The sequence below is a fragment of the Salmo salar genome, chromosome 14 (genome assembly GCF_965601325.2).
Source record: "Salmo salar chromosome 14, fSalSal1, whole genome shotgun sequence".
Lineage (NCBI taxonomy): Eukaryota > Metazoa > Chordata > Actinopteri > Salmoniformes > Salmonidae > Salmo > Salmo salar.
The window spans coordinates 71652503-71795338 of record NC_138304.1 but is presented as its reverse complement, the minus strand read 5'-3'; the positions used below and the strand labels follow the sequence as shown (position 1 = coordinate 71795338).

At 42.9% G+C, this 142836-nt stretch overlaps 10 protein-coding genes across 17 annotated transcripts in view; 6 read left to right on the top strand and 4 right to left on the bottom strand.

The window, feature by feature from the left end:
• Positions 1-12679, bottom strand: part of LOC145860375 (BOLA class I histocompatibility antigen, alpha chain BL3-7) — a 15303-nt gene extending 2624 nt beyond the window's left edge. For both annotated transcript variants that reach the window (XM_082961147.1, XM_082961146.1), the window contains exons 1-6: positions 12396-12679; positions 7096-7356; positions 1450-1728; positions 840-1139; positions 508-618; positions 195-212 (exon numbers count right to left, since the gene is read on the bottom strand). In XM_082961147.1, the coding sequence (XP_082817273.1) occupies positions 195-212; positions 508-618; positions 840-1139; positions 1450-1728; positions 7096-7356; positions 12396-12453 (1027 nt within the window). In that variant the 5' untranslated portion in view covers positions 12454-12679. The remainder of the gene's footprint in view (positions 1-194; positions 213-507; positions 619-839; positions 1140-1449; positions 1729-7095; positions 7357-12395) is intronic.
• Positions 12680-22504: 9825 nt separating this feature from the next.
• Positions 22505-33668, top strand: LOC145860374 (tapasin). Of its 3 annotated transcripts, XM_082961143.1 has the most exons (9): positions 23784-24075; positions 26347-26529; positions 28396-28644; positions 28929-29288; positions 29549-29872; positions 30145-30243; positions 30392-30420; positions 32255-32291; positions 33105-33668. In XM_082961143.1, exons 1-8 carry the CDS (start codon positions 24018-24020, stop codon positions 32264-32266), a joined length of 1314 nt encoding a protein of 437 aa, XP_082817269.1. In that variant the 5' UTR covers positions 23784-24017; the 3' UTR covers positions 32267-32291; positions 33105-33668. The 3 variants fall into 3 exon arrangements, with proteins under 3 accessions (XP_082817270.1, XP_082817269.1, XP_082817268.1); XM_082961144.1 differs by lacking the exon at positions 23784-24075 and adding an exon at positions 22505-22794 and having other exon boundaries at positions 32255-33668; XM_082961142.1 differs by having other exon boundaries at positions 32255-33668.
• Positions 33669-36812: 3144 nt separating this feature from the next.
• On the top strand, positions 36813-48861 carry LOC106569963 (death domain-associated protein 6-like). Its single transcript, XM_014141753.3, has 11 exons — positions 36813-36890; positions 37776-38029; positions 38455-38841; positions 39006-39137; positions 39333-39449; positions 39656-39887; positions 44682-44851; positions 46372-46531; positions 46669-47227; positions 47353-47485; positions 47699-48861. Exons 1-11 carry the CDS (start codon positions 36854-36856, stop codon positions 47756-47758), a joined length of 2241 nt encoding a protein of 746 aa, XP_013997228.3. The 5' UTR covers positions 36813-36853; the 3' UTR covers positions 47759-48861.
• A 1227-nt stretch (positions 48862-50088) lies between these two features.
• LOC106569964 (zinc finger and BTB domain-containing protein 22-like) lies at positions 50089-56750 on the bottom strand. Its single transcript, XM_014141754.3, has 4 exons — positions 56556-56750; positions 55559-55788; positions 54183-55088; positions 50089-54022 (listed from the first exon to the last, which is right to left on the bottom strand). Exons 2-4 carry the CDS (start codon positions 55781-55783, stop codon positions 53069-53071), a joined length of 2085 nt encoding a protein of 694 aa, XP_013997229.1. The 5' UTR covers positions 55784-55788; positions 56556-56750; the 3' UTR covers positions 50089-53068.
• A 1549-nt stretch (positions 56751-58299) lies between these two features.
• LOC106569966 (carboxy-terminal kinesin 2) lies at positions 58300-78086 on the bottom strand. Its single transcript, XM_082961141.1, has 11 exons — positions 77873-78086; positions 77156-77243; positions 76715-76771; positions 66422-66460; positions 65618-66307; positions 64987-65149; positions 64636-64749; positions 64189-64476; positions 58993-59125; positions 58594-58730; positions 58300-58490 (listed from the first exon to the last, which is right to left on the bottom strand). The coding sequence occupies exons 6-11, from the start codon at positions 65083-65085 to the stop codon at positions 58401-58403; spliced, it is 861 nt and encodes a 286-aa protein (XP_082817267.1). The 5' UTR covers positions 65086-65149; positions 65618-66307; positions 66422-66460; positions 76715-76771; positions 77156-77243; positions 77873-78086; the 3' UTR covers positions 58300-58400.
• A 1909-nt stretch (positions 78087-79995) lies between these two features.
• znf384a (zinc finger protein 384 a) lies at positions 79996-99509 on the top strand. 5 transcript variants are annotated; one of them, XM_082961137.1, is made up of 12 exons: positions 79996-80154; positions 81414-81481; positions 81760-82009; positions 82224-82346; positions 82783-82821; positions 88707-88858; positions 89069-89145; positions 89325-89549; positions 93029-93196; positions 93720-93798; positions 94027-94185; positions 96430-99509. In XM_082961137.1, exons 2-12 carry the CDS (start codon positions 81419-81421, stop codon positions 96826-96828), a joined length of 1734 nt encoding a protein of 577 aa, XP_082817263.1. In that variant the 5' UTR covers positions 79996-80154; positions 81414-81418; the 3' UTR covers positions 96829-99509. The 5 variants fall into 5 exon arrangements, with proteins under 5 accessions (XP_082817263.1, XP_082817265.1, XP_082817266.1 ...); XM_082961138.1 differs by lacking the exon at positions 79996-80154 and adding an exon at positions 80312-80785; XM_082961136.1 differs by lacking the exon at positions 79996-80154 and adding an exon at positions 80312-80862.
• Positions 99510-99724: 215 nt separating this feature from the next.
• LOC106569969 (flotillin-1) lies at positions 99725-113371 on the bottom strand. The gene is made up of 13 exons (XM_014141764.3): positions 113200-113371; positions 112429-112489; positions 111580-111655; positions 111352-111442; positions 110693-110836; positions 108280-108399; positions 108040-108135; positions 105200-105352; positions 104785-104966; positions 104339-104384; positions 103816-103953; positions 103432-103596; positions 99725-102766 (listed from the first exon to the last, which is right to left on the bottom strand). Exons 2-13 carry the CDS (start codon positions 112469-112471, stop codon positions 102746-102748), a joined length of 1275 nt encoding a protein of 424 aa, XP_013997239.1. The 5' UTR covers positions 112472-112489; positions 113200-113371; the 3' UTR covers positions 99725-102745.
• A 1291-nt stretch (positions 113372-114662) lies between these two features.
• Positions 114663-120124, top strand: tbb5 (Tubulin beta chain). The gene is made up of 4 exons (NM_001139793.1): positions 114663-114834; positions 117758-117866; positions 118227-118337; positions 118507-120124. Exons 1-4 carry the CDS (start codon positions 114778-114780, stop codon positions 119562-119564), a joined length of 1335 nt encoding a protein of 444 aa, NP_001133265.1. The 5' UTR covers positions 114663-114777; the 3' UTR covers positions 119565-120124.
• An 842-nt stretch (positions 120125-120966) lies between these two features.
• Positions 120967-137880, top strand: LOC106569970 (uncharacterized). Its single transcript, XM_014141765.3, has 9 exons — positions 120967-121256; positions 124456-124514; positions 124881-124901; positions 125059-125331; positions 125674-125973; positions 126153-126440; positions 126739-126917; positions 129961-130059; positions 130341-137880. The coding sequence occupies exons 2-9, from the start codon at positions 124469-124471 to the stop codon at positions 130761-130763; spliced, it is 1629 nt and encodes a 542-aa protein (XP_013997240.1). The 5' UTR covers positions 120967-121256; positions 124456-124468; the 3' UTR covers positions 130764-137880.
• A 1060-nt stretch (positions 137881-138940) lies between these two features.
• Positions 138941-142836, top strand: part of LOC106569971 (transcription factor 19) — a 5117-nt gene continuing 1221 nt past the window's right edge. The window contains exons 1-4 of the mRNA XM_014141768.3: positions 138941-139166; positions 140078-140702; positions 140876-141860; positions 142065-142836. The exon at positions 142065-142836 is cut by the window's right edge and continues 1221 nt beyond it. Of these exons, the coding sequence (XP_013997243.2) occupies positions 140444-140702; positions 140876-141860; positions 142065-142386 (1566 nt within the window). The 5' untranslated portion in view covers positions 138941-139166; positions 140078-140443 and the 3' untranslated portion in view covers positions 142387-142836. The remainder of the gene's footprint in view (positions 139167-140077; positions 140703-140875; positions 141861-142064) is intronic.

Below are 142836 nucleotides of genomic sequence, written 5' to 3'. Positions count from 1 at the left end.
GTTCCTAATGCATAGTTCACAGTAAATACAACCTTCCATATTAACTAAGTAGATACATCAATTCACATCAAGTTTGAACCAGCATCACAATCTACAAGAAAAAGAGACAACCACACTCTAAAATGGATACAGTCAAACAAAACACAAATATGTGATTTTTCAGAACATCGAACAATATGAACTGAGGCACTTACTGCTGGCTGGAACAAAGCCTGAAACAGAGATTAACATTAAGTTACTAATGACTCTGATAGCTTGCTTTATTTGAATACAATAGAATATAACGTTTGAGAGTATGCCAAATCCTCTATTCCGTCTGCAGACTTGACATGAAGGCTATGTGACAAGATTCTTTATTTACACAAAACAGATTAAAATCTAAACATACTGTACTTCTACCATCACCACTATACTATTGCTTTTAAACCAGTACTATGACCTGACTACTACTTCTAAACTACTAATTAAATCCCTGCTGATAATATCTTTCCTTCTTTCCTCATTCACCTTTCTTACTCTTCTTCGACCAAATGACGACCCCAACAACAACAACAACAACGACCAGGAGGAGAGCTACCACCCCTCCAATGATGGGGACAATGATGGGGGCTGGGTCACCTGTAATCATCAGAACAGAACATTCAGACTAGTGCAACATAACACATTTCCATCTCAAATGAAATCCAAGCAGCATTCCCCTACATGTAAAAAAGTCAATGAGAACATGCAGTCAGAAAGGTAGCTTTACTGAGCAGATGAGTGAACTGAAATGAGGATTATTGTGCACATTCAGTAGGAGGGTTGGCTATAGTGTATATTTAAATATATCTCCCTCTTACCCCAGTTGGTCTGGATCTCAGACTCAGTCAGAACCTTGATACAGTCCTCCTTGATACCAGTGACCTGAACAACACACTGATACTGGTTTATCTTCCACTCCTCAGATGTCACTGTGAGGTGAGCGCTTTTCTGGAAGGTTCCATCATCGTTGGGGAGAGTCTCTCCATGCTCCACATCTTCATGCTGTTCTTGTCCGTCTTTCTGCCAGAACACCATGACTCCACTGGGGTAGAAACCTGTAGCGTGGCAGGTCACTGGAGAGGAGGGGGTCTTCTGAAGCAGAGACACTGAGGGAGGGACTGGAGAGAGAGTTCAGACATTTCATTGGTGTCATTTTGAAATGAGCGCAGACTAAAAGCATCTACATTTATCCAAATTATACCATAAATGATGGTGATTTCTGTAGATAACACAGAATCAGTAAAGATAAAGGATGTTGGTGGTATAGATGTCACACCAATATGGTGCATTCTGGATCATTAACCAGACATATTTCACTGTTGTTCCAGAATCTATAATTATGTAGTACTGGACAAATCAAAAGATGTATTTATGCAACACTTGAACTCTAAGGACAAAAGAAAAAAAGTGACATTTCTGAATGTTTACCTTTTCTCATCAGAGTGCTCTTCCCATAGTCCACATACTTCTTCAGCCACTCAATGCAGGTCTGAGTGAGGTAGTTATGCCGGAATGCCAGTCCAGCTTGGTCATGGTTCCACTTGAGCCGAGTGATCTCAGCTTGCTGTTTAGGAGCGATCCAAGTGAACGTCTTCATGTCGTACCCAAGGAAGTCCTCCCCATCATAACCATGCTGTGTAAACCCACCTGTCTGTCCAGTCTCATCATCCCACTCACAGCCATACGTCTTCTGAACAATATGTACACCTGAGAGAGAGAGGGGGGGGGGGGGGGGGGGGGGGGGGAGGATCATCAACACTGTGCATTGCTCCATCTGTTCTCCAGATTCAGTCTGCCAGTGGGATCTCTATCATCATGTATTAGTTGTTCAACCAGACTGGAATAAAACAGATCAGCTCAGACCTCTACAGTGATGATGATGATGATGATGATGTCACACCTTCACCACAGAGACAGAGAGGTGATGAGGAGACTCAGAGTGTGGATCTATTCTACACCAGCTGATGTTGGCTTGGTTCTATCTACTGTGTTGAAGATACACATTGTGTTCAGTACAGTAGTGTTATTCTAACAAATGGATGTTGTGTAGAACTGTAGTTTTCAGTGAGGTGTGTAAATGAATAAAACACTGTTGATAAATAAAGACTGTCCTCTAGTGATGATGTCAGAGATAGAGGAAGTGAGAGGATCCTCTGTTCAGTCAGGAACAACAGGAGAGAGAGATGGAGAGACTAACATGAGGAAGATTATCTCTCAATAACGTTAGCATGCTGGAGCTATGTGTGTGATCCCCAGATCCTGAGGGTGACAGGTAGGTGAGTGAGTGAGTGAGTGAGTGAGTGAGTGAGTGAATGAGTGAGTGTGTGTGTAGAAAGTTCCCCTGAGAGACCTGATCAGCTCCAGCAGCAGAGTCCACAGGGAGTCACTGGGAGCTTTGGTCCATTAGAGCAGAGAAGGCCAAAGACATCATCATCATCATCATCACCACCACCACCATCATGACTATCATAATTACTATCACCATGTTCTACTGCTCTGCTTCTCTCTACTGTCCCATCAGATCAGAGAGACACTCAGAGGCCGAGGAGACTTAACTCGAAATGACAACGACAAGGTTCCAGTTTAACAACGTTTACTAAACCGTATTAGCACACTATATGGTTGCCATTGCACTCAGGCCAGATTCATCAACAACGAGACTCCTGCGCAGGCACCCTAATAACAGTGATAGCCCCGTAATAACAGAAATATAGGGATACTTAAAACATGAACTTAACAATCTCCCACTTTTCTTTAAAGACAAATAAAACAACATAATTAAAAACATCCAGGTATTATGCAAGTTCGCCATTACAAATGGGTTGTGTGACAGTTTTTATTTGTATTACTCCAGCTGACACTTTCCATTACTGAGAGCCTGTAGGAGGAGAGCCTGTAGGAGGAGAGCCTGTAGGAGGAGAGCCTGTAGGAGGAGAGCCTGTAGGAGGAGAGCCTGTAGGAGGAGAGCCTGTAGGAGGAGAGCCTGTAGGAGGAGAGCCTGTAGGAGCACAAGACCGGATGCTCCTTTTTCAGTCAGACAGTCAGCAAGCTGTTCCTTTGTGGTCGACCACAGAATCCGCTGGATTCCCTGTGCTTGAATAAGTTCCTTGATGCTGCTAATCTCAAGACGAAGTCTTTTCTCTGTGACAGACTTGGTTGACTTCAAAGCATCAACTAATGAGTAGTTGTCAGTGACACAAACTACAGGTAGAATGTGCCGTTTTGTCTCACCAGTGGTAAGCTCTGAGAACAGAGTTACAAGAAAGATCGCATTGTCAATTCCATCTGTAAGAGCAAGTGTTTCTCCAGCAAGTGTGCTTCGGACAACCCTTCTGATCCTTTTTGACTGCCAACAGATAGGCGAGAATCTTCCTCCTTCACCCATTAACACGATTAGATTTTCCCCTTGTCTTCCTCCATCTGTAAGGTTCCCTAGCGAAGCATCACTGAAGACAACTGGTTTCAGAGAGTCATCTTTTCCAATATGCTTAAACTTTAGAGTCACCTGTTGCGACTTCAGTTTACGAACAACTTTGTTTGCCTCATGAATGGTTTGTACAGTGGCGTGTTTCGTGTTGGATGCCAAGTTGCAACCATCAAACATTACATCAGGTCTACTCTGTCTAGCAACCCATAAAATTTGTCCTCTCTTTGACCTCAATTGATCAGCTTCAATTCCACAGAGGGGAATTCCTTTGTACGGCTCTTGAAGAATCCATGTGGATGGGTTGAAGATTCTTGATATAGCTCTCCTGTTGCATCAGTATTGTCCCATCAACTGTAATAAACTCTACCAACATAACGGAAATGATCATGCTCCTCACGGCCGACCTGGAAAACAGCTTTAAGGTTTGGAATCACAGTTGTAGCAAAGGTCTGTGAGCCACCCCAGATGAAGTCATCAACATGACAGGCAAGTACTCCAGTCACACTGCAGTCTTGATCAAGCCAATAGAAGACTGCAGGATCCACTTGTGACAGTTTTCCACCTGTATTCAGCATTGTTGCCTTGACTTTGTTGTACCAGTAGAGTGATGCATCTGCCAGTCCATACACACACTATTTTAGTTTCCACAGTGTTCCATCACTCTTAGCTTCAGCCCGAGGTCGGATGTGAATCCGTCTTGGCCAATGACTACTGCCGGTCCTTTCCACTCTTGATAGTCAACTGGTTTGTAGTATACTTTGTTTCCAGTCTCATACTTCACATCGGTGTGTCGAAGCTGTTTACGCAGAGCCCTGAGAATGCTCTCTGAACACTCTGCTTCAGTGAACGCTTTTCTCGCTGCATGTAGTGCTGAAAGGTGCTGTCCCACCCATGTACTCACACTGGCCCGTGCTGGTGCTTGTCAACCAGTACAGAGGGAAGATTAGGGTTCTGCCCGAACACTAGTTGGTATGGGCTGTAACCATGAACATTGTGCATTGAGTTTTTTGCCATTGAAGCCCAATCTAGGGCTGTGTTCCAGTCACATCCATTGTCTTGCGTCACTTTCAGCATGATCTCTGTGAGTGTTTGATTGTGTCTCTCCAGAAGTCCATTGCTTCATGGACTGTATGCAGCAGTTGTCTTTACTTCCATGTTGAAGTTCTCTGCCATTTCTCTTATTTCATTATTATTGAATTCTCCTCCATTGTCACTGTACAATTTCTGGGGCGGGCCATGGACACATATCCAGGAATGAATGAAGTGCTTGACGATGTCACTGGGTTTCTTTGTATTCACAATGCTTCCAGCGCTGAAGCGTGTGAAGTGGTGGATTATGTGAAGGTACCACATACACTTGGTGCTAACTCATGTAGATCTACAGCCATTGTCTCATTGTACTTGTAAGCCAGTGGCAAACCAACAGCTGGTCTGGGCTTAGGTTTGCTGTATTTCTGGCATGTCTCGCGACTGTTAACTATCTGCTGTAGAATGGAAATACTCTCATCATCATTATTCCCTGAACTGCTGAGTAATTTCTGAAGTCTGACAACTATAGCATGTCCAAACTGTTTGTGAAGTTAAAAATACTTTGTGTTTTTCCTTTGTGTTCATGTCCATCAGAATCTCATTTTTACATGGACTTACATGATGTCTTTGTCTAAAATGTTTACACAATAGTGGCTGAGGTAGTAAGTTCAATGGTCACTGGTTGTTTGAACATCACTGCCTTGTCATTGTTTATGTCTAGTACCTGCCTGCCTTCTTGAGGGAAGCGTTGCTTAATAGTAAGGGGATATCTGCAGGGACCACCTCTGTTTCAATGTGACACTTAGTCTGACACATTTTTGCTGATATCTTAATAACTCTCTTGGTAGAATGGACAATTCTCCCATCTCCAAATTTGAAAGCTCTGTTACTTGGTGTCAATCCTATTTTGTACTTCTTTCATATTTAGTTCACTGACATAGCTATCAAGACATTTTGCACCACACACACTTGTGCGTGTCCATGCAGTATCAATCACAGCAGATCCTAAGGATTCAACTATAAAGATTTCAGCAGATTGGTTTGAAAACAGTGTAATGTTACAGTGCTCTGTGTTTACATTTTCCTCTGTTAGTTTAACTTGTTCATTTTTATGAGGAGAGTCTTTAACCCAATGGTAATTGCTTTGATAAATAGCACATTTTGGTCTCCTTCCATATTTGTCCAGTTGATTTGTGCCGGGCAATGGCGCCCTCTTCTGGTTGTCTTGAGAACTTTACCTGTTGGCGCCTTTTATCTGCTGCTCAGTGTAATATGCTGCGTCACTCGCATTCCATCTGTTATTGGCACGATAGACGTCTTTTCACCAAAAAGTGTTTTTATTGCCGACTTCATTGATTCAAAAGTCAGCACAGTCAAAGCCAACTGTTTCTCCCTACCATCCAGACAGTATCTAGCAACTTGAAAGCTAACACTGCATTAGGGAGAACCATGTCGTACTTGTGCATCCTATTGTACCGCTGTTCGAAATCAATTATGTAATCCGTCACTGCAACCGAAATATCTCTAGTAACACAGTCAAAGTTTGAACATGCCTCGTAGGCCCAGTCTTTCTCTTCTTTAAGAAATACAGAATCCAGTGCTCTGATCAAATTTCCCATACCATCATCCTTGTTCAAATTCTCAACGGATATTTCCAGTGCTGCATCTCTCGCTCTTCCCTCGAGCGATAATACCACCACAAGTGCTTGCTTTTTCCCCCATCCAGATTAGTAACCCTTGTCCAGATTCCAAGTTCATTTTCCCATCTTTCATACGACCTCTTCTCGTCGAACCGAGGTGGCACATTGTAGTTATTAGCCATCCTCTGCTACTAATGTTAACTCCAAATGACAACAACAAGGTTCCAGTTTAACACTATTTACTAAACCGTATTAGCACACTACATGGTTGCCATTGCACTCAGGCCAGGTTCATCAACCACTAATAACGGAGTGATAGCCCTGTAACAACAGAAATATAGCAATACTTAAAACATGAACTTAACAGAGACTACAGCTCTACTGTGGGGGACAGAGGGGAGCACACTGCTGGGCCGTGTGGATAACACACACACACACACACCATGAAAGCCCCACAGAGAAGACTAGAGGGACTGACAAATTAAACTAGCACGCATCTCAAGCAGAGATCACAGAGAGATCTGACATTCACCAACCTGCGATTCAAGGTAATTGAGACTGACCGTAGCAATGCCAAACATGCATAAATATGCTTATAGTTTGATGCCATTTACAGTAGTGGTCATAATCATCTGTCCTTCACACACTTAAAACAGCACACAGTAGTTTTAAAATGAATGATGTGCTAGTGTCCAGGAGCAACAAGTGGGACCATACATACAGTAAACATAAGCAGAGAAACAAAGGAGGCCATGCTAGATGCTTTCTAACACTGAAATCAGATAATGATGCTGTGGGGTAAGTGTGTGAAGGAAACAGAAACAGGAAGTAGGGACAGATCTGTACATCCCTGATATTCTAGATCTGTAACTTTAGTGATCACTTCTCTAATCCTGATTAATTATTGTCTCCTAGAATAAGGGATTTTGACAGTTTACACAAACAATGAATCAGATGAGGTAAAGATGAAGGACTTACCTCCACTTTGGTTAAAACGCTGCTTTAGAATATTGACGTCGTCTTTGAAAACCTGCTGGGAATCAAAGGCAATCCCTGTCTCCCTCTCCCAGTACTCTGCGTCTGTCTGCTTGTTCATCCAGTCCTGTTTGGGCACCATTCTCTGGCTGTTGCTGTCATAGTGATCAATCTGAACACCATCCACCATCCCCACAACCATAAACTCTGGGAAGTTGGGAACTCCAGAGGATGCGGTGTAGAAATACTTCAGGGAGTGAGTCACTAGAGGAAAGAAAGTAAATGTTAATTCTGAACAGATAATTGTTTTTCTAAGTCATGTAGACTAAACAGAGGTTACATTTTCTCTATATTCACTTTCTAGTTTCTCCACACTACTGATCAATAAACTGGTTGTTTATTAAATATTACTTTGAACATTTCTAAGACAGCATGTAACCCCTAGATATTACACATGTTGTGTATCAGACATGGAGAACCAAGAATGTTTTATCGAGAGAATGATCTGGAATCCGTGTCTGATATATAGATGGTCTGATATATAGATGGACACACTGAACACTAAGAACAGTATTGTGAAATGGAACAAAGTGATATTCCTAGACAGATATTTCAGTGGATTTATTACATGTGATAAACACAAGTGAAAACATTGCATTCATTCCAATGTACATGATATGGTCCCATGTGGTTTCGTTGGTAGAGCATGGTGCTTGCCACGCCTGGGTTTTGGGTTGGAATCCCACCGGGGACCAGTACGAAAACATATGCACTCACTACTGTAAGTCGCTCTGGATAAGAGTGTCTGATGAATAATGTAAGTACATTGATAATAAGAAGCCAAAGACCACCATCACTGTAAGACTGATAGATGACACTAATCTTTAGCAACTTTACATTTGACATTATACTGTATTCATCCCGATAGTATAAACCACTTGGTAGTTCCTATTTGACTCAGTTCACACTCAGCTAAAGGTAATATGGCATCAAAATAGACTTTTATGAAAGTCTATTAGTGGATTATATTTAATTAAGGGGGAGAAAGATTTAAAATAAAAATAAAAAATACATTTTCTTGATTTCTGTAGGAATAACACTGCAGAGTCCATGTACAAAACCTGTCATTGTTTACAGTCCTCTGGGGTAATGCTGACATCATATTCAGAGAGGAAGGTAAATGGTCAATTCTGTTTCTCAAAAGTGGCAGAATTGACTGTTTAGCCTCTTTCCTGAATATGTCAGTAGCACCCCAGTGTTGTTACTGAACAAGCTATAGGCCGATGTGAGTAAGACTTTTAAACAGGTTTACACTTGCAAGGCCGCTGGGCCAGATGGAATGCAAAGGTACATTCTCAGAGAATGCGCAGGCCAGCTGGCAAGTGTCTTCACTGACAGTTTCAACCTCACCTTGTCCCAGTCTGTAATGAACATTTCAAGCTGACCAGCATTGTGCCTGTACCCAAGAACTCAAAAGGTAACCTGCCTAAATGACTACTGTCCCATAGCACTCACATCTGTAATCATGAAGTGCTTTGAAAGGCTGGTAATCAGTACATCACTGCTGCCGAGCTCCCTGCCATCCAGGACCTCCAATATCAGGCGGTGTTATAGGAACAGATAAAAAATTGCCAAAGACTTCAGCCACCCAAGCCATAGATTGTTCTCTCTGCCACCGTCTGTCAAGCTGTACCAGAGCATCGGCTCTCAGACCAACCTACTCTGAGACAGCCTCTATCCCTAAGCCATCAGACACACATACACACATACACACATACACACATACACACATACACACATACACACATACACACATACACACATACACACATACACACATATACTGCTCAAAAAAATAAAGGGAACACTTAAACAACACATCCTAGATCTGAATGAAAGAAATAATCTTATTAAATACTTTTTTCTTTACATAGTTGAATGTGCTGACAACAAAAATAAATGGAAATCCAATTTATCAACCCATGGAGGTCTGGATTTGGAGTCACACTCAAAATTAAAGTGGAAAACCACACTACAGGCTGATCCAACTTTGATGTAATGTCCTTAAAACAAGTAAAATTGAGGCTCAGTAGTGTGTGTGGCCTCCACGTGCCTGTATGACCTCCCTACAACGCCTGGGCTTGCTCCTGATGAGGTGGCGGATGGTCTCCTGAGGGATCTCCTCCCAGACCTGGACTAAAGCATCCGCCAACTCCTGGACAGTCTGTGGTGCAACGTGGCGTTGGTGGATGGAGCGAGACGTGATGTCCCAGATGTGCTCAATTGGATTCAGGTCTGGGGGACGGGCGGGCCAGTCCATAGCATCAATGCCTTCCTCTTGCAGGAACTGCTGACACACTCCAGCCACATGAGGTCTAGCATTGTCTTGCATTAGGAGGAACCCAGGGCCAACCGCACCAGCATATGGTCTCACAAGGGGTCTGAGGATCTCATCTCGGTACCTAATGGCAGTCAGGCTACCTCTGGCGAGCACATGGAGGGCTGTGCGGCCCCCCAAAGAAATGCCACCCCACACCATGACTGACCCACCGCCAAACCTGTCATGCTGGAGGATGTTGCAGGCAGCAGAACGTTCTCCACGGCGTCTCCAGACTCTGTCACGTCTGTCACATGTGCTCAGTGTGAACCTGCTTTAATCTGTGAAGAGCACAGGGCGCCAGTGGCGAATTTGCCAATCTTGGTGTTCTCTGGCAAATGCCAAACGTCCTGCACGGTGTTGGGCTGTAAGCACAACCCCCACCTGTGGACGTCGGGCCCTCATACCACCCTCATGGAGTCTGTTTCTGACTGTTTGAGCAGACACATGCACATTTGTGGCCTGCTGGAGGTCATTTTGCAGCGCTCTGGCAGTGCTTCTCCTGCCCCTCCTTGCACAAAGGCGGAGGTAGCGGTCCTGCTGCTGGGTTGTTGCCCTCCTACGGCCTCCTCCACATCTCCTGATGTACTGGCCTGTCTCCTGGTAGCGCCTCCATGCTCTGGACACTACGCTGACAGACACAGCAAACCTTCTTGCCACAGCTCGCATTGATGTGCCATCCTGGATGAGCTGCACTACCTGAGCCACTTGTGTGGGTTGTAGACTCCGTCTCATGCTACCACTACAGTGAAAGCACCGCCAGCATTCAAAAGTGACCAAAACATCAGCCAGGAAGCATAGGAACTGAGAAGTGGTCTGTGGTCCCCACCTGCAGAACCACTCCTTTATTGGGGGTGTCTTGCTAATTGCCTATAATTTCCACCTGTTGTCTATTCCATTTGCACAACAGCATGTGAAATTTATTGTCAATCAGTGTTGCTTCCTAAGTGGACAGTTTGATTTCACAGAAGTGTGATTGACTTGGAGTTACATTGTGTTGTTTAAGTGTTCCCTTTATTTTTTTGAGCAATATATATATATATATAAATAATCAAGTGGTTACCTGGACTATCTGCATTGACCCTATTTTGCACTGATTCTAGGCACATACTCACATACAAACCCCCCAAAAGTACTACTTTTTATAACTATTTGAATAGATATTTTTAGCTAGCAAGCATAACTTAACCAAACTAACAAAAATGCATTCTCAGGTAGATTCTGTCAACGTTACATCATTTTACGAAGTAACTAACTAGCTACAGTTAATAGTTAAATTAGCTAGCTAATATGATTGTAGCTACCTAACGTTATCTGTCACTGACTTGGTCCTCACCTTCATAGTTGTCTATGTAGCTTCCTATATACATTTACATTACATTTACGTCATTTAGCAGACGCTCTTATCCAGAGCGACTTACAAATTGGTGCAATCACCTTATGATAGGGTGACCATATTTTAGTTTTCAAAAATGAGGACATGTCCGGGAAAAAGAGGACGTACTGTAAATGCAATACATTTGGAAAAAATCCCGTTATTTTCCACATGTTTCTTTGATGTATTGCGCGATCGTATCAGCTGTCTCATTTGGAGTGTGTTTAACTTCGACTAATTTACTTTGCACGCCACCATTCTTCCAATCAAAATACTGAATAAGCAGAGGGAATATTTTCACTGCACCGTGATTCCTCCCATCAGTAGAAACACCACAGTAAGGTATGTCTTCTAGTGCTTTCTGAGCTATGTCGACAGAATGTGGTGCTTTCACAGCGTTAACAATTGCTTCGGTCTTAGTACGAGCGCTTGAACATTTTCGCGCAGTCTCGGAATCAGGGAAAGACGTTTTTAACAAGGCCGACGTGCAGTCCATTGATCTGTAGCTATTGTGATGCTTCGTGTTGTGGAATGCAAAAAACTCCCTCCGCAGCAGTAACAGCATCTTCTGTTTTACCTGCTCTCGCAAAATAGTCAGTTAATTTACCTGACGAACTCTCCTTTAGCTGTAATTTTGTGTTTTGCGGAGCTTATGTGGGCTTCTAGGTCGCTAGCACCTTTATTTGACACTGACACATACGTGCCAGCTTTGCAGGTCATGCATTCTGCTTCACACGGATCCCGACCAAGACGAAAACACGGGAATATTCTCTGTAAATCGTCTGTGAATTTACATTTGCGTTTGGGCATTTTTACGCTGTTCTGGAGCCATGTGCCACTGTTGGCAAGCTGCTGCTGTCTCTTGGCTGTTGCCATGGTGAGGGTAATGATTGAGATGCAGTTTGACCAATGTTTGCGTAGGCCTACATGACCCACCAATGGTGGCGTGTGAGAAGGCGGGACCTAAAGAGAAAGTATTGGCAATGCAAAACCCCACACAATGAATGGCGACTATAGAAAGCAAAAGCCGAATCCCCGACATTTTGGGCGATTTAGAAATCCCGGCCGGACGCATTTTTTTTAGGTCCAAAAAGAGGACATGTCCGGGAAAAAGAGGGCGTATGGTCACCCTACCTTATGATATCCATACACACACATCTTGAACCCCTTTTCATTCTTGCTAGTTGGAGTCTCTGAGGCTGATTTAACAATTCGATGTAGATCATTAATAGGAGGCAAGTCCTGAAGACACCTAGTAAAAAAACTGCGACATAGTTGTAGTAACGTTATATCGTCGATAACAACTAGACTGACTTCCGTTCTATAGGATACGCCGGTAGGAAGCGTGTAGAACGTTCGATAATGGAATGTGCATAAGGACTACTATTTTATCGGTTACTGATTCGGAAGAAAACGTTTGTAAAAGCCTAATGTGACGATAAGTAAATGCATAGGCCTATTAGGCCTTATAATAACTAAAGTTAAATAGTCTAGCTACGGGAAAAAATAAATATCTTCCTAAAGCTACAATACATGAAACTTTATACTGACCACCAAATGCTTCACGATGGTACACTATTCCCAGGAACATGAGGATACAACCCTTCATGTCGACGTTGGTCTGTCAACTACCCATCTGTTTGTTGTCTCTCCCAATGTTTCCGTATTGGGGTGTCCTGCTCCGCAAGCGTTCCACGAACGTCTCGTGATGTTGCATCTCTGGGTTGAGAAACCCTAAATATAGTTTGCAGTTCGCACCAAGATATAATATGTTTGTATGACGTCATTGAGCCAATGAGAATTTAGGCAGCTCCAGCATCAGTAAAATCTAGGTTAAACCAAGCAGCAGAGGTTGTAACTGAAGGTAGCCTAAATGGTATCAATTCTGATTGGGCCTGGAGCTGGGGGCTGAGATATTTTAACTAACTTTGATTGGTTAGTCATTGCAACACTACTAGATAGTGTATGTCCCTGCAGGTGTTGAGTGCATTCAGTTACCGATATGAGAAGCCTATAATTGACCAATGTAAGCCTTTTCTTTTGGGGCGGCAAGTAGCCTAGTGGTTAGAACGTTGAGCTAGTAACCTAATGGTTGCAAAATCAAATCCCAGAGCTGAACAACGCAGTTAACCCACTGTTCCTAGGCCGTCATTGTAAATAAGAATTTGTTCTTAACTGACTTGCCTAGTTAAATAAAAAAATTGGACTGCAAAGATGTGCATTCAGAAAGTATTCAGACCCCTTGACTTTTTCCACATTTTGTTACATGTTGCCTTATTCTAAAATGAATTAAATAAATTAAAAATCCTCATCAAAATCCTCATCAAAGCGAAAACCGTTTTTTCGATTTTTTGCAAATGTATAAAAAAATAAAAACCAGATACCTTATTTACATAGGTATTCAGACTCTTTGCTATGAGACTTGAAATTGAGCTCAGATGCATCCTGTTTCCATTGATTATCCTTGAGATGTTTCTACAACTTCATTGGAGTCCACCTGTGGTACATTCAATTGATTGGACATGATTTGGAAAGGCACACACCTGTCTACTGTATGTAAGGTCCCACAGTTGACACTGCAGGTGAGAATTGTCCATAGAGCTCTGAGAGAGAATTGTGTCAAGGCACAGATCTGGGGAAAAGTACAAAAAAATGTCTGCAACATTGAAAGTCCCCAAGAACACAGTGGCCTCCATCATTATTAAATGGAAGAAGTTTGGAACCACCAAGACTCTTCCTAGAGATGGCCGCCCAGCCAAAATGAGCAATCGGGGGAGAAGGGCCTTGGTCAGGGAGGTGACCAAGAACCTGATGGTCACTCTGACAGAGCTCTAGAGTTCCTCTGTAAAATGGGAGAAACTTCCAGAAGGACAACCATCTCTGCAGCACTCCACCAAACAGGCCTTTATGGTAGAGTGGCCAGACGGAGGCCACTCCTCGGTAAAAGGCACATGAAATCCCACTTGGAGTTTGCCAAAAGGCACCTAAAGACTCCCAGACCATGAGAAACAAGATTCTCTGGTATGATGAAATCAAGATTGAACTCTTTGGCCTGAATGCCAAGCATCACGTCTGGAGGAAACCTGGCACAGTCCCTTCAGTGAAGCATGGTGGTGACAGCATGCTTCACCGCATGCTTCATGTGGGGATGTTTTTCAATGGCAGGGACTGGGAGACTAGTCAGGATCGAGGGAAAGATGAATGGGGCAAAGTACAGAGAGATCCTTGATGAAAACCTGCTCCAGAGCATTTAGGACCTCAGACTGGGGTGAAGGTTCACTTTCAAACAGGACAATGACCCTAACCCCACAACCAAGAGAACGCAGGTTTGGCTTCGGAACAAGTCTCTGAATGTCCTTGAGTGGCCCAGCCAGAGCCCGGACTTGAACCCGATCGAACATCTCTGGAGAGACCTGTAAATAGATGTGCAGTGACACTCCCCATCCAACCTGACAGAGCTTTAGAGGATCTGCAGAGAAGAATGGGAAAAACTCCCCAAATACAGGTGTGCCAAGCTTGTAGCATCATACCCAAGAAGACTTGAGGCTGTAATTGCTGCCGAAGGTGTAAATATTTAAGTTTTGTATTTTTATACATTTGCAAAAAAATTCTAAAAACCTGTTTTTGCTTTGTCATTATGGGATATTGCGTGTAGATTGATGAGGACATTTTTGTTTTAACCCATTTTAGATTCAGGCTGTAACGTAACAAAATATTGAAAAAATGAATACTTTCCGAATGCACTGTATATGCTGTTAAGATGGTGCCGACAGAGATGGTCGCCTCGCTTCGAGTTTTTAGGAAACTATGCAGTATTTCGTTTTTTTATGTATTATTACTTACATTGTTATCCCAGAAAATCTTAAGTGTTATTACATACAGCCGGGAAGAACTACTGAATATAAGAGCGACGTCAACTTACCAACATCCTTTGTTCGGACCACCACCCAGGACATTGGATCTAAGGTCGACCCAAAACAACATCACAGCAGAAGAGGTAGACGGAGCGGCCTCCTGGTCAGACTTCGAAGGCGTGCACAACACCCACCACTTCCTAGTATACTACTCGCCAATGTCCAGTCTCTAGACAACAAGGTGGATGAAATTAGGGCAATGGTTGCCTTCCAGAGAGACATTAGAGATTGTAACATTCTCTGTTTCACAGAAACATGGCTCTCTCGGGATATGTTGGTACAGCCACCGGGTTTCTTCATGTGTTGCACCGACAGATATAAACATCTCTCTGGGAAGAAGAAGGGAGGGGTGTATGCTTCATGATTAACGACTCATGGTGTAATCATAACATAAAGGAACTCAAGTCCTTCTGTTCACCTGACCTAGAATTCCTTTCAATCAAATGCCAACCATATTATCTCTGAAGATAATTCTCTTCAGTTATCATCACAGCTGTGTATATACCCCCTCAAGCAGATACCACGACGGCCCTCAAGGAACTTCACTGGACTCTATGTAAACTGGAAACCATATATCCTGAGGCTGCATTTATTGTAGCTGGGGATTTTAACAAAGCAAATTTGAGAACAAAGCTACCTAAATTCTATCAGCATATTGAATGCAGCACTCGCGCGGGCAATACACTGGACCACTGCTACTCTAACTTCTGCGATACATACAAGGCCCTCTCTTCTGCAAATCTGACCATGACTCCATCTTGAGTTGATAAGGAAGTGCATTGGAGATGTTGTACCCACTGTGACTATTAAAAACCTACCCTAACCAGAAACCGTGGATGGATGGCGGAATTCGCGCAAAACTGAAAGCTGCGAACCACCGCATTTAACCATGGAAAGAGGACTGGGAATATGGCCGAATATAAACAGTGTAGTTATTCTCTCCGCAAGGCAATCAAACAAGCGAAATGTCAGTATAGGGACAAAGTGGAGTCGAAATTCAACGACTCAGACACAAGACTTATGTGGCAGGGTCTACAGGCAATTACGGACTACAAAAAGAAAACCAGCCACGTCACAACACCAACATATTCAATCGCTCCTTATACCAGTCTGCTGTCCCCACATGCTTCAAGATGACCACCATTGTTCCTGTACCCAAGAAGGCAAAGATAACTGAACTAAATGACTATCGCCCCATAGCACTCACTTCTGTCATCATGAAGTGCTTAGAGAGATTAATCAAGGATCATATCACCTCCACCTTACCTGCCACCCTAGACCCACTTCAGTTTGCATACCGCCCCAACAGGTCAACAGATGATGCAATCGCCATCACACTGCACACTGCCCTATCCCATCTGGACAAGAGGAATACCTATGTAAGAATCCTATTAATTGATTACAGCTCAGCATTCAACACCGTAGTACCCTCCAAGCTCATCATTAAGCTTGAGGCCCTGGGTCTCAACCCTGTGCAATTGGGTCCTGGATTTTCCGACGGGCCGTCCCCAGGTGGTGAAGGTAGGAAACAACATCTCCACTTCGCTGACCCTCAACACTTTGGCCCCACAAAGATGCGTGCTCAGCCCCCTCCTGTACTCCCTGTTCACCCATGACTGCGTGGCCATGCATGCCTCCAACTCAATCATCAAGTTTGCAGATGACACAGGGAGAAGGTGAGGGCATTCGGAGTGTGGTGTCAGGAAAACAACCTCTCACTCAACGTCAACAAAACAAAGGTGATGATCGTGGACTTCAGGAAACAGCACTAGGAGCACCCCCCTATCCACATCGAAGGGACAGTAGTGGAGAAGGTGGAAAGTTTTAAGTTCCTCGGGCGTACACATCACAGACAAACTGAAATGGTCCACCCACACAGACAGTGTGGTGAAGAAGGCGCAACAGCGCCTCTTCAACCTCAGGAGGCTGAAGAAATTTGGCTTGTCACCTAAAACCCTGACAAACTTTTACAGATGCACAATTGAGAGCATCCTGTCGGGCTGTATCACCGCCTGGTACGATAACTGCCCTGCCCTCAAACGCAAAGCTCTCCAGAGGCTGGTGCGGCCTGCACAACGCATCACCGGGGTCAAACTACCTGCCCTCCAGGACACCTATAGCACCTGTTGTCACAGGAAGGCCAAAAAGATCATCAAGGACAACAACCACTCGAGCCACTGCCTGTTCACCCTGCTACCATCCAGAAGGCGAGGTCAATACAGGTGCATCAAAGCTGGGGCCTGAAAAAAAGAGAAGCTATTTTTCAATCTCAAGGCCATCAGACTGCTAAACAGCAATCTCTACATAGAGGCTCAAATCATTGGCCACTTTAATAAATGGATCATGGGGTTACATCCTGCCTGTTTGGCCCTGTCCAGGGGTATCGTCGGACGGGGCCACAGTGTCTCCCGACCCCTCCTGTCTCAGGCTCCAATATTTATGCTGCAGTAGTTTGTGTCGGGGGGCTAGGGTCAGTCTGTTATCTGGAGTATTTCTCCTGTCTTATCTGGTGTCCTGTGTGAATTTAAGTATGCTCTCTATAGTTCTCTCTCTCTTTTTCTTGCTTTCTCTCTCTCTCTCTCTGTCACGTCCTGACCAGTATAGGGGTTATTTGTTATTGTAGTTTGGTCAGGACGTGGCAGGGGGTATTTGGTTTATGTGGTTCGGGGTGTGTGTCTATGTAGAGGGGTGTTTGATTTATGTATTCCGGGGTTTTTGGGCACTGTTCTATGTTAGAGTATTTCTATGTTCTGTTTAGTCTAGTCTATTTCTATGTTTAGTTTATTGGGGTTGGACCTTCAATTGGAAGCAGCTGGTTATCGTTGCTTCTGATAGAAGGTCCTATAAGTAGGAGTTTGTTTTCATGGGTTTTTTGTGGGATATTGTGCTGGGTATAGCTTTGTTGCCTTACCGGCCTGTTAGTCGTCGTTGTGTTTTTTTTTGTTTTGGTTTACCTTCTTTGTCCTCAATAAAAACAAGATGAGTGCACATACTGCTGCGACAACTGTGACTCTCTCTCTCAGGACCTGAGCCCTAGGACCATGCCTCAGGACTACCTGGCCTCAGGAGTACCTGGCCATGCTGCTGCTCCAGTTTCAACTGTTCTGCCTGCGGCTATGGAACCCTGACCTGTTCACCGGATGTGCTACCTGTACCAGACCTGTTGTTTTCAACTCTCTAGACACTGCAGGAGCGGTAGAGATACTCTGAATGATCGGTGTCATGACGTTGGCCTCTTTGGGTATAGGAAGGACAGTTGACCCCCTCCCCTTTGTACCATCCCCCAACCTACCTTCCCCCCCAACCCAGGCCCTGTGTGAAAGGGTTGTAAAAACTCTAAGAGGATAATCTCCTACCACATGTTTCATAGAGAGACAAGGGAAATTCTTCCAACTCATAGAATTGGAGAACCGAGCGACATGTGTGTTCTGGAGAAGGTATGGAAGATTGGTGAAGAATCCAGCTACGAACTGGTCCGCTTGGTACAATTTTGTGATACTCAGAAGAGACAATATAGCCATATTACCATAAAACTGTTTATATAATAGCCTCAGCGATGAGACTTGCATCATAATGGTTGTATAAAATGTATTAATAAGGATAAAGCTATTTGTAATACATTGAGATGCTATGTACTGATGTTAATGTGATAGAATTGTATTACTGTACTAAGCTTAACTCAGTCATCAGCACACCCCCCAGGGACACAGACAGGACCAGGCGTCATTTGACAAGCCTGTTCTAGGGTCACCTATAAAACCCACCCTGATTTACATTTCTCCAGACCAGGCCTCCACTCCATTAGTGAGTTGGCCAGTAGGTTTTACCATCCAATTCCTCTACTGAAAGTGAACTACACCACGTGGTTAACTTTTAGACTATCGAGACCGACAGAATAAGAACAAGTCTTTGATATTAATTATTAGTCTGCAGCTAAGTAAATTATATCATCGAACGCGAAGACCAACGAAACATCCATTCTATAACGACATTAATGAATGTCGCTTTGAAAGATCCATTCTAACCGAGAGAGAGAGAGAGAGAGAACTCTCCATCAGAACGACGCTCGAACAAGGATCCCGACGACACATGAGCGTAAATACATATTGATTGCAATTGTTCCCGAATGAGCGAGCCTTCAATTGTCAATTGTTAATATTAATGAACTCTGTGTGCCACAGCTGACCTTTTATGATCCATTGTTCAACAGGCCGACCTGCCTGTTAGCCATTAGGGCACATTACTATACCAATCCTTTGTGACAATAATTACTGTTTGTATGTTTTCTGTTAATTACTTAGTGTAGTAAATAAATGATTTTAAGACAATTGATGTATGGATGATTTTAGTAAAGACTGGGTTCGTGCAGATACAACAATTTACGACGTTTGGAATGAGACTGGACGAGAGGTAAAATACGCCATTTAAACCAGAAGATAATCGGCCTATATTATAATATAGGAAAGTTATATTAGGAAAATTATAACTTTGTAATCTGAATATTTTCCTTGGTGCCCCGATCTCCTAGTTGATTACAATTAAACGATTAATCAGTTTAATCGCGTGATAGTAATTACAGGGAGTTAATTGATAAACATGTCTTCAATTTAATGGTACCCCAAAGACACGACATCGGCTATGAAAAGCCAACTGACATTTACCCCTGAGGTGCTGACCTGTTGCACCCTCGACAACCACTGGGATTATTATTTGACCCTGCCGGTCATCTATGAACATTTGAACATCTTGGCCATGTTCTGTTATAATCACCACACATCACAGCCAGAAGAGGACTGGCCACCCCTCATAGCCTGGTTCCTTCCTAGGTTCTGGCCTTTCTAGGGAGTCTTTCCTAGCCACCGTGCTTCTACACCTGCTTGCTGTTTGGGCTTTTAGGCTGGGTTTCTGTACAGCACTTTGTGACATCAGCTGATGTAAGAAGGGCTTTATAAATACATTTGATTGATCACTAGTCACTTTAAACAATGCCACTTTAATAATGTTGACATGTCTTACATTACTCATCTCGTATGTATATACTGTATCTTATACCATCTACTGCATCTTGCCTATGCCGCTTGGCCATCGCACATCCGTATATTTATATGTACTTATTCTTATTCCATCTCTTTAGATTTGTGTGTATTAGGTAGTTGTTGTGGAATTCAATGACTCAGACGCGGGCAGTACAGGAGCATCATGGCAAAAACTGGAAGACTGGCCAATAGTTTCTACCCTCAGACCATCAGGCTGCTGAATAGCCACCACTAGTCAGCTACCTGCTCCCCTCTGCTACTCCCCTATGGACCCCTCCCCCTGCTTCTTCCCTATGGGCATAAATATAAACACAACATGCAACAATTTCAAAACCAGTCAGTGTCTGGTGCCTCATGCAAAAATCTGATATTGACAAGATCAGAGATGTACCGTATGTAACGAATCAAATCAAAGTTTATTGGTCACGTACACAGATTAGCAGATGTTACAGCAGGTTTAGCGAAATGCTTTTGTTTCTAGCTCCTACAGTGCAGTAATACAATATCAATACCAATACGCAAATAATCCAGAAAGTCCAAAACAAGAAAGAAATGCATCCCCTTTACAGTAAACATGAATCCAGGATGAAGTTGGAGGTGTTCACATTGCATTACTAAAATTGCTTTGGCCAATACAGTACTGTAAAAAAAACAATATCCACAAATTTTGTGACCTGAGTAGGAATCAAACTGACAAACTCTGGTGTTGCTAGTGCCATGCTCTTACAAACTGAGCCACTTACAGGACCATTACAATACGGAAATATGCTAACTAGTGCCTGCTAAATATTGTTTCTTTCATTTAATTTCATTATGAAAGATGTCTTCAATGATCACACATGGGATATAAATTATGGAAATGTGATGTTCAGTCAATTTTTATGGGTAGGCAAGTGTATTCCCTAATGTGAAACTATAATGTACTGTAATATACAGTACTGTAGCTAGCATACTACGTTTAAAGGGCAATTTTGGAACAAGTCTCTTACATTTGTTTCTATTGGATTAATTGGTTGTTAAAATAACTACATTAAGATATCATTATGTTTTGGTGATTAATCCAATGTACTCATTATATTTCACAGTAAACTTATATTTTGGATCAATGGTCGTGTGGTGAAACACTGGCTGCAAGTGTTACCAGCTTGGAGTTTTGAGTTTAGAAAATGTGCCAAATCACAAAGCGATTAAAAAAACTATAGTAAAGCGTAGTCCACTGAAAAAATCCTAACTTGAGATATCCACTAGTAACTCAAACCTGAGTACATCATGACATGAATTCACGTCAATAGGAGATTGGTGAGAAAGTTGACATTGGTGTTTCAAAGACACCCAGAGAGATATTCACCTGTTTGATTAGTGAGGGAGAAACCTCATGTCTTTTGAAGCAGAGTTGTTGGAGGAGTTGGAACCAACATCAGAAGATACAAGGGGAAAAAAACAATCACATTCTAAAATGGATACCGTCAAACAAAATATATCTAAAAAGTCATAACAAATAATGAACAACTACAAGATAAAGCATTTTCTTTAAATTTCAGTGATCTCTTCAGAATAGCAAGCGACATGAAAGTAGGCGATCACTGTTGGCCTGAAAAAAGCCTGAAACATAGAGATGAAAGTGATGTTATTGACTGACTCGTTTGGTTTGATTAAATATTACAAGAGAACATCATGTTTGACAGTATTCTGAATCTGTCACGGTTGTCATAGGAATGAGCGGACCAAAGTGCAGCGTGTGTGTCGTTCCACATTTTATTTATACTGTGAAACTATGCAATACATAAATAAACTGAATGACAAAAAAACAACAAACCTTGACGCAGAGGTGGCGCACGCAGAGGTGGCGCACGCGCACGCGCGCGCACACACACACACACACACACACACACACACACACACACACACACACACACACACACACACACACACACACACACACACTACTCAAAATGAATCTCCCACAAACCCAGGTGGAAAAAAAAAAACCTACTTAAGTATGATCTCCAATTAGAGACAACGAGGACCAGCTGCCTCTAATTGGAGATCATCCCAAACAAACCCAACATAGAAATACAAAACTAGAACCTGAACATAGAAATACAAAACATAGAAAAACACCCCCTGTCACGCCCTGACCTACTCTACCATAGAAAATAACATCTTACTATAGTCAGGACGTGACAGAATCCTGTATTTCTACTGCAGACATCACACAACATGAGTGACTGAGATGAGATGCACTGAGATGCAGAGCCTTAGACCGTTGCACCACTCGGGAGCCCACTAGGTCTTGCAGGCCTAGTTCTTACAATGGCCTTGACTCAAATCAGGAGGAGGATTATTTTGACATGAAAAAGGAGAAACAATTTATTCTTTCTATAGTATTCTCAGGGGGCTTGTGGTTTGGGAGGATGACATAATAGAGCTATATGTATCTCAGGCTAAGGTCTATGGAATTTATTTGGCGTACTGTATGTAACCCATTGAAGGAGGCGCATCATGTTGGATTTAGCTCCATTTAATATTAAATTATTTTATATCATCACATTGAAAAACAGCAATAAAATAATACATCATAGAAATGCAATGGAAAGTACTGTGTACACACACACAGAAACACAGAAACACACATACAGAGGAGGGTGGAGTCAAACACTGTTGAGGTAAATCCTACACCCTTTCCTGAAAGAGAGTCAGTATGCAGCCATCTTGTGTCTATCTACCCTCCATCGTGAGATGTCCGACACACTGACACATCTAGTCTAGGAGCCTATATAGTACATGGTTTTCATATCCAAACTGCTGTGTGGGATGTTGGACTATTACATTGACACATTATTTGTTTGTTAGCCTACATTATTTTCACTTAAAAAGGGGTTTTGTGTCACAACGACTTCAGGCTACTGAAAGAACTAGAACAGAGCCAGTGGACACTGGCTGAAACTCTTTGATCATAACTACAGTAACAGGCCTACACATCCAACCAAGTCATCTTTGGTAATTATTTCTCATTTTTTCTCCCCAATTAAAATCTGTTCTGGAATTGTTGCCACTCCCACAGTGTGTTCTGGTATGTGTGTGAAGAGGATAACCAAATCAAGTTCAGTTAGTATATAGCACTTGGGTTGACTTTTGTTTGTCTTTGTAGCTCCGTGGAAAAGTTTCCTCAAGGTACAGATCTAGGATCAGCTTCTCCTCCCCCCTAATCTTAACCATTGTGGGGAAGATTCTAAACTGACCTAAGATCAGCGTTTTTAAGGCAACTTCACCATACTCCGTCACGTAGAAGTTGCCTGTCATCACAAATCTGTGTGTGCGTGCGTGACATGAAATAGTTCTCTTGAGCTGTACTGTTCCGTTTGTTGTCCACAGATTCCCTAAATCCTTGTTTCTTTAGAAATTATGTGATCTTGACCATTCTTGTGAGCGGTGTAGTGTTGGAGCGCCATCTTGTGTTGATTGTGCATTCTGCAATGTGTGCACAAGCTCTCTTGAGTTTGGAACTCAATTTATTTTTCACGTTTTTGCATTTGTCCCTCATAAAATCAGTGTATTGACTTATTTTTACCACTGAGTTTCTTTATTTCTTCACAACTTATTCCAGGTCCTAATAGGCCTACTTATGGTTATTATGGTTATTATGTGCAAAAAGAGACAACCTCAGGCATTTCAACGGTGGCGCGCACAGCAAAAGGCAGCCAGGGAGACATGCATTTAACCAAATACCCTGCGCTAATATTGAAATAGAACTGCGACTTTATTCTAAACATTTTGACTTTATTCACGAAATTAAATGTCGAGTTTATGCTTGAAATATTGCCAATTTATTCACGAAATGTTATTTCGACTTTTTTTTCTCGAAGTTGAAATATTGCCACTTTATTCTAGAAATATTTCCAGTTTTTTAAAGTACTATATTGCAAAAAATAATAATCAAAGTACCAGCTGTCACTGTTTATTTTTTTTCCTCTTCACTTGGCCCTAATACTCTTCCGTAGTTTCTAAACCGTACATACTGGACTATTTTTGTTTTTACTGTATAACATGGTGCTTTGTCTATGTCTCGTCTGGCTATGCGCATGTCAGTGTCTGTCTGCAAAATGAAAGTGAAAGTAGAGTTTGCTGTGGGGAGTTACAGTGGAACTCTGAAGACATATTTCTCCAAATTTTTTCTTATCCATCAGACTACAGAATAGTCGAGGACACTGTCGAAAACTAACATGACCAATATATCAACAATATTGCAATCCTTTCTTGCCTTTAGTTACTTCATGCACGGTAAATTGGTCAGCTTTTCTTACTGCACATTTGATATGGTGATGGATGTGTTACTGGTGGCACTGTTACTGTATCTTCTGTATACTCAATTAACCTTAGGTTGTAGCTAATTACAATAAATGAAAAAAACTTTATTGAGTTAAAGGGGCAATCAGCAGCTGCTACATTCATTTTTGGACTTATAAATTAATGATATGTACCCATTGATTCTTGAAGAATATAATTTATAAATGGATCATGAGTTTAGTTCAAATGTCGTATCCCACAAAATATAATCTAGAGTGGTCGCATTTCTCCAGCCCCATTCCCCTGAAACAGTGGTGGGGAGGTCGCTTTGTTATTGGTTTAACTGCTGATTTAAGAATAGATACTTTGCATAATATACTGCTCAAAAAAATAAAGGGAACACTTAAACAACACATCCTAGATCTGAATGAAAGAAATAATTTTATTAAATACTTTTTTCTTTACATAGTTGAGAATGTGCTGACAACAAAATCACTTAAAAATAATCAATGGAAATCCAATTTATCAACCCATGGAGGTCTGGATTTGGAGTCACACTCAAAATTAAAGTGGAAAACCACACTACAGGCTGATCCAACTTTGATGTAATGTCCTTAAAACGAGTGAAAATTAGGCTCAGTAGTGTGTGTGGCCTCCACATGCCTGTTTGACCTCCCTACAACGCCTTGGAATGCGTTGTAGGGAGGTCAAGGAGGTGGCGGATGGTCTCCTGAGGGATCGCCTCCCAGACCTGGACTAAAGCATCCGCCAACTCCTGGACAGTCTGTGGTGCAACGTGGCGTTGGTGGATGGAGCGAGACATGATGTCCCAGATGTGCTCAATTGGATTCAGGTCTGGGGAACGGGCGGGCCAGTCCATACCATCAATGCCTTCCTCTTGCAGGAACTGCTTACACACTCCAGCCACATGAGGTCTAGCATTGTCTTGCATTAGGAGGAACCCAGGGCCAACTGCACCAGCATATGGTCTCACAAGGGGTCTGAGGATCTCATCTCGGTACCTAATGGCAGTCAGGCTACCTCTGGCGAGCACATGGAGAGCTGTGCAGCCCCCCAAAGAAATGCCACCCCACACCATGACTGACCCACCGCCAAACCGGTCATGCTGGAGGATGTTGCAGGCAGCAGAACGTTCTCCACCGCGTCTCCAGACTCTGTCACGTCTGTCACGTGCTCAGTGTGAACCTGCTTTCATCTGTGAAGAGCACAGGGCGCCAGTGGCGAATTTGCCAATCTTGGTGTTCTCTGGCAAATGCCAAACATCCAGCACGGTGTTGGGCTGTAAGCACAAACCCCACCTGTGGACGTCGGGCCCTCATACCACCCTCATGGAGTCTGTTTCTGACCGTTTGAGCAGACACATGCACATTTGTGGCCTGCTGGAGGTCATTTTGCAGGGCTCTGGCAGTGCTTCTCCTGCTCCTCCTTGCACAAAGGCGGAGGTAGCGGTCCTGCTGCTGGGTTGTTGCCCTCCTACGGCCTCCTCCACGTCTCCTGATGTACTAGCCTTTCTCCTGGTAGCGCCTCCATGCTCTGGACACTACGCTGACAGACACAGCAAACCTTCTTGCCACAGCTCGCATTGATGTGCCATCCTGGATGAGCTGCACTACCTGAGCCACTTGTGTGGGTTGTAGACTCCGTCTCATGCTACCACTACAGTGAAAGCACCGCCAGCATTCAAAAGTGACCAAAACATCAGCCAGGAAGCATAGGAACTGAGAAGTGGTCTGTGGTCCCCACCTGCAGAACCACTCCTTTATTGGGGGTGTCTTGCTAATTGCCTATAATTTCCACCTGTTGTCTATTCCATTTGCACAACAGCATGTGAAATTTATTGTCAATCAGTGTTGCTTCCTAAGTGGACAGTTTGATTTCACAGAAGTGTGATTGACTTGGAGTTACATTGTGTTGTTTAAGTGTTCCCTTTATGTTTTTGAGCAGTGTATATACCTTGTAGAAAATGCACACGGGAAAACAGCCCTATATAAAGCTGGCATATTCATTTACATGCAGTTGAATAGAGATTTAGAGTTATTTTCACAGTCTTAATGCTAAGCATGTATCATTACTCAATAACTTGTTTCTATTCTGATTGCCTTTTCATACCCATCCATATTCTACAGTAGTCTACATCACTTCACCCATAGAGATACAGTTTTGTTCTATTTAATTCTGTTTTTTCACATACCCACATTGGTTGGCTTCACATTCACACAACTCCCTCATCCTTCTCTCTTCCAGTCTATGGAGCAAGTTGTCCAGTTCTGGAGTGCTGGTTTGTCCAGGAGAAACCAGGTGGGGGCTTCCATGCTGCTATGAGCCAGGAGAAGTCACTACTTTACATCAATACAGACCCAGACAGTGAAGAAACCAGATCAAAGCAGGGACCATCTACAGACCATGATAGAGTCTACTACGTCACTGGTCAGTATTTATCGTTATATACAGTTGAAGTCGGAAGTTTACATACACTTAGGTTGGAGTCATTAAAACTTGTTTTTCAACCACTCCACAAATGTATTGTTAACAAACTATAGTTTTGGCAAGTCGGTTAAGACATCTACTTCATGCATGACACAAGTAATTGTTCAAATAATTGTTTACAGACAGATTATTTCACTTATAATTCACTGTATCACAATTCCAGTGGGTCAGAAGTTTACATACACTAAGTTGACTATGCCTTTAAACAGCTTGGAAAATTCCAGAAAATGATGTCATGGCTTTAGAAGCTTCTGATAGGCTAATTGACATAATTTGAGTCAGTTGGAGGTGTACCTGTGGATGTATTTCAAGGCCTACCTTCAAACTCAGTGCCTCTTCACTTGACATCATGGAAAAATCAAAAGAAATCAGCCAAGACCCTTGAAAAACAATTGTAGACCTCCACAAGTCTGGTTCATCCTTGGGAGCAATTTTCAAACACCTGAAGGTACCACGTTCATCTGTACAAACAATAGTATGCAAGTATAAACACCATGGGACAATGCAGCCATCCTACCGCTCAGGAAGGAGACACGTTCTGTCCCCTAGAGATGAACGTACTTTGGTGCGAAAAGTGCAAATCAATCCCAGAACAACAGCAAAGGACCTTGTGAAGATGCTGGAGGAACAGGTACAAAAGTATCTATATCCACAGTAAAACAAGTCCTATATTGACATAACCTGAAAGGCCGCTCAGCACTAAGAAGCCACTGCTCTAAAACCGCCATAAAAAAGCCAGACTACAGTTTGCAACTGCATATGGGGACAGAGATCGTACTTTTTGGAGAAATGTCCTCTGGTCTGATGAGACAAAAATAGAACTGTTTGGCCATAATGACCATCGTTATGTTTGGAGGAAAAGGGGGGAGGCTTGCAAGCCAGAGAACACCATCCCAACCGTGAAGCACGGGGGTGGCAGCATCATGTTGTGGTGGTGCTTTGCTGCAGGAGGGACTGGTGCACCTCACAAAATAGATGGCATCATGAGGAACAAAACTTATGTGGATATATTGAAGAAACATTTCAAGACATCAGTCAGGGAAGTTAAAGCTTGGTCGCAAATAGGGTCTTCCAAATGGACAATGACCCCAAGCATACTTCTAAAGTTGTGGCAAAATGGCTTAAGGACAACAAAGTCAAGGTATTGGAGTGTCCATCACAAAGCCCTGACCTCAACCCTATAGAAAATTTGTGGGCAGAACTTAAAAAGTGTGTGCAAGCAAGGAAGCCTACAAATCTGACTCAGCTACACCAGCTCTGTCAGGAGGAATGGGCCAAAATTCACCCAACTTATTGTGGGAAGCTACCCGAAATGTTTGACCCAAGTTAAACAATTTAAAGGCAATGCTACCAAATACTAATTGAGTGTATGTAAACTTCTGACCCACTGGAAATGTGATGAAAGAAATAAAAGCTGAAATAAATCCTTCTCTACTATTATTCTGACATTTCACATTCTTAAAATAAAGTGGTGATCCTAACTGACCTAAGACAGGGAATGTTCAGTAGGATTAAATGTCAGGGATTGTGAAACTGAGTTTAAAAGTATTTGGCTAAGGTGTATGTAAACTTCCGACTTCAACTGTATTAAATAGGACAATCTCTTTAGAAATTATGCCTGATTTGAGTGACAAACCAGTGGCTGTTACAGGTGCAGTCAATCAATTTGGTGTGACACCAAGCCTGTAATTTAAATCATACAAGGCTACAAGAGCGTTGCCATTTTAGGCAGAGCTTTTCAGAAAAATAAATGTTATTTAATTGAAAGGATAACTTCAATAGACAAATCTCCCCCTCTCTCCTCAGACCCAGCAGCTACCCTCTGCAGTTCTTCTATGCACCCACCAGAAGGCTCAGTCCAGAAGCCACAGTGTGAGATCAACCCCTTCATGCCCCAGCCATCCACCGTCCAATGGACAGTCCCACTCACGGACTCTGCCCACAGTCCGATCTACCTGCAAGCCGACTGGTACACTGCTGCCTTGCAGGGCTTTGACGGACAGCTGCGCCTCTCCAATGTCATGCGGGCTCCCACGGCAACCAAGGAACCCAAGGGTATGATTGAAAAGGAATGACATTCTTCTTGAGCAAGGGTTGTAAACGTCAGACAGATTGTCATATACTGTATAACCATTACAAGTGATAAAGATGGACTTCTAATCAAAATGACATACAGTTACCAACACCACAGTGATAATGACTTATTATTAACCATCATTGAAATTAATTTGTCACACACCATGAGGAAGTATAGCAACCCGTGATGTTCATTATCACGTAATGTCACAGGTAAGGTAGTGTTAAAAGTGTAACGTCTCTCTCCTACCCCTCTCTCTCAGTGCTGCTCAGTGTGTCCAGTAGAACCTTCATGATCCGTTCCAGACTCGGGGAACCAGTTGTTCTAGACTGTGGGTTCTGGGTGGATGCCTCTTCTCCTCTCTCTGGCTCTGGCTTCGCTGTGGAGTGGCGCTACCAGTTCAGGGGCGATGGCCGTCTGGTCCTGGCTTACGACGGCAAGACAGACCGATTTGCAGAGATCCAGGAAGAGGGAGCGGGGCTAGACTTCACGGCTCTGCACGAGACAGGAAATGCATCACTGATCCTGCAGGAAGCTGAAGTGCGCCACTCAGGAACCTACATCTGCACGGTGTACTTGCCCTATCTCCTGGCTCAGGTGGCAGTGGAGCTGGAGATAGTAGGTGAGGAGAGATGAATATGCTTGTTTAGTCGGCCAAAACTAAACCATTGCAATGTTTGTTTCAGAACTGTTTGGTAGAATCTCAACCCCTTTGTCATTACATATTTATTCACTGAAATAACTACTGCAACTCCTTATACAGTACATTCTTATAATGGTATGTCATGGTCAACTGAATGTCATTCGATTACATGCCATAAGTGTGTATTATCCTATCTTACCTCATTCTCTCCCTCCTCTTTCTCCCTCTATCTCTCCCAGAGCCTCCTTCCCTCTCCATCTTCCCCTCCCCGCTCCCTCTCTCCATGCCCGGCCAGGTGGTGACGGTGCAGTGCGAGGCGTCAGGATTCTACCCCCTCTCCCTGGAGTTCCACTGGGTGTTAACAGGGCCGGGCGGTAGGGTCAGCCCCCTGGGTCAGGGCAGTGTGACGGGCCACAGACAGGGCCCAGACAGCACCTACAGCCAGACCAGCCGTGTGGAGTTGGATTCAGCCAAGCTAGACCTGGGCCGCGGCGGGGAGGTCACCTGTGTGGCCGTCCTCCGTGGAGGCACCCGGCGGGCCAGCGTCACCCTCAATATCACTGGTGAGAGAATTTAATAGAGCTGCATTAAGTTTATGGATGTTACCCCTATCCATTGATTCAGAGACAGATATTTCTATCCCTGTAAAGGCAAAGGTTAGGATTGGAGTAAGGTCATCTGATCCTAGATCTGTGGTTATGGTCAGTGTCTCTAGGCACACTAGTATAATTACTGATATGCAATTATATTGATCTGAAAAGTCAAAAACATTTGACTTGATACAACACTCATGCGTATGTCTTAAATTTACTCCCTCTCTCTTCACCCCAATCAGGTGTCAGTGCTCCCTCCATTGAGGACTATATGGCGATGGTTGCTGTGGCCCTGGGGATCTATGGTTTGATCAAGGTCGTCTCCTGGACTTTTAGCTCTGGTAACTACAATCAGTTTGAACTAAGACACACAAAAACTACACTAATGTAACGTAAGATGTTGAAGCCGTAAAGCGACTGTGTCCATCCAAAGAATGAATTTGGATCTTGTTTGTCAATCTAATGCTTGTCCTTTTCTTGTCTTTATAGGGTCCGATGTTGCTTACACACAAGAGAAGGTGATTACGCTTTCATAAATGTTGTCAGACATATTTTGTACTTACATGTAACTACTATGTACAGTGCCTTTGGAAAGTATTCAGACCCCTTGACTTTTTCCACATTTTGTTACATTACAGCCTTATTCTAAAATGGATTAGATCGTTTTTTCCCCCTCATCAATCTACACACAATAACCCATAATGACAAAGCGAAAAATTTTGCAAATGTATTAAATAAAAAACGGACATATTCTTTTTACATACTGTAAGTATTCAGACCCTTTACTCAGTACTTTGTTGAAGCACCTTTGGCAGTGATTACAGCCTTGAGTCTTCTTGGATAGGACGCTACAAGCTTGGCACACCTGTATTTGGAGAGTTCCTCCCATTCTTCTCTGCAGATCCTCTCAAGCTCTGTCAGGTTGGATGGGGAGCGTCACTGCACAGCTATTTTCAGGTCTCTCCAGAGATGTTCGAAGCCACTCCTGTGTTGTCTTGGCTGTGTGCTTAGGGTTGTTGTCCTGTTGGAAGGTGAACCTTCGCCCCAGTTTGAGGTCCTGAGCGCTCTGGAGCAGGTTTTCATCAAGGATCTCTCTAAACTTTGCTCCGTTCATCTTTCCCTCGATCCTGACAAGTCTCCCAGTCCCTGCCACTTAAAAACATCCCCACAGCATGATGCTGCCACCACCGTGCTTCACCGTAAGGATGGTGCCAGGACGTGACGCTTGGCATTCAGGCCAAAGAGTTCAATCTTGGTTTCATCAGAACAGAGAATCTTGTTTCTCATGGTCTGAGAGTCCTTTAGGTGCCTTTTGGCAAACTCCAAATGGAATGTCATGTGCCTTTTACTGAGGAGTGGCTTCCGTCTGGCCACTCTACCATAAAGGGCTGATTAGTGGAGTGCTGCAGAGATGGTTGTCCTTCTGGAAGGTTCTCCCATCTCCACAGAGGAACTGGAGCTCTGTCAGAGTGACCATTGGGTTCTTGGTCACTTTCCTCAACCAAGGCCCTTCTCCCCCGATTGCACAGTTTGGCCGGGCGGCCAGCTCTAGGAGGAATCTTGGTGGTTCCAAACTTCTTCCATTTAAGAATGGAGACCACTTATGTAAATAAGGTATTTCTGTTTTTTATTACATTTCTAAAAACCTGTTTTCTTTGTCATTATGGGGTATTGTGTGTAGATTTGAGGACAATTTTTATTTAATAACTGTCACGATCGTCAGATGAAGTAGACCAAGGTGCAGCGTGGTGAGCGTACATTTTCCTCTTTATTGAAATAACGCCAGCAAAACCAATAAACATTACAAAACGACCGTGAAGCTTACAGGGCAAAGTGCCACAAACAAAGTTAACTACCCACAAGGACAGGTGGGAAAAAGGGCTACCTAAGTATGGCTCTCAATCAGCGACAACGAAGTACAGCTGTCCCTGATTGAGAGCCATACCTGGCCAAAACAAAGAAATACAAAACATAGAAAATAGAACATAGAATGCCCACCCAAATCATACCCTGACCAAACCTAAATAGAGACATAAAAAGGCTCTCAGGTCAGGGCGGGACAATAACTTTTAGAATAAGTCTGTAAAATAACAAAATGTGGAAAAGGGGAAGAGGTTTGAATACTTTCCGAATGCACTGTATCTATGTATATTTCCCAGCTAACACTGTCTTTCCCAAAACTGTTTTTATCTCAAGCTGTGTCCCTCTAGTTAAAACTCCAGCCCCTGGATTACTATATAATATGATGACATTATCTTTTGTGTATTTTGAATGAGATCTTTGGATTTCTCCCATTGTCTGTTTTGTTAGTTTACACACATTGGGCTCATCCTTGTCCTCTCTCAATTACAGAAAGTGAAGTAAATGTGGAAACACCTGGGATTTCCAGGTGAGTGTGTAATGGAACAAAGCTGGAATTTCAGGAATAAAAGTGTACAGTTTGTGGAAGGTGGTACATGGAAATAAGATATTTAGTTTCTGACAGCAGTTGACAATAAATTTATCTGACAAGAATATTGTAAATGTCACAAGTATCTTCGTCTTCTGACGATAATGCGAAATCGTCATCGGAAAAGGTAGACCAATACGCAGCAGGTGTGCAGTTGTTCATTTTGAACATTTAATTAAATCAACACGAATACAAAAACAACAAACAAGAAAACGAACGATAAACTGACAGTCTGCAAAGCATAGGCTCAACACAGAACAATCACCCACAAAATACACACAAACATACCCTAATATATGGGACTCTCAATCAAAGGCAGATAGACAACACCTGCCTTCAACTGAGAGTCCCAACCCCAATTAACCAAACATAGAAACACACACACTAGACTAACCATAGAATACAAACATAGACCATCAACCAAAACCCCGGAAATACTAAATCAAACACCCTTTACACAAACACACCACCCCGAACCACATAAAACAAATACCCTCTGCCACGTCCTGACCAAACTACAAAAACAATTAACCTTATACTGGCCAGGACGTGACAGTAAAAAATATTTTAGTTGTAAAGATATTTTAATAGATGACTGATTTAAATATTGACAAATTAAACTACTGTTTTATAACAGTGTGAGAATGAATCTCTCGAAGAAGGGGAAAGGGAAATGGGGACTAGTCAGTTGTACAACTGAATGCGTTCAACTGAAATGTGTCTTCTGCATTTAACCCAACCCCTCTGAATCAGAGAGGTGCAGGGGGCTGCCTTAATCGACATCCACGTCTTCGGAGCCCGGGGAACAGTGGGTTAACTGCCTTGCTCAGGGGCAGAACTAAATATTTTTACCTTGTCAGCTCAGGGATTCGATCCAGCAACCTTTCGGTTACTGGCCCAACCCTCTAACCACTAGGAGACTAAGAGACTTGTGCATATGAGCGTGTGTACCTGTGGATGCAGATAATTTTATGTTGTGTTATTAGTAGTTCTAATTGGTTAATGGACCCTGTATTTAAAGATTGAACCCTGTCATTATTTGCTTCCTATGGATTCTGAAAGTAATCTTTTCAATTGGATTTTTTTTAAATCATCATGGAAGTGTGTTTATATATTGTTTTCATTTTGTTTGTTTTGGGTAATATTTAATTATATCTTGCCTTGTATAGGCTACTGTGAAGAGTTATTTTCTTATTGATGTTCCTACCATCACATCAGAGTTGTTAGATTAATGTGCCGTCAGGAATGAGCAACAGCTTTGAGAAAATGAAGACTATTTGTGATGAGATGTAATAAAGCCTTTGTTCATCTTCAAAACAGTTTTGCCTGTTTAATTGGTGTTATTGGTCATGTGATAAGAAGTACTTATCATATGAAAATCCTAGGATCTTTTGACTAGGGGTGCTTCAGCTTCCACACAACTTCACTCAAGGATGTGAATACTTACTTGATGTTTTTCTTTGGTTTTAACCTAGCTGACTAAACTCAACTCGACAATGGAGTTGAGCAGCGATGAGTGTGGACATCACGTCACTGTCAGTCGATACTTGTACAAACGTTGATTCTTTAATGCATACCTTGTACATTTGTTGGTCCTGTGTAACCGCGTTAATTTATTTTGGTTCTGTAATCCCTAGTTTTTGATAAAAGCAGCCCCTTCCAACATGAAAAAAATCTGCTGTGCAATGATGGGCTGCTTTGAGTTTAAGGATGCCTTTATGTCGCCCCAAACGGTTCAGACACTAGAGACAGAAGTTGGCACATCAGTATTACCAATTTCAGACAAGTCCCGTGACACTTGTGGGGGTCGTAGAGCAAAACGGAGAACACCGTAGAACAAAACAGGGAACATCCATAGAGTAAAACGGAGAACACCGTAGAGCAAAATAGGGAACACCCATAGCGTAAAATGGGGAACACCATTGTATTCGTGCGAGTCTCATTTTTCCATAGTGGTCATAGTTTGTAGGCCAACCCGTTTGGACTCTACAGATGTTTTCGTGAGAAGACCTATTTTCGGGCTGTCTCATGGTCTGACAAACACCCCTGTAGTTCGGCTACCTTCCACCGCAGATGCGGATAGCCAGATGTGGTGGATTGAGATGCAGCCCATGCAACAAAAAGAAACATATCTCTAGCTTAAATTGATGGATTTTGATGTTTTTTTATATATATATTACATAGATTGATGCACAGGTGCAGTAATAGACTCTTGAGGATTTTAACGAACAGCGGATCCCTTGGCAGAGGTCCTGTAAAACGCTACTTTTATTGTAGCGCCCAAAGGAGAAAACGGGGATACACAGGACAAATATAGGTACAAGGTAGGCATTAAAGAATGGACACTTTTACAAGTATCGACTGACCGGTGCAGTCAGCCCCTACTCATCACTACTCAACTCCATTGTAAATCATGGAGATGAGTTTTTGGCTAGTTTTTACCATATGGTTGTACTCTCAGAGGCAAGGATCGCAACTGTATTTGCCTAATCCCTGATCCCTATTTATTTATTTATTTATTTAATTTGATATTTTATCAACAATACAGTAAATACACATACAAACGACGACATCATACTAACATCAACAGCTGCCCAGACCCACCAGCCCTCCCCTCACCTCTATCTCCAGTGGCCATATCACTTTAAGCTACATGGCCTTCCCTGATCCAAAATTAAAGATAACAAATGTATACATATTTGGCTATTCACTTGTGTTTTATCTAAATAGGTTCTGAGACTGATAAGATAAATATTGATAGCCTAAAAAATAAAACATTATAATAATAACATATATACATACACTACCGGTCAAAGGTTTTAGAACACCTACTCATTCAAGGGTTTTTCTTTATTTGTACTATTTTCTACATTGTTCAATAATAGTGAAGACATCAAAACTATGAAATAACACATGGAATCATGTAGTAACCAAAAAAGTGTTAAACAAATCAAAATATATTTTATATTTGAGATACTATATCTTCACATAGTCACCCTTTGCCTTAATGACAGCTTTGCACGCTCTTGGCATTCTCTCAACACGCTTCACCTGGAATGCTTTTCCAACAGTCTTGAAGGAGTTCCCACATATGCTGAGCACATGTTGGCTGCTTTTCCTTCACTCTGCAGTCCGACTCATCCCAAACCATCTCATTTTGGTTGAGGTCGGGAGATTGTGGAGGCCAGGTCATCTGATGCAGCACTCCATCACTCTCCTTCTTGGTAAAATAGCCCTTACACAGCCTGGAGGTGTGTTGGGTCATTGTCCTGTTGAAAAACAAATGATAGTCCCACTAAGCCCAAACCAGATGGGATGGCATATCGCTGCAGAATGCTGTGGTAGCCATGCTGGTTAAGTGTGCCTTGAATTCGAAATAAATCACAGTGTTACCAGCAAAGCATCCGCACACCATAACACCTCCTCCTCCATGCTTTACGGTGGAAAATACACATGCAGAGATCATCTGTTCACCCACACCGCGTTTCATAAAGACACAGCGGTTGGAACCAAAAATCTCCAATTTGGACTCCAGACCAAAGGACCAAATTTCCACCAGTCTAATGTCCATTGCTCGTGTTTATTGGCCCAAGCAAGTCTCTTCTTCTTATTGGTGTCCTTTAGAAGTGGTTTCGTTGCAGCAATTCGACCATGAAGGCATGATTCACATAGTCTCCTCTGAATAGTTGATGTTGAGATGTGCCTGTTACTTGAACTCTGTGAAGCATTTATTTGAGCTGAAATTTCTGAGGCTGGTAACTCTAATGAACTTATCCTCTGCAGCAGAGGTAACTCTGGGTCTTCCATTCCTGTGGCGGTCCTCACGAGAGCCAGTTTCATCATAGCGCTTGTTGGTTTTTGTGACTGCACTTTAAGAAACTTTCAAAGTTCTTGAAATGTTCTGTATTGACTGACCTTCATGTCTTAAAGTGATGATGGACTGTAGTTTCTCTTTGCTTATTTGAGCTGTTCTTGCCATAATATGGACTTGGTCTTTTACCAAACAGGGCTATCTTCTACCCCCCATACCTTGTCACAGCACAACTGAATGGCACAAAAGCATTAAGGAAAGAAATTCCCCAAATTCACTTTTATGAAGGCACACCTGTTAATTGAAATGCATTCCAGGTTTTCCTTTTTTGGTTACTGTATGATTCCATATGTGTTATTTCATAATCTTGATGTCTTCACTATTATTCTACAATGTAGAAAATAGTAAAATAAAGAAAAACCCTTGAATTAGTAGGTGTTCTAAAACGTTTGACCGGTAGTATATATATAAATATATAGGTATATATACATATTGATAGCATTAACATAAAACATTATAATAACATATGTATGTGTTATAATGTTTTATGTTAATGCTATCAATATGTATCTTGTCAGTCTCAGAAACACAAAAAGCTGACCGGCAAATGTAGACAATTTGGACAAAACACAAGTGAATAGCCAATGATCGACGACGTTACTGAATGACAACCAACCAATGGTAGGTATGAATGTTCTCGAGCTGGGAGAAATTTCGGTGTCGAGCGCGTAAGTTGACCATCATTTTTTTTGTCCATAGCTAACTGTCTAACCACTGTCTGAAAACAGTAGCTGTATTATATACATCTGAATTTCATACATAAAGATAGTCAAAGTATTTGTTTACATGTTGCCTTTGTCACACCCCTACCATTTTACCCAGAGATGTTGGCGCTTTCCTGACCAGCCAGCTAAAGTTAGCTTGTTGCTAACTGACGTTAGCACGCTAGCTAGCTAGTCAACAGCACACACAACAATGGTTTTTGGAGTGTTGCTGCAGTTGAGGTTGACAGTAAACAATCTAGTAAATGTGGTATTTTCCTGATAGGTTTCAATTAGCGCCTTCTCGTTTAATCACATAATACTTCTCCACTTTAGCTAGTTAACGTTACGCGCTAAGTAATTAAGTTAGCTAGCAAGAGTTACTTACGTTTAGCTAGCTAACGTTAGCTAGTTAACGTTACTGACTGTCTGAACTGGTGGTACGTGTCCAGTCTATTTTCGTTGTAGATAACGTAAGCGTACAAACAATGTTTGTTATATTTGTTGTGATTCGTGCTTGTGAAAAAAGGACAGGGGTGGAGATTACATTGGATAATGTGTAGCAAGCCCTGGCCTAGCCAGAGCAATCCATAGGGTGTTTGTGACTGCGCCTGATCCTGTGTCATTCTCATATTGTAGAAATGGTTGACCATAAATATAACAAAACGTTGAAGGCCGTAGGCCTTGCATTAGATAGACTCACTAAACCAACACCTTGTTATTTGAACTATAGTAGGAGTCACTAAACAGAGCAGGATATAGGACTAGGCTTCAGATGGCATTACAGTGGTATGTTACTTTTGAACTTGCCCAAGGCACCATTTTGACGCCATTGTTTTTGCCTTTCCTCAGCAAAGAATAGTCCCTATCTGATGGCGGTTGCCTCAGCAGCAATGATGCACAGTATTGTAATCCTTGATGATGATGAAGAGGAGGAGAGGCCTCAGCCTTCTTCCTCCACCACCTCCTCTAAACTCTCAGGCATTCAGCGTACTCCCCCCAAAATCCAGCAGCCCGCTCCTACTCACATCACCCAATCTCCTTTCGCCACTGTGAAGAAAGAGAGCCACGTTCTTCAAGCAGAGAACCAGAAGCTCTTTACTGAGGTAAGAGGGTACATGGATGGATGGATGGATGGATGGATGGTGGGGATGTTTGGTAAGGTCACACTACATGAGTTGCGCTGCAACACTGGCAAGCAACATTGCTGCTGTGGCTTTGAGTCTTTGCTGGCTATTAGTCCATCACAATGTTGTCAGATCACTGAAATGATAACGTGATTGTGCATGATACTTTCGAATTTCAGTGTTTTTCGCATCCCATAGTGTGTGCAAGCTTCTTTTCCAGCCCAGCACTAACACAACTGATTTATAACTAATCCATTAACCTTAAGCCCTTGTATTGAGCTGGAACAGTTCCCCCTGGGGCCCCCCGCTCTGGCCCCACCACCCTGTCCCATCAAGTGCAAAGATTGAAGAACACTCCTCTAAACCTCTCTCCCTCGTTCACTCCCCTGCCTCGCTTTGTTCAGTTTGTAGAGTACTGCTCGGCCCAAACGCAGGACTGCCCCGAGGTCATGACCTTCCTGCACGCAAAGCACTCCAAGGCCTCACCGGACTTTCTGTCCTCGGTGGAGTTCCGCAACACGCTGGGCCGCTGCCTGACACGCGCCCAGGCCAGCCGCACCAAGACCTTTGTCTACATCAACGAGCTGTGCACCGTCCTCAAACAGCACTCGGACAAGAGGAGGCAGAGTGTTGTGAAGGTGGAGCCTTCCGCTGGGGAGAAGAAGGAGGAGATGGAAGAGGAGGCACCGACGGAGGAGCTACCGTCTACCTCGGGGCAGCAGGAAGCGAAGGAGGAGGAGGCGGTGGAGGACGAGAAGGAGAAGAAGACGAGGAAAGCTTCCCGGAGACAGGTCAGCAGTACCATAGATGGACAGTGTTCATGAGTTCTCTATAGCTTTATCCCCATTCCTTTTCTTTTGAAAGTGTGCACTTGGTCACCCTCAAGGGTTTAAAAGCATTGTATTGGTTTAGATGAAATATACCAGGCATATCTCCATCACTCTCGATCTCTCAGATTGCGTACCTGGAGAACCTGCTGAAGATGTACAATGATGAAATCCGGCGGCTGCAGGAGAAGGAGCTGAGCGTCAACGAGCTGGAGGAGGAGGACTCCAGCTATATCCAGGAGCACAAGCTAAAACGAAAGGTCAGATCACCAGCTAAAACGAAAGGTCAGATCACCAAGGCCAATTGCTCAGTTGGTTGGAGTGTGGTGTTTGTAAAACCAGAGGTTTGTTTGATTCCTGCATGAGCCACATAGTAAATACATGTGTGGCTTTGATAGAAGTATCTGCGAAACAACTTAGTTTTTTGAGCCTCTGAAAATCTCTCTCTCGTATAGATGATGAAGATCTATGATAAGCTCTGTGAGCTGAAGGGGTGCAGCAGTCTGACAGGCAGAGTGATCGAGCAGAGGATCCAATACAAAGGGACACGCTACCCTGAGGTCAACAGAAAGGTAACCAACACGTGACATAATCAACCGACTCATTGTTTATTGACAACCCAATGCTTTTTGACCACTGCTCATTTTGTTAAATAGACTACGGGTGAAAATGAGCTTTATAACTAACCAAAGTATGAGAGAAATCAAGGAAATAAGTATAACTAGGAAATAAATGCATGAAAACATGACAATATACTCTGACCCCTCCCCACCTCCAGATTGAGCGTTTCATCAATAGTCCCGAGGCCCAGCTGAATCCCCCCGACTACACGGACATCCTGCAGCATGTCCGTCGGGCCAACGAGCGCCACGGCCTCAACCTCAGCAGAAAGCAGCTGACCCAGATCTCCCAGGACGCCTTCCGCGAGACTGGAAACCGACTGCAGGAGAGACGCCACCTCGACATGGTCTACAACTTCGGCTCGCACCTCACAGACCTCTACAAACCCAGTAAGAGAATGTAGTATACACACATCTCTACATTCCTGGTTGGAGGTGTGTGTGTGTGTGTGTGTGTGTGTGTTAGTCTGTCTTTCTGTGTCTGTGTCTAAGAATAAAGAGAATTACACACTAGGGCTGGGAATTGCTAGGGACCTCACGATACGATGTCAAATCAAATCAAAGTTTATTTGTCACGTGCGCCGAATACAACAGGTGTAGACCTTACAGTGAAATGCATACTTACATGCTCTAACCAATATTGCAAAAAAGGTATTAGGTGAACAATGGGTAAGTAAAGAAATAAAACAACAGTAAAAAGACAGTGAAAAATAACAGTAGCGAGGCTATAAAAGTAGCGAGGCTACATACAGACACCGGTTAGTCAGGCTGATTGAGGTAGTATGTACATGTAGATATGGTTAAAGTGACTATGCATATATGATGAACAGAGAGTAGCAGTAGTGTAAAAGAGGGGGTGGTGGGTGGCGGGACACAATGCAGATAGCCCGGTTAGCCAATGTGCGGGAGCACTGGTTGGTCGGGCCAATTGAGTTAGTATGTACATGAATGTATAGTTAAAGTGACTGTGCATATATTTTTATTTCACATGGAGTAAAACAACATACAATCAATGTTACAGTAGACAAAAATAAGACTATGTACAATGTGAGCAAATGATGTGAGATAAGGGAGGTAAAGGCAAAAAAGGCCATGGTGGCAAAGTAAATAAAGTATAGCAAGTAAAACACTGGAATGGTAGATTTATCATTTGAAGAAAGTTCAAAGTTCAAATATAAATAATATGGTGCAAAGGAGCAAAATAATAAATAAATACAGTAGGGAAGAGGTAGTGGTTTGGGCTAAATTATAGATGGGCTATGTACAGGTGCAGTGATCTGGGAGCTGCTCTGATAGCTGGTGCTTAAAGCTAGTGAGGGAGATAAGTGTTTCCAGTTTCAGAGATTTTTTTTTTTTTATATGATAAACCGAGAATAGCAGCAGCATAAAAGAGGGATTTGGGGGGGGGGGGGGGGCACACAATGCAAATAGTCCGGGTAGCCATTTAACGACCTGTTCTGGAGTCTTATGGCTTGGGGGTAAAAACTGTTGAGAAGCCTTTTTGTCCTAGACTTGGCACTCCGGTACCGTTTGCCATGCGGTAGTTGAGAGAACAGTCTATGACTGGGGTGGCTGGGGTCTTTGACAATTTTTAGGGCCTTCCTCTGACACCGCCTGGTGTAGAGGTCCTGGATGGCAGGCAGCTTAGCCCCAGTGATGTACTCGGTCGTACGCACTACCCTCTGTAGTGCCTTGTGGTCAGAGGCCGAGCAATTGCCGTACCAGGCAGTGATGCAACCAGTCAGGATGCTCTCGATGTTGCAGCTGTAGAACCTTTTGAGGATCTGAGGACTCATGCCAAATCTTTTTAGTTTCCTGAGGGGGAATAGGCTTTGCCGTGCCCTCTTCACAACCGTCTTGGTGTGTTTGGACCATTCTAGTTTGTTGGTGATGTGGACACCAAGGAACTTGAAGCTCTCAACCTGCTCCACTACAGCCCTGTCGATGAGAATGGCGGCGTGCTCGGTCCTCCTTTTCCTGTAGTCCACAATCATCTCCTTAGTCTTGGTTATGTTGAGGGATAGGTTGTTATTCTGGCACCACCCGGCCCGGTCTCTGACCTCCTCCCTATAAGCTGTCTCGTCGTTGTAGGTGATCAGGCCTACCGCTCTTGTCGTCTGCAAACTTAATGATGGTGTTGGACTCGTGCCTGGCCATGCAGTCGTGGGTGAACAGGGAGTACAGGAGGGGACTGAGCACGCACCCCTGGGGGGGCTCCAGTGTTGAGGATCAGCGTGGCAGATGTGTTGCTACCTACCTTCACCACCTGGGGGCGGCCCGTCAGGAAGTCCAGGATCCAGTTGCAGAGGGAGGTGTTTAGTCCCAGGATCCTTAGCTTAGTGATGAGCTTTGAGGGTACTATGGTGTTGAACGCTGAGCTGTAGTCAATGAATAGCATTCTCACATAAGTGTTCCTTTTGTCCAGGTGGGAAAGGGCAGTGTGAAGTGCAATAGAGATTGCATCATCTGTGGATCTGTTTGGGCGGTATGCAAATTGGAGTGGGTCTAGGGTTTCTGGGATAATGGTGTTGATGTGAGCCATTACCAGCCTTTCAAAGCACTTCATGGCTACGGACGTGAGTGCTACGGGTCTGTAGTCATTTAGGCAGGGTGCCTTTGTGTTCTTGGGCACAGGAGCTATGGTGGTCTGCCTGAAACATGTTGGTATTACAGACTCAATTAGGGACATGTTGAAAATGTCAGTGAAGACACCTGCCAGTTGGTCAGCACATGCCTGGAGCACATGTCCTGGTAATTTGTCTGGCCCTGCAGCCTTGTGTATGTTGACCTGTTTAAAGGTCTTACTCTTGTCGGCTACAGAGAGCGTGATCGCACAGTCGTCCGGAACAGCTGATGCTCTCATGCATGCCTCAGTGCAGCTTGCCTCGAAGCGAGTATAGAAGTGATTTAGCTCGTCTGGTAGGCTCGTGTCACTGGGCAGCTCGCGGCTGTGCTTCCCTTTGTAGTCTGTAATAGTTTGCAAGCCCTGCCACATAAGACGAGCGTTGGAGCCGGTGTTGTATGATTCAATCTTAGCCCTGCATTAACGCTTTGCCTGTTTGATGGTTCATCGCAGGGCATAGCAGGATTTCTGGTAAGCTTCCAGGTTAGAGTCCCGCACCTTGAAAGCGGCAGCTCTACCCTTTAGCTCAGTGTGAATGTTGCCTGTAATCCATGGCTTCTGGTTGGGGTATGTACGTACAGTCACTGTGGGGACGACGTCCTCGATGCACTTATTGATAAAGCCAGTGACTGATGTGGTGTACTCCTCAATGCCATCGGAAGAATCCTGGAACATGTTCCAGTCTATGATGGCAAAACAGTCCTGTAGTTTAGCATCTGCTTCATCTGACCACTTTTTTTATAGACTGAGTCACTGGTGCTTCCTGCTTTAATTTTTGCTTGTAAGCAGGAATCAGGAGGATAGAGTTGTGGTCAGATTTACCAAATGGAGGGAGAGCTTTGTACGCGTCTCTGTGTGTGGAGTACAGGTGATCTAGAATTTTTTTTTTTCCCCCTCTGGTTGCACATTTAACATGTTGATATAAATTTGGTAGAACTGATTTAAGTTTCCCTGCATTAAAGTCTCCGGCCACTAGGAGCGCCGCCACTGTGTGTGGTTACCTGTTTGCTTATTTCCTTATACAGCTGACTGGGTGCGGTCTTAGTGCCGGCATCTGTCTGTGGTGGTAAATAAACAGCCACGAAAAGTATAGCTGAGAACTCTCTAGGCAAGTAGTGTGGCCTGCAATTTATCACAATATACTCTACTTCAGGCGAGCAAAATCTAGAGACTTCCTCAGATTTCGTGCACCAGCTGTTGTTTACAAATATGCACAGACCGCCCCCCCCCCTCGTCTTACCGGAGTGTGCTGTTCTATCCTGCCGGTGCAGCGTGTATCCCGCTAGCTGAATATCCATGTCGTCATTCACCCACGATTTTGTGAAACATAGGATATTACAGTTTTTGATGTCCCGTTGTTAGGATATTCGTGATCGTACCTCGTCTAATTTATTGTCCAATGATGGCACGTTAGCGAGTAATATTGACGGTAACGGCAGCTTTCCCACTCGCCTCCTGCGGGTCCTCACGAGGCATCCTGCTCTATGTCCTCTGTACCTGCGTCTCCTCCTCTTGCAAATAACGGGGATGTTGGCCCTGTCGGTTGTTTGGAGAATGTCCTGTGCTTCCTTCTTGTTGTAGAAAAAATCTTTGTCTAATCAGAGGTGAGTGATCGCTGTCCTGATATCCAGCAGCTCTTTTTTGCTGTAAGATACGGTGGCAGAAACATTATGTACAAAATAAGTTACAAATAACGCAACAAAAAACACATAGTAGCACAATTGGTTGGGCGCTCGTAAAACTGCTGCCATTTCTTCCGGCGCCATTTTCATGATACAATATCACGATACTTAGGTGTCGATACAATATGTATTGCGATTCTCACGATTCTATATGTATTGCAATTAGATACTGTGATTTTATTACAATCCGATTTTCCAAACATATTGTTCACCATCTGTCTGCTGCAGAGGGACAAGAGAGAGCCACGAGAAAGTTATGATCAGTCATGGAAATAAGTGCTGAAAACCAATTGGCTCCCTATTTAGATGGAGAACAAGCTATGAAGGAAAAATACTGGAGTTTTGGTGCAGGTACAGCCAACTCGTGCAAAAATAATATTGTGGTATTGTCAAAACGATACGATATAATGTAGAAAATATATATAATACGTTGCTGTTTTTAAAAAAATGTTTAATTGCTGTAACACACTTGACAGTATGCACCAGTACGTTGTCTCTACCTCCTTGCCCTTTGTGCTGTTGACTGTGTCCAATAATGTTTCTACCATGTTTTGTGCTGCTACCGTGCTGTGTTGTCATGTGTTGCTGCCTTGCTATGGTGTTGTGATGTGTGTTTTGTCCTATATTTATTTGAATAAAAACAGATATTTCTTAAGATCCCAGGGCCCTGTCCCTGCAGGAGGCCTTTTGCCTTTTGGTAGGCCACCATTGTAAATAAGAATTTATTCTTAACTGACTTGCCTAGTTAAATAAAGGTTAAAAAAAAATAAAAAAAATGCATATCAGGTCGAATGTAGGAAAACTATTTAGGAAGATTGACTACAAAGTCACTAACTCCTACCCTTTTTGTCCCTCTTTCATTTTGCCCACTCTTACCAGCTACTGACCCTGCACTGTTGGACCCCACGTTGGCCCGTAAGCTGCGCTCTAACCGGGAGGTGGCTCTCTCCAGCCTGGAGCAGGTCATCTCCAAATACGCCCTGAAGCAGGACGACACGGAGGAGGAGGAGAGGAGTAAACGGATAGAGAGAGACAGGCAGAAGAAAGAGGTAAGAGACCTAGAAGGAGAAAAGTGGTGGCAATTCTGTAATTGTCACCTGTTATCAGCCAAAGCTTCTCCACATCTGCTTTAAAAATTATTTTCCCAACAATTGTTTACAGACACATAAGTGAAATAATCTATCACAATTCGTGGGTCAGAAGTTTACATACACTAAGTTGACTGTGCCTTTAAACGGCTTGGAAAATTCCATAAAATTATGTCATGGCCGTCGAAGCTTCTGATAGGCTAATTGTCATAATTTGAGTCAATTGGAGGTGTACCTGTGGATGTATTTCAAGGCCTACCTTCAAACTCAGTGCCTCTTTGCTTGACATCATGGGAAAATCTAAAGAAATAAGCCAAGACAGCCAAGAATTTCCGAACGCCTGAAGGTACCACGTTCATCTGTACAAACAATAGTACGCAAGTATAAACACCATGGGACCATGCAGCCATCATACCGCTCAGGAAGGAGACACATTCTGTCTCCTAGAGATGAATGTACTTTGGTGCGAAAAGTGCAAATCAATCCCAGAACAACAGCAAAGGACCTTGTGAAGATGCAGTAGGAAACCGGTACAAAAGTATCTATATCCACAGTAAAACAAGTCCTATATCTACATAACCTGAAAGGCTGCTCGGCAAGGAAGAAGCCACTGCTCCAAAAACCGCCATAAAAAAGCCAGACTACGGTTTGCAACTGCAAATGGGGACAAAGATCGTACTTTTTGGAGAAATGTCTTCTGGTCTGATGAAACAAAAATAGAATTGTTTGGCCATAATAACCATCATTATGTTTGGAGGAAAAAGGGGGAGGCTTGCAAGCCGAAGAACACCATCCCAACCGTGAAGCACGGGGGTGGCAGCATCATGTTGTGGTGGTGCTTTGCTGCAGGAGGGACTGGTGCACTTCATAAAATAGATCATGAGGAACGAAGATTATGTGGATATATTGAAGCAACATCTCAAGACATCAGTCAGGAAGTTAAAGCTTGGTCGCAAATGGGTCTTCCAAATGGACAATGACCCCAAGCATACTTCTAAAGTTGTGGCAAAATGGCTTATGGACAACAAAGTCAAGGTATTGGAGTGGCCATCACAAAGCCCTGACCTCAATGCTATAGAAAATTTGTGGGCAGAACTGAAAAAGTGTGTGCGAGCAAGGAGGCCTACAAACCTGACTCAGTTACACCAGCTCTGTCAGGAGGAATGTGCCAAAATTCACCCTACTTATGCTACCAAATACTAATTGAGTGTATGTAAACTTCTGACCCACTGGGAATGTGATGAAAGAAATAAAAGCTGAAATAAATCATTCCTCTCTACTATTATTCTGACATTTCACATTTTTAAAATAAAGTGGTGATCCTAACTGACCTAAGACAGGGAATTTTTACTAGTATTAAATGTCAGGAATTGTGAAAAACTGAGTTTAAATGTATTTGGCTAAGGTGTATGTAAACCTCCGACTTCAACTGTATATAAATGACTTATGTCACCACTCACTGTCTGTCTGTTCTGTGTCAGTCATTGGCGCAGGAGGCCACCACAGCCAATGACAATCCCTTGACGAAGGGAGAGGATGAGGGTGAGGAACAAGCTGAGGAAGAGGATGATGAAGACGATGAATCGTCTGATCCAGACATCGAGGAAGAGATCCAGGCCAGCAAAGCACAAGCAGGGCCAGGTGATGATGATAATTTGCATTTACATAGCACCTTTCTCAAATTGTGTTTTAACACGGTTTGGCCTGGGTTTTGGCGACAACATGGATAGATAAAATAAAAATCTAGTTTCAACAAATTTGAGTTTTATTTTTTTCAGAGGAGGAGGAGGACAACGAGGTAGAGGCAGCAAACGAGAGTGAAACCGAGGTGGATGGGGGGAGTGACGGAGACCAGGACGGAGGGGAGAAAGAAGAGAACGCTGAGGACACAGACTCTGTGATGAGAGGAATCAGCCTCGTCTCTCGGGGTGATACCCCGCGGATCTCCTCCTTAGTCGACCAATCCCCCACAGACAGCCCCAGCCAATCAGAGGCGATGGAGGCCGACAAGGAGAACGAATCATCCGATACCAACTTCATAAAGGAAGACGTTGTTTCCTCCAATCACATTTCGGCTGTGTCTGTAAGCACTAGTGTGGAAACTAAGGACTCCTCAGCCTCCCCCATGGCGGCGAATCAGGTCTCTTTGCCTCCGTCACCGGTGCTGATTTCGACCAATGAGGACTCCTGCACGGTCATCACTGAGACAAGGTCAGCAAATTGCAGCCCCAGGCCACCCAGTCCCAAAGACACCTCCAGAGGCAGGAAGAGGAGGAGGAAAGAAGAGGTGGAATCCAGGAAGTTTCACAACGGGGATCTAAGGCACCACAATGGGAGGTGAGTCTAGCACCCACATTTAATTATCTTTAAATAAATAAATAAAGTCCATGGAAGATACCTATCAGTCTTCAACTGTAGGGACTTGATTAATGAATTGTCTCTCTCTCTCTCTCCATCTGCAGTGAGAGTGACCTCCCTCTGGACATGGGAGTGGTGACCAGTAGCCTCCTGCGGGCAGACTCCACCAGGGCAGACACTCCCACCCAGGAGATGGTCACCAGCTCCCAGTCCACCCCGCCACCGAAGAAAAACAAGGTGAGAGTAAATGATATTACTACACATTGTTCCCCACGTATGCTCAGCACATCATACACTTGCACTGAAACACATCTCGCCCCTCAAAAAACCCCAAACATCTGTCACCTCTGTGTGTCATGCACATGCTCCGGAGCCATGACATGTCACTAAAAACCTTTGTTTGTACAGTATGCAAACCTCTTACCAACGTCTATTTTGTGTCATTTTCAGGTCAACGTGGCCACCCAGTGTGACCCGGACGAAGTGATCGTCCTATCGGACTCGGAATAACCTCTGCCCCCACCGTACTGGGTGTTCACGCTTCCCATTACTAGTCTGAAACCAGGTCTGTTTATGCTGCACAAACAGATCTGAGACCAGGCTATCCCACTTGACTTCCAAACTAGTGCCTGCTAATGTGAACTCTTCAAAATGTACGCATTTTCAGACGGGAGAGGGCAAACCTTTCACTACAGATTTAAACTGGCGACGGACGTGGTAGTTTACCGCCAATGTTTACATTCATATTTATATGCCAATTCTTTTCCCCCAGTGTCTGGATTGAGCAGGGAGGGAGCAGCATCACGTCAGGTTATTTTTGTATTTTAGCTGTAAAAATGAGTTCAATTAGATATTATTTGACCAGTTTTTATTTGTATTTTTTTTGTTGTCTATTATTTTAGATGGGTGAATGAATGGGTGTCTGTGTTAGTATGCTAGAATGCTGGCAATAGAAGATGAATGAGTTGAACACAGGAGTACTGTAACTTAGATTTATACAAGGCCAATACAGGATCTATACATCAACTTTGTCAGTGCGATCATGGATCATTTGTTGTGCGTTTGGTGTTGCTGTGTCCACAGTGCAACCTAATGGCCTGAACGCCGCTATTTCACCCAAGTAATATGCAATCGCATCTTGTTGTCAGTCTGGCCGTCAATTTAATTGTGTTCAAGATGCCAAACGAATACAATTAAGCAGATGCATTGACCTAAACGACCAGGTACAGCTTTGCATTAACGTGAACTGTAGAGCGGTGTCCTACTTAATGCAGACATAACCCCCACGTTGACTTCACAGAAATAGGTGTGTTCAGGGTGATGGGCATTGTTGGAGGTGTAGTCCATCTCAGCATGTAGTAAGGTGGTGTTTGGGTTGGTTTGCGTCAAAGGAACGTTCAGAACCCCTCTTGCTTGAGACTGCAAACAGTGGTAATGATTAATCAAACTCAATATTTTTCTAATCTCCCTAAGACGCTTTGGTTGGATTCCCTTGTTTTTACCAATTCAATAAGATTACGGTGGAAGACTGCTTAATTATTATCCAATTTTCCTTTGAGTACACTGAGAAGCAAAGGGCACATTTCCTTTTAAATAAACTTTGATAACTTAAAGCGGTTTGTGATAAACCTCGTCCTCTGAGCGCTCCCCGGGTGCTTTGTGGGTAAAGGCATAAGGTAAAGTAAAACATGAATTGTACATTTGGAAAACAAGAATAGTGACATGCTAAAACAGATCACAGAAATGAACTTTGAAGACAATTTTTGATTGAACCTTTATTTAACTAGGCAAGTCAATTAAGAACAAATTCTTATTTACAGTGACAGCCTACCAAGAACCAAAAGGCCTCCTGTGAGGACGAGGATAAAAAATGTAGGACACATCACAACAAAAGTGACACCACATAAAGAGAGGCCTAAGACAACACATGGTAACAACACATGGCAGAATCACAAACATTGTTAGGCACAGACGACAGCACGAAGGACAAAAAGGTAGAGAACACATCACGGGAAGCAGCCACAAGTGTCAGTAAGTGTCCATGATTTGAATGTAGCGATGGAGATAACTGTCCAGTTTGAGTGTTTGTTGCAGCTCGTTCCAGTCGCTAGCTGCAGCAAACTGAAAAGAGCAACCCAGGGATGTGTATGCTTTGAGGATCTTTAACAGAATGTCACTGTTGGAATAAGCATCACACAGCGGGGTCTTGGGCTGGGTATACAGAGATGGCCAGTTTACAGAGGAGTATAAAGTGCAGTGATGTGTCATATAAGGAGCATTGGTGGCAAATCTGATGGCCAAATGGTAAAGAACATTACGTCTCTGTAATCTAGCATGAGTAGGATGGTCATCTGAATCAGGGTTAGTTTGTCAGCTGGTGTGAAAGTGATTTATTATAGAGTAAACAAAGTCTAGATTTAGCAGCTTTTGGTATTCTATTAGGATCCCCATTAGCTGTTGCAAAAGCAGCAGCTACTCTTGCTGGGGTCCACATGAAACATGACAATACAGAACATTAATAGACAAGAACAGCTTGGATATGTGCTGAGAGAAGGACAGTGTACCGTCTAGCCATACTACCAAGTTCTTGTCAACCTTTAAACCCTCAGAGGTAGTAATCACACCGGTGGGGAGAGGAGCATTCTTACCAAACCACATGACCTTTTGTTTTGGAGGTGTTTAGAACAAGGTTAAGGGCAGCGAAAGCTTTGTTGTAGAGCGTTCAACACAAAATCTGAGCGGCCAGCTGAGTATAAGACTGTATCAAGACAACTGAAGGGTTTTAAGAGAAGTTGTGAGACATGTTTTTTCCTGAAATAGATCACACATGAACACAAGCACAGCTTGCTAAATTACACCAGTTTTATTTTGCCTTTTGATACAGGTTAGTAAAGATAACATTGATGTACTTGGCCTACGGTAACAATGTCTGACAGACAACTCCGGCTCTATAAGCATGTGCAACAACAATCGTGTGTTCAATATCAAATAAAATGAAACCCAAAATATGCACTATTCAGAAGATACAAAGAACAGTATCGTTGTTTCAGACCTAGTGTGCAGTAGCTACAAGCTTTCTACATTTTTCCTCACAATTTTCTCTTGATGAAAAAAAGGTATTTGTCCTGCCATAAAGATGACAACTGAATACCGGCTGCTAAGCCTCATACAATGGTACCAACTTTGAGATTTGATGAAAAGGTGCTACAGTACATGAAGTTGAATTCATTATGTGGTTTAAATGCTATGAAATGCAGCCAGGCAAGTTACTGAACAGTCAATGGAATTCCCTTTCAATCCCACACAAATAGCAGCCAACTTAAGTATTAAGAGGGAGTCTAGACTTCTTTCTTTTGAGCCTGTGACTCACACCTGTCAATACAAAACTCGCTATTGACCAGAAGCACTTTATATAGTGAAGTCTGAAATTAGACAACCTTGATAAAGATCAGTAAAAATGACAAATAATTCAAACACTGAGCTAGCTATAAAAGGGAAGTTATTATTTTATACTAATACAATTGCTCAGAGAAATTGCTTTTTTTACCTGTTTTTCAATACTTCACCTTGTGAGGATAAAGGCACTGAGCCGTTATCAAAACAAAGCTATGAGTTGGAGAACACATTGGGAGGGATCTTAGACCATTCCTCCATACAGGATCCTTCGTCTGCATTTATGGACTGCCGTCTTCAATTCAAACCACAGGTTTTCAATGGATTTCAAGTCTGGAGACAGAGGGCCGCTGCAAAAAAAAATATTTTGTGTCCAATTAACCATGACTTTGTGGATTTTGATGTGTGCTTGGGGTTATTGTCTTGCTGGAAGATCCACTTGTGGACAAGTTTCATATTCCTGACAGAGGCAACCAGTGGTGGAAAAAGTCCCCAATAGTCATACTTTAGTCAAATTAAAAATACGTTCATAGAAAATGACTAAAGTGAAAGTCACCCAGTAAAATACTACTTGAGTAAAAGTATTTTGTTTTAAATATTAAGTATCAAAAGTAAATGTAATTGCAAAAATATAAAGTATAAATAATTTTAAATTCCTTATATTAAGCAAACCTGACAGCACCATTTTATTTTTTTAAATGTAAGAATAGCCAGGAACACACTCCGACATCATTTACAAATGAAGCATTTGTGTTTAGTGAGTCCGCCAGATTGAGGCAGTAGGGATGACCAGGAATGTTGTGTGTGAATTTCACCATTTCTCTGTCCTGCTAAGCATTCCAAATGTAATGAGTACTTTTGGGTGTCGGGGAAAATTTATGGAGTAAAAAGTACATTCTTTTCTTTAGGAATGTAGTGAAGTAAAAGTTGTCATATTAATAGTAAAGTACAGATATTCACAAAAAAATACTCAAGTATTTTACACCACTGGAGGTTACCAGGTTTTTGGCATACATTTCCTGGTTCTGGGTAAAGGTCATGATGCCGCGTTTACCTTAGTCTATCTCCGGACTTGACATAAGCACAGACAAAGGATCTGGATGGATTTTATACGGAGGAATGGTCCAAGATCCCTCGTAACGTGTTCTCCAACTCATAAAACATTTTAGAGAAAGGTTCAGTGCTGTTATCCTCGCAAGGTAAGGTATTGAAAACAGTGTTGTCGATAATTTTGAGCCTACCTTTTGAGAATAAAAAATATTACTTGTTAAAACAAAATCTTTCTCTGAGCAATTGTATTAGTATAAAATCATTTCCCAATAATTTTTTGGGGGATACAATATAGCTCAGTATTTCAATTATTTTATACAGTCATTTTTTGCTCATCAAGTTCTAACCTTACGCCCATATGCTATAGTAAGGCAGTCAAATGACAAATTAGTAATAGTTCTATATTCCCTATTTGATAAATCTATCAAACATAAATATATTTTATATACACTTAGTTTAAGCTCACTTCAAATGCAATTTCATCCATCAAACTGCTGCAAACACGAGCTACATCTTTCATACATTTTACCAATCCTGACTTAACAGATAAGTATAGACGAAAGACAACGTCTTCCTCTTAGATCCAGACTAGTTTTTTCTCCTGCATAAAAATATATCCAGAGCCTTCATAGAAGGTAAAACCTCGGTTAAAACATACAGAACCATGGTGGATACTGCTTTGTTTAGCCACTCCACTGTTAATAGTAGTCAATGTCTCTCAAGGCATGCATTGGAATTTGGCAGTTTGAGTGAGGAAAGATCTGTAAGAAACCTAATCTCCAGACTAATGCTTTGTCAATTTGTAAGTCGCTCTGGATAAGAGCGTCTGCTAAATGACTTAAATGTAAATGTCTACCATCAATACTTATGAGGATTACTTGTAAAACGCACTATACACTGTATAGTATAGCACCTATCATAATGGTAACAGATTAATAACTGATAATAGGATTATATTTACAGTAATACTGTACTGTAACACTGCAATTGGATAGTGGACACATCACCAGTGTGAAACAAGATGGCAGTACTGCAAGTGTCTTCTTCTGACACTTTTACTTGAAATGCACATTCTCTGGCAGAAAAGGCGTATAATATTATAGTACACATCACTTACAACAGCAACTTTCCTCTCGAACTCTAGTTAACATTTTGCCAAAGCTGTCATTGGTGAGTCATTGTCTCTTGATTTTTGGTTTTCTTGACATGGAATGTGCCACAAAACAGTCATACAGAGAATACACTTGACATTTAAGAGTATACTGAACTGTACAATGGTCCCGAGCCATTTGCCAAAGGGGGGCACTTTCCAATGGTCATTGGAATGCCTCTCCAAAGCCTCTCGTCTTAAAACACTCGTGTTGTTCACCCATTTGGTTAAGTGACACTATCATTAGCACCAACCTCACCCACTTCCTCCTCACACCCACCTCGGCTGACCCCCAGACCAAACACAGATGAACCTTGACCCTGCATCACGCTCTGAGAGTTGACCCCTAAGAGCACTCCAGAACTGGCCATGGTCAGGCAAGAGACAGCATTACTGCTGCTACCTGTACTGGAATGATGTGGGGACAAGACAGAGATCCCACTCCTGCCACCAACGACACCGTGACCGGCCTCGCTGGTCGAGAGAGGGAGATGCTGTGGGGAGATGCCATCAGTGCGGTCGGACCCTCCCCCATCCTCGCTCCTGCCAGCCGCCCCGCTCCGTCCCTCGCAGTGGGAGCGGTGCCGCATGAAGCTGTCGCGCCACATGAACTTCTTGCCGCAGCCGTGGCAGTCGTAGGGCTTGAGCCCCGTGTGGGTCTTCATGTGCTCCGTCAGGTGGTGCTTCATCTTGAACTTCTTGGCGCAAACCGGGCAGTTGAAAGGCCGCAGGTCCAGGTGCATGTTGATGTGACGGTCACGCATGCTCTTGTGGGTGAAGGTCTTTCCACAGTGGCACATGAACACCTTCCCTGAACTCCCGCCACCACCCCCGTCCAGTCCATCTAAGCCACCGCCCAAATCCCCCTGTGCTGACAAATGGACTGCTCCATGCTCCAGGTTTGGCCCTTTAAATGGTGCCCCGGCCATACCACCTCCCATTCCTATGGGTTGAGAGGAATCTAGAGAGGATTGTCTGTACATGAGGATCTGGTTGCCTTGCATGTCTATGGGAAAGAGCTGAGCTCTAGCAGCAGCAGCAGACTGGACTTGGCCTAGTAGGGCTGAGACGGTTCTGCCACCACTCTGACCAGCGCTGTCATGAAGGTGCTGTGGGGGAGTCTGGTCCATCAAACCACTGTCAAACTTGAGGTAGTCTTCAGAAGACTGGCAGTAATCCATCTATGAGAAAAAGTGATTCAGTTTGGTAACGATCCAAACATACAGAAACTGACACTCATTCCAAATGCATCTACCAAATACAGTTGTCCTCCTGATAAGTTAGAATGGTAATCAGTCACGTTCACTTACAAACATATTTAGCATCAAGGGTTTGACTAACCTGTGTCTCCATCTCATGGTCCGCTTTGCTGCTCAACTCTCCAGACAGAGTCCTAATGTTGGATATGTTGAACGTCCTCTCCCTCTCCCTCAGCATCTCCAACTCTCTCTCCTCTTCCTCATCTGGTCCTTCCTCACCCGACACCACGATCAGGTCATCGTCCTGGGGCCTCTCTGTTTTTACCACCACCCACTGCTTCCGGGGCATGATGCTGGGCTGGCTGTATGTGGGCCGCTTCTGGAGAGGGGAGGCATCCCCATCTTGGTAGGATGACACCCCGAAGCTATCGCTGACTCCAACCTCTTGGTCTGAGACAGAGGCCGTTGGCTTCCTCCTGCTGCTCCCTCGTTTCCTATGGTACAGGAGCTCTTCTTCCTCATCTTCATCCTCTTCTTCAATGAGGAAAGCCTCCTCGCCCCCAGAAGGGGTGCAGTAGTTGGGGGTGGAGTTCACGCCTCCCTCCCCTGCAGCTCCAGCGGCCGCCGCTCCCCCTCCGAAGTTGGTGTCTCTGGGGCTAAAGTAGTTGGTGCTGCTGGGAGACTGGCTCTCACTCAGGGACGGGCGGCTGGGAGGGTGAGGGGCCGGCTGGGTGTTGCTTCCCCCAGCTTGGGCACTCCCAGCCCCGATGGAGCTTTCACTGCTACTGCATCCAGGGTTCCCCTGCGCTCCCCCAATGACGCCCTGGGCTGCACTCCCACTCCCCGTCAACCGCCCCTCTTTGAGGAGCTCTGTGCACTTGTCCACGATGTGCCACATCTGCAGCACGCTGCCCACGGTGAGGTAGTTGACGATGTCTTCGCGGAGCATGCGCAGCTGGCCCGTGTAGGCGCAGCTCAGGACGCTCTCGAACGCCAGCGGGTCCATGACGGCAGGGATGGAGACGGTGGACATGTTCTTCAAGAGCACCTGGGGGGAGGAGGGGGTTGATGAGACAGTTAATGATGGTTGGCGACATCCAATGCACAGGATCAAAGTTATTGACGTAAACTCTCACGTTAGTGTAGCAAGTTGCAATCGGCCTTGGATGAAAACCATCTAGATGAGACACAATCAGTGGCTGTTAGAGTTAAACTATACTGAACAAAAATATGCAATATGCAACAATTTTACAGATTTTACTGAGTTACAGTTCATATAAGGAAATCAGTCAATTGAAATACATTAATTAGGCCCTAATCTATTGATTTCACATGACTGGGCAGGGGCGCAGCCATGGGTGGGCCTATACCCTCCCAGGCCCACCCATGGCTCCCCTCCCAGCCAATCAGAGTTTTGGCACCCCTCCTCAGCTCATGAAACATGGGACCAGCACTTTACATGTTGCATTTATATTTTTGTTCAGCAACGCACCAGCAAACAGAACAACAGACACACACCTGGTCGTGAAAGTAGGGTGAGGATGCAGCTAGCACACAGCGGTGGGCCTTGAACACCTGCCCCTGGACCTGGATGGAGAGGTCACAGAGCTGGCCCTCCTCGCGCTGCCTGTTCAGGCTGTCCAGTACAGACGCCTGGGAGCTGGGGAAGCACACCTGTACCACCGAGCCAGAGGAGGCACCTGAGCTGCTGCTACAGCCCTGCCCCATGGTCAGAGAATGCATCTAGGCTTTTGAAGAGATGGAAAATGTAGATTGTGAAGGAATAATTAATTACATGATGTGGTGGATGAAAGGTGTATATCCTTTCATTTGCTTACAAGTAGTTAACAGTTTTCCTGAGATTAACCCTTTATTAGTGCTTATTACTGCCTACAAAACAAAAGTCAACCACATTCCCAAAACAGTCATATGAAATTGCCCTAAGTGGTCAATCAACCAATCAAGACCCCTTTAATGTTAGCTTTAAAAATCACTACTGATGCTTTCTTATAATGCAGTGACTCAAATGTATCTGAATGACAGACACCACCTTGCATGAGACTCAAAAACATTTACGAACACTGTGGGAAAAAAAACAATATTGTTGATAAATAATGCAACAGCAACTGGCAGTAGACAATTAAAACGTGATGAGTAGTTGTCTTTATTTTGCCACATGCATAGCAAAATAGCATATTGTAATGCAATTAGTTAACGTTAGGTAGCTTAGCACAGGCTTGCAGTCAATCAATCCTGCTAACCAGCCAGCATTTGTAGCCAAATATAGCTAATAACAAAGCAAGCTGGTTTGTCAGCAGTCTGCGCCGGTGGACATCCGTTGAAAAGGCAGTGTTGTGAGTTTCTCTCATGACAAATCATAGCTAGGTAGCTTCAAGCTCTCAATCATGAGAGCATAATTTAACTACAACAAAAAAAACTGCTTTTAAATGTCTCTCTAGCTAGCTAACGTTAGCCTGCTAAAATGTATCTAGCTAGCAAGCTAAACACCACTTACCGTTTTAGAATGTGCACCTTTGAAACAATTACGTAAAGCCAGACTCTCTCTATCCTGACAAGCTATCTTCTCTCCGTTGTTTACATATACATTTCCAATGATATGATTTGTTTCCCATCATATTTGGCAGACAACCCGTCATTCATCGCCTTTGACGAAATGTCAGACATACTGACCAGCCGACTAAAGCCAAGCTATGACAAATACGACCTCTTGTGGCATTTGGTGAAATTGGTAAAATGTTTATTAAACCAGAGAGGTGTATATACATTTACATTACATTTAAGTCATTTAGCAGACGCTCTTATCCAGAGCGACTTACAAATTGGTGCATTCACCTTATGATATCCAGTGGAACAACCACTTTACAATAGTGCATCTAAATCTTTTAAGGGGGGGTTAGAAGGATTACTTTATCCTATCCCAGGTATTCCTTAAAGAGGTGGGGTTTCAGGTGTCTCCGGAAGGTGGTGATTGACTCCGCTGTCCTGGCGTCGTGAGGGCGCTTGTTCCACCATTGGAACATATATATTGACGAGATGCTCATGTCTCCACCATAGATGGGAGGGAAGGCAGGCGACAAGTTTAGGACTGCATTTTAAGCCCATAGAAACGTATTGGCGAGAGTGAGCTCTCTCGCTTCGACTTTTCCACTCTGATTAAATTGTATCATAGGGCGGCGCACAATTGGCCCAGCGTCGTCAGGGTTTGGCCGGAGTAGGCCGTCATTGTAAAATAAGAATTTGGGATCGGCGTTCTGGCTGGCGGGACGCTTAAACTAACATAGACTAATCACATTAGCCTGAGGTTGAAAGTAACAAGAACATTTCCCAGGGCTTAGACATATTTGGTATGGGCAGAAAATGTTCATTATTGTTAATCTAACTGCACTGTCCAATTTACAGTAGCTATTACAGTGATAAAATACCATGCTATTGTTTGAGGAGAGTGCACAGTTATGAATTTGAAAATGTATCAATAAACCAATTAGGCACATTTGGGCAGACTTGATACAACATTTTGAACAGAAATGCAGTGGTTCTTTGGATCAGTCTAAAACTTTGCATACAATAGATGGCAGCAGTGTACAAAATCTAAATTGTGCCTAAACTCCTATGTGATTTAAATGGCCTTTCTCTTGCATTTCAAAGATAGAACAAAAAAAGGCATGTTTTTTTCTTTGTATTATATTTTACCAGATCTATTGTGTTATATTCTCCTACATTCATTTCACATTTCCACAAACTTCAAAGTGTTTCCTATCAAATTATATCAAGAACATGCATATCCTTGCTTCAGGTCCTGAGCTACAAGCAGTTAGATTTGGGTATGTCATTTTAGGTGAAAATTGAAAAAAGGGGTCTGATCCTTATTAACTGACTTATCTAGTTAAATAAAGGTTAAATAAAAAAATGTAATGAAGTATTTCAGCTTAACATCTGCAACAGATCTGGAAGGCAACATTATCAGACCAAATAACCTTCATTCTTAGAAGGGCTATAAAATCAGTCTGTTTACAGATGCATATTAAAAGCAGACTGTCAGCTGGTGGTAAAACATCCAGTGATGTTATGGTGATTTTTTAAAGAGGTGGATGAACTCTGATCATGCTCCCTATACTTAAAATGCATTTTTCAGCAAAAGGTGAGTAAACTTTTAGGCAAAGAAAAAAGGTGGGTAAACTGCATTTACCCTACACTACTGAAAACATCCATTAGGTAAAGTACAAGACAAACAACAAGCCTTACAAAATGAGCTTTTATTGATCTTTGTACATCGGATCCAATTGATTAAAAATGAATAATATGAAATAAAGCCACCAATACAAGGGCATGAGTTTAACAATCACAATGTACAGACACCACACTCAATCCTCCGAGGCAGCTTTGGAGAAGGTACGTCAGCTTTTGAGTTTCTGTACGGGATAAAGCTCTCCTGGAACACAAAGAGTGGGAGGGTAAGCGAACGCAATCAAGCTAAAACTTACAAAGCACTCATTACTCCATAAGCCTAGAGGCATTGGGCTGTAAACAGAAACCTTATTGGCCAGCGCGGCGATAACAATCCCAAGGTTGGTCAAGGAGCAGTTGATGGCTGTCATCTCATTGAAGCGGTACCCTTGGGATTGGCTCTTCTGCACCCGCTCACTGCCAGCCAGGTCCAAACACAGAGAGGCTGCAGACAGATACAGAAACAGTCAGGATTCTCATACCAGAATGCAATCAATCATGATGTTATTTTTCTTTCTTAAAACTGCATTGTTGGTTAAGGGCTTGTAAGTAAACATTTCACTCTAAGGTCTACACCTGTTGTATTCGGCGCATGTGACAAATAACATTTCATTTGATGACAGGATTATTACTTGTTCTCATTTAAGATCTCAGCCTTTGTGTAGTTGCAGATGTACAAAACGAAGATCACCAGTGAACACGCTTACATTTGCACTTGACGTCTCTCTCAGAATTCTCGCCCTCAATGTCGAGCTGGAACACCGAGTGCGAGGAGTGGTCATTCATGTTGGTCCGGGCTGTGGATCGGTTCTTGTTGGCCAGTGCGATCAGGTTGCAGACCTGGAAGGACAATTGGTCAAAATGGACACATTATATTAGCCTATAGAATAGAGGATACTTATACACACACACACACACACACACACACACACACACACACACACACACACACACACACACACACACACACACACACACACACAGTTGAAGTCGGAAGTTTACATACACTTATGTTGGAGTCATTAAAATTTGTTTTTTCAACCACTCCACAAATTTCTTGTTAACAAACTATAGTTTTGGCAAGTCGGTTAGAACATCTACTTTGTGCATGACACAAGTAATTTTTCCAACAATTGTTTACAGACAGATTATTTCACTTATAATTCACTGTATCACAATTCCAGCGGGTCAGAAGTTTACATACACTAAGTTGACTGTGCCTTTAAACAGCTTTGAAAATTCCAGAAAATTATGTCATGGCTTTAGAAGCTTCTGATAGGCTAATTGACATAATTTGAGTCAATTGGAGGCGTACCTGTGGATGTATTTCAAGGCCTACCTGCAAACTCAGTGCCTCTTTGCTTGACATCATGGGAAAATCAAAAGAAATCAGCCAATAGCTCAGAAAAGAAATTGGAGACCTCCACAAGTCTGGTTCATCCTTGGGAGCAATTTCCAAACGCCTGAAGGTACAACGTTCATCTGTACAAACAATAGTACGCAAGTATAAACACCATTGCACCACGCAGCCACCATACCGCTCAGGAAGGAGACGTGTTCTGTCTCCTAGAGATTAACTTACTTTGGTGCAAAAAGTGCAAATCAATCCCAGAACAACAGCAAAGGACCTTATGAAGATGCTAGAGGAAACCGGTACAAAAGTATCTATTTCCACAGTAAAACAAGTCCTATATCGACATAACCTGAAACGCCGCTCAGCAAGGTAGAAGCCACTGCTCCAAAACCGCCACAAAAAAGCCAGACTACGGTTTGCAACTGCACATGGGGACAAAGATCGTACTTTTTGGAGACATGTCCTCTGGTCTGATGAAACAAAAATAAAACTGTTTGGCCATAATGACCATCGTTATGTTTGGAGGAAAAATGGGGAGGCTTGCAAGCCAAAGAATACCATCCCAACCGTGAAGCACGGGGGTGGCAGCATCATGTTGTGGGGGTGCTTTGCTGCAGGAGGGACTGGTTCACCTCACAAAATAGATGGCATCATGAGGAATGAAAATTATGTGGATATATTGAAGCAGCATCTCAAGACATCAGTCAGGAAGTTGAAGCTTGGTCGCAAATGGGTCTTCCAAATGGACAATGACCCCAAGCATACTTCCAAATTAGTGGCAAAATGGCTTAAGGACAACAAAGTCAAGGTATTAGAGTGGCCATCACAAAGCCCTGACCTCAAATCTATAGAAAATCTGTGGGCAGAACTGAAAAAGCGTGTGCGAGCAAGGAGGCATACAAACCTGACTCAGTTACACCAGCTCTGTCAGGAGGAATGGGCCAAAATTCACCCAATTTACTGTGGGAAGCTTGTGGAAGGCTACCCGAAACATTTTACCCAATTTAAAGGCAATATTACCAAATACTAATTGAGTGTATGTAAACCCACTGGGAATGTGATGAAAGTAATAAAAGCTGAAATAAATCATTCTCTCTACTATTATTCTGACATTTCACATTCTTAAAATAAAAGTGGTGAACCTAACTGACCTAAGACAGGGAATTTTTACTAGGAATTTTTACTAGGATTAAATGTCAGGAATTGTGAAAAAAAAATAGTTTAAATGTATTTGGCTAAGGCGTATGCAAACTTCCGACTTCAACTGTGTGTGCTCAAAGAAATAAAGGGAACACTTAAACAACACATCCTAGATCTGAATGAAAGAAATAATCTTATTAAATACTTTTTTCTTTACATAGTTGAATGTGCTGTGCTGACAACAAAATCACACAAAATTAATCAATGGAAATCCAATTTATCAACCCATGGAGGTCTGGATTTGGAGTCACACTCAAAATTAAAGTGGAAAACCACACTACAGGCTGATCCAACTTTGATGTAATGTCCTTAAAACAAGTCAAAATGAGGCTCAGTAGTGTGTGTGGCCTCCACGTGCCTGTATGACCTCCCTACAACGCCTGGGCATGCTGCTGATGAGGTGGCGGATGGTCTCCTGAGTGATCTCCTCCCAGACCTGGACTAAAGCATCCGCCAACTCCTGGACAGTCTGTGGTGCAACGTGGCGTTGGTGGATGGAGCGAGACATGATGTCCCAGATGTGCTCAATTGGATTCAGGTCTGGGGAACGGGCGGGCCAGTCCATACCATCAATGCCTTCCTCTTGCAGGAACTGCTGACACACTCCAGCCACATGAGGTCTAGCATTGTCTTGCATTAGGAGGAACCCAGGGCCAACCGCACCAGCATATGGTCTCACAAGGGGTCTGAGGATCTCATCTCGGTACCTAATGGCAGTCAGGCTACCTCTGGCGAGCACATGGAGGGCTGTGCGGCCCCCCAAAGAAATGCCACCCCACACCATGACTGACCCACCGCCAAACGGGTCATGCTGGAGGATGCTGCAGGCAGCAGAATGTTCTCCACGGCATCTCCAGACTCTGTCACGTCTGTCACGTGCTCAGTGTGAACCTGCTTTCATCTGTGAAGAGCACAGGGCGCCAGTGGCGAATTTGCCAATCTTGGTGTTCTCTGGCAAATGCCAAACGTCCTGCACGGTGTTGGGCTGTAAGCACAACCCCCACCTGTGGACTTCGGGCCCTCATACCACCCTCATGGAGTCTGTTTCTGACCGTTCATTTTAGTCGTTCGTTTGACCTGCTAGTGCTGGCCGCAGCGACTCCTACAGCAGGATTAATACACCCTCCTCCAGCTCAGAGGCTCAAGACATGCTCCCACCACCAACTAACAGTCTGTCATATGCACGCAGGAAAATAGATCATGAGCGTAGAGAAGAAAAAATACATGTTTAGAACTGGTAATGGATAGAAGGATGACTGCAATTAATTGATTATTGAATGTTATAATGGACACAGCTCTGTTCGACAAACTCAAAACAAATCCTTTGAGGGGCTGCAGTTCGCAAATGACTGTGTCCATCACCTTGCCTGGCTGCCCAGGCTCCTTGCGCCGGCCAAATGCTACGCCACGCCCACAGACGCTAGTTTCTTTTCGGCATCGTGAGATGCATGTAGAGAATGACAGAGCAGCAGAATAATTTAGTGTGAGTCGTGAGGTTACTTTTCACAAGCAATGCATTCTGCCAAGAGTGGTTCACAATATAGTCCAGCTGCGGCCAAAACTAGACCTTGTTTCAAATGTATCAAGAAATAATCATATTTGTATGCCTAGCAATCAACAAATCTACATTGCTTAAAGCACACATTTACGAGTCAGTCACAAATGACAGCTCCGATAAGCTCCCTATGGTGAAAGACATATTGAACGAGAAGCTCGTGGAATCATGACTCTTTCAAGTTCAGGTCATCAATCGACATTCATTATTTTTACTGAACATTTCGAAATGATCCAGTCGTGAAAACAAGAGGCCAACTTCCCATCACTAGTACATACCTATACTTTAACCTCCCTGGGCAAGGTGCGACGTTTGCGTCCCACCTAGTCAACAGCCAGTGGAATCGCGTGGCGCGAAATACAAATACCTCAAAAATGCTATAACTTCAATTTCTCAAACATATGACTATTTTACACAATTTTAAAGACAAGACTCTCGTTAATCTAACCACATTGTCCGATTTCAAAAAGGCTTTACAGCGAAAGCAAAACATTAGATTATGTCAGAAGAGTACCCTGCCAAAAATAATCACATTTTCAAAGCAAGCATATATGTCACAAAAACCAAAACCACAGCTAAATGCAGCACTAACCTTTGATGTTCATCAGATGACACTCCTAGGACATTATGTTATACAATACATGCATGTTTTGTTCAATCAAGTTCATATTTATATCAAAAACCAGCTTTTTACATTAGCATGTGATGTTCAGAACTAGCATACCCACCGCAAACTTCCGGTGAATTTACTAAATTACTCACGATTAACGTTCACAAAATACATAAATTATTTTAAGAATTATAGATACAGAACTCCTTTATGCAATCGCGGTGTCAGATTTTAATATAGTTTTCGGCGAAAGCAAATTTTGCAATATTCTGAGTACATAGCCCGGCCATCACGGCTAGCTAATTTGACACCCACCAAGTTTGGCCCTCACCAAACTCAGATTTACTATAAGAAAAATTGGATTACCTTTGCTGTTCTTCGGCAGAATGGACCCCCAGGACTTCTACTTCAACAACAAATGTTGTTTTGGTTCCAAATAATCCATAGTTATATTCAAATACTTCCGTTTTGTTCGTGAGTTCAGGTCAGTATCCGAAGGGTGCATTTCGTGACAAAAAATGTCAAAATATTCCATTACCGTACTTCGAAGCATGTCAAACGCTGTTTAAAATATTTTTTTATGCTATTTTTCTCGTAATGTAGCAATAATATTCCAACCGGGCGTCGTTGTATTCATTTAAAGGCTGAAAGAAAAAAATTGAGAATTCTCATGAATGCGCTTCTCAGTGTCACTGTTCCCAGGCTGACCACTCACAAACAGAGCTGCTGTACTTCGCCCAGAGACTGCAGACACCCCATTACACTTTCTGGCGCCTTCTGAGAGCCAATGGAAGCCTTAGAAAATGTCACGTTACAGCAGAGATGCTGTATTTTCGATAGAGATGCAACAGAAGGAGAACAAATTGTCAGACAGGGCACTTCCTGTATGGAATCTTCTCAGGTTTTGGCCTGCCATATGAGTTCTGTTATACTCACAGACACCATTCAAACAGTTTTAGAAACTTTAGAGTGTTTTCTATCCAAATCTATATGCATATTCTCGTTTCTGGGCAAGAGTAGTAACCAGTTTAAATCGGGTATGTTTTTTATCCGGCCGTGCAAATACTGCCCCCTAGCCCCAACAGGTTTTAATTCTAGACAATTCTCCATGTCTCTCTTCAACTGTTTCAGCTGAAGGGACAGCTACCACGCATACTGATGAAAACCAATGGTATCATCACTACCTGCCATCCCTGCTCCTGTAATTTCTTGGGAGGCCTGGAAGATCTGCTGCACAGCCCGGGGGATGACCCCACGTATGTCCTCCATCTCACCCCCCCCCCCTCCATGGTGTAGGTTTTGCCACTGCCCGTCTGCCCGTAGGCGAAGCAGCAGACGTAGCCGTCCAGGGCTGACTGCAGCAGGAGGGAAATCTCCTCAAACACATCCTGTTGGGGTGTGGAGGGCCCAAACACCCGGTCAAAGCTGAAGTTGTAGCTCTTCTGGGTGTCTCCAGAGCGCCCTTTGTGAGACTACATGGAAATGGGGGAGTGATAAGAAAAATGTATTCTGCCGTCTTTGACACTTGCAAAGTTAGATTAGAGGACCACACTGAAAAACATACAATTACCAAAAAAATATATTATATAGTGACTTATTTCAAGATTGTGCTTCAGGTGTGTCATTGTTACCTCCACAGTCTTGGCCAGTGTGAGAGCCTTGTTGTCGTGGGACGGGAGCTGAATATGGTCAATCTGCCCACCGGTCTGCAGGGGGCGAACTCTGCAGAACACTCTGATGTTTCCCTATAGAAATAAGAGAGCGGTCAGTCTTGTTATTTTGAGAAGAGCATTGCAACGTTTTGTTCCTGTTATGAGCTGAAACGGACAGGGGCCTATCTAATAAGAACATACAGTATGTTTGAAGCAGAAATATAAGAAAAAAAAATAACGAATTCAATAGGCTCGGGAGAATTTCATTGTATGCAATCCTATCTTCAGGGCATTGAGCATTCACCCTACTGTATGACCCACTTGACTTGCCTTGAGCTCTTGGATTGCGTTGTGGAGCTCCCTGCGCGCCATCTCTCCACAGTGAATCACGCCTGTCTGGGTCACAGTCTCCTCCAAGCTGCGGACCATTTCCTGGGTCTCCCTCAGGGTGGTCTAGCAACGGGGAAGACTGGAGCCCTGTAGAGAGCTGGGTCTGGTAAGAAGAGAGAAGTCAGACATTGATCCAACAGACGCACCTAAAAAATATATATATTGTGCTGCAAAGGGGGTTCTGGCAAAGAGACGTAATGGCAGTGGGTCTGAATGAGGCTGGACAAAATGATTATGCCAGACTTCCTGTGATATTTCTGACCAAGGAGCAGAGGCAAGACTGCCTTATTCAATACAGCTATACACCATTCATCTCATGTCACAGCAGTCAAGGTGATCAGTTATCACAATGAGTAGGCCTGCGTGCTATTTCACTTCTTGCGTGGGAGAACATGTTCTGTCAATGTGTTTTTTAATAGCTTTATTTTGGCTGTTTAAGTTTGTTTACCCTATCACGTACGGGATTTTAATATATATATATTTATTTTTTCCCCCTTGTCCAGTTGGTCGGGGCGTTACACCTTTTTGGGTTGTAATCTGCCATAAAAATCCACCGAAGAAGATGCTCTACCTGCACATTGTGAAGCTCGGCCTCCAGGCTCTTTATCAACCCCAGAAGAACATTGTGCTCCTCAGTGAGGTTGTATAAGGTCTTCTCCAGGGAGGCCTTCTCACTGGCTACAATGCTCAGCTGCTCTTTGACACCAGACAAGGTAGCCAGCTCCTGCTCATAGTGGCTGCAACACAGACCAAAACTGGGTAAGATTGGCAAACACACCAAAGGGACCAAAAGAGTAACATGTAGTGATACTATCATGTTATTATTACTGCACTACTGGCTAAACGTATGCATAAAGTTATGACTGGTATAGGACTCAAGAAAGGCGAGAAATCATGTCAGCTATACGCCCACTTGTTTTGTTAAATCAACACTTACCTCTGACGTTCCTTATGCAAAATAAGTCACTCTTTCCTATGTGGTTACAATGCCCTTTCCCCTGCCACCACACCCATTTTCACATAATGGTCCACCCTATGCATGCTCCATGGTACTCTGTACCCGAGCTGAGTGTGGAGTTCTTGTAGCTCTGAAGTCATCTGTGCTTCCTTCTGCCTGCTTTTAGCTACAGACTCCTTCAGACCCTCGTTCTCCTGGGCCACCGTTTTGACTTTGCTCTGGTAGTAGGAAATCTTGCCCTCCCTGTCAGTAACTTTTCCCTTGAGGTCCCATGCAGGCCGCTGTGAACAGCTGCTGTTGGTGCTAAGGAAACACATTCAACACCCTCATGTCTTAAGATATGGAAGAGAATGTTTGTGGATACAAGATACAGAAAATGTTAAGGACCATGTGAAAAAAAGAGACTCGGATAGTTACCTGTTTTAGCGACGGATGCAATGGGCGGCTTCTGAAAACCTTTTCAGGGTATAAAAAAAATATATAAACATACATTGTGATGAAATGATAGCAAAAACGTAGGGCTGTCCCAGACTAAAAAAATATTGGTCGACCAAGAGTCGTCTGTTATTTCTACCAATCAATTGGTCGACATTTTTAAAGGTGTATTTTTCCATATATTGACATCCTATGTGTTTTAATCAACTATATTCACTGAATTTGTCTGATGCTTTAAGCAAACAGTTTGATTCAATAATTAAAGACACACAAATGACTAGCTGGAGTCCAGTATATCAACATGTCCAGGTGATGGGGCCACACTGATAACTCCAGCTTGGATCCCAAGCGATTAATCTAAACCATACCAAACCATCTTTCCTATAGTGTCGCCTTAATATTTGAATTGAGGAAGTGTGATCATAATCATTAGGATATTGTAGCAATCTACAGTACGTCCTAAATGCCCCCAGCCTTCAGATGTGAGCTAAACAGTGCAATTACACTTCAGATGCATTTTAAGGCTATGGATGAGATTGTTAACTTATCATTTCCAAACGTTTAGGTCAGTTGTATTCTTCTGCTTTGCGATCTATTAAACAGCAAGGGTTGCATTAAATAGGCTCAATATTTTTTACTGATACATTTGGTCATATTCAATTCATACGCACAAAACATATAAACAATAGCATTCACTGTGAAAGTTTATAGGCTACATGTAAGCCATTCATATATAGCTTACACATGTCAAACTCAGACATTTCACTCAAAAAATTGGGATGTTGATTCGTACTCCACACTGCCCTTTCCCACCTGGACAAAAGGAACAACTATGTGAGAATGCTGTTCATTGACTGTATACAGCTCAGCGTTCAACACCATAGTGCCCACGAAGCTCATCACTAAGCTAAGGACCCTGGGACTAAACAGCCCCCTCTGCAACTGGACCCTGGACTTCCTGACGGGCCGCCCCCAGGTGGTAAGGGTAGGGAACAACACGTCTGCCACGCTGATCCTCAACACTGGAGCCCCTCAATGGTGTGTATTTTAGTCCCCTCCTGTACTCCCTGGCCAAACACGACTCCAACACCATCCTTACGTTTGCTGATGACCCAACAGTGGTAGGTAGGCCTGATCACCGACAACGATGAGACAGCCTATAGTGAGGAGGTCAGAGAACTGGCAGTGTGGTGCCAGAACAACAACCTCTCCCTCAATGTGAGCAAGACAAAGGAGCTGAATGTGGACTACAGGAAAAGGCGGGCCGAACAGGCCCCCATTAATATCGAAGGGACTGTAGCGGAGCTGGTCGAGAGTTTCAAGTTCCTTGGTGTCCCCATCACCAACGAACTATCATGGTCCTAACACACCAAGACAGTTGTGAAGAGGGCATGACAACACCTTTTCCCGCTCAAGAGACTGAAAAGATTTGGCACAGGTCCCCAGATCCTCAAAGAGTTCTATAACTGCACCAGAGAGAATCCTGACCGGTTGCATCACCACCTGGTATGGCAACTGCTCGGCATCTGACCGCAAGGTGCTATAGAGGGTAGTGTGTATGGCCCAGTACATCACTGGGGCCAAGCTTCCTTCTATCCAGGACCTATATATATTAGGCGTGTCAGAGGAAAGCCAAAAAAAATGGACAGAGACTCCAGTCACCCAAGTCACAGACTGTTCACTGCTACCGCATGGCAAGCGGTACCGGAGCACCAAGTCTATGACCAAAAGGCTCCTCAACAGCTTCTACCCCCAAGCCCCAAGACTGTTGAACAATTAATCAAATGGCCACCGGACTATTTACATTTGATTTGAACGGATGAGCTCTGCATGTGTGGTTCCCACCGTGAAGCATGGAGGTTTGATGGTGCTTTGCTGGTGACACTGTCAGTGATTTATTTAGAATTCAAGGCACACTTAACCAGCATGGCTACCACAGCACTCTGCAGCGATACGCCATCCCATCTGGTTTGCGCTTAGTGGGACTATAATTTGTTTTTCAACAGGACAATGACCCAACACACCTCCAGGCTGTGTAAGGGCTATTTTACCAAGAAGGAGAGTGATGGAGTGCCGCATCAGATGACCTGGCCTCCACAATCACTGGACCTCACCCCAATTGAGATGGTTTGGGATAAGTTGGACCGCAGAGTGAAGGAAAGGTAGCCAACAAGTGCTCAGCATATGTGGGAACTCAAGACTGTTGGAAAAGCATTCCAGGTGAAGCTGGTTGAGAGAATGCCAAGAGTGTGCAAAGCTGTCATCAAGGCAAAGGGTGGCTACTTTGGAGAATCTAAAATATATTTCGATTTGTTGAACAATTTTTTGGTTACTACATGATTCCATGTGTTATTAGATAATAGTGAAGACATCAAAACTATTCTACAATGTAGAAAATAGTAAAATTAAAGAAAAACCCTTGAATGAGTAGGTGTGTCCAAACTTTTGACTGGTACTGTATGTCCGTGGACATTGAAATCAAGGCCGGTCTGGACCGCACCAAATCTTAACCACAGATTTAACCAAATCATAGTTGTCTATCTTTGGTTCAGATTTGGTCCGGTCCAAAAACCAATGTCCGTGGAAATCAAGGCCGGTCCGGGAACTGCACCAAAAAAAGACGTTGGTAAGTGCTTACAGTATTGCCTGAAATGTTATTTTATGAATGTCCATCTATGTGGTTAGCCTACAGTTTGTAAAACACCCAAAAAAACTATGTCCAGACAGGACCAAAAAAAGACAGCCAAAAGAAGTCTGCCCTTGCTTACTAGTAGCCTGCCATGTCGGCCTGCAATGGAATTTTATGAATGCCCATCCATGTGGTAGGTCCACCATTTGTAAAACAGGCCATTTCATTGGCTTTATTAGTCCTGATTCCTGTGACTAATCAATTTGGCTATTTAAGCTCTGAATATCAGCTACTCAACTACATCAGGAAATATCACGAGCATATTTGCAATGTGTTTACAAATAAGTATTTTATTTTTTGCTATAATCACTTTGTCAAAAAAAATGTACGGATACAAACGTCTAACCACTGATCATTACAATGGGGTGAAACTCCTGGACAACAGTTATGATTGTCCATTCCATAACGTCCATTTGACTTTGACCTGTCCTGTTTTTAGGATATATTGCTTTGTTAAAACATGACAGCTCATTTTTTAATTTGACTGAGCGTCATTTAGGTTAGTCTATTTGATCGGAGAAACCTGCATGATGTAAAATGGTAGGTTTTATGTGTTGTTGTTGTGTCTTGGTCAGTTTCACTCAGAAAATGCCGCCCTTGTCAATCTGCCGTCATAGGCGGTCGCCTAATCCTGCCTAATGTGCGGACAAGCTGTGCTTATAGCATATCATAATCACATCAATAAATTGGTTATAACAAACTCTAAACACTAACACATGTGGCAGAGAACGTGACAAATGAACTAGAAACGGGGGAATATTTACACGTTGCTCAGGAGATAGTCAGATGAGTGGAATAAATTTGACTAGTTAATAAAAATAAGGTAAGGAGCAAGCACTGCGTGGATTTTATGTGTACCAAACAGGTGCTGTTAAAGTACAATATAATCTTTCTGACCTTTTGGAACAATGTAAACAACACTAAATAAAGTATAAGTGTACCAGAGAGTCTGTTGTAACATTTTGTTTTGTTAAGCCTTTATTACAGCAAACACTAAAAACAGTCGCATTCATTTATGAATGCAATTTCCGAAATGGAACTAATTATTCAAGGTTGACTTTATTTTAAAACTAAAATGCTTGATTGCAATTCAAAGTCATGAATGACTTGTATGCTGTGTGATGACGTGAACGAATGATTGATTGATACAGTAGCCTATAGAAGTATTGAAATGTAGTCCTAAGTATGTTACGGTATTAAGACTAGACAGGATGTGCTCTTGGGCCTACAGCTCGATGGTGGTTATACAAGGCTGCTATACTAAGCCTACTAATGAGATGACATAATAATAATAATATAGTAATAACAATAAGGAGATCAAGAAAAAGGAGCATTATTTTTATAAATATTAATTTCCCAACAATTTGGAACAGTGCAAACACTAAATAAATTCTTAATAATACCAGTGAGGCTGTTCTAACGAAAATGTCTTTATTACAGCAAAGCAAAGATTTCCCACGTTTTATTCGTAAGAGAAATTTGAAGTGTTTTAATGAGCAGGCTTTCTTTAATGATTTGTTTCATTTTGACTGGAGCAAGATTAAGCTTATTCCTGATGTGGAAACTGCCTGGAAAGTCTTTCATGATGGTTTTCCCCAAATAGTAAACAAACATGCCCCATTCCGCAGGTTCAGGGTTAAAGGGCGGGATAATCCATGGTTTTCTTCTGAGCTGTCTTGTATTATTCACCACCGTAATCTATCCTGGGCTAAAGCAAGGAAATCATGCTCTGATGCTGATTGGCTTATTTTTAGGCAGTTACGAAACAAGTGTTCTTTTCTTCTCAGGAAGGCCAAGTCTGAATATTTTATGTCTGTTACCACTGATAACCTGAATGACCCTAGAAAGTTTTGGAAGGCTATTAAGTCTATGTCTGGAAACAGTAATGTTAATGAATTACCGTCATGTGTATTGAAGGACTTTGTTGCTGTATATGACAAAACTGAAATGCTGAATTGTTTCAATGAGCACTTTGTATCATCTGGTAGGCTGTTTGATTCAGTGTCCTCTGTCTCTGTACAACCCTGTGTGGATGAACCAGTGAGAGCTGGTCAAACTTTTAGCTTTTTGCCATTCTCAGTGCAGGTGGTGCATAAAGCCCTGAAATCCATAGATCAGAGAAAGCCTGCCGGTCCTGATCTTTTAGATCCCTGCTTTTTAAAATCTGGCAGCTGATTTCATAGCTGAACCACTTACATATCTGTTCAATCTAACCCTGGAATGTAATGAAATTCCAAAGATCTGGAAATCAGCATTTGTACTACCACTTTTAAAAGGGGGAGATCCAACTCTTTTAAATAATTATAGGCCAATCTCAAAGCTGTCACCCCTGGTGAAAATACTTGAAACCCTTGTGAGTGAACAGCTAAAAGAGTTTTTATTTACTAACTCTATTTTATCAATGTACCAATCGGGCTTCAGGAAGAAGCATAGCACAATTACAGCAGCCATGAAGGTTTTAAATGATATCACTGAAGCCCTTGACAAAAAACAGCACTGTGTCTCACTTTATATTGATCTCTCTAAGGCTTTTGATACAGTTAATCATGCTATACTAAGGCAGAGATTGTCGAGTGTAGGTCTTTCGGAGCATACAGTTGCATGGTTTGCTAACTATCTGTCTGATAGAACTCAGTGCACTCAATTTGATGGGCTCATGTCTGTTACATTGTCTGTCTGTAATGGTGTGCCCCAAGGCTCTGTACTTGGTCCTCTCTTATTCACTATTTATATAAATAATTTAGACAAAAATGTCCAAAATGCACAACTTCATTTTTAAGCTGATGATTCTGTTATTTACGGTTGTGCCTCATCTCTTACAAAAGCTTTCCAGAACTTGCAAAATGCGTTTTATACTGTTCAACATAACTTGTCAATTGAAGCTTATCTGTCACATCCTGGCCAGTATAAGGGTTAATTGTTATTGTAGTTTGGTCAGGACGTGGCAGAGGGTATTTGGTTTATGTGGTTCGGGGTGGTGTTTTTTCTAAAAGGGGCATTTGATTTAAGTATTCCGGGGTTTTTGGGCACTGTTCCTTGTTTACGTATTTCTATGTTGATCTAGTTAGTTGTATGTCTATGTTTGGTTAATTGGGGTGGACTTCCAATTGAAGGCAGCTGTGTGGTGTTGCCTTTGATTGGAAGTCCTATATTAGTTGGGTGTGTTTGTTTGTGTAATTGTGGGAGATTGTTTCTTGTTTTGCCGAGTGAGCCTTTCAAGACTGTTTCGTTGTTCGTAAGTTTGTGTTGGTGTGTTCATTCTGAGTTAATAAATGTCAAGATGAGCGTACACATACCTGCTGCGTTTTGGTCCTCCATTACCAACGACAACCGTGACATTATCCTCAATACTGACAAAACTAAACTAGTGGTGTTTTCTAAAGCAAGAAATAGTCCTCTGAACTTTTCACCTATTATTACCTGTCAGGGCATTGAGATTGAGACTGTAACCTCATAAATATCTTGACATTTTAATTGATGACGGCCTCTCTTTTAAATTGCATATTCAACAACTTACAAAAAAATTTAAGCTGAAATTGGGATTTTATTTTAGGAATAAGGCCTGTTTTTCTTTTGAAGCCAGAAGGAGGCTAGTATCAGCTACATTTATGCCTTTACTAGACTATGGGGATATTTTATATATGAATGCTTCCGCTCAGTGTTTGAGATCAATTGACACCCTTTACCATGGCACTTTGAGATTTATTTTAAACTGCAAAACCCTGACGCACCACTGCACTTTGTATACCAGGGTTGGCTGGCCTTCTCTAGTCAATCGTAGGCTCAGTCACTGGTATACTTTTATTTACAAAGCAATTTTGGGTTTACTACCTTTTTATTTGGAACGCCTTACAAAATACTTTTAAACTGGAAGAACTTGTCCCGATTGGTATTTTTAAATCACAGATGAATGATCTTAAGACTGATTCCCTGACCTGTCAATGTTTTTAATTTGCAGTTTTTGAATCTGTTATACTCTTGTGAATTCTATAGTTTTTACTAGATTACTTGTAGTTTTTCATGTTGTTTGTCGGTAATGTTTGTAATGACTTGGCGCTGCATATCTTGGCCGGGACGCTCTTGAAAAATATATTTTATATCTCAATGAGCCCTTCCTGGTAAAATAAAGGTTTAATAATAATAATTAAAAAAATTACAAACAGCTGAATTTGTGAAATTGTTTACTTGACATGTTGTTGCACGAGGCTTGGTGCTCACGAAATCAGTATGCTATTAAACCAAATCAAACAGGCAACAGAGGCAGGATCTATCTTATTTTCTGTAGATATATTGATGATTTATAAAGCCAGGCACAAATAATATTGTTTGTATTAGTGTTGCACCATTGTTTATGTAATATAATCATATAAACTCAGCAAAAAAAGAAACGTCCCTTTTTCAGGACCCTGTCTTTCAAAGATAATTCATAAAAATCCAAATAACTTCACAGATCTTCATTGTAAAGGGTTTTAACACTGTTTTCCATGCTTGTTCAATGCACCATAAACAATTAATGAACATGCACCTGTGGAACAGTCGTTAAGACACTAACATCTTACAGACGGTAGGCAATTAAGGTCACAGTTATGAAAACTTAGGACACTAAAGAGGCCTTTCTACTGACTCTGAAAAACACCAAAAGACAGATGCCCAGGGTCCCTGCTCATCTGCGTCAACGTGCCTTAGGCATGCTGCAGGGAGGCATGAGGACTGCAGATGTGGCCAGGGCAATAAATTGCAATGTCCGTACAGTGAGACACCTAAGACAGCGCTACAGGGAGACAAGACGGACAGCTGATCGTCCTCGCAGTAGCAGACCACGTGTAACAACACCTGCACAGGATCGGTACATCCGAACATCACATCTGCGGGACAGGTACAGGATGGTAACAACAACTGCCAGAGTTACACCAGGAACGCACAATCCCTCCATCAGTGCTCAGACTGTCCGCAATAGGCTGAGAGAGGCTGGACTGAGGGCTTGTAGGCCTGTTGTAAGGCAAGTCCTCACCAGACATCAACGGCAACAATGTCGCCTATGGGCACAAACCCACCGTCGCTGGACCAGACAGGACTGGCAAAAAGTGCTCTTCACTGACGAGCCGCAGTTTTGTCTCACCAGGGGTGATGGTCGGATTCGCGTTTATCGTCAAAGTAATGAGCGTTACACCGAGGCCTGTACTCTGGAGCGGGATCGATTTGGAGGGTCCGTCATGGTCTGGGGCGGTGTGTCACAGCACCATCGGACTGAGCTTGTTGTCATCGCAGGCAATCTCAACGCTGTGCGTTACAAAGACATCCTCCTCCCTCAAGTGGTACCCTTCCTGAAGGCTCATCCTGTCATGACCCTCCAGCATGACAATGCCACCAGCCATACTGCTCGTTCTGTGTGTGATTTCCTGCAAGACAGGAATGTCAGTCTTCTGCCATGGCCAGCGAAGAGTGCGGATCTCAATCCCATTGAGCACGTCTGGGACCTGTTGGATCGGAAGGTGAGGGCTAGGGCCATTCCCCCAGAAATGTCCGGGAACTTGCAGGTGCCTTGGTGGAAGAGTGGGGTAACATTTCACAGCAAGAACAGGCAAATCTGGTGCAGTCCACGATGAGGACATGCACTGCAGTACTTAATGCAGCTGATGGCCACACCAGATACTAGAGGTCGACCGATTAATCGGAATGGCCGATTTCAAGTTTTCATAACAATCGGTAAATCTGCATTTTTGAACACCGATCATGGCCAGTCTCCACGAGGAGACTGCGTGGCAGGGTGACTACCTGTTATGCGAGTGCAGCACGGAGCCAAGGTAAGGTGCTTGCTAGCATTAAACTTATCTTATAAAAACAATCAATCTTAACATAATCACTAGTTAAACTAGTAATATCATCCACCATGTGTAGTTATCTAGCTTGTCCTGCATTGCATATAATCGATGCGGTGCCTGTTAATTTATCATTGAATCACAGCCTACTTCGCTAAACGGGTGATTTAACAAGCGCATTCGCAAAAAAAGCACTGTCGTTGCACCACTGTGTACCCAACCATAAACATCAATGCCTTTCTTAAAATCAATACACAAGTATATATTTTTAAACCTGTATATTTAGTTAATATTGCCTGCTAACATTAATTTCTTTTCACTAGAGAAATTGTCACTTCTCTTGCGTTCTATGCAAGCAGAGTCAGGGTATATGCAGCAGTTTGGGCCGCCTGGCTCATTGCGAACTGTGTGAAGACCATTTTTTCCTAACAAAGACCGTAATTAATTTGCCAGAATTGTACATAATTATGACATAACATTGAAGGTTGTGCAATGTAACAGGAATATTTACACTTGGGGATGCCACACGTTAGACAAAATACGGAACGGTTCCGTATTTCACTGAAAGAATACACGTTTTGTTTTCGAAATGATAGTTTACGGATTCGACCATATTAATGACCTAAGGCTCGTATTTCTGTGTGTTATTATATTATAATTAAGTCTATGATTTGATAGAGCAGTCTGACTGAGCGCGGTGGTAGGCAGCAGCAGGCTCATACGCATTCATTCAAACAGCACTTTCCTGCATTTGCCAGCAACTCTTCGCTGTGCTTCAAGCATTGCGCTGTTTATGACTTCAAGCCCATCAACTCCCGAGATTTGGCTGGCAATACTAAAGTACCTATTAGAACATCCAATAGTCAAAGATGTATGAAATACAAATGGTATAGAGAGAAATAGTCTTATAACAACTACAACCAAAAACTTCTTACTTGGGAATATCTAAGACTCATGTTAAAAGGAACCACCAGCTTTCATATGTTCTGAGCAAGGAACTTAAATGTTAGCTTTTTTACATGGCACATATTGCACTTTTACTTTCTTCTCCAACACTTTGTTTTTGCATTATTTAAACCAAATTGAACATGTTCCATTATTTATTTGAGACTAAATTGAGTTTATTGATGTATTATATTAAGTTAAAATAAGTGTTCATTCAGTATTGTTGTAATTGTCATTATTACACATATATATTCAAAAATCGTCCGATTAATCGGCATCGGCATTTTTTTCGGGGTCCTGCAATAATCGGTATCGGTGTTGAAAAATCATAATCGGTTGACCTCTACCAGATACTGACTGTTACTTTGATTTTGACCCCCCCTTTGTTCAGGGACACATTATTCCATTTCTGTTAGTCACATCTGTGGAACTTGTTCAGTTTATGTCTCAGTTGTTGAATCTTGTTATGTTCATCCAAATATTTACACACGTTAAGTTTGCTGAAAATATACGCAGTTGACAGGGAGAGGACGTTTATTTTTTTGCTGAGTTTTCAATTTCAGTAGCACGTCTTAGACTGATGGCCTGTGCCACCCCCACAGCCTCCACAATGGATCTGTCCACTCAGCATGAATCCCAGGGTTCTTGTACACTGTCAAAAAAATGTCCTACTGCTCGACTAAAGAAATCTCGGTCGACCAACAGCCTATCGACCAAACAATCACCAGTCGACTAAATTGGGTCAGACCTACAAACAAGACAGTAGACTGGTACGGCTAGCTATAAATATATTTATATCTTTCTCAATACACAGCACCTCACCTCTAGACGGAGCAGCAGCTATAGTGGCTGCTCTTGTAGGCCGAATCAGTTTGACTGCTAAGAGAGAGGAAGGGAAGGAGCAAGAGACCTAATAAAAAAGAATTCAAACACATACAGGAATTACAGAAAGACTGTGCTAAAACTATAAGAAACAAGAGGTGATGACATTGGCCAAGCCAGTCAATTAAGTGTTTGAGAGGACCACTCACTAACAGCTGGCTTGGGTGGAGGGGGCCTCTTTGTTCCCATTGCATTATCTGCCCTCATCTTTGGTTCAGAATCAACCCTTCGCATCTTTTTCTAAAGAAGGCTTTTTCTTTTTTTACTGGTAAATAAGGACACATTGGAAACCGGACACATCTAACTGTTTGTGCTGTATAAAGGAATTTAACATGTTTGTCATCAGTGCCTGTATTACAGTTTTGCAGAAGATAGCCACACCTGAACAGGTTGTTGGTCAGAGTTCATGCTTTCACTGCTGTTGCTAGAGGACTCTTTTACCAGACATGACTGGTAGGCGGGAGGTGTTCTGCAGAGGGAGGAATATTTGTTAGTGAAATATATATATATTTTTAATATAACAATACAAAGTGATAACAGATTGCAGAAGGCACTCCATTTAGCCACGTGTTTTTCTGTAGTTGTCAATAGAGAAAGAGAGTAAATTGACTAGTTCCTGGCCTAAGGTTGATGATATCCAAAACCACCCAATTCAGACTGACAGCTAACGTTAGGTTGATAGCTAGCTGGTTATATCAGTCCCACTCACCTCTTTATTCATATGACTTGCATTTGTATGTACCAAAACAGAGGGGTCAACATGTAACGTTAATCATAATGGAATCAATGGCATGACATAGGGCTAGTTAAAAAGAAACCATTTGCTAGTTAACGTTAGCAAGCCAAGTAGAATGGTGGGTTGAATTACGAACTGCAACTTCGTATAGATTGTAGCTATTGATACATGTTTTAGTTGTGTAAAAATAGCAAGCTAGCAGGAGTGTAGTTTACTATAATAATATGTGGTTAGAGTAACTAAAATTAACTGGCTAACTAACAAGCCAACCATAGTTGGCTAACTTTACACACCCAGCAAGTCGTGATAAAGCTGAGGGAACGGCAAAGCCATAGCAGACATAGACAATTCAACAGCCTTACAAACATATTGTAATGAAACAGCAGGGAGCAGGTTTCGAACCCTCGACCTTCAAGCCCGAAGTCCGGCGCGCTATCGACTGTGCTGCAAAAGCATGCTCGTCCGGTAGAGTCGATTTCCGCGCTTATAAACCCAGGGTCGTTACAATATAAACAAGACATTTCACAAATTTGAGGAATATTTATTTACCAATCCGCGCGTTCACACTGGTTTGAATTTACATCGTCCAATGTAATTGGTTGACCTTAGAACATTCCGTTACAGGAAATACAATCCCGCCTTCTTTTCGCTTCACTAGCCAATCCAACGTAAATGATAGTCGTTTAGGGGATGGGCAATTTTTCGCCAATTCCATTCCCAATACAGAAAATCCATTGATCAGATCAGTCGTTGGATCAATGAAATGTATTCTGATATCGAATATAAAATAGAAATATAGCTCTGAATCATCAGCTTGGTTCTATAAAATAACAATATTCAGTTAAATATGGACATATGAGCAAAATGAATATGGAACTTGGGTCAGATACAGTCAAGAAGGAATTGAGAGAAAACAAAAACAAAGATGGATTCACACAATCACTTTCTAGTCGACATTTGAATTATTATGTAAACCAGTTTTCATTATCTGTTTGAACTCGTTAAAATCTAGCTTTTTTACCCACAATATTTCCACAACACATTGGCAAACTTTTTTGGGGGGAATGAATTATTATGATTATGATTATTATGTTATGGATAAAGTACATTAATACTATCAATTTTCACATTCATCAAAACCTACTGGACCTAAAATACATTGTTCTCTCATCATATACTGTTCCCTAGCAAATACTGTTCACCCATTATGTTCCTCCATCAGATAGGCTACTATTGTTTACGATACCCGTAAACCCAATAACAACTTTTCACTTCCTATCCCATTCTGTTAGAGCTGTTGTTAGGGAGCTATAACAAGGATCAAAGACCAGCTGGGGCTGCATATGTACTGTTTGGGTTGCATATGCACTGTGTCAGGTGGATGCACCCAGAGTAGTATTGGTGAGATCCTCCCTGGAAACTCCTAGTGTTTTGAGCCATCAGAGGAATTTTTTTTTGGAGTTGGTTTCCCATAGCTTGCCAGCAGCCATGCCATCCCACCTGCTGGGTTGCCTCTGAAGCTAAGCAGGGTTGGTCCTTGGGTGGGTGACCTGGGGCATGTATTCCCTACTCAGTAAGGTTATTATGGGTTGAGGTCTTTTGGTGAAGGTGGTTTTGCATTTGGATGGGTTTAGTGATATTTTGCTGACTTGGACCCATGTATCCCAGGCTATTTAGGGTTGCCTGGTGCATGGTAATGTCTCAGCAGGAATTAAGCAGGTTAAGGCCGTCATGTTCAGCTGTTGTTCATTTCACAGGCAGCAATGTCAATTATGGCCATGATGGGGGAACAACAGTAGGCCTATATGATGGGAAAGCAGTATCCGATAGAGAACAGTATATTGTAGCGATCCTCGCTATATGATCCATGGTACAATTTCCACCAAGTGGGTTAACCATATTGGGGCGATGCGTAGGGTGTTTGACTTTCATGCCAGAGACCAGGGTTTGTTCCCTGCTCTTTGCGTTCGCTACATTGTTGTCAGAAGTGGGATGGTGGCCGTTGGGTCATCGTAACACACAGTTCGGGACATGAGGGGGCTGAGTCTAGTCGAATTAAGGGGACGTGGCTTCCTGTTCGGAAAGGGCAGTGTAGCAATCCTCGCTATATGAGCCACATTACAATTCCCACTAAGTGGGTTAAACCTATTGACGCGATGCGGAGACCAGGGTATTCATGCCGGAGACCAGGGTGCACATCCCGCTCCCTGTGTTCGCTACAATATAGTGGGGAACAATATCTGATGGGGGAGCATATATTTTTTTCTTGCAGCTTGTTGGAAACTGGACTGGGATTCCAGTTTGGGGACCATTGTCTTTGCCTGTACTGTGGCATACCTGTATTAGCCATCATTGATAGTGGAAGGCTACCAACACTAAATTCCATATTGTCATAAATAAAATAAAATAATCATATAATATATGATCATATACATTTAAATAGTTCTGTACAGGACCCCAAAGACCGGAAATCAATTTATCGGCACCGGAAGTGTAGAGCGCAGCAGACCCACAAGAGGGAAAAAGAAAAAAAATCTAGTGGGAAAAAATCGGCGAATCTGAGGGTTCGGGCGGATTTGGACTGAGTTTCCGAACTGTCCCGACCCGCGGGACCCCCGGGGTTGAGAGGGAATCGCCAACACCGGTAATTAACATCGAGTTATTACTCAATCGTTAATTATTTCTGTGTGACAGAGCAGCTCATACGAGCTGCTGCTCTCCTCTATCTGGACAGCCGGAAGTCTGCATGAAGCTGCGTCTCGCACAGGGGCATTGGCGTCGACGTTTTTTTTCAGTGTTTTTTTTATTCGTGAGGTTTTTTTTGTTTTTTTTATTTCCTCAGTGTGACGAACAGGGAGAGGGATGGAGGCGTAAGGGGTTGTGGCATTGTTGTTTTCAAGCGGGAGTTTATTTGTTTATTGTCGACTTTAAAAAAATAGGCCGCATAGTAGCAAGCTAGCTAACAAAAGCTGAAATTAATGGAGGCAAGTTAGCTAGCTAACCTCAAGGAGCTAGCTAGCTTCTACGTTATCTAACTAGCTCAGATTACACTCCTCTGTTTTTGCTATTTAATTAACTAGCTAGATAACATCAACAGCAGTCTATCAAGTTTGCCACCAGCCATTTAGCTGAAAGAAAGGGCGAGTGTTTTATTGTAACGTTAGGTAACGGCGGCGGCTATCCCGTTGGCTGGCAAGCTGTCTTGTGTGTGTGTGCCCTGGCCTGGGATAGGACATACTATAACTTGACAGAACACAATGTTCCACATCAGAATGGTTAGCAGACACCTCTGTTGCTGGTGTATTGAGTTACAAAGCTACAATGAATAACTTCCCCTGTTATACACTTAACGGTACTAGCCGGATGCTTTTCAATGACAGACTTGACATTGTTCCTTACTATTTATAGTGCCCACTCCATGCATGGCATATTTAAATATTTCTGTTAAATATTCTATTATGTATGCAATACAATGTATCCATACTTTTTTGTTTGTTATCTCATCTGTAGAACGTTATAAGTTATAAGCCATTGATGAAACATACTTTCTGTACACCCCCCACTACTGCGCTCTGCATGCATTTATATGTATGTGAACAGTAACATGTCATTGACACTTGCATACAATATGGCTCCATACAATATGGCTCACACTTTCTATCTTAGTTCAATTATTGGCAGTGGGCAAAATGCATACCAGTGAAGAAAACACATTTGTATCATTCAACGTTCCCCATTCCCTTGAGGAAAACTCTTTCTTTTACTCAACTTCTTGGATATGCTTAGCTGTTGCAAGAGACTAAGAACTTTGGCCAGACGTCAGTTGAGATGGGCATGGTCTCATTTCAACTGACGACAACGAGCGAGCAGGTGCTTATAAGTTATGTTGCTTTTCAATTACAGAAATAATGGAAGATTCCCATTTCAACTCATCATACTTTTGGTCTCCCGTTCCTACAGTACAAGGACAGGTAGAAACCTTATTACTGGATCTTATCTTGAATTGTACATAATACATTTTAGTTGGCACTAAGGTGAGAATGGAAAAACATCAAATTCACTGTAATTCATGTGTAACAAAACAACGAGCCTCCCCAAATGATAACTTCTGCCCCTCCTCTCTCCCACTTCCCTTATCAACCTCTACCACCTCTACTTATTTCCTTTTGGCATCTCACCCATTCTCTCTATTGCCTGTCTTTCTCTTTCCCTCCTCTTCTTTCCTATCCACCTTCCCCCTCCGCTATAGATTGAAAACGCCATGTTCCTGAACAAGATGAAGGAGCAGTTGAGTCCGGACAATAAGGGTTCTCCGTCGTTCCCTCACTCCTCGCACTATCCCACCGCCGTGCTCACCATGGACGCTGGAGGCCGGGTGGTGCCCAAACAGGAAGGCGGAGGCGTCCAATTGAACGCCGTAGGTGGGCACCTGCACCAGCCGCACACCTCACAGAATATCACGGTGGTGCCCGTCCAGTCCACTGGCATCATGACGGCAGGTGAGAAGACAAGACACACTGCCAGTGTCCGTTTGTCTGGCAATCCTCTGTGGTTGTTCTATGTGTATCTCTTCCCTGTTTCTGTCTGGCTTAATCATGTTATAGTGATGTCTGTCAAACGTTCTCTGTATTTCATTGGGTGTCTAGTGTGTGCCTCGGCTCTCTCTTGGAGGGGCATGGTGCAGTCAGGTCACCGTCTCTCTCTCCCTCTCAGCGGGGCTAGTGATAACCACTCCCCAAGGCACCCTGGTCTCTCAACCCACCTCCACACAATCTTTTGTGTCCGGACCCCCTGCCACCACCATGATAGTGTCCGCACTGCACCCCACAAACACAGGTAAAACTTCCACCCCGTTCCCCAAAACCTGTTTACCTCTCCCCCCCACATTGTGATAGGTTGTGTGCCTGAGCAGCTTGCAAACCTGTCCTGGCTTATCAACAACCGTAGCAGACTCACTGGCACACACTCACATACACACATACTGTACATTCATTGGAGCATTAAAAAAATATGGTTGATATGGGCTTGCCCAGCAAGGGGGGCACCACCTTCTAAAGTCTTTTATACTCAACACTCGCAGACATGCACTTACACACACACAGTAACACAGTCATTGCTGCTTGAGCTAACCCCTGCAACGTGCTGCCAGCAGCCAACCACTAACCCTTGACCTGATCCAGCCCCCCCACCCTCTGCGGTGAGAGCGAGAGGGAGCGAGCCGGGTAGTGAGCTCCGTGTGTTGAGTGTGTTCTCTTCTCTCGGTTTCTGTCAGAGAGCAGCCAGCACTCCTCTCTCTACTTCTACAGCCACAGTGAGTACCCACCTCCATCTCCCCTCCACCCTGCCCCACCTAGCTGACTACTCCCTCCCCATATGCCATCAACCATCCCTACTGCTTAGCAGCAAAGCCCTGCAACCTTAGCCCAGGTTCAGTCTTGTGGTTGTGTTGTGTTTACTTGCACTCTGAACTGTTTGATTGCTGGTTTGGATGTGCAGTTGAGTTGCTTTCTAGGTGACTTGTCTGCGTGGAGATACTGTAAGGCAGGGGTTCCCAAACCTTTTTGGCCCGCGACCCCATTTTGATAAAAAAAAAAGTTTACTTTTTTAATTGATGCTATGACAGTCTATTACAAATCAGTCTGACAGTACTTTTGACATTATGTCAATCTGAAGGAAGTATGGTTTGAAGTGACTGAAATGCATTAGAAAGATATTGGGATGTTCTGAAGATCATCAATAATGTTGTATCATCTTCTATAGTATGTAGAAGACAGCATCATCATTGAAGATGTTGTTTTCCTTCCAAGTCTGATTTAGTGCTTGTTCTTGTCCACTCTATTCGAATGAGTACTGCGTGGCTTGTGGGCATTGTAGAGGGAAATAGAAGACCCATACATTGGTTCCTCCTTTAAAAGTTGCGTCACTCTGCAGCACACCTTGCGGGCTGCTGCAGCATTCTATGGCACGTTATTTAATTGTCAGCCATTTTTTTTTACGTTAATGCAAGTTAGTGCTAGTTGGACCACTAGAGGGCATGTTTGAGAAGCATTTGATAGTCTCCCATATTGGCATTACTAGAGAATTTTGAACCTTATTTGTAATAACATAGTACATGGGATTGATTTTAAGATATTTGGCTTAATTAATTTTATTGATATTGTGGTGATTCTATTCTGAGGAAAATGAAAAACGAAACCCTCAGGGTTTCCGTCAGGATGGAATGGAAAATATTGCGCTGTACAACGTGACAGTCGGGAGTAGGCTACAGCATAAGAGGATTGGAGGATTCTAAATTATTATCTAAGGGGCATTTTACATTAGGATCTGTGAGAATATCTGAGAATATCTAAGGGGCTTTTATATAATTCTAAATTGAATAATAATAATCAATTTGTTTAAAAAGTAACGATATTTTGGAGATTTCATTAAATCTGGAGTGAGCGAGAAAAAGGCAATTCTTGAACATGGGGTGAGACATTCTCACTAATTTGTAAATAAAGGCAGTTTGTTATTTTGAATTATTTATTTCTGGAGAAAACTAACTTCATTATTTAGCAGACATCACTTATATTCAGTCCATTATTTAGCAGACATCACTTATATTCAGTCAACACATATATCTTAAGAATGTCATGGAATATAATTGAACAGTTTAGTTTCTCCATGCTTGTCTCAGAGCAGCGCGAAATGGTGCTGAAATAGACGTCCACAGCGGGAAGGCTATATATAACGATATTTTGGAGATTATTTAGTTTAAAAGAAAACGACATTGAGCGATTGTAAACTGAATAAAGGCCAAAATAATATTTATAAAGGCCAAAATATAGCCCTGTTAATAGCCATAATGGTGCTGTACAGCGTGACCATGTGTGTTTGAAAGAGTATTTTCCAGTAAGCAACAATTTGTTTACCTTCATTAGACAACTTTGTTCCAATATTTCTGTAATTCACTGATATTTATTCCCATAGTAATTCATTATGGATCCATAACTAAATAAACATCAGCATTTTGAAAGAGTATTTTTATCATTTTATTAACGAAAGCATAAAGATGTTGATGAAGAAATACTGTTCTGCTGTTTTGAGGTAGAAATGTAACACTTCAGAGTACTTAAGCGTTGAATAAATTGCAGGTAGTGGGATGTTCACACCTACAGTAGCCAGGCTATAAAGAGTCTATTGTCCTGCTATTCGGGCTACAAGTGTTTGAAAACCTGTTTTCAAAATGCCACCAGCTGTCCATCGCTACTGTAAATAAAAACACTGCATCTTGTTTACGTTCTTTATTGTAACCTCAATGTCACAAATAATTTGTGTCTACCTTTACAATTACTTTTAGAGTTTGGGATTAATTTGATTAATATTATGGTGTTTCTATTCCAAGGAAAACTAAAAACCCTCTGGGCTTCCGTTAGGAGGGAACGGATAATATGGCGCTGTACAATGTGACGGTCGGAAGTACAGTACTGGGCTATTTAGCTAAAGAATCCAGTGTCCTGCGGCACGGGGGAGAGCGGGGTTTAATTCCCCGACAGGGAGGAAGGAGTAGGCTGTCCTTGTAAAGAAGAATTTGTTCTTAACTGACTTGCCTAGTTAAATAAAGGTTACACTAAGAGCATAACATGTCTACACCCTAATTTTCTAATTCTATTCTAACCAATACCCAAACGGAGATTCAGTGAAAATAAAAATCTAATTGATTTATCAAGACCAGTCCCCATGCTTGTCTCAGAGCATCACGGAACGGTGCTAAAATAGTTGTAGGCTATTGCTTCTAACTTCAATATGCTCTTTAAATAAATAAGACCAACACCACTTTTAACAGCACATTACTCAGCACTAGTGAGACTCATGTCGCCTACGGTAGGCCTACAGTATATTGAAAAATATGACGTGACTCTCCGCCAATAATGACATAGAGGATTGGGGGATATTTCTGTAATTCAGTGATATTTATTCCCATAGTAATTCATTATGGATCCATAACTAAATAAACATCGGCATTTTGAAAGAGTATTTTTATCATTATTTTTATTAACGAAAGCATAAAGATGCCATTATTATTTAGGTTGTTTTAGTTTGAATGTGCAGACTGGCACTAAGAACAGAACAGCGGGAACGCTTCCCTAGTCAGTGCCATTATTAGTGCAATGCCACTTAAATATTTTGGAGATGATTTCATTTTCAAATAACGTAAAATGAGCGAGGAAAAAGGCCATTCTTGAACATAGGGTGAGACATTGTTACTAATTTGTAAATAAAGCCAGTGTGTTATTTAGAATGATTTATTTCTGTTTTTGGAGGAGAAAAAACAAAAACCTACTGTTATCTCATGGGTCTCCCAGTCGAGGCCGGCACGGGTATTGAACCAGCATCTGTAGCAACACAGCTTGCACTGCTATGAAGTGTCTTATGCTGTTGCGCCACTCAGGTACTGTACAACGTGACCGGTTGGGAGTGGTCTACAGTACTATAGTAAGAGCGAAATAATCCTAACAAAATAAAATAATAAAACCTTAGTGTAACAACAGTTTTAGTAAGTAATACTGAAGTCGTGCACAATTATCAGTTTCTATTTAGGCTTATGTCGCCCTTGCGCTGGTCTGGAGCAATGAAGTGGTGACGCAGGGTACCGTACTAAACCACAAATTACCTCTAAGTCCCGCGGTGTAAGCTCGCAACTTTTAATGGAGGAACCACAGTACGTCTTATGTTTCAGTGATGGGGTCATATGTTGTAGCTTAAATCGTTCAAAAGATAGAGCCACAATTGTAGGAAGAAAACAGAAACCACTCTATTACAACCGCATCTAGCGGCTATCGGACGTTACTGACGTAACCCCGGTTCTATGAACCAAGTGCAGTTGTTTATTTCAGAGTTTCTTTCGCCACACCATTTTCAAATCAGGCGACCCCCTAGTTTGGGAAACGCTGCTGAAAGGCCTGTTATAAGCTGCAAAGAAAATGTCTTGGATGTAATGTTTTACTGGACTTAAGCTCACACTATAAATCTCACAACATATTATGAAGATGATCAGATCTGCGACCTATTGATGGTCCAGTAGAGTTATCTGAGTGTGTAAGTCCAAGACTCCAAAAATTATATCTGAAAGTCTAGGAATATGATCTGATGCACATCCACTAATGGTCCAAGCAAGTTATCTGGAGGACCAATGGAGTGATCTGGAGTACGCCGCCATGTTCTCTGGTGGTGCTATTCCATCCATGAATGTGATCCTCCAAAGGTTGATGAAAACCATTGTCTTGGATTATTGTCCAAAACATATAAACTACAGTATCTGGCACATTCAAAAAGCAAAATCAATTTTGTTTAGTTGTGTAACTGTGCAACGCTGTCGAAATAGGCAGTTGTGTAAACTATTATTTTTGCAGCGATGAAGTCTGTCAGGTATTTCAGTATATGGGTGTTGTGACTTTACTTTCATTAATCTGATGACTGTTATTTATCGAATCAACTAACTCTGTTTAATTGTTACCCGATTTAAATTAATCATGTAACAATTAACTCATTAGGAATTTGGGGCACCACAAGAGCGGTTGTTTAAAGAGTTACCATCTCCCGAATTAAACTCTAAAGGTCTTTACCTATCACATCCATAAAACAGTCAACGTATTAATCATAACCTCATATCATATCATCATTCTTCTTTGAAGACAGGCTAGCAAGGGGCGGCAGGTAGCCTAGTGGTTAGAGCGTTGGGACAGTAAACGAAAGGTTGCTGGATCGAATCTCCGAGCTGACAAGGTAAGAATCTGTCATTCTGCCCCTGAACAACCCACTCTTCCCCGGTAGGCCGTCATTGTAAATAAGTATTTGTTCTTAACTGACTTGCCTAGTTAAATAAAGGTTAAATAAAAAAGTTATTCTGAACAGTCGTAACCTCCTGCATCTGCAAAACCCCAGCCTTACTTATGATTCGGTACTACACAAATTGTTTTAATTATCATTAAGTTAGCTGGTAAATAAAAAACACAGGATAAACATACACACTTACTACATTAGGAAAAGGTCCCTAGCAGACTGACACAACCTATGGTGGCTTGTTACAAAGGAGATGGAAGGGAGGGGGAGAGAGAGAAAGAGACACTTAATCATTAATACATTTTAGGAACTACTCTCACAGTAATCATATACTTTGCACACGAACTGCCGCCCGTTTGGAGTAAGAAATCATGAATTTATTTATGTGTGAATGCCTTCGTTTGCCATTTATCTCTGTCTGAACCAGGCCTCCTTAGGAAGGGTGTTGGGCTTTTCCTCGGCACGCTTGTAAGGCTCTGATTGTCCAAAAGGTGTTTCTCTGTTCTCTCATTTTCTCCTGAAGCTTCTTTGAAGATAGGTTAGCCAGCCGTGTCGATGGTTCCAGTGCTGTGATGAGAGTAGCGTACTACGGTGATTTGACAGAATAGTTGAATGGTCCCACTTAAATTGACTTAAGAAGAGATTTTACTTCAGACAGCTAATCTGCCGTACCAGTGATTGTCCGGAAGTTGGCGGTATTGTTTCAACCTTGTGTTGAGATTCAGGGTTCAAACCACTTTAGATGTGGGCTGCAACTCCTGGTTTTTCCTGGACTAAATGTTAATTTCTTTACCAATCCCTTTATGCACTCATGTCGAAAGGGATGGTTCTGTCAAGCTGACATGCTCTCTGACCTCACTCGGGGCGTGGCTACCTACTGTGCAAAGTTTATAAGAGATAAATTATCTCTTATGGCTCCTAAATCACATTCCTATCTTAACAAAAATACCTTAATCGTTTTTCATATTTCATATACAAAGTAGAGGATGGAGACTTCGTACATGTAGTGTATATACTTTTCAAGTTACAGTATTTCCTTTATAACCTTTTTAATGACATCACAAAATAACAACCCATATGACATTATTATTATGATATGACCCATTCGGATCCTCACAGGACAGTCATGACATGGGTGAAGAGATTAAAATGCCTCAGTGTTATGGGGTCATATACCACTCACACGTTGTTGCTTTCACCATTGCATACCAGGAGACACGGTTTTGGATGATACTCACCAAGAAGAGGCCCATGGGATATGTAGTGTGGTGTTTGGTGTCTTTTAATCAAAGCTGTATTCCCCCCCCACCCCCCGTTCTCTACCCTTCCCTCCATCCCTCCTTTCCCCATCCCGTTTTTTTGTACCTGTTTCAGACAAGAAAGAGGATTTGGTCATCCCTCCTGTTGTCATGCCAACGCCCGGGAAGCGGGGCAGGAAGAAGAAGTCGATGATGCCGAGAGCGGGCGCCACCCTCCCCCCAGGAAGTGATGCGTTGATTCTGGCACACCTGGCTGCTGGGGGACAGGTGATTGAGAGTCTTAAGTGATGTCACATAAGAACTAAGCCTCTACAGAAGTTATGTTGAGTATTATGTTGTGTTTAGATCAACTCCCCAGTCAATCCAATCCATAGTGATAAAATATGTTAAGGCTACATATTGTAGTGTCATTATTTCAGGATTAGTGAAGCAAAGTGTTGTTTATAAAAACAAATATTGTTTTCTGTTTGTTTACAGCACCACACTGCCGACCATTATGACTTATCAAATGATGAGGATGAGCATGGGAACAAAGATGGGACCAAATCATACAGGTAGATTAGAGTCTTTGTGCTTACATACTTTTTACCCCTTAACTCTCACTATTTGTTACCCAAGTTGACCCTGTAATGTATTCCCCATTCAACGTATCCCCGTGTCTATACAGTATCTCTGTTCCTCTTGTTTTCTCTCCATTTCCACCACCTGCCACTCTCTCGTACCCATATTCCAGGTGCCGGATGTGTGCGGTGACGTTCTTCAGCAAGTCGGACATGCAGATCCACGCCAAGTCTCACACGGAGGCCAAGCCGCACAAGTGCCCCCACTGCTCCAAGTCGTTCGCCAACTCCAGCTACCTGTCCCAGCACATCCGCATCCACAGCGGGGCCAAGCCCTACACCTGCTCCTACTGCCAGAAAACATTCAGGCAGCTCAGTCACTTACAGCAGCACACACGGTACTGCTGCCTCCCTGGCATGTGTGAGTGTGTGTGATGATTGATTTCAGGGAATAGGTGTGTGACTGCAGAGTATAGACTGTCACACAAGAATGAAGGGCTGGTAGTAAAGACTATCACTACAAATTCAGGGATATTGATACCAATGTACCTTTCTACATTTGGCTTTGGATTTGACCATTACAGTATGAGTAACTATGATTAGATTAGATACATGGGGTTTTATTTTGACAATGCAAATAATACAGTATTACTCCCAATATTACTGATTTAAAAACGTCTTATTGTACTTCATCTATGACTGCAGATTTAGAATAAAGAAGCCCAATATTGATATTTCTGGTGACGTGTGACAAAGCAGCACCACCTTTTTCTCTCTTGTCGAAATGTCACAGCTTTTATAAGCAGAGTGTGTGCTGTTTGACATGTTTTTTCTTGCCAAATTGCTTTTTGTGAACTTTGATGAATTTGATCAGTTATGTCCTTGTTTCTGTTGATTACTTTGCGTGTACCCTCTTCATTTTGTGGTAGCCATCTTTTCTTCCTATCTCATCCTTATCCCTCATTTTACTTTTCTGACTGTCTGCTTCCCTGCTCTCGGTTCCACACGTTCACTTACAGTACCAGTCAAAAGTTTGGATACACCTCATGCAGGGATTTTCTTTATTTTTAGTATTTTCTACATTGTAGAATAATAGTGAAGATATCACAATTATGAAATAACACATATGGAATCATTTAGTAACCAAATAAGTGTTAAACAAATTCTTCAAAGTAGCCAACCTTTGCCTTGATGACAGCTTTGCACACTCTTGTCATTCTCTAAACCAGCTTCATGAGGAAGTCACCTGGAATGCATTTCAATTAACAGGCGTGCCTTGTTAAAAGTTCATTTGTGGAATTTATTTCCTTCTTAATGCGTTTGAGCCAATCAGTTGTGTTGTGATAAGGTAGGGGTGGTATACAGAAGATATTTGGTAAAAGACCAAGTCCATATTATGGCAAGAACAGCTCAAATAAGCAAAGAGAAATGACAGTCCATCATTACTTTAAGACATGAAGGTCAGTCAATCTGGAAAATGTCAAGAACTTTGAAGGTTTCTTCAAGTGCAGTCGCAAAAACCATCACTATGTTAAAACGAACTCTCATGAGGACCACCACAGGAAAGGCCTTCCCTGTGGCTCAGTTGGTAGAGCATGGTGTTTGCAACGCCAGCATGGTGTGTGCAACACCAGGGTTGTGGGTTCGATTCCCACGGGGGGCCAGTACAAAAAAAATAAATGTATGAAATGTATGCATTCACTACTGTAAGTCGCTCTGGATAAGAGCGTCTGCTAAATGACTAAAATGTAAAATGTAAATGTAATGAAAGGAAGACCCAGAGTTACCTCTGTTGCAGAGGATACGTTCATTAGAGTTAACTGCACCTCAGATTGTAGCCCAAATAAATTCTTCACAGAGTTCACGTAACAAGCACATCTCAACATCACCTGTTCAGAGAGACTGTGTGAATCAGGTCTTCATGGTCAAATTGTTGCAAAGAAACCACTACTAAAGGACACCAATAAGAAGAAGAGACTTGCTTGGGCCAAGAAACACGAGCAATGGACATTAGACCGGTGGAAATTTGGTCCTTTGGTCTGGAGTCCAAATTGGAGATTTTTGGTTCCAACCGCTGTGTCTTTGTGAAACGCGTTGTGGGTGAACAGATGATCTCTGCATGTGTATTTTCCACCGTAAAGCATGGAGGAGGAGGTGTTATGGTGTGGGGATGCTTTGCTGGTAACACTGTGATTTATTTAGAATTCAAGGCACACTTAACCAGCATGGCAACCACAGCATTCTGCAGCGATATGCCATCCCATCAGGTTTGGGCTTAGTGGGACTATCATTTGTTTTTCAACAGGACAATGACCCAACACACCTCCAGGCTGTGTAAGGGCTATTTTACCAAGAAGGAGGGTGACGGAGTGCTGTATCAGATGACCTGGCCTCCACAATCCCCCGACCTCAACCAAATTGAGATGTTTTGGGATGAGTTGGACCGCAGAGTGAAGGAAAAGCAGCCAACAAGTGCTCAGCATATGTGGGAACTCCTTCAAGACTGTTGGAAAAGCATTCCAGGTGAAGCTGGTTGAGAGAATGCCAAGAGTGTGGAAAGCTGTCATCATTGCAAAATATATTTTGATTCATTTAACACTTTTTTGGTTACTACATGATTCCATATGTGTTATTTCATAGCTTTGATGTCTTCACTATTATTCTACAATGTAGGAAATAGTCAAAGAAAAACCCTTGATTGAGTAGGTGTGTCCAAACTTTTGACTGGTACTGTACATACAAGCAGGAACATATGGAAGACAGTGATACAGTATATAACCATTACCAGAGACGTAGACAAAGATTTTTGACACAACATTCAGTGCTAGGTTAAAAACGAAATGTGTAGGGGAGGTCAAAAAGCACAGTTCAGGCTTCAAGTGTAGTACAGATTGAGTGCCGTGGTTGTATTCAAGAGAGATCACATTTTTAAGTGTATGCGTTGTTTGCTATCTTGGAGGCTATAGTTTTTATGTGTAGTTTGCAGATTTTGGGGGGAATTAAAGTTGCTTATGTTATTGACAAACAAAATCTAAAAAAGTAGTTTTTATGCGTTTGGGAAACTAGAAATAATAGAGGTCCAAGCATCAATCCCTGTGGAACACCACATTTGATCTGAAGAGGGGGTTAACTTCTTTGAAAGTGACAGATTGCATTCTTCCTTTTAGATAGCTGGAGAACCACAGCAAAGACTAATAAGTCACGTCCATCCTTGGGGAAAGGATGTCATTTTGGGTAAACTATCCCTGAAAGAGCATCATAACGTAAATGTTTTTATTTCAGACATATAATATGGCTCTATCTGTACATTTAGCTATCCAAAGACTACATTTTTCCATATTAATTTCTTCATTTTCTTTGGCTGCCTTTCCCTGACACTTTCAGTTCTATCTGTGCACCATCTCTTCAACCAGTCTTTGGTTTCTTGAATGTTTGAGGAATTAAATAAATTGCTTTTCCCTTCCTCCCACCTTCACCGTTCTGTTAGAATAAAGTGCACCCATTGCCTTCTCTATTGCATTTTCTCCCTCACATGCCCCTCACAATTTTTTGCCTTATGTTTCAAGAGAAAGGCGAGCACATGCCTTCACTCAAATGTCTTAGTTGTAGGCCTCTGTAGAATTACCACACAATATTGGTAGCACACCATAGGTGGAGAGAGAGAGAGAAAGGAAAGGGGGATTGCCTGCTGTCTGTTTTCCTACTGTGTTTCGCAACTCAGACACAGCAACAACAAAAAGTGCACACTGTCAATCAAACTGCTCTAAACTTGATTTGGGGTGATTTGATTATGATTTGATCTCCGGATCATTTGTCGCTGATTTGATACATTACAAATCTCTCTTTTTCTCTCTCCATCTCCCCATCCCCTTGTTAGAAACCACACTGAGGGCAAACCGCACAAGTGTCCCCACTGCTCCAAATCGTTCTCCAACTCCAGCTACCTTGCCCAGCACATCCGCATCCACAGCGGGTCCAAGCCCTACACCTGCTCCTTCTGCCAGAAAACATTCAGGCAGCTCAGTCACTTACAGCAGCACCACAGGTAAACACCACTAAACAGGGACAGTGGGCAGTCACGTCATCACACCCTCTCTAGTTTCATCTACTCTTTTTTTGCTTTTTTTCTCTCTTTCCTTCTCACTCGTTGTCTCTCATCCTCTTAACTTCTTGCTCAATTTCAAAACAACCCACAGACTTATTTAATAAAGCGTTTAGGATAAATTGATGTGATTACAAGTCTCATTAAAGTTTGCGACATTTTCTAGCTCCTCCCTCATGTCAGCATCGGTTTGGACATGAGGCTGTTGTCAATATACGTATCCCTTACACTTTGACATCTGAATGGACTGGTTGGATTTACCAGTAAGTAATATGGTGGAAACTCTTATCTATGAGGGGCCATCAAGAAAGACCATTGGATAGTGTGGTTGATTTGGGATTGGATCTCTCTCTTTCCATCTTTCCTGTCAGTTCCTTGGAGTGAGTGACACTGTAATGAAAGTAGTCGGGCTACTGGGGTTTTCTGGGAGCTGTAGTTCATTACAGACTGTGTTTCACTTCCGTAGGATCCACACTGGGGACCGACCTTACAAGTGTATCCATCCTGGCTGTGAGAAAGCATTCACTCAGCTGTCCAACTTACAGGTAGGCAGGACCTCTACATCCAATTCACAAGTCCAATAGATCTCAAATTTGGACAAGAATCATCTCAATTTCAATTTATTTGGTTGTAAGTTTCTCATAGCAAAAATTCACTTAGCTTTAAATTCATTATGTACAGTTAATAACATAAGCATAATGATATGATGTAGGCATGATAACGCTATAGTCACAATAATCATAATGTATTAACTCTTACATTGCTTACCCCAGTCTCACCGCCGGCAGCACAACAAAGACAAGCCGTATAAGTGCCACAACTGTAACCGCGGTTACACAGACGCGGCCAGTCTGGAGGTGCACCTGACCACTCACACGGTCAAACACGCCAAGCTTTACTCCTGTGGCCTGTGCAACCGCGCCTACACCTCGGTACGCCTGCCAATCACCCTAAAACCTCTACCTCCTCCTCAACTACTTAATGTCCCACCCCTTTTAAAAGAGTCACACCCACTTTTGCTTTCTAGATGCGGGGCCTCCCCACTTGTGAGGGGCCTGTTGCATGAAAGTGGTGTTCAGCAATGTCATATTTTAGGGGAGGGGCTAGAGCATTGTGAGGGTGGAGATTAATTCATTGTATGTACTTCTTTCAGTAACTGCAATGTTAGATTACTTGAAGGACTACATTACTTCAGGTTACTGTAAGTTGGTTGGTAGTGAAAACAGTTGAGCAACCAGTAGAAGAGTAGATGAACAAGTACACACAGTAGTTTGGCTTGATGGTAACCTATAGTGTTGTATAGGACTGTACAGGTAGGCGTTTGGCTATGTAGTTAAAAACACTTCTCCCCCCTCTACTGTAGTTCATATACGCTAGGCCCATATTCTTTCCAGTAATTTGCATAGACTACATATTACTGAGTTTGTATGTACAGTTGAAGTTGGAAGTTTACATACACCTTAGCCAAATAAATACATTCAAACTCATTTTTCACAATTCCTGACATTTAATCCTAGTAGAAATTCCCTGTCTAAGGTCAGTTAGGATCACCACTTTATTTTAAGAATGTGAAATGTCAGAATAATAGTAGAGAGAATGTTTTATTTCAGCTTTTATTTCTTTCATCACATTCCCAGTGGGTCAGAAGTTTACATACACTCAATTAGTATTTGGTAGCATTGCCTTTAAATTGCTTAACTTGGGTCAAACGTTTTGGGTAGCCTTCCACAAGCTTCCCACATTAAGTTGGGTGAATTTTGGCCCATTCCTCCTGACAGAGCAGGTGTAAGAGAGTCAGAATTGTGGGCCTCCTTGCTCGCACACGCTTTTTAAGTTCTGCCCACACATTTCTATAGGATTGAGGTCAGGGCTTTGTTAGGGCCACTCCAATACCTTGACTTTGTTGTCCTTAAGCCATTTTGCCACAACTTTGTAAGAATGCTTGGGGTTATTGTCCATTTGGAAGACTCATTTGTGACCAAGCTTCAACTTCCTGACTGATGTCTTGAGATGTTGCTTCAATATATCCACATAATTTTCCTTCCTTATGATGCCATCTATTTTGTGAAGTGCACCAGTCCCTCCTGCAGCAAAGCACCTCCACAACATGATGCTGCCACCCCTGTGCTTCACTGGTTGGGATGGTGTTCTTTGGCTTGCAAGCCTCCCCCTTTTTCCTCCAAACATAACGATGGTCATTATGGCCAAAAAGTTATATTTTTGTTTCATCAGACCAGAGGACATTTCTCCAAAAAATACGATCTTTGTCCCAAGGTGCAGTTGCAAACCGTAGTCTGGCTTTTTAATGGCAGTTTTGGAGCAGTGGCTTCTCCCTTGCTGAGCGGCCTTTCAGGTTATGTCGATATAGGACTCGTTTTACTGTGGATATAGATACTTTTGTTCCTGTTTCCTCCAGCATCTTCACAAGGTCCTTTGCTGTTGTTCTGGGATTGATTTGCACTTTTCGCACCAAAGTACGTTCATCTCTAGGAGACAAAACGTGTCTCCTTCCTGAGTGGTATGACGGCTGTGTGGTCCCATGGTGTTTATACTTGCGTGCTATTGTCTGTACAGATGAATGTGGTACCTTCAGACGTTCAGAAATTGCTCCCAAGGATGAACCAGACTTGTGGAGGTCTACAATTTTCTTTCTGAGGTCTTGGCTGATTTCTTTTGATTTTCCCATGATGTCAAGCAAAGAGGCACTGAGTTTGAAGGTAGGCCTTGAAATACATCCACAGGTACACCTCCAATTGACTCAAATTATGTCAATTATCCTATCGGAAGCTTCTAAAGGGATGACATAATTTTCTGGAATTTCCAAGCTGTTTAAAGGCACAGTCAACTTAGTGTATGTTAACTTCTGACCCACTGGAATTGTGATACAGTGAATTATAAGTGAAACAATCTGTCTGTAAACAATTGGTGGAAAAATGACTTGTGTCACGCACAAAGTAGATGTCCTAACCGACTTGACAAACTATAGTTTGTTAACAAGAAATTTGTGGAGTGGTTGAAAAACAAGTTTTAATGACTCAACCTAAGTGTATGTAAACTTCCGACTTCAACTGTAGGTGCTGCCAAGCCCTTGCATTTTGTCCCCAAGACCCACTGCATGGTAAGAGTTCACTGCACTGTCCACCTCCCTCACTATCTTTCTCCCCGCTCCTCTTCAGGAGACCTACCTGATGAAACACATGCGGAAACACAACCCGGACCCTCTCACGGTGGCGGCTGCCGTCGCCGCCCAGCAGGCCCAAGGCCACACCCCTGGAGGAGGGGGCAGGGGGAGGGGCCGTGGGAGAGGAGGAGGCGGGGCAAATGCAGTGGGTGGTCCTGGAGGGGCGGGCCAGAACCCGGGGCAGAACCAGTCCCAGAACCACAACAACCCCCAGCAGGGCAGCTACCCACAGACGGAGGGGATGCCATGCTCCTTCGACCTGCACCAGTACAAGACGGTGTCGGCCGGTGAGATCCAGTACAAGCCAGTCAGCGTGGCTGATCTGTCGGCCCATAAGGACCTCTGCTTGACCGTGTCCACCTCAGCCATCCAGGTGGAGCACATGAACTCATAGAGCGGGAGGATGGACAGAGGGGAGGAGAGGAGTTTGGACAGAGTGGAAGATGGACAGAATGGAGAGGGAGGGAGGGAGTTGGAGGCTGGTGTCACTTTAAATGGGAGGATAGGCTCATTGTAATGGCTGGAATGGAAAGAACAGAACACAATCAATGTGTTTGATTCCAGCTATTTCCAGCTATTTCAATGAGGCCGTTCTCCGATTTCTCCTCCCACCAGCCTCCACTGACAGGGAGAAAGGACTAAGTAAAAGCGACACTGCCTTGTGGTTGGCGAAGGAATGGATGGAAGAATGAGGTTTGGCGATGCAAGACCCAATCAGAGAAGGAAAGGAGGGCGTGAAGAGGAAACCAGAGATGAGGAAGTATGGGATATGTAGTCCAGTATTGAATGAAGAGATGATATATGAATGGTTCAAAGAAGGCACTTAAAGGAGAAGACATCGAAAAGGGAAAGAGATGAGGGGGGGGCTGATATAAAGAAGGCACTTGATCAATCTTGTATTTTTTTTCCTCATGGTTTCTCATTGTTTCATTTATTAGTTGTATGTATATTATCATATGTATGTATTTTTCTACCAACATTGGAATGTGTTAACGAACGGCGTGGGAAACTAAAAAGATTGTGCAAGGAAAGTGAGTGAGAAGAAACATCAAGAAACAGAGCAGATTTTGTATTTAAGAATGATAATTTTCTATATTCCCAACTCATTCTTGCAAAGCAAGGGGTGCGGGGGGGAAAGGCGGATTGTGTTGAAACAATGAGGTACTTTTAACAATTTTTTTGTTGTTGTTTTTTTAAACCTTTCGTACGGAGTATTACTACCTTCGTTATTCTTATTGTACGCAACTATCAATGTTATCCTCATTATTATCCATTGGAAGATACTGTAATCTATGTAGATATGCAGTACCACTCAAAAGTTTGGACACGCCTACTCATTCCAGGGTTTTCTTTATTTTTACTATTTTCTACATTGTAGAATAATAGTGAAGACATCAAAACTATGAAATAACACATATGAAATCATGTAGTAACCTAAAAAGTGTTAAACAAATCAAAATATATTTAATATTTTAGATTCTTCAAGGTAGCCACCCTTTGCCTTGATGACAGCTTTGCACACTCTTGGCATTCTCTCAACCAGCTTTATGAGGTAGTCACCTGAAATGCATTTCAATTAACAGGTGTGCCTTGATAAAAGTTCATTTGTGGAATTTATTTTCTCCTTAATGCGTTTGAGCCAATCAATTGTGTTAGACAAGGTAGGGGTGGTATACAGAAGATAGTCCTATTTGGTAAAAGACCAAGTCCATATTATGGCAAGAACAGCTCAAATAAGCAAAGAGAAACAACAGTCCGTTATTACTATAAGACATGAATGTCAGTCAAGTGCAGTCGCAAAAACCATCAAGCTCTATGATGAAACTGTCTCTCATGAGGACCGCCACAGGAAAGGAAGACCCAGAGTTATCTCTACTGCAGAGGATAAGTTCATTAGTTACTAGCGTCAGAAATTGTAGCCCAAATAAACGCTTCACAGAGTTCAAGTAACAGTCGAATTGCTGCAAAGAAACCGCCACTAAAGGACACCAATAAGAAGAAGAGAGTTATTTGGGCCAAGAAACACGAGCAATTGACATTAGACCGGTGGAAATGTGTCCACTGGTCTGGAGTCCAAATTGGAGATTTTTGGTTTCAACCGCCGTGTTTTTGTGAGACGAGGTGTGGGTGAACGGATGATCTCTGCATGTGTATTTCCCACCATAAAGCATGGAGGAGGAGGTGTTATGGTGTGGGGATGCTTTACGGATGAGCTCTGCATGTGTGGTTCCCACCGTGAAGCATGGAGGTTTGATGGTGCTTTGCTGGTGACACTGTCAGTGATTTATTTAGAATTCAAGGCAAACCAAAATAGCTACCACAGCATTCTGCAGCGATATGCCATCCCATCTGGTTTGCGCTCAGTGGGACTATGATTTGTTTTTCAACAGGACAATGACCCAACACACCTCCAGGCAGTGTAAGGGCTATTTAACCAAGAAGGAGAGTGATGGAGTGCTGCATCAGATGACCTGGCCTCCACAATAACCTGACCTCAACCCAATTTGAGATGGTTTGGGATGAGTTGTTGTTTAACGCTTTTTGGGTACTACATGATTCCATATGTGTTATTTCATAGTGTTGATGTCTTCACTATTATTCTACAATGTAGAAAATGGTAAAAATAAAGAAAAACCCTGGAATGAGTAGGTGTGTCCAAACCTTTGACTGGTACTGTATATAGAAGTGACTTTTTTTCATTCAAAAAAGGGAATGATGTACTGCCTCTGTAAAGAAAAAACAGAGATCTAAATACATATGAAAAAGAAAACAAAATAACTTCAAAAGTATGAATCGTTGACATGTATTTGTAACCCGCCCAATCACAGAGCTCTATTCTGCTCTGTGTATTTATTGAGCTGGCTTGTGATTGGCCGGTGATCTTATGTATACTCCTTGTACTTCATTATGTGTCTTTTGAAATAACACAGTTCTCATTATTCTTATTGTTATCGCTCCTAATGCCGTTATTAACTACCCTTATGCTACACTCGCTGTATATGCACAGTACACATTCATATGAACAGACTGTTTCTCCTTGTAAGGACAATAAAGTGAGACAGTCGGAGGTGACAATCTTTCTGTCCGATTCACCTTTTCCTGCATGCTGTGGCCAGTCAGTTTGAAGGTATTGTATCAATGTACAGTACACAGGTAAATTATACATTGAAATAATATAGAATATTGTTTTTGCTAGGTTATTGTGTTTGGGACACTAATTTCCCCTGTGCCATGCCCATTTCACAACCTTCCTACACACACGCACCAAAGAAGACAAGGGAAGACGAGGGTTGTGGTTAATAGAATCAAAGGAATTCTGTATTTGATATAATTTAAGGGTATATGTTTCCTACAAAATACAAATGTCTAAGGTTCCTCATGACACCAGTGCACAGCAATTTGAAAACAATACAGAGACACATTACAATTTTGGCAAGTCTTCAAAAACAAAGTAAACAACACACTATTCTAATATAATGCAAAGAAAACGACATGAAACCAGTCCTGGATACAATCTGCTTGCCATGGAATTCATCTCATTATTTTCATTAAATGTATAGTAAGTAACTTTTTCCCAAGCTTGGTTTGGTTTTCACTGAAACATGCCATTTAAGAATATATAATAAGCAACTATTGGTATTATTTCTTGGTAAAACAAGAGACAACCATGAAAGTAGATTATGTCCTGGTTATAGTAAGACGCAACACAGAAACAGGGTAACATTGTGTTAGTCAGGATAAGGAGGTTTGATTACTCTTGTCTTGTGATGCAACTGAAGGTAACCCTTTTTTGACAAAGCCAGGCCAAGAGCTCAGAAGGTTCTTAATAAAGTATGATAAATGTGACAACTTGACATAAACAGCTGATTTTAGATATGATTTTCTTATCTTTGAGTACAGTATAACATGTTTTAAGCTAAATTGAACACACCTCTTAAAATACTTCACTAAAACAGGTACAGTAGAGGCATTTCTACAGTAATTACAACATCCAAAATATCCCTTATTTTGATGCTTTGGCCATATTTTGAACCTCTGGTTCAGTCTCGGGTTTGGTTACTTATCCATAGCACTAGTACCTGCTATGGGTCATGCCTTCAGGCTCCTGACAAATTACATCGAGACAAAAAACATAAATAAATACAACAAAAAATACATTAAATTAAATATACAACTCAATACATTACAGACTATTCTGTGTAACATCATCAGTACATAAGACGCGATCTTGTGTGGTGACGATGAGGTCAAGGGTGACAGTGTGTGGGGGATAAGGCAAGTTGCTTGTCAGCCTCACTTCCTATACTGAATCAGTCATCTCACTAGACCCTACAATGCCATGAGACACACAGGGCTAGCACGCTATGCTGTCTGGATGATTTCCATTCAACATACTGATCTGAGACATTGATTGAATGATAAGATAAGATAGTACTTTATTAATCCCCCAGAGGGGAAACTTGATTGCACCAGCCAATGCATACAGGGATGAGGAATAACCACTTGCCTTTCCTTTGGTGAAATGCAGTGTCATGAAATACACTGAGTATACAAAATATTAGGAACACCTGCTCTTTCCATGACATAGACTGACCAGGTGAATCCAGGTGAAAGCTATGATCCCTTATTGATGTCACTCGTTAAATCCACATCAATCATTGTAGATGAATGGGAGGAGACATGTTAAAGAAGGATTTTTAAGCCTTGAGACAATTGAGACATGGATTGTGTATGTGTGCCATTCAGAGGGTGAATGGGCAAGACAAAATATTTAAGTGCATTTGAACGAGGTATGGTAGTAGGTGCCAGGTGCACCGGTTTGTGTCAAGAACTGCAACGCTGCTGGGTTTTTCACACTCAACAGTTTCCCGTGTGTATCAAGAATGGTCCACCAGCCAACTTGACACAACTGTGGTAAGCATTGGAGTCAACATGGGCCAGCATCCCTGTGGAACGCTTTCAACAACTTGTAGAGTCCATGCCCCGATGAAATGAGGCTGTTCTGAGGGCAACAATGGATGTATACTCTGTATGTGCCATGTACTCAATGCTTGTATATCATGCTATTATGTCCATTAGTAGTTATGTCTATTAGTAGTACAATACGACACAGCTAGCTTTAGTTTGGGCTGAAAAAGGTTCCCAAAAATAGAAGACATGCTTTCAGAATTTTTTCTTTTTACATGACACCTCTCCTTCTGACGACAATCAACATGTTTCTAACTGAAAATGACTCCCTTTATTATTCATTATCACAGCTGCTATTTCCGTTGATCTGAGGACCACCTTAAGAATAATGTAGCTTCAATGCTAACAGTACATCTCAATTAACATAAATAGTACAACTTCACATTACAGTACGTAGCGTTAGGCAGAAGTGCAATAATTACATGATTATAACGTCAAATTACATGTTGACAGCTATAACAGAGCAGTAAACCAGTCCCCTAGCACTCTGGACAAAAGGAATGCAAGTCACATTTGTGAGAACTGCTACATAATCTGCTTGACTAAAAGGTCCTTTCTAACGAATATTGATTAAATAGGATAATTCCGTGTGAGAGATGTAGAAAGTACAACGAAAACAACATCAAAAACACACAAGTTACGTGTCGTAACAGTGACTGTACACACATCAATGGGAAAGCACACATTTCACAGATAGAAATCCATAGAAAATAATAATATATCGAGAAACAACAGTTGACTGGCCTATTCACACTACTTCTCCCAAGAGCCTTTGCAGGTATAGATTAGAATATTGGATACTTTGAATGGTGAATATTTTTTACATTCATTGTAACTCAAACTTAGTGCCAACAGAGCCGTGACATTTTCTCTTAACCAATTACATTTCGTCAGACTAAAACGACAACCAGTAACATTAAAAACAATGAAAGACTGAAACGTGGATTTGGTCAGGTCCCCTTTTCTTCTGATGAGTAAGACCGAGCGCTGCGAATGACAATACTGGATGGACGAGTTGATTGCGCGCTTGCATTGAACTCGCCAGTTAAGATGCACTTAGGGTTTGGCAGCAAGGCAGTGGACACAGGCAGTTAGGAGGAGGAATCCAGGGCCAAATAGAAAACGGGTTAGAGGTGAAAGGTTAGAGGTGAGATAAGCAGAGAAAAGGGGTACTAAGATACATGGAAAGAAGAGGGGATCGATAGAAAGGGTTGATCATAGAAACAGATACGTCGTTGGTATAACATCCTTGAGGAGAGAAGGTAAGGCTGTGACAGTAGACACATACGCAGACACAGGCAGGGCTATGATGATAGGTCTACCTGAGCACCCAGAGTCTCTCCTCAGCCCATACGAGTCGCCACCTAGAGGATGGACGGACAGGTTGAGAGAGACGGAGAGCGAGAGGGTGGGGTTGGGGGGGGTTTGGAGAGAGAAAGAAAATGAAGGAGTAAGGATTCACAAAGTAGGATCAGTGAGCTAGCCAACTAGGTTTACCAACAATACGAACATTACTATCCGGCATGATATACTATCTTGTACATGATACTTACGATGACACATGTTAACCTTTAGCATTCTTCATAAACCGTCAAGTGGAGAGTTATACATGTACATGCGTGTTTGTCACAGTTATCTGGCAAGTTATTCATATATCCTATCCTGTGAAATATAACTCTAGAGCGTTGGGCCAGTAGCTGAAAGGTCGCTGGTTCGAATACCCGGTCTGTTGATATATCCTTGAGTTAGGCACTTAACTCTAATTTGCTCCGAGGGCGCTGTACTACCATGGCTGTACTACCATGGCTGTACTACCATGGCTGTACTACCATGGCTGTACTACCATGGCTGTCCTTGTAAAACAACACATTTCACTGCACCTCTCCGGTGTATGTGACAATCATTTTGGGGGGGGGGGTAACAACTGGTATAATTAATTGGAGACCTACTGAGAATGTTGTTACGCAGGCAAATAGAAGTCATCTCCTTATATAATACATCCCACACATCGATGGGTAGGCCGTCTCACCTGTGAGATGTTGATTCCGGTCAGTTTCTCCACCGCCGCTGGTAGGCGGGTCATGATGTCTAGCACCTCCCCTGTGAGCTGGGCCGCGCCCACCTCGCCGCCCCCGCTGGAAATCATGGTGATCTTCTGAGCCTGCGCCAGAGGCCTGCTGATCTCCTCCGCCATCTAGAGGAGGGCACAGGCACATACGAGAGGTGTCCGTCCAGTTTCTATGCCCGGTGATCCGATTTGGGGCTCTGCAACTATGTGTACGAACTAACTTTCTATCAGTGTTGTGACTTGTTCATGCAAATCTTCGACTCAATGCAGGATTTAGGCGATCGTTAAACGCGCACATCTCATATGTGTATTTGAGCTCCGTCTCTTCAAAGGTTTGTTTCTCACTAGTGGTAGTTGCTCCAGCAGCATGTCCACCATGGCTCCCTCCTTGTACTGCTGGAAGGCTTCGGCCTTCTTGGCCATCTGCTCTGCCTCGGCTCTCCCCTTCGCCTCCACAGCAAAGGCCTCCGCATCTCCCTTAATCTGAGAGAGAGAGAGAGAGAGAGAGAGAGAGAGAGAGAGAGAGAGAGAGAGAGAGACAGAGAGAGAGAGAGAGAGAGAGAGAGAGAGAGAGAGAGAGAGAGAGAGAGAGAACATTTTGTTATGACGGCCATACTATGTTGTTCCAGCTTCCTTGGGTGTAACTTATCGTAAGTTAACTGCAATATTTAGTAGTATTGATTGAACAAGCAAAATGGCTTGAGTGTGGTGAACATGGACTTATCCTATTGCTATTAAAGTTCTCTCTGCTCATACGAGTCACAGACACAAGAATGAGCTGCTTTTAGGGGTAAAACAAGCTTGGAACAGTCCTATACTAACAATGTAGTTTTCAGAATCTATCTCGAACAATGTGATGCTCACTCACCCTAATGGACTCTGCTTCAGCCTCTGCCTCCATGATGAGCTGTGCACTGTGGGAAGAGAAACATTTATTTGATCTCATACACCTTGGTTGGCCAGTGAGGTATACAGTACAGATATAGTACATTGTACATATTCAGTATAGTTTGTATATGTGTTTTTTTGTCTGTCTCATACATTTACATTTTAGTCATTTAGCAGACGCTCTTATCCAGAGCGACTTACAGTAGTGAGTGCATACATTTCATACATTTTTTTTTTTTCCCCCCCCGTACTGGTCCCCCGTGGGAATCGAACCCACAACCCTGGCGTTGCAAACACCATGCTCTACCAACTGAGCCACACTCCATCGAACGCATTATTATCTAGTATATTTTCATTGTCTATGCAATTGTTCACAAAATACAATATATAATGTGTGAAAGGTCATTTGGAGACCCTGTTACTCACCGCTGGGCCTCGGCCAGCTTCTCCAGGCGGTATCTCTCGGCCTCAGCGGGCTTCTTGACCTTAGCCTCCAGCTCCTTTTCCCTGCGGGTGATCTCCTGCTCCTGGAGCATGATCTGCTGAGAGCGCTCCACCACCTTGACCTGCATCTTCTCCTCCTCGATGCGCTGCTTGGTCTTAGCCACCTGACAGGGAGGGTTCAAACGGTAAGACCAAGATCTCAGTAGCGCTCCTTATGACCATTTTTAAGAGGTTATGTTTTACCTCTATATTTTTTTTCTTTATTCTGTGTTTTACCTTTGTGTTGTTTTGTTTCAATTGGTTTGGTGAGCTGCTTTCCATTTTGAGAACAAACAAATAACGAGATTGGGTGTGCAATACAATACATCCATGTCTTAGTGTAATATCATGGACATACCTGTAGCTGGTAGGCCATCTCGGACTCCGCCTTCTTGGTGTTGACTTCGATGTCATAGGATGCTTTCTTCAGCTCATAGTCCCTCTGAGCCTTGGCCATCTGGATCTCATTTACATACTGGGCTGAGATCTTCTCCTGCATGGCATGGGCTTCCTACAGAGAGAGACACAGAGAGAGGAAAAAAGAAACGAGTAGTTTGGAGATGGAAAGGTTGAGATTGAGTACCAGGAAAGAGAAAAGTAATGTATCTATTTATTTCAACTTTATTTAACCAGTTAGGCTAGTTGAGAGCAAGTTCTCATTTACAGAAGATGAGTGTGCAAGTAGAGATACGGGTGTGCAAAGGAGCAAAATAAATAAAATAAATAACAGTATGGGGATAAGGTAGTTGGATGGGCTATTTACAGATGGGCTATGTACAGGTGCAGGGATCTGTGAGTTGCTCTGACAGCTGGTGCTTAAAGTTAGTGAGGGAGGTATGAGTCTCCAGCTTCAGTGATTTTTGCAGTTCGTTCCAGTCATTGGCAGCAGAGAACTGGAAGGAAAGGCGGCCAAAGGGGGAATTGGCTTTGGGGGTGACCAGTGAAATATACAGTGGGGGAAAGAAGTATTTGATCCCCTGCTGATTTTGTACGTTTGCCCACTGATAAAGAAAGGATCAGTCTATAATTGTAATGGTAGGTTTATTTGAACAGTGAGAGACAGAATAACAACAAAAATATCCAGAAAAACGCATGTCAAAAATGTTATAAATTTATTTGCATTTTAAGGAGGGAAATAAGTATTGACCCCCTCTCAATCTGAAAGATTTCTGGCTCCCAGGTGTCTTTTATACAGGTAACGAGCTGAGATTAGGAGCACTAACTGCAGCTTGTTACCTGTAAAAAAGACACATGTCCACAGAAGCAATCAATCAATCAGATTCCAAACTCTCCACCATGGCCAAGACCAAAGAGCTCTCCAAGGATGTCAGGGACAAGATTTTAGACCTACACAAGGCTGGAATGGGCTACAAGACCATCGCCAAGCAGCTTGGTGAGAAGGTGACAACAGTTGGTGCGATTATTCGCAAATGGAAGAAACACAAAAGAACTGTCAATATCCCTCGGCCTGGGGCCCCATGCAAGATCTCACCTCGTGGGGTTGCAATGATCATGAGAACGGTGAGGAATCAGCCCAGAACTACACGGGAGGATCTTGTCAATGATCTCAAGGCAGCTGGGACCATTGTCACCAAGAAAACAATTGGTAACACACTACGCCGTGAAGGACTGAAATCCTGCAGCGCCCGCAAGGTCCCCCTGCTCAAGAATACATATACATGCCCATCTGAAGTTTGCCAATGAACATCTGAATGATTCAGAGGACAACTGGTGAAAGTGTTGTTGTTAGAGGAGACGAAAATGGAGCTCTTTGGCATCAACTCAACTCGCCGTGTTTGGAGAAGGAGGAATGCTGCCTATGACCCCAAGAACACCATCTCCACCGTCAAACATGGAGGTGGAAACATTATGCTTTGGGGGTGTTTTTCTGCTAAGGGGACAGGACAACTTCACCGCATCATTTGACGGGGCCATGTACTGTCAAATCTTGGGTGAGAACCTCCTTCCCTCAGCCAGGGCATTGAAAATGGGTCGTGGATGGGTTTTCCAGCATGACAATGACTCAAAACACACGGCCAAGGCAACAAAGGAGTAGCTCAAGAAGAAGCACATTAACCTGAGTGGCCTAGCCAGTCTCCAGACCTTAATCCCATAGAAGATCTGTGGAGGGAGCTGAAGGTTTGAGTTGCCAAACGTCAGCCTCGAAACCTTAAAGACTTGGAGAAGATCTGCAAAGAGGAGTGGGACAAAATCCCTCCTGAGATGTGTGCAAACCTGGTGGCCAACTACAAGAAACGTCTGACCTCTGTGATTGCCAACAAGGGTTTTGCCACCAAGTACTAAGTCATGTTTTGCAGAGGGGTCAAGTACTTATTTCCCTCATTAAAATGGAAATCATTTTATAACATTTTTGACATGCGTTTTTCTGGATTTTTTTTGTTGTTATTCTGTCTCTCACTATTCATATAAACCTACCATTAAAATTATAGACTGATAATTTCTTTATCAGTGTGCAAACGTACAAAATCAGCAGGGGATCAAATACTTTTTTCCCCAACTGTACCTGCTGGAGCGCATGCTACGGGTGGGTGCTGCTATGGTGACCTGTGAGCTGAGATAAGTCAGGGCTTTACCTAGCAAAGACTTAAAGATGACCTGGAGCCAGTGGGTTTGGCGACGAATATGAAGCGAGGGCCAGCCAACGAGAGCATACAGGTCACAGTGGTGGGTAGTATATGGGGCTTTGGTGACAAAATGGATGGCACTGTGATAGACTGCATCCAATTTGCTGAGTAGAGTGTTGGAGGCTATTTTGTAAATTACATCACCGAAGTCAAGGATCGGTAGGATAGTCAGTTTTACGAGGGTATGTTTGGCAGCATGAGTGAAGGAGGCTTTGTTGCGAAATAGGAAGCCGATTCTAGATTTAATTTTGGATTGGAGATGCTTAATGTGAGTCTGGAAGGAGAGATCTATGTATATATATTTCTATATAGATATGGGGAATTGTAAATGATGCAGACAATTACATTGATGGAAACTACAATCTATCTGCAATATTAAAGTTGGTCTACCCCCCAAAATAAAAAACATCAAGTAAGAACGGATAAGGAAAACCAAGCAAAAGAAAATATGATGGTGAATTTCGAAATAAACAAGAGCAAGGTAAAGGATAACGGGTTGAAGAAGAGAAGGTAGAAAGAATGAGAGACCAGAGAGAAGGGAGGGGTGGCTCACCCTGATCACAGCATCCCTCTTGAACTGGGCCTCTCCGATGCGGGCGTCTTTCTGCACCTGGGCGGTCCTGGATTTCCCCAGTGAGTGGAGGTAGTCCTGAACCACAGAGAGGAAGACAACAACATGCTTTAAGTTTAGGGTCGATTATTTACCTGGCATTCATCTAGTGTCAATTATTTACCTAGTATCGGAGAAACTGCAAAAAATGGAGTCTCCATTGAAAGTAGAGAGAGAAAGCACCTGGTCATCGTGAACGTCTTTGAGCGTGTAGCTGACCACGCTGATGCCCATGTTGACCAGGTCAGACGAGGCCACCTTGAACACCTCCTCCGAGAACTTCTTACGGTCCCTATAGATCTCCTGATGGGGGGGGGGGGGGAAATAACAGAGTTAGGGCCTATGTTGATATACCTTCATTGACAATAAAAAGATGCAGTGCTCCCTCTCCATCATGTTACTATGTTGTTGAACACATAGCCAGAAATAGATTTCCATATGACTATGGTTCGACTATATATATATAAAACGGTTTGATTTGTTGTTTGTTATGGTCTGTTTGTTATGGTCTGTTTGTAGTCTGTTTGTGGTCTGTTTGTTATGGTCTGTTTGTTATGGTCTGTTTATGGTCTGTTTGTGGTCTGTTTTATATGGTCTGTTTATGGTCTGTTTATGGTCTGTTTATGGTCTGTTTGTTATGGTCTGTTTGTGGTCTGTTTGTTATGGTCTGTTAATGGTCTGTTTATTATGGTCTGTTTGTGGTCTGTTTTATATGGTCTGTTTGTTATGGTCTGTTTATGGTCTGTTTATTATGGTCTGTTTGTGGTCTGTTTGTTATGGTCTGTTTATGATCCGTTTGTTACGGTCTGTTTGTTATGGTATGTTTGTTATGGTCTGTTTATGGTCTGTTTGTTATGGTCTGTTTTATATAGTCTGTTTTATATGGTCTGTTTATGGTCTGTTTGTGGTCTGTTTGTTATAGTCTGTTTATGGTCCGTTTGTTACGGTCTGTTTGTTATGGTCTGTTTATGGTCTGTTTGTTATGGTCTGTTTGTGGTCTGTTTTATATGGTCTGTTTATGGTCTGTTTGTGGTCTGTTTTATATGGTCTGTTTATGGTCTGTTTGTTATGGTCTGTTTATGGCCTATTTGATATGGTCTGTTTGTGATCTGTTTATGGCCTGTTTGCTATGGTCTGTTTGTTATGGTCTGTTTATTATGGTAGGTCACAAGCCATTTCTAACATGCAATGTGCTGTTTTGCGTATGGTACATACACTACCGTTCAAAAGTTTGGGGTCACTTAGAAATATCCTTGTTTTTGAAAGAAAAGCACATTTTTTGTCCATTAAAATTACATCAAATTGATCAGAAATACAGTGTAGACATTGTTAATGTTGTAAATTACTATTGTAGCTGGAAACCATCACTCCTGTGTTCCAAAGGCACATTGTGTTACCTAATCCAAGTTTATCATTTTAAAAGGCTAATTTAATTGATCATTAGAAAACCCTTTTGCAATTATGTTAGCCCAGCTGAAAACTGTTGTTCTGATTAAAGAAGCAATACAACTGGCCTTCTTTAGACTAGTTGAGTATCTGGAGCATCAGCATTTGTGGGTTCGATTACAGGCTCAAAATGGCTAGAAACAAAGAACTTTCTTCTGAAACTCACCAGTCTATTCTTGTTCTGCGAAATGATGTCTATTCCATGCGAGAAATTGCCAAGATACTGAAGATCTCGTACAATGCTATGTACTACTCCCTTCACAGAACAGCGCAAACTGGCTCTAACCAGAATAGAAAGAGGAGCCTCACAAGTCCTCAACTGGCAGCTTCATTAAATAGTACCCGCAAAATACCAGTCTCAACGTCAACAGTGAAGAGGTGACTCCGGGATGCTGGCCTTCTCAACTCCGGGATGCCGGCCTTCTAGGCAAAGTTGCAAAGAAAAAGCCATATCTCAGACTGGCCAATAAAAATAAAAGATTAAGATGGGCAAAAGACCACAGACACTGGACAGTGGAACTCTGCCTAGAAGGCCAGCATCCCGGAGTCGCCTCTTCACTGTTGACGTTGAGACTGGTATTTTTCGGGTACTATTTAATGAAGCTGCCAGTTGAGGACTTGTGAGGCATCTGTTTCTCAAACTAGTGTACATACAAAAATACCCTCTAATAAAAGGTGACATTATGTATAGTGTCGCCTCATAATAAACAATTGATCTCAAATCCAAAATGCTGGAGTATAGGGCCAAATTAAAAGTTTTAGCTTCGCTGTCCAAATAAATGGGTAGGGGAGTGCATCTCTGGCCATAGCGCTTGGGTTTGGTCATGGCTTTAAAGCATTGAAATCAGTGATCTGCTACAATATGCTGTTTGTTTATCTGTAACTGTGGATGTGGCCAGTAAGGGTGCTATCCAGTTTACCTCATGCAACCATGAAGAAGGCAAATAGTGCCGAAATGTTTCTATATTGCACTAAAATGAGTGAGCTGCTATAATGTAACTGACCCCAGATCTGTTTGTGACATCTTGCAAAACAGATGTTCTACAACAGGTTGGTAAAAACAAGCATTGTGATTGGGTACTCGACAGGTACTCGGCTTCGCCTTGTACCTACGACTGCAGCACAGCTGTGCTAAAAAGGTCAAGTTTACCTCCACAGTCAGGTGGGCGATAATGGCCCTCTGGTGACCCTCCAGCGTCTCCAGGGCGATTTGGGCGATCTCGCCCTCCGACTTCCCCATGAACATCTGGCAGGCTGCGGCCAGCATCTGCTTGTTCTGCCCCTGGATCTTCATCTGGACGGAGGAGAGCACACAGGTTAATAGTTCATTAGGGCACGCAACCGAAAACATCTTGATATGTTTTGAAACAGAAAACTAAAATGTGCATTTTATGAGCAGGTTCAGGTAGTCCCTCCCTGTTTTAGTCTGTTGTTGGTGATTAATGAGCATGACTCAGGTGTGCACAGTGCTAAACAAACAGAAGCATCTGCTGTATACTACCCGACTACACAGCAGTAGTAGTTGTACTAACACTCCAACAGGCAGGGTTACTCAGTTCTGTCCAAAGCACAAGCGAGTGAGGTATTTAATCATTTAATACCAGTGTATAAATTAATGATATAAGCAAAACAGTTGGCATGTTTTAATTGGCTACTTGATACCATTATTGCCCACCTGACTGTGGAGGTAAACTTTTTAGCACAGTTGTGCTGCGGTCATTGATACAAGGCTTAAAAGTGATGTAACAGATTAGTGCAGCTACATTGGCTCAGGAAGAAATGGAGACAGAGAAAGATGGAGAGACAAACCTGGGCAATACCAGTGACCGAGATGGGAACCCCATGGCGGGTGTAGACTTTATCACTCTTTACGTTCAGCGTCAGAGTGTTCAGGGAGATCCTGGGAGAGAGGAGAGGAAAGGAGGGAGAGATATAGTCATTCCACAATGCTGTAATATGATATCCCAAAACAATGGCAAATGGCAACGCACGGCCAATATATGCGTTTGCAGACATGAACAGGAAAAGAGACCGCACCTCTGGATCTTCTGAACACAGGGAAGCACAAACACTCTGCCTCCAGAAATCATTACTGGAGGAGAACGGCAGAGCCCTGAGAAACAGAAAGCGAGAGAGGGAGAGCGAGAGAGAGGGAGAGCGAGAGAGGGAGAGCGAGAGAGAGAGAGGGAGAGCGAGAGAGGGAGAGCGAGAGAGAGAGAGGGAGAGCGAGAGAGGGAGAGCGAGAGAGAGAGAGGGAGAGCGAGAGAGGGAGAGCGAGAGAGGGAGAGAGAGAGAGAGAGAGAGGGAGAGCGAGAGAGAGAGAGCGAGAGAGGGAGGGCGAGAGAGGGAGAGCGAGAGAGCGAGAGAGAGAGGGAGAGAGCGAGAGAGGGAGAGAGCGAGAGAGAGAGAGCGAGAGAGAGAGCGAGAGGGAGAGCGAGAACGAGAGCGAGCGAGAGCGAGAGAGAGAGAGCGAGAGAGGGAGGGAGACCGAGAGAGGGAGGGCGAGAGAGGGAGGGCGAGAGAGGGTGAGAGCGAGAGAGGGAGAGAGCGAGAGAGGGAGGGAGAGCGAGAGAGAGAGAGAGAGCGAGAGAGGGAGGGCGAGAGAGGGAGAGCGAGAGAGGGAGAGCGAGAGAGGGTGAGAGCGAGAGAGGGAGAGAGCGAGAGAGGGAGGGAGAGCGAGAGAGAGAGAGAGAGCGAGAGAGGGAAGGCGAGAGAGGGAGAGCGAGAGAGGGAGAGCGAGAGAGGGAGGGCGAGAGAGGGAGGGCGAGAGAGGGAGAGAGCGAGAGGATGGTGAGATACGCATGTGAGTATTACTACCATCTTACAGCTCTTTAATGTAGTATGTTCATAAATGGAGAGTAGAATTGTATTGATTAGAGAATGGACCTGACACCACCATAGCTTCATTTGGACCACATGTGTAGAACATGTTTTTCTCCCTCAGATTCTAGAAAGACAAAAACAACACACACACACACACACACACACACACACCACACACACACACACACACACACACACACACACACACACACACAATTTAATTCAACAATTTCAGATACCAAGCTTCAATGCTTGGCAATGGCCTGACAGTGGGCTACTTAAGAGTCTACCTTGGCCTATTGCTCAAGCATTTATTGCTTAATTCATCAGTCATGCTTGACAGCTTTGACTGAAATCTATACAGTAGACCTAATAATAATTTCATATAGCTACTGTAAGTAACAAATGGGACTAAACGTTTTCAATATTTCAATTAAGATTTAATCTGAATTTGAGCAGGTAGTCAGTATTAGAACTAATGTGATCTTCTCCGTGAAAATCCAAGGGAGCAGGATCCTTGAGAAAGTTCTCGAGACAACACTGGCAGCTAATTTAATTTGCGTAAATGTTGCGCATCATCACCCAGGACATTTTGCTGCATAAAGAGCATAGAAAGACGAGCTCATATATGTATCAACAAATGTATCAACACACATGCTAATGGGATGTAAATAAAACATGCAAGACTGTAGCAACTCGTTACCAAATTATACAAATGTGTCCAATTCCACTATCCTTTTTGCCAGACCCCACTGCTGTTTACATACATTGCAATCCGAGATGCAATGCATCAAATCAATCGAATGATTAGGCGAAATATGTCCATTTACTTACCAATTTGACAGAATGAACTAATGCAGAATGCAAATGTATAGATTATTGTTTTTGCTCTCAAAATACAGCAGCGTTATTCTTGCTATCGTCTGTCCAATAGACTGTATGTATATACGAAGCGTTCGTCCCGTTATAGCTCTTCCCGTCAAAAGCGTCTATCCATCGTCTCACGCCCATTATAAAATGTGCTGTCGCCATCTGGTGTTGTGGTGGTGAATTAAATCTCATTCAATGATCAGTGTGAAAAACTTCAGTATTTAGGATACAATATCGAATTACTTAGCTATATCAACAAAATCATTGACTTTGTGCTCTTTAGTTTAACTTTTTTATTTGTTGTTTATTTGATGTGACGCCCCCCTCTCTCTCTACCGCACCTGCTGTCTCAACCTCTGACTGCTCTGCTAATAAAAGCCAACTGACATTTACTCCTGAGGTGCTGACCTGTTGCACCCTCTACAACCACTGTGATTATTATTTGACCCCACAGGCCATCTATGAACATTTGTACATCTTGAAGAACGTTATAGCCTTAAGGACCATGTACTCTTATAATCTTCACCGCCACAGCCAGAAGAGGACTGGCCACCCCTCAGAGCCTGGTTCCTCTCTATGTTTCCTCCTAGGTTCCTTCCTTTCTAGGGAGTTTTTTCTAGCCACCGCGCTCCTACATCTGCATTGCTTGCTGTTTGGGGTTTTAGGCTGGGTTTCTGTATAAGCCCTTTGTGACATCTGCTGATGTAAAAAGGGCTTTATAAATACATTTGATTGATTGGTGTGGAGCTTAAATGTGTTGCTTCCTCCAACCACCCCATTGAATGTTTGTCTTATTAAGGCCTCATACGCAGTGACCTGGGGTAATCAGCACAGCACATATATATGTAACCATGCTACATTGGATGTTATAACCAAACAGCAGAAGATAGTGTTCTGCAATAATCATTATATTTGTTTTAAACTCAAAATGTAGGATGATGAACATCATTTTGGGTTTATTGTAGTAAGGTTATCAATATGTAAGTAATTTGTCTTGGCTGATCTGATTTCAGGGAATCAATTGTTGTACATAATATTCATTTCTGATTGTTTTATTCAAGGAACTATTTTCACATATAATAGGGGGGGGGGGGATTATTTTCCAACAATACATTTTTCCAATACATTTTTAGACCATTTTATAGGAGTCTTACAGGATTCGAGGCAAATCATACAATTCATGATCATCTAGTTAGAAAATCTTTGATAGCGAGTGCGCTGACTCCATGTCCTGCCAGCTCCAACAGGGCAGTGTAACAGGACGGGACGCGGCACTCCCTCTCCACTTCCGGCCCCTTTCTTTACGGCAGAGAAACCCTTTAGATTTTCTTTCCTCATCCAATCAAGATTGGGTTTCCGAAGTCCTTGACCAATCATTAGCGCAAGCTTCGCTTTGGCCACTGTCCAGTCTTTTACATTCTTTGTCCCGCCTTGCTCAAAGGTGGCATCCACATACTTCACAGTGGTGAGTGTGTCAACAGCGTCGACAAAACAGCACTTCAGTTTATTCTCTTTTATTTTCTATTACTACACGCTCTCAGAATGAGGGAAATTGTACACATTCAGGCCGGGCAGTGCGGTAACCAGATTGGGGCCAAGGTAAGAATCTTAAAAACTAAAACGAACAATGTCTAGTCTTACATTTGGGAATTCATAAATAATGCATTGTACAAACTATTTGTTGCTTCTCAAAAAGTTGTATTCTAGACTATGGGTATTTTAAGTTTAAAAAAAATCCACTTAGCCTAAATGATGAACATTCAATGCAGTATTTTCCGTTATGGTCTCTTTTTCTAACATGAGGCCATTTAAAGTTCTCAATGGATGAAGAGTACCGGAATGAATATGTCTTTTGTTGTCTGCTTTTCAGTCCAGTTGTAAAGCTTCTACGTCGTTTTTGTTCTTTATGGGATATACATTTATCTTTTGCCAATGTAGACTAGTCTTAGAAGAAAGCACAACTGGATAAACGATGACAGTTATTTTATTACGGTAAGAATATCCTCCGGGACTATTGAGACGTGATTTCGCTGGGCGTCTGTCTGCTCTTTATGCCACGCTCATTGTTTCGTGTCTGGAATAGACTTTTCTTCAATAGACTACGAAAAAGAGATGTCTAAAATTAAGTCTTTAAAACACAGATGAAAAAAACATCTAGACATTTATACACAAGACACTTCGTCCTAAAGTTATGGCACGGTGGAAAACCTATAGCTTCACATAGGCTTGTTCACCCCCCCGCGGTTTACAGATGTTGACGCGCAAAGATAGCTTTTTCGAGATTTTTTTTTTTTGGGGCGGGGGGTTTGACAAGTTTACATTTCCTATACTTTTCGTCTCAGTAGACTATGCGTATTCCCTTGCATTACACATTTAGGTAAGTAGGCTATGTCTTTACATAGCCTCCTATCATATTATTGAGTCATCTTTAGGCAGTGGCACGCGTCAAACTTTAAACATAACTTGTTAAAGAGTAGGGGGCTTTTTTACGACAAAAACGCGTCTGTTGCGCATTGACACGTCGCCTCTTGACTGAGTACGCATAATAGACCATTAAAATAAACCATTATTAACGTGATGGTGATTTAAATAGAATAGCGGGGACACTACAGCTGTTGTCTTATTGGGGATGAATCAACGTCCTTTAATTTAAGGGGAAAAAAGGGGAAAGTTGCTGGAGCAGGCAAGGGAGAGATTAATGAACGGGCTCCCGAGTGGCGCAGCGATCTAAGGCACTACAGTCCCTAGTTCGAATCCAGGCTGTATCACATCCGGCTGTGATTGTAAGTTCCATAGGGCAGCGCACAATTTGTCCACCGTCGTTCAGGTTTGGCCGAGGTAGGCCGTCATTGTAAATAAGAATTTGTTTGTAACTGACTTGCCTAGTTAAATAATAAATATAAAACGCCAACAACTGTGAAGGGGACTTCTGGGGAGGGATATGAACAGGCTGTGGACTATGAGAGCACATGACATCGTTTAAATGACTAATGCTTGTGATAAGGAGTCGAGTAGACACTTTAGTGTAGCCTATATGTTTTTATCCACAACTTAGTTATTTTACACAACACCATTTGGGGACACCAGCCATAGAGGGTCCAGTGGGCCAGTGAAATGTCATCAACATAATGTAATATCCACAAGGCCTCAATAACTCTCTTTAAATAGGTTGTCTATACCAAATAGCTACAGAAGTCTATTCAGGCCTACCCTTTGTAGTGAATGGAATTCTTATGGGAAATGGAGTGTCAATAGGCTAACTTGGTAGCTCTAACTTATTGATGTGTTAAATGCGAATGTGTATTACCAGACAGCACAGTGAACAAGAATGGGCCATTTCACTAATATTTCTTGATATTGAGAGGGGTTCAAGAATAGATGGTAAAGTGGGGTGAAAGCTCAAAGAGGCGTTTCATATAAAACATGGTTCTCGCGCTCTCTATTTCAGATTAGGGTCAGTTGAGTTCGCATCAATCTGTCCCACGAGGCTAATTCCTCTGGGATGGTTCCACTTTGCCCGCTCACGTGGTAGCCTACAGAGTATTGCTTCTCTCTCTCTCTCGTTCAGCCGTTTGTAACACATCTTCATGGACGGTAGATATTCTAACGTTAAGTATAGAGTTGTTTTCAGCAGCTCTTTACGCCCATCTCTTGAGCTTGTCATCCACTCCAAGGCTAGATGTTTCTCCACATTACTCCGATCCCTTGTTGTTGCTGCAGCCCTCCCAGGTCAGAAAAGTGACATCAGTAGTAGTGACACGACCGTGCACGCGTGGATGTGTACGTGCATCACATCCACACTCATGCATCTACACACACTTCTCAGACTTCGAAATACCACACACACCATGGCTTTGCAGTGGGACAGCGAAGCTGAACTAACGAATACACCGAGCACACCACAACTGTAATTGCTCTGTACGTTGCACAAGGGGGGGACTCTGTAGCCTAGCTCGAAAAGCACCAATTCAGGAAGAGAAATGAACGTGCTGCTCAATGTCTTGTGACTGCGAAGGCAATTATCTCTTGTGATTTGCCTGTGGTTTCTACACTCCCTGAGAGAATCCGGCAGCATCCCCCCCCCCCCCCCCCACCCCACCTGTGGTAGCTGGGAGGTCAGGAGCACACATCTGTGTCAGGATAGACAGCCCAACTGGATGACATTTTCAATAGTTTGGGAATTATGTCGTGTATTGAATATCCCCGTACGGTATATGTTTCAACTTAACATAGTGTGTCTTGCATGATGTTTTGTATGTTATGTGTTGTAGAGGATACCTTGTATGGTATAGGGTCTTCTTCATCTTTACAGCAATAGTCATTTTTTTCATGACATTTCTAATGTAACAATATAGTAACAACAATAACCAAATATACTACCACTAGCACAGCTTCCCAACCACTTGACCTCACACCACCCCACATTCTGCTGGTAGTTCAGCCACTGAGGGCAACCTGCACGTTAGCAGTGCTGGCCTGTGTCAATTCGAGCCTCTCGGTTGACATTTCTCGACCTCTTTAGTTCTGGGAGGTGATCAGCGATGAACATGGCATCGACCCCACAGGCACCTACCACGGAGACAGCGACCTGCAGCTGGACAGGATCAGTGTCTACTACAACGAGGCTTCAGGTAGCACACCTACACCCTCTGCAGTTACAAACAACCTTTCAACAGAAGAACGTCTTTGCTGCTTACACAGACATGTACATATATGCAAACGTACATACATGTATGCATTTATTCTATTGAAATTGAGATTCATTTAAAATTCTATCCATAATGTGACGTAATGGGTGAACATCTCAACGTGGCAGGGGATACTGGATAGGATCACACATTTCGTGGACTAGTGGTGTTGTACAGGAAGTGATGTATTTTGTCCACCTCTGGTGGACAGACAGGAGCTCCACTCCCCTTGACATCATATAGCCCATTGTTCCCTGCAGTATTGAGCTGGTGTGTGTCTCTCTATCGTTGTCTCTCATGGAGGTGGCAAGTATGTACCCAGAGCGGTCCTAGTGGACCTGGAGCCCGGCACCATGGATTCTGTCAGATCCGGACCCTTCGGGCAGATCTTCAGACCAGACAACTTTGTGTTTGGTAAGGAACTTGAGGGGTTTGGGTTTAGCACTGCTTGGACATTGAAGGGACATATCACTTTTAGTTAGCACATAGGAAAATGAAACACGGGGAAAAAGTCATTATGAAACAGACCTGTCATTTCAGGTGTTTGAGGTCTTATGTCCCTCCTTTCCTCTGATGTTTCTAGGTCAGAGCGGTGCAGGAAACAACTGGGCAAAGGGCCACTACACTGAGGGAGCAGAGCTGGTGGACTCAGTCCTGGATGTGGTGAGGAAAGAGGCTGAGAGCTGCGACTGCCTCCAGGGCTTCCAGCTCACCCACTCCCTGGGTGGGGGCACTGGCTCGGGCATGGGCACCCTGCTCATCAGCAAGATCCGTGAAGAGTACCCCGACCGTATCATGAACACCTTCAGCGTGGTGCCCTCCCCTAAAGTATCAGACACTGTGGTGGAGCCCTACAATGCCACCCTGTCAGTCCACCAGCTAGTGGAGAACACAGACGAGACCTTCTGCATTGACAACGAGGCTCTCTACGACATCTGCTTCCGTACCCTCAAACTCACCACGCCGACTTACGGAGACCTCAACCACCTGGTGTCGGCCACCATGAGCGGAGTCACCACTTGCCTGCGTTTCCCCGGTCAGCTCAACGCCGACCTCCGTAAACTGGCCGTCAACATGGTACCTTTCCCCCGTCTCCACTTCTTCATCCCTGGCTTCGCACCCCTTACCAGCAGGGGGAGCCAGCAGTACCGTGCCCTCACCGTGCCTGAGCTCACTCAGCAAGTGTTCGACGCCAAGAACATGATGGCCGCATGTGACCCGCGCCACGGTCGCTACCTTACTGTCGCCGCTGTCTTCCGTGGCCGCATGTCCATGAAGGAGGTGGACGAGCAGATGCTCAACGTCCAGAACAAGAACAGCAGCTACTTCGTTGAATGGATCCCCAACAACGTCAAGACGGCCGTGTGCGACATTCCTCCAAGAGGCCTCAAAATGGCCGTCACCTTCATCGGCAACAGCACAGCCATCCAGGAGCTGTTCAAGCGCATCTCTGAGCAGTTCACCGCCATGTTCCGCCGCAAGGCCTTCCTCCATTGGTACACCGGAGAGGGCATGGACGAGATGGAGTTCACTGAGGCCGAGAGCAACATGAATGACCTGGTGTCTGAGTACCAGCAGTACCAGGACGCCACTGCCGAGGAGGAGGGAGAGTTTGAGGAGGAGGCTGAGGAGGACGCTTAAAGACGGAGTGAAGCAACACGAGCGAGGAGGAGGAATTAAGAAAAGTCCTACAAAAAGTCTGAAAAATGACAAAATACCACAAAAAGAGAAAAACAAGAAAAGTACCAAAAGAAAACCGGAGGAATACTATAGAACGTAGCTGAGAAGAGTAGGAGCCCAACTGCACACCCATAAATGGAGGATCCTATCTGATAATGAACTGGAACATAATAGGGAGAGGTCTCGGAATTGAATTCCATTTGACCATAGCAAGGTTTTGAAACAAGATTATCTGAAGGAACCTCAGCAAATTTGTGTGTACAGAACATTTTAGTAAATGTTTACACATTGAACCAATTTTCAAATAGAAGCCATTGTTATTTTAGGTCAAGCCAGTTCGTCTATATGTCCAAACCCTGCTATAGTGTCAGGTATTGTTGACATCTGTACTGCACTATGAAGGGTTGAAACTGCAACTTTCTTGCATGTTTTTTGTTTAAATTCTGATTATAATTGTTTTGATCCTTGAGAAAGTGAAAAGCAAGGTGCCTCCTGGGAGAAATAAAAAGGCATTTTTAGAAGACCTCTCTCTGTTGTTATTATTAGAAGGAAAATATTGATATTAGTGTGGTATAATGAAGCAATAATACACTCACAAGGAATCTATTAGAAACACTTACAGTAACACCATTGCATTGAACATTTTGAAAATCAGGTCAATAGAAACAAATATTAAATCAATAAACTGTTGGGCAAAGGCAAAGAAAATAGTAAAACGTGATTATAGAAGAGTATGAATAAGCATTTGAAAACAGCAGACAAACCCAAATGATCTTCCAAAAATATTGCTACCTTGTCCAACACTAGATTAGAATATGTTGATTCCTCCCCCTGGATCTGTGATGGGGCCCAAAAAGGCATAAGCAGTGACAGACAAATCCGATTGTATTTGTCACATTGTGCTTCTTAAACAACAAGTATGGAGTTGGAGTATCCCTTGGCTCCACTGATGCTAGTACAAACAGTTCACCACCAGCGGGGAAAGAACTCAGAGGAGGAGAAGCGGGGGGGGGGAGAGTCAAAATGGATAAATGAAAAACTAATTAGGTCATGAATGGAGGGCCATTTTGAATTTGTTTAATTCATCAGTCACCACTGTAACTAACCCACCTATACGTGAGATATTGTAGCCTACAGGATATCTAAAGTTGTAAAACTATATTTATATATATATATATAAAAAAAATAATAATAATTTGTTGGTACTTTCCTGAAATAAAATTGTTATATTTGTTGTTATTTTACATTACATTACATTACATTACATTACATATAAATGTAATGTAATGTAAATGTAATGTAAATGTTGTTATTTCATCAAACATCAAGGCAAACAAGATGTGAAGTCATAATACCATGTCATAATCCCACAAGAATATGAGTGGCGGCATTCCAGAGCCGAACCTCCGGATTCTAACGAAATGGCACGAGCTCCACCGATCATTAACAGACCACAAGCCGACAGCTACCGAAACTCTCCAGATAATCCCGATTCGTAACACCATTGAAGTCCCTTTCTTTGACGGGTTGGGGGTGAGGGAGAGGGAGAGGGGGAAGATATCAAGAAGAAAAAAACTAAATTTTGTAGAAAACCTTACTTTCTGTACCCCGTAAGTCCCATCTGCTGTTTTCGGATCCAAGCCAGTCTGAAAGGTAATTACCAGCAATTATGATGCATCTATATCTGCTCAATTCTACTGGTTTTTTATTTCACCGAGAAATGTATGGGTTAAATTTTGCAGTTTTTTCGTTTGCTGGCAGGTTATCTGGTTGTTGTTTTATGCATGTCTAACAGCTATATCTAATATGGGTAATTTAGGGCGTGATACCGGTAATGCAGCAGAGACGGGTAGGATGACAGTAATTACCTTCATCTTCACCTACAAAACATAAAACCTATGTTTTAGCACTTCCCATAAAAAAAGGCTAATAATAGAACATTTGAAACGGGGACAATGACTATTGTTGGGCACCAGGCAGCATTTCATAGGCTATCTATGCTATTTCGAAAGCTTAGACGGCCTCTCCGCATCTTCAGATTCTAGCCTATATCCTTACAATGAACACCAGAACAAACACTATGAGGAGGGTTCGTTTTTTTCTAGGCTATTCTTCAACCCATCATAGGTGCCGTTTATTATAGGGCTGGGAATAAAAAATACAAATCATAAGCCTATTATATTTCATCCACCCTCCCCCTCAATCGTTTATGTAATTGATGAACGAATGGTAAGTAGTTGAATGTGAAATTGGTTATTCTTCCTTATTTGTTTGACGTCCTGCCCAATGCGTTAATTCGTGGACACCCTGCCAGGACACCCAATCGTTAGGCTACGTAAATAATGGGAACGACAGATGGCAAATTTTGCATAGTCGCTAAGTAAGTGTTCGGTCTGGTCACATACTCAATGAACTGAAGAGAGAATACAGGTTTTTCAATGGCACTTGGTATTGTGCAAAGGGGGGAACGGGGGACGCGAGTAAGGGAGCCTTTGTGCGCGTGTGATGCGCGCAAAAAAAAGAGAGTGCGAGCGTTTGCCAAAATCCACACGGATGAGAGAAATCGTAGCTGGAACGAGAAGGGGTCTCCCCATGTCTTCCAAATTCCTCAGTGCAGTATATTCCTCATCATTAGCAAAGCTGTGTTTTATCTGGTTGGGATAGCCCATGCAGCGAAGCGTGACACACCCGTGTCGCACCACGGGTGTACAGACTGCACACTGTTTTGCCGCGTTTTACCGAGCGATAGAACAAAAAAGATGCCGTGCGCGCGAGTATGTGAGGAAGAGCGACACTGGATGTCAAACTGATGAGATATGTGCGATAAATTGGGGTGAACACCTTTAGTTCACCTTTACTCCCCACAATACAAATATTGAGTGATCTAACCATATATGGCTTGTTCTGAAAACAGCACAGCCAACTATCGACCATTTCTTATAGTGAGTTATTTGGCCTTCAGGCAATGGTCAAAAGCAGCTGATCATTCTTCAAAAGCAAAACTTTTTGTTGATTGATTTACATCCTTTGTACTTCCAGGTTTGAATAAAGTGCACAACTCATCGTGCACAACTCAATTGGTCAGTATGCAATAAGCTAATGTAAGTGTACAACATAATAGCCGACTATGGAACTATTATTAAACTCTGGTACACTCTAGAAAGAAAAGGTTCCTGGAGTATCCTTTAGGGGTTCTTCAACTTGAAACTGTGGGGGAACCCCTATAATTTCTTTGAAGAACCCTTTCAAAGGGTTCTTCAAAGAACCCCTTTTAATGGATCCTCGAAGAACCATTTGAAGAACCTTTTGGGGTTAATTTTTGAACTACTTCCCCTCCCCTATTGTTATTATTAATAATAATACGCATAACAATAACAATAATAACACAATATTTTAGTTGTCAGTGTTAATTATGATTTTAGAGGCAAAGCAAAATAAAAATAAATAAATGAGGTAAACTCCCAGCAGAGCCCCAATTCTAATGGGTATATCCTCTGGCGTGTTGATGTTAATGTGTAGATGTTCTCCGTATCCACAGCCAGAATGATTTTGCAGTGCATGGTGATCAAACATGTTTCCTGTTATATTCATCAGAGGTGTAGGGAGGGTGAAGTCTGTGAATCCAAAAAAATTTAATTGTACAGTTGATTAACAAAACATGCATATGACAGTATTCAAACCTTGGTTTTTGTGGAAATGTGAATGAAAAAACTGTTTTGATAATGGTTTTCATACGCATAATGTAGAGGCCTATGGGATATTCATTGAAGAGGTAAGTGAGGAGGATGTAAAATGTGATCTACATAACATACCAATTGACATACCTTTGTATTCCTCCTCGTCTGTATACCTGCAGACACAGACACAAAAGTGAGCAGTTCAGTGATCTGCATCTGCCTACATATTCTTACCTCTTTGTTGATTGATATCCATTGAATTGTGTTCTTTTTCTGCTGTAGAAAGATTTGCAGAAATATGAAAAGATAGATGGTATCATCATAAAACAATATGAATTTAGATCATGTGAGGGACATACCTTACCTTAAATTGAGATCTTAAAATGTTTCAGTTAAGTACCTGTGCCTGCTGTCCTTTCAACCTTGAATCCAAAGAACCCCCACCAACTAAGGAGGTTCCTCAAGGAACCACACCTCCTCATTTGGGCCATTTTCAATGCCAAGAACTCTAAGGTTCTTCAAAGAACTTTGAGGATCTTAGAAGAACCCTTGTTGAACCCCTAGTTTTTACTGTACTAAATACAACCCATTGGAAACCCATTGCCTTCAAAACTGTGGCTACACTTTGATTTGCAGCCTGTGTCCCAAATATGAGATGCAAATAGACAGTTCGGTAATTTCTTCATTTATGCCGCTGAAAGAGGCAATGCTTATTAAACAGCACTCTGTGTTCTTTCATGGTTGTACACTAGGATCCTTGGAGCCACTTAGATCCTCCCCCTCCGCTACTCCCCATCTCCTGTCACTGTAGGCAGAATGGTGGCCCAAGCCTAGGCTCATGTCCACTCTAGTCTAATGGTGGTCAGCCTCATCACACAAAAGAGCTGACTAATGCCCTGGGGAACTACACACCACTCCTGCTAATTAACCTCAGGAAATGATGTCATTACCACTGCAGACTCCCAGTTACAGTAGAATTTACTAGGAGTAGATTATTACATTTGAGCACTGCATGTCCAGATTTAAACTATTCCCTACTATGTTTTGTTAATCTTCATACTGTATCTCTACAATTTAGTTTGGTATTTGTATACAGTGCATGTACAATAATTATATCCATATTTAGATAAGAAATATCCGCTGTAAAAAAAGAATAATGTATTATGTTTTTTCAGAGATTCAATCAAGATGAAAATAATTGGTGTTGCCGTGTTTGGAGCCGTGTTCTGCACTGGTAAGCATATTGGCGAATTAGTCACCAGTGATTTAGGTTGAGAGGTTGAAAGAGCATAAAGAATGTTTGACACAGTCACATGATTATATCAGATTTTATTCAAATGAGTACAAAATGGATCGAGTCATTTATTATCTGTTCCTTTTTTTCTTTTTTCCCCTCACTAATTTATGGAGGGTTTGATGTTGACAGCAGTTTTATTTTTGCAGTGAGAATGTAGGCCATTTACATTGCAAGCGTTTTGTGATATTTGCCAAGTTTAGTAGTTTCTCTTCCAGTAGTACAAATGATTTCTAACTTCTTGAAGGATCTTTGGAAACATTGACAAAGAACGTAAAGTAATGCTAAAAATCTTTTACTTTACAGTTCTGACTGCATCCCTGAAAGGTAAAGTCAAGCATGGTCTACAGATTTTTTCAGTGACTGTCAAAACCTGAAGATTAAGTATGAATACCATCAGTAACTTTACCCTGATTCTGACATATTATTCCTTATACTCTGCATACCATTGTCAATCTACCTCTTTTACATTCTCTCTCTTCAGTCAAAGAAGAACACAAGATTGCTTTTTTCGGCGAAGATGTGCACATCCCTCTCCCATCCCTAGTCAGCACTGAGGTTCTGTTCAGGCCCGCCTCCAACCGCACCGCCGTGGTGGTCCTGATGAGGGACGGACGGGTGGTGGGCCACCGGGCCCAGCTCAACTCCCTCAAGCACCTCATCCTGGAGGATGTGGGGGAGGAGCACGAGGGCATGTACGTGATCAAGAACACTGAGGTGCCTGCCGATGTCAAACACATCATCCTCATCGTCAGGGGTACTGTTCTTCTAATTACTGTACAGTTAATTCATCTTCAGTTCTTCTAATTCTTCAAACTTTTCTTCTAAACGTTGCAATCGACTTGTTTCTATACCTCTTAAAACCACTGTTTATCCAACACATTCACTATCTAAGATTGTATCCTAACTCTGCGCAAACTGTGTAACCCTTAGAGGAAGACACCAATCGAAATGAACGTTTTTTGCATTATTGATGTAGTTGTATTTGGTCTGCAATTGATTACGATCATTGTTCTGATGCAAATGCGACTGTATAGGAAGACAATACTCCCCCAGAGCCCTGAGTGATACTGCTGTGCTGTTGTGTGCTCCCTGGCAGATTGCACGCTGGAGCAGGTAGTCAAGTACGGTGAGACATACCACATCCCACTCAGCGACATCTTGGGCCCTATCACCCTGGAGTTCAGGTCCAGTCAAGCCCAGGCCAATCAGACCACGGAGCCACCGGCAGTGGTGCTGCTCAACCAGACTTCCATCCCCCCAGAGGAGTACAAGGGTCGCCTGAGTGTGTCCGAGAAAAGGGTGACTCTAAGCATGGTGCGGGGGACAGACGAGGGAAGCTTCACCGTACTGGACCGCGATGGGAAAGTCAGAAGGAGGTCATGCCTGAACGTGAAAGGTGAGATGAGAAAGACCAAAGTCCAAGAGGGAGTGATCAATGTCAGAGGGAGATAATACTTGATCTAGGTGGTTTGAAATTGTGGTTAAAATAGGATTGACAAAGCTTGAAGACACAAGTCAAAATAAGAGCAACCAGAATTATTTGACAACCTTTTCTCTTTCCCTTTTGTTCCAAAGAGCACCAGAACTTCGTCCACCTATCATATGGCAGTACTTTGAAGATCAACCTGTTTGTGGACCACACAAAAGTCAACCTCATGTACACTCCAGACTGGGACCGGAAGGACCGGGTCATACTGGAGCAAGGAGAGCTAGTGGTGCCGTTGGACCCATCACTGGACGGCAGGCTGACTGTAGAAGGCCCCATGTGCATTCTGGAGAGGGTCCGGATCAGTGACATGGGGCTCTTCAGAGTGACAGACCTGTTGGGGTTCCCTGTGACCAACATCTACCTGGAGGTGAAAGGTAAACCGTGGGTCAGGGAGGAGACTAGGGCTTTAACATATAGATCCATCTATCACCTCTATTAATGGTCTTTCCTTTCCCTTTCTTCTTCTTGTCATCGATGGCACTGTATATTTCACTCTCTTGTTTTGATGTTGTAACTCTCCACATTCGCCTCTCATCCATCAATTTCCTCTTTTCTTTGTGTTCCTTTCTGCCTGCTTGTCTTCCTCCTATCTTCCTTATCATATTCCTGTCCATCCTCTACCCTTATGTCTTTCCTTTCTCCATCCTCTCTCTTCTTTCCTCTCTCTTTTAGCCTATAAGTTACCAACGCTGTATGTTGCAATCCTCTCCTTACTGGGCTTCCTGGTCCTCCTCTTGCTGGTGTGTCTGCTCTCCTGCCTGATAAATGTGCGCCGTCGGGCGGAGAAGGCGCGGCAAATTGCCCTCATCGCCCAGCAGGCGGGCAAGGGGGATGGAGACGCATTCGTCAAGGTAACTCACCCTAACACCTCCTCAACGGGGGTGAAAACGTTAAGACACCATGATCCAACCCCTGTACTATAATTAAACAGTATCTGCTTTATCATATATGTATGCTATTCTCACGTCGAAACACTTAATTTACTAACAATTATCGGCCATGTTCATGTATTTTGGAACCCTGTTACTATGATTCCAGGCCTAATATACTCGTAGACCATAACACACTGCGACAATGGCTCAATATGATTCCAAAATGATAATGCCATATTCCTATTACACAAGTCGCAGATTGCAAAGTAATTGTAAGAGAAATGATGGTTATGGTAAGACCTCTTAAAGGGATAGTGAGACATTTTACAAAATGACGTATTGGCTTCCTTACCCTGTATGCAGTCTATGGACAAGGTATGACAGCAATTCATGCTTTGGATTTGTTTACCTGGCCACTGTTTCAACTGCTAATATTTTAGCATTAGTGGCACAAATCCAATGCAAGTCAATGGGAACAACATTAGTATTTTTGCTCTTCATGTCCAATTCATCCTAAAGTATCTTAAAATTGGTTTTGTAAATTAATGTAGTTACTTAGAGATGATTTGGACATGAAGCGTGAAAATTGTCATGTTGTACCCATTGACTCGCATTGGATTTGTGCCACAAATGCAAAGAAGTTAAACAAAACCAAAGCATGGGTTGCTGTCATACCTTGTCTATAGACTGCTTACAGGGTAAGGTAACCAGTACGGAATTTTGTAAAATGTTGCACTATCCTTTTAAGTATGGTCAAAGAAAGATGTCAGTGTACATATAACTGTATTTGTGTGTACCTTTGCCTGTCCCGCTCTCTTTTCCTCCATCAGTGTGCGTTCCTGTGTTAGTCTTTAGTCTTGACCTATAAACCTCAGATAATTAGCTTTAATTAAACTTCAGGTCCTAATTTACTTTGATAAATTTGCTGGAATTCACCAAGGAACGAAACCGGTCTGCCCAATGTCGGCTTCCTGGATGAGTGGTGCTTTTAAATCACACAAAATGAGATCATCCATATATCATCAGTCATCACTCTCTCCATATGGCAGATTCCATCATAGTTGTAATGTCAAGTGTTTTGTCTGCAGCCCATAATGTTGCCAATGTCCACCCATCATCTTAATCTCAATCTCAATTGGTCCACACAATAGATGTCGGCCTAATTACAAATTGGGGGGAAAATCTAGTTAACGTTTTGCCTTTGCGTTACGTTTCTTCCTCTTAAAGGAGCCTCCGACGGAGCCTCTGCTTGGTGAGAGAACTGTATTCTGGCTTCATTCCGTAGTGTTAAGTGGATGAATCTGTATTGGTGTTTGTACTAACGCTCTGGGGATGGTCATAGCGTCACTATGCTGTGTGGGCCTCCTACCACCATCAGTGATTATATGTCTTTGCCATCCATTCCTCACCCCTCCCTCTTTACGCTAATCTCCAAACTGACAAATAACTGCAGCAGTTACTTATTCATGATAACTGCAGTCCTAGCCTCAGTGCAAATAAGCATACAGATGCAGCCGTCCAATACGATTCAGCTATTTTCAAGCACACATGCACATATATTGTTGTTGGAGGCGGAGATACAAGGTAAACATGTATTTATGTGTATGTGTGAGTATATGCTGATGTGTGTGTGTGTGTGTATCTGCTGATGTGTGTTTGTGTCTGCTGTGCGTTTGTCTAAGATCGGGGCAGTAGCGATTAACATATTCATTGGCTTGGTGATACTGGACTAGATCTACCACTTGTTTTCTTGATTATATGCGGTGGTATGTTGTGAATTGCAGGATTTTTACACGTAGTTAGTAGCACACTTACAGTACATGCAGAGTATACAGACATAATGTGGGATTAGGCTGTATAGTACACTGGATTAAGTTGCCACCTGGACTAAGATTATCACAGCCGAACACTCTGGTATTATAGAAATTAGTGTTCTCTAGTATTGGAATACTGTGGAGAGGAGTGTATAGACCTACACATCAATTACTGCATCAAGAGCATTGTGCATTATGACATCATGTAGTTTAAGTGTACACCCTGGATGGGTTTCCTGGACACAGATTACTCCTGGTCTAAAATGCATGCTCAATGGAGAATCTCTGTTGGGGGTGATTTTTAGTCCAGTTACAGGCTTAATCTGGGTTTGGGAAGCCGGGCCAATTCAAGAACTGTAGTAATTATTCAAAGTTCGCGACACTGTACATCCATGTAAGATCTTATTCTTGATTACAATTATTACGTTTCTTTTTTTTTTTTGGGGGGGGGGGGGGGGGGGGGTGTATTGCTTAATCAGCTACTAGCCCAACAGAATTTGTGTCAAAGGTGTGCCGTTTCTATGTTTGTTTGTATTTGTCTGTGTCTATGTGTGTGTCGGTGTAATTTTTGTACACCTGATGCTATACATTTTTGTGTTTGAACGTGGTGTACCGTAGATAATTTACATGTATTGAATATATTGTGACATGATGTGAGGGGCCTCTGCTGTTCTAATCCCCCTGTAAGGTGTTCCCTCTGGAGGTTTAGACAAAACTATTCAAATGCAGCGAGGCTTCATGTCCCACTTCATTATGGATTTAGCCATAGATTTCTGGAGACTAAGCGACAAACCTGGACAGCTTGTCTGATTTGCTTTGTGGTCGCAACAGCAGTTTCCGGAGTGGTCCGACATGAAAATCGATTGATCTACCTCGATCTCTCTCCTGACACACTCTAGTATGCGATTCCCTGTCCCTCAAGAACGATGGTTCCCTGAAGCCTTTTCCTCTAAACTTCCAGGGTGTTATTTTCAAGCCAACAACTCCAGTCTCTCAATGTGTCACTATATATACACCTGATGATCTTATAAATCTATATAAGAGCTTCGCGTGCAGTACATGTGCTTTTTGTGTGCCAACTCCTATTTACCCATATGTATTCTTTATGACTCGCGGCGTACATGGTGAAGTGAACTTGTGATTGCTGCTGTAATGTGCTTGCCGTGGCTTCCTGCTAAAATACGACCCTCTTGTGTTGTCGTTGGTAGGTTGTTCAAGAGGCCTATACACGGTTCACTGAGGAATCCACTTTGGCGTCTACGTGGGACAACAGCAATGCTACAGAAAGCACGGAGGTCACCATTAGGGTAAGCAGGGCTCAGGGACACATAATATGGTGGGAAGTGGTCTACCGGTGAGCATGTTAAGGTGCAAGATGAAAACACATCCCACCATTATAATTGTAAATGTTTTAACTGTAGACAGACTGGGGTAATGTTTCTATAAAAGGCTGAAAATAACCAGGCTCCACGCCAGGCAGTACCTAGACTACATTTGCAGAAACATACGAAATGAATCATTCATGTTCCTTTTTTGCTGACTCTTTCTTTACTCCCCCCCTCCCCCCCACGCTACTTTCCTTCCACAGGGTCTGGAGGTATCCAAAGCAGGTCGCTACCACACTCTCTCCTCGGACAAGAACTTCCTGGAGATGAGTGACTCGGGGGTAGAGTTCAACTCCTCCGCTCTCCCGTTGGACAGCGAATGTGAGACGGACGTGCCCCAGACCTTCACCTCCCACAAGCTGCTCCTCAACAACTCTGACAGCGTGGCCGCCACCATCATCCCCGAGGGAGACCAGAGTGCCAACCGGACCCCCGACTCGGCCATGAGCCCCAGCTACGTGACCCAGGCCCGGTCTGAAGCCGACGCCCCTGAAGAAGACCTGATGGGTGTCACCACGCCAGAAATGGCATCCAGGGGCGCCGAGCTGTCTGCGGCACTTGAGGCAGCCGATAAAGCTATCAGCCCGTCAGTTCCCAATGCCACTGCAGAGAGCACCACCACCTGAGAGCTCCGGCATTGCATTCCTAAAAGCGCAGACACAAACCCCCGGACACCCTGACAATCTTTACTCTTCAGCCTCAATTACTCCCCCCCTCATGCAGACATAACCCAAATCCTGATCACTGCTTTTATAAACTAAAACTACACAAAAATGCTTGGTGTAAAAATTGCCAGTCTATATGCACTAGACTTAATCCCTAAAGAAAAAAATACAAGACCCTAGCTCATTAGAACACATGAATTCTGTGCATACAGGAAATGCAGGTGTAACGGAGTTAAGAACGTACCGTAAGCTCACTCCACAGCTAGCTTGAAATGTCGCGGATGGAGCCATCCAATTGATAGCTTTTGGGAGGCTCAACACGTTGGAACGTTGTCACGCAGGGCGGTCACGTGTGTTGCGAAGCAGAGGATCACTGGTTCGAGCCTAGTATGGGGCAGTCGGACAGTGGAGGAAGCTAAGCTGTTAGCAGCAGACTGACCCCTGTTACACATGCATTTAAATTAGACTTAAAAGCCAGGATTTAGCCTTAGTTGGCCCAAGAGGCAATTGATAGTATTAATGACTGCATAATGCATGCATGCCTCTCTTGGCCTAAGAGATAATATCTAAGATAACATGGTGGACTAAGGGAAAATGCATTATGATGATTCATGTAAATACATTAAGATTACAATGCCCAAAAGGAATGAGCGCACACTGATTTCTGAGTACATTTTTTTATACCCCTGTAAAAATGAATCCCAGAATTCTTCTAATGACAAAAATGTAAACATTTTTGACAGAGCTACAATATATTTGATCTATCTTTCTTATTAGCATTGAATGCTCTTACCACCAGTACTGTATGTGGGGACATAGACATAGCAGCTGTATGTGGGGACCTTGACATAGCAGCAAAATATATGACATATGTTAATAGGCCAAATTAATTCTACGAATAACATTGTAATACTAGATTAACAAAACCAATAAAGACAACTTTATTTTCGGATAAATCTCGGTAAAAAAATGCTTCTGTCACGGCTGTCTGAGAATGGGACCAAGGCGCAGTGTGTGTATCGTTCCACATTTTTATTATAACTGTGAAACTATGCAAGACATACAAATAAACTAATAAACAAACCAAACCGTGACAAAGAGGTGCAACATACACTTACTCAAAATAATCTCCCACAAACCCAGGTGGGAAAAACAACCACTTAAATATGATCCCCAATTAGAGACAACGATGACCAGCTGCCTCTAATTGGAGATCATCCCCAAAAAACAACAACATAGAAATACAACAACTAGAACCCCACAGAAATACATAAACTAGACAAAACCCCCAACACAGAAAAAAGAAACTAGAACCAACATAGACATAAATAAACTAGACAAAACCCTCTGTCACGCCCTGACCTACTCTACCATAGAACAATAAAATATTTCTATGGTCAGGACGTGACAGTACCCCCCCCCCCCCACACAAAGGTGCAGACTCTGAACACACAACCCGAAACAACAACAAAAAAACAGGGAGGGTTAGGGTGGTGTCTAATGTCGGTCGCGGCTCTGGTGCAGGACGAAGAACCTTCACATCCCGTGGATCCTCCTGCATCGGAGGTGGTTCTGTTGCGGGACGAAGAACCCTCACATCCTGCTTATCCGCCAGCATAGGAGGCGGCTCCGGTTCGGGGCGTAGCCCCCGCTCCACTAGCTGATCCCTCCGCTTTCGTGTCACCGGACCGAGGATCATCGCCGGAGGCTCCGGACTGCGGGCCGTCTCAGGAGGCTCCGGACTGCGGGCCATCGCCGGATGCTCTGGACTGGGAACTGTCGCCGGAAGCTCTGGACTGGGAATGCGCACTGGAGGCCTGATGCGTGGGGCTGGCACAGATGGTGCCAGACTGGTAACACACACCTCAGGGTGAGTACGGGGAGCAGGAACTGGACACCCCGGACTGGGCAGGCACACTGGAGGCCTGATGCGTGGGGCTAGCACAGGTGGCGCCAGACTGGTAACACGCACCTCAGGGCGAGTACGGGGAGCAGAAACAGGACACCCCGGACTGGGCAGGCGCACTGGAGGCCTGATGCGTGGGGCTAGCACAGGTGGCGCCAGACTGGTAACACGCACCTCAGGGCGAGTACGGGGAGCAGAAACAGGACACCCCGGACTGGGCAGGCGCACTGGAGGCCTGATGCGTGGGGCTGGCACAGGTGGCGCCAGACTGGTGACACGCACCTCGGGGCGAGTGCGGGGAGCAGGAACAGGACACCCCGGACTGGGCAGGCGCACTGGAGGCCTGATGCGTGGGGCTGGCACAGGTGGCGCCAGACTGGTGACACGCACTTCAGGGCGAGTACGAGGAGCAGGCACAGGGTGTACTGGGCTGTGGAGGCGCACTGGAGGTCTGGAGCGTAGGGCTGGCACAATCCATCCTGGCTGGATGCTCACTTTAGCCCGGCATGTGCGGGGCGCTGGCACAGGACACACTGGGCTGTGAATGCGCACTGGAGACACTGTGCGTATCACCGCAAAACATGGTGCCTGACAGGTCACACGCTCCCTCAAGCGAGTGCAGATGCGTGAAACTGGTGCATATGACACCGGACTGGTGTTGCGCTCCTCAGCACGCCCGCTCTGCAGCGCTCTCAATGCCGCCACCACCTCTCTCCGGAATCTTGCGTCGAGTTCCTCACTTGTCTCCCTGACTGGCTCTGGTTCACCCCTCAGCTTTCCACGGTAAGCACGAGGAGTTGGCTCAGGTCCCAAACCTGACTCCACCACACTCCCCGTGAGCCCCCCCCCCCCCCCCAATTTGTTTTTGAAGCTGCCTCTCTGGCTTCCGTCGTTGCCGTGCTAGTTCCTCGTATTGTCACCGTTCCTCTCTCGCTGTCTGCGCCTGCTTGCCTTGATGGTATAACGCCTCGTAATATCTCCGTTCTGCTCTCGCTGCTTCAATCTCCTCCTTTGGACGGCAATACTCCCCAGGCCTTGTCCAGGGTCCTGCCCCATCCAGGATTTCCTCCCAGGTCCAGTCCTCCTGACCACGCTGCTTGGTCCGTTGGTGGTGGGAGATTCTATCATGGCTGTCTGAAGAATGGGACCAAGGCGCAGTGTGTGTATCGTTCCACATTTTTATTATAACTATGAAACTATGCAAGACATACAAATAAACTAATAAACAAAACAACAAACCGTGACAAAGAGGTGCAACATACACTTACTCAAAATAATCTCCCACAAACCCAGGTGGGAAAAACAACCACTTAAATATGATCCCCAATTAGAGACAACGATGACCAGCTGCCTCTAATTGGAGATCATCCCAAAAAACAACAACATAGAAATACAAGAACTAGAACCCCACATAGAAATACATAAACTAGACAAAACCCCCAACATAGATAAAAGAAACTAGAACCAACATAGACACAAATAAACTAGACAAAACCCTCTGTCACGCCCTGACCTACTCTACCATAGAAAAATAAAAGCTTTCTATGGTCAGGACGTGACAGCTTCTGACAAACATTAGCCCAGAGTATCTGACATAGGCCTTTACCGCTACAATTTCATTACATCCAGAGAGACACTATTAACAGAAAGTACAGTCATGGCAGAAGGCTTTGGCACCAACTCAGAGAAAGCGCTTGTCTCAGCATATAGCCTCTATAGAATAGCAGAGTTGGAGAGCTAAAACCCCCAAGATCTTCTTACATCATTCTTGCTAACCGACACAAGCTAGTAGATTGAATAACACCATGCTATGCAAGAAAGCTAGTAGTGTCCCTGGGCATGTAACAAAGTGTCCAATCTCTGCCACTTTTGATGACATCATCCCAGCACAGTAAATGTTTACTACATCCCTCATCTTGCAAAACAAATGACCTGGAACTAATACAACGGCAACTTCACATCGGGCCATTCTAAACCCCTCCACATCAGGGCACGTTTCTCATTAGAACCGCAGCCACTGCAGAACAAGCCTTGGAACAGAGACTTCTAGAACTTCTCTGACGGATGGGACATGACAATGATCCCTTTGGAAGGGACCTGAACGTTTGGATCGCTGCCCTTTAATAAAGGCAACTAAGTAAGGCAGACCTATTGAGAAGGAATTACATGCATGATGTCCTTTTTTCATTCCTACTTTGCCTGACTCCATGGCCCTGTTAGCCAAAAGGAACTGAATGCTTAACTGATAAATGCTAACAATTAAGCCAACTTACTTTCCTGACAGACTGAAAACACATCGCTTACTGAGACTGGAGCGCCAACAAAGCCAGCAAGTTATTAAGATTCAATGTATTTGCTGCTGCATTCATCACTGTCTTTATGGGGGAAGGTTTTTACGCATTCTCTTTTAACACAATATATGTTGCCAGATTCATTTATTTGAACCACACATCCCACCCAGAGTCTCTAAACGAATAACAGTAGCTACTTCATCTCAATTCAGTGCAGCATCTTTTGCAAACACGTTGTATTCCAGATAGTCGAGGATGAATGACTAGATTACAATAGAGCGGCAAAGTCACAATGCAAAACGGAACATAATTCTTATCCAGCATCGTGATTGCTGAACTGCTTAAATTTTGTGATGATTGTATTGTCTAAGTTCTATTCAAGTTGTAACCCAGATCTACTCCATCTGTTCAGTCTGAACAGGAAAAACACAGAACCGTTCGCCGACCATTCAGATTCCATTTGCTGCAAATATACATTACAAAGACATCCACCCTCAGTCCATTTGCTTCAGAAACAGTATATTAATACATCCATTACAACGTCTGACAAACCATTCCACTAAGGCCTCCCATTGGTTTCAACTCTAGTCCAACCAGGTTCTGCATACAGTATTATTAACGAAGGCATTCTGTATGTCGATAATTGGTGGGTGTATAGCTGACCATGTTAAAAATGTCAAAGCAAAGGTAATGAAGGGGTGTAACAGTCTCAGGCATTCTGGGACGTGGCGTAGTTGTTGTTGGGGGACAGCATCTGCTAGCAATATCGCTACCTCGCGTTGTAACCGATTTAGGATGTCCGTGAGAGGAACTCAAGAGAGTAAGTCAAACATGATTGGTGTCAGAAAGAAAAAGCACAAATATAATTACATGAGAAAAAGTCCACGTCTAACAAAAGATTTTTAAAATGTTTTTTATTTTATTGCAGCTATGGTAAATAATAATACCTGCAAAATACAAGTATGATTCTACTTTGCTTTTTTGTCTAAAATGAAGGTTTAATTGTTTTTAATGCAACATGAGAATACTTGACAGCATAAATATCTTATGTATAAATGAATCATATATGATGTAGCTACTTGATCGTTGGTATTCTATCGGCTATTATCTTGGTTTTCTGGAGTATTACAATTTTATAGATGTGTGTTAAATCGGTGCTGAATTTGCAGTGATTAGATTAGGATGGATAACAACATTGACTAAAGACAATGTAAAAGCCACCTAATCTTTAAAGCTATCCCTTCCATATCAGGTAACAAGCTACTGAATCCATGGTCTGGTGAGGTATATTTGACTCATTCCTATTTTAGCTAATTGACTTCTGATTGAATCTTGAGCAATATCCGTGCTATAGCATCAACATTATTATAATTTTTTTAACTGGGTAAAAAAAACGATATCTACAATTCATACACACATACTATACCTTATAAACATTACCCAAAGCTCACTTTCAAGCACTCTTGTATATAGCCTAGATATATTGCATGTGCATAGCCAATACTGTTTCTTACTGCAAAGTTATGCAATATTTTAGATCCTTGAATTGCGTCATTTATCCTTTCACTAAGTTCACAGTAGATAGATACTGATACACATAATATATGAGATGCCTTAGACTGAGAAGACATAATAGCAGTAAAATGCCTATTTTTCTGTCTCCCTTCCTCTTCCTCTCTCTGTTGCATTACATATCATCTACCTATCACGCGATAGTATCAGCACCTGAGAATGTTTTTGGAAAAATGCTTGACGCGCTTGAACATTGTCAGAACTCTTAGTATCACGACTATAACTAATATTTTTTCTTCTTATGCAGATAACTGCTGTCATAGCTGTAGTATTCCCAAAAACTACTGCTGCATGCTGACCTGTATATTGCCTGTGAGACAGCAGGAATACTGTAGTATTTAAATTGCACTGTAGGTCCTATCCTGTTGGTGTATGTTCATGCAGTCAATGAGGTATTCTCATTGTCAATATTACTATGGCTAAGACTGGAATAATGTACACCTCGCCCGCAAAAGCCATTACAAAATCAGCTCTGCAATTTTCAAGTGTACTAGTTTATTTTTTTTAGGTTCATTGGAATGGGTAGTAAATTATTATGATGTGACGACGGAGGAAAGGTTTGTCTTGAAAAAACATGAAGAATAAAGGGAAAAAACGTGTCGGAATGCTTGAAAGAGAGGTCAAGTTTTTTGTAGACCTGCACCTGCATTAAATTCTATTTTCTTAATATTGATGTCAGCCTACATGGTATGCAAGCAAATGGTCACCCAGGGGTGAGAGTAAGTCTTGGGGTGACTTTATGCTATATACAGGAAAAGAATGTGTGATTTTGGCAACAAAGTTTGACCATTCATTATTGAGCCTACCATGTATGTGCATCCTTTAAACAAGACTCAGTAGTATTTAGTATTCAGCAATATATGTCCAGTTTACCTACTTCAGGGTTGAGTTCACTAGCCCAAAGTACATAGCTGAATTCAGCTGAATGTTATACCTACCTGGCAGGTTTATTTCAGATCCCTTGGTGGGAAAATGTCAGATATATTCAGGAAAACTGCTTCAATGCTTAAATGATGCATGCTAACCTTGGTTGTTATTATTGCATTTTATTGTTTTGTTAAATTTAAAATGAATGACTTTCCAAACTTGTCTGTTAGGTTTAAGTCCAGAATTCTTACTGTTGGTTACCCAGCTATATTATCATTGACTTTTATAATACTTTGCTATCATGTAGAAACAACTATGCCCTTGTATGCTATAATTAACAATTTATAAAATGTTATACTTTTGGCATCATGCACAGAATTTTTTTAATATGTTTTTTTCTGTAATGAATGAGCAATGTCCATTAAAGGATTTTGAAGAGACAGCGATGGAAAAGGATGCCATTATTGTGTCTTGTGTCAGTGCCATGTCTGCAATATATTCTTCCAATATAATGATTTACATTTTTGGAACAAAAATATTAAGCTGAGGTAAACTCACTAGGGAACCTTCTTGGTGTCGCAGGATTGGGAAAGTAATTTCCATAATGAAGTCAAATTCTGGAAGTGAATCGAGTTTCCTCCTGTAATGTGCAGACATAGGGCCTACAGCAGGTGTAGCTACAGATTGTTACACCAGATTATGTGATATAAGCAAAGATTTTTGTTGTTCATTACTGGAAGTTACAGGTTTGCCTACATACAAAACTATACCAACAATTTTCTGATTAACCTGCATTTGGCGATACTGTCTTCATTCTCGATTCAGGAAAACAGGTATCTTATAAATGTCAGTGTCCAGTTGCAGGTGGTTCTATAAACACCAGAGAAAACTCAAATAGTAAATCCATGATTTTTATCGAGTGAGATATGCCTCTTGCATGTATCTTTGAGTTGCACTGTCGCCTAGAAACGACTAGTTCCGGCAAAGATGCTGGGAAATTCTAGATGTGCGGCAGCTAAGATGGTGAGGAACCTTTCTTAGATTTCTGTTTTTTTTTATTATTATTGTAGAACCACCTGCAACTGGACAGGGACATTTATTTTTTTCCAGAATAGAGAACGAAGAGAGTAGGCCTATCGCCAAATGCAGGTTAGTTGAAAGATCTATGGAGCAGTTTTGTATAGGAAAACCAGTAACATTTAGTAAGGACACCAAAAATCTTTGGTTTATATAACATTATCTGGTGTAGTAGGCCTGCAATCTGTAGCTACAGTAGGTGCTGCAGTGCACTGTTCTACCTACCTACCTACCTACCTACCTACCTACCTACCTACCTAACTAACTAACTAACTAACTAACTAACTAACTAACTAACTAACTAACTAACTAACTACAAGTTGTATATGTAGTAGCAGGGCAGGTACCTCAGTGCAGTGACTGAGTTTAAATCTGCCATCGCTGTGAGTGACAGCACAGAGGCGGGCGGAAGTGGCGTGGAATCTCGCGAAAGAAAGCCCGGCTGGCGCGCCAAATTTCAAAGGACTTCCTGGGGGAAAGGAACGCGAAAACCTCTGTTTAGCAAACAACGACGATTAAATTGGACATAAGTCAAAAGTGATCCAAAATACTAAAGTATATCGACAGTTTTAAACAATCGGCGTCGTTAGCATCATATTTAGGCAGTGGAAGAGAATTCAAGTGCACCAGATTCGACCCACGTTTGTGGAGGTAACGTTATGACTTTCAATGTGGATTACAGGAACTATCCAACTATCCACTATACGCCTTGATTGTGAAATAATTTTTCCTAGTAGTGTATTTTGAGTTCCTAATGATATGCACCTCTTAATCGGTGTAACGATTTATTACATTTTGTTGACATTTGTAGAGTCATCTTTGAAAAAATAGTTGTAATTTAGCTAGCTAACAAGTGATTCACTTGCTGTCCCCTGCTTTGTCCCTGTGCTATAGCATGGCACGAGCTTTGGGCTACACGAGCAAATCACGAGCACTGCCTGTCATGCATCCAGTAACGTTAGCTATTAGCTACCTACATGCAATTCTAGTTTTTCATATAACAATGTGCATCATATTTGTGAATGATCATAACGCCAAGGTAGCACCTACTACTATTCAACTACATGTAAAAGTCTATTTTGATGCATATTTTTCATTGATGTAACTTTTCTCAGATCCAGATGAATGCACTAGATGGGGCAGGGATGGGCAACTTTGATGGGGGCCACAATCTGAACTAATGATGTGGGGGCCACAGTGGCTCATACCCACCTCTATACCAATACATGCAGTCAGAGCTGGCCCTAACCTTTTGGGGTCCCTAAGTGACATTTTGTTGTAGACCTGGAGTTGCCATCCAGACCTGGAGTTTTCCCGGACTTAAAGGCTTTAATTGCGTCAATAAGTTCCTCCTCTGTAATTTAGCCGTCACATGAGTCTTTCTGTACAGATGTTACATTTACGTTATTAATAGAAAAAAAATCATCCTTACAAATAACTTTGTTAAGGAGAGATGAAGACTGAAATGAAAAAATATGCTTAAAGTACTTTGCTTCCGCTTTGAAAATATAGCTTGGTGAATCATGGGCATGTTGTCTTAGAATTTCCCCTCTTCTTTTCAGATTGAACTACTTCAAGCTGCCAGTTCTAGCCCCCAGCCTTTTAGTGTCAATTTCTGAACTAGTTAGCTTAGTCAACTGTAACCATTAGTATTACAACTGATATTTAGATGACGTCACTCAGCAACTAACCGTGCAGGTTATAGACTGTATACAATATTTGTTTTAACTTTCACTGTTAAAACAAGAGTTTTAATGTTTACTCTGTTCAAATTCATTCAACACCACATACTTAGAACAAAGCTTTTACCAGCATTACAGACAGCTTTTTAATCATATTTACTGACTTAAGTGCTATTTAAGCCATGGAAAGCTCTATGTAAGAAAGTAGCTGTCACTGACTGGGGTGGGGATCGGTTAGCCGTGGCCATGCTGTCCGGAGTCCAGCCGTGTTTCCAGCTGCTGAGAATCGGCTCGTCCTCCACAGATTCGGCCCAGGACCTGTACACGTTCCGGCCGGCGCTGACCCACTCAGTGTTTCGGCTGGGCCGTGCGGCAGAGCTGTGTGATGTCACCCTGGACTCGACGTCTGTGTCCCGGATCCATGCCGAGCTGCATGCTGAGAGGGAGGTGGACGGGGCGGCCGAGGGGGGCTGGAAGGTGCAGCTAAAGGACCGGAGCAGCCATGGTGAGTTCCACACCATCCCACGTGATTACAGTGTACTTTTTAATTTATTTATAAAAACATATCTACGTGTTCTACAACTACACACACTTGTGTTTAGTTTCCTTAGGTCTCATTCAACTCTATTCTACAAGCCTTTCATCTAATGAGCTTTCTCCTCCACCTTCCCATGCCAGGTACATGGGTGAATGAGGTCCGTCTGCAGCCAAGTGTCCAATGGGAGCTCTCAGATGGTGACACGCTCACCTTCGGCTGCCAATCAGAGCGAGGGAGCCCAGAGTTCTACTTTCTCTTCCAGAAGGTTAGCGTGCGGCCGTTGGACTTTGACGCCATCACCATCCCCAAGGCCGGCACCTTCTCCTCCGACCTGAAGAACCGAATCAGAACGAGCCTGGACCGCAAGGCGGTGGCCAACTTGGATCTCTCCACTTGGTCAATCAACAGGGCGACTGTCATTCTGAATTCCATTGGAAGCCTGAGCAAGATCAATGGGAGTCCTTGGACATTTAAGAGGAGTGACGGCAATATCACAGACCCAAACTCCACCTCCCCGCCTTTTACATCCTTGGTCCCGCCCTTCACCCCTCCTCCCTTTCCACCCACTACCTCTGTGGTCTCATCCAAGTCACTCCCGGCGTCATCCAAGAGCAGGCGCAAGTCAGCCCACACTGTCCTTCTGGAGGATGACAGCTCGGACGAGGCCAGGGACCACCGAAGCGTGAAGGACGGCCAGAGAGGGACGAAGAGAAGACGCCTCTACAAGTCAGAGTCTGAGGGTTTCCACGCTTCTTTAGCCAAAACGGACCAGGATGTACGACGCCAGTTCGAACTGAAGCCTGTGCCTAAACCGATTGCAAACTGTCACACAATCGTTGCTAACGGCAAACTCAACCCCGTATCCTTCAACATCAATCAGAGGCGGGAGATCGACCCAAACCATCAAAGGACTGGCCCAAATATGAACGTCTCTGTGTTCCGACAGCAGAATATTTTTCCGCCGCCATCTTCTGGGCGGGGAAGGCGACGGGCTCACAGCTCCCCAGTGTACTCCCCTATGGTGGTGGGAGGAGAGAGCTACTCGCTGGTGTCCCCGTCCCTTAGGATCTGCAAAGAGGAGAGAGGACGGCTAGGGCAGTTTGCCAGATTTCATGTCACCACTGGGTGAGAATGCCCTTATGTGACAGCATTCAAACTACAGTGATATTTCTCTAGTGTTTTTTTTTTTTTTTTCATTGTACATTTTCTTTCCCTGTAAATATTTATCCGTTCTCTCTTCACATTCTCAAATTATCTTTTTTGTGAAATCGTGTTAATATATTGAAAGTCAAATGTGACACTCACACCTTGCTTTTCTCCTCTCTCCAGCAAGCGGCGGGGCCGACCAAGGAAGCACCCTCCTCCGCGGCCCTCCCTTCCCCCTCCTTCCTCTTCCTCATCTTCCTCCACATCCTCCTCGTCCTCCTCTTCGAGCTCCTCCTCGTCCTCCTCAGAAGACGAAGAGGAGGGGGTAGTATCCCAGGGGGTGGAGCCGTGTGCCGCGCCAAACTGCCGCCTGCCCCAGCAGGACACGGTGCAGTGGGTCCAGTGTGACGACTGCGACGCCTGGTACCACCTGGACTGCCTGCACTGCGACCGCAAGAACCTCCTGCTGGACCCCAATGCAGACTTCCACTGTGGCTGCTGCTGATACAGCAGGACTGGGTCACAGCCCCTAAACTAGAACACACTTAAATGCCTTAATCATACCAAAGTGAATTTGGGGCTTGTTTATGGAGAGAAAAAAGACGATTGTTGTATAATGGGGATTGTATGATTTTAAAAGTAGATGTTGTACAGTGTTTGTGTTTGTTTTTTTTTGTTACGACTGAGGCTGTCATGGACAGTGGGGTGGTTCTCATCGACGTGATAGTTAGAGGCTGTCCTAAACGGACATTTTACAAAGTGTTCATCCACTCTCGCTCTGTTGCGCAACTGTTTGAGGAATAGGGTGAAAGCTAGGACTCGGGTTAGCAGTGGAATCCCCGGGGACTGACATGAAGTGTGTTGGAACTATTTCAGCTACACACGGGCTACTCTCTGGTGTACAGTATAAGTCTGGAAACGAGTAGATGTACAGTGACCGACAGCAGGTTTCTAA

Coding starts and splice junctions, on each gene's coding strand:
- LOC145860374 (XM_082961143.1), top strand. CDS start 24,018: ATGACCAATATATCAACAATATTGCAATCCTTTCTTGCCTTTAGTTAC. Junction 29,873..30,144: donor CGTCACCCTCAATATCACTG/GTGAGAGAATTT, acceptor CACCCCAATCAG/GTGTCAGTGCTCCCTCCATT. Junction 30,244..30,391: donor CTCCTGGACTTTTAGCTCTG/GTAACTACAATC, acceptor TTGTCTTTATAG/GGTCCGATGTTGCTTACACA.
- LOC106569963 (XM_014141753.3), top strand. CDS start 36,854: ATGTTCTCGAGCTGGGAGAAATTTCGGTGTCGAGCGC. Junction 39,138..39,332: donor AGCACAAGCTAAAACGAAAG/GTCAGATCACCA, acceptor TCTCTCGTATAG/ATGATGAAGATCTATGATAA. Junction 47,486..47,698: donor CGCCACCGAAGAAAAACAAG/GTGAGAGTAAAT, acceptor TGTCATTTTCAG/GTCAACGTGGCCACCCAGTG.
- LOC106569964 (XM_014141754.3), bottom strand. CDS start 55,783: ATGCATTCTCTGACCATGGGGCAGGGCTGTAGCAGCAGCTCAGGTGCC. Junction 55,089..55,558: donor CACCCTACTTTCACGACCAG/GTGTGTGTCTGT, acceptor TCCTCCCCCCAG/GTGCTCTTGAAGAACATGTC. Junction 54,023..54,182: donor ACCATGAGATGGAGACACAG/GTTAGTCAAACC, acceptor TTTTTCTCATAG/ATGGATTACTGCCAGTCTTC.
- LOC106569966 (XM_082961141.1), bottom strand. CDS start 65,085: ATGGTCCGCAGCTTGGAGGAGACTGTGACCCAGACAGGCGTGATTCAC. Junction 59,126..64,188: donor TACAGGAGCAGGGATGGCAG/GTAGTGATGATA, acceptor TTGTCCTTCCAG/GTCTGCAACCTGATCGCACT. Junction 58,491..58,593: donor TCGCCGCGCTGGCCAATAAG/GTTTCTGTTTAC, acceptor TTTGTGTTCCAG/GAGAGCTTTATCCCGTACAG.
- znf384a (XM_082961136.1), top strand. CDS start 80,832: ATGAATAACTTCCCCTGTTATACACTTAACG. Junction 89,146..89,324: donor GATGGGACCAAATCATACAG/GTAGATTAGAGT, acceptor CCCATATTCCAG/GTGCCGGATGTGTGCGGTGA. Junction 94,186..96,429: donor GCAACCGCGCCTACACCTCG/GTACGCCTGCCA, acceptor GCTCCTCTTCAG/GAGACCTACCTGATGAAACA.
- LOC106569969 (XM_014141764.3), bottom strand. CDS start 112,471: ATGTTCTACACATGTGGTCCAAATGAAGCTATGGTGGTGTCAG. Junction 110,837..111,351: donor CGGTCACTGGTATTGCCCAG/GTTTGTCTCTCC, acceptor TCCTCCGTCCAG/ATGAAGATCCAGGGGCAGAA. Junction 108,400..110,692: donor TCGCCCACCTGACTGTGGAG/GTAAACTTGACC, acceptor CCCCCCCATCAG/GAGATCTATAGGGACCGTAA.
- tbb5 (NM_001139793.1), top strand. CDS start 114,778: ATGAGGGAAATTGTACACATTCAGGCCGGGCAGTGCGGTAACCAGATT. Junction 114,835..117,757: donor GTAACCAGATTGGGGCCAAG/GTAAGAATCTTA, acceptor CGACCTCTTTAG/TTCTGGGAGGTGATCAGCGA. Junction 117,867..118,226: donor CTACTACAACGAGGCTTCAG/GTAGCACACCTA, acceptor TCTCTCATGGAG/GTGGCAAGTATGTACCCAGA.
- LOC106569970 (XM_014141765.3), top strand. CDS start 124,469: ATGAAAATAATTGGTGTTGCCGTGTTTGGAGCCGTGTTCTGCACTG. Junction 124,902..125,058: donor TCTGACTGCATCCCTGAAAG/GTAAAGTCAAGC, acceptor CTCTCTCTTCAG/TCAAAGAAGAACACAAGATT. Junction 126,441..126,738: donor CATCTACCTGGAGGTGAAAG/GTAAACCGTGGG, acceptor TCTCTCTTTTAG/CCTATAAGTTACCAACGCTG.